Consider the following 144179-nt stretch of genomic DNA (forward strand, 5'->3'; position numbering starts at 1 on the left):
GTGTGCCGGCACACGTGTTTGCACATAGAGCGTGGAAAAACATGGATGCAGCATCTTTAGTAAGTTTCGTAAGGAATGTTTTGAAGTTTTTTTTTGCTGCACTCAATCATCTTTGTCAGTTATTGGAGCCAGAATACCAAAATGAACAGGAAGAAGGCCTCTTTTAAAATATAAAACCATTTGTGGGTTGCAAGGGCAGAAATCACCTCGCTGCAAGTGTACTAGTGTAGACTTGAGGACCAAATGTAATAAAAATAAAATTGAATAAGCAATACTTCACATTTTCATCATCGATTACTATTTCTTGCAAATGTAAATTATTCCAGCAGGCAAGTTCATCACCATCCAGTTTGGTACTTTTTAAATAGCTCAGTGGTAGATCCTCTGTTGGTATTATGCTGAAGTGTCGGTGAGAAGAGACGTTATAGGATTCAGGAAGAAGCGTTGATGTTTTTTCTTTTCCACTGTGTGACCACCATACTTTTAGTGCAATTAACAATAGCTCTCTAAGAGGGGAAAAAAAACAAAAACGTAACATTGTTGTCATTTTCAACAGGTCAGTAGCTCAAATTTACATTCACATATGGCTACAACTATCATTCATTATCGATAAATATGCTGATAATTTTCTCATTTTATCGTTTGCTCAATAGAAATTCAGAAAATCGTGAAAAATGCCCATCAGTTTCCTGAAGGCCGATGTGAAGTCTTCATATTGCTTGTTTTGTCAAACCAACAGTTCAGCCTCCAGAACTATTTATTTTATTATCACTAATCCTCAAAACCGTGAAGCTGGTACAGGGCATGTGTTTGGTAGTTCCGCTTGAAAAATGAACAAGAAAAGGATCTGTACATTTTATGCACACATTATGCAGCATGTATGTCAGCCAAAAAAAACACAAAAACAGTAGACAGTGATGCGGAGAATCACTGCCAGTTCAGATGTGTCTTCTGAGAGAAACAAGACGTTCTCCTTCTGTCCTCATCAAATGTTAAATATTTATCAAATTTATCACCCCTAGGATGAGACCTCATACAATATCTAAATTTCATTGTTAATTTAAGTGTCTGTAGCATCTTTTTGGCAGCATTCAGACTTTCAAAATATTGACTTTGTATGTAGAGCTGCTAAAGTCATGTGTTTTGCCAAAGCTCAAATAGGTAAACAACCCCAACTCAATAATTGATTGATTTGATTGTGGATTATTTAAGCAATCAAAGTTTTAACAGAAGCTGACTCTTTTATGAATGAAAGAGAATTAACCTTTTAATGAATATCTTGTTAACTGATACTCAAAATCTGTCTTTTTGAGTATAAATATTTTCCCTCTGCAGTTACAGGCCACCACTTTCAAAGTTTTGTGCAGTAGTAGAGAAGGAAAAACATTGGAAAAGCATGAAATTATTGTTCCATTGTGACTTGTTTACACGATACAGTAATCAGATGCTAAGTTATTACACTAAGTTATTATTAGTTATGTTCTCATATATCAACACTGCAATTGTTTTTTTGCACATTTTTGACACATAGCCTAAGCATTCAGTGAAATGCCTCTGTTGTGTACTGAATTCAAATTCTGATGCTTTTCCATTGACAGAAGTGCAAGTGAATCTCAACTTTTACATTTAAAGTGTGATTCAAAAAACCACAGACCCGGGCCTCTGAGCTGGCGCTGTAAAAGTAAACTTCACATTATTCATTGTCAGAACACAAATCATGTAATTTCAAAAACTATAATGCCAAAATGATACTTATTACAAAGTTAATGTAATTTTTTTTGGATCCACCTGTATCAAACTAATGCATTTTTATAATTGCTTTGATATTGCTGTATATTGTCCGCTGCATGGCAGAAGGGAGTTACAAACTCAATTTCACTTTACAACCTGTTGTAATGTGACAAATAAATCTACCTTGAATCCCTCTTTCTGCAGCATGACACATTCATCTTAGTCTGGGGTTATGGTGGTTTGTAGCAAAGCGATTCACAAACCATGTCTAGCATCCAAACTTAAAAACCCCCAGATTGGTTAGTCTGTCATCATCCATGATAGATCTCAGGTGTGTCTTAATCAGCTCGAGCATTGAAAAGCTGCGTTCACAAGCGGCAGCACTCACAGGTATGGCAATGACAATTTTGCATAATCTAAAGAGCTCATGGAATACTTCTTTACATGATTGTGGTTGGTGGCGCGGTGGTGCAGTGGTTAGCACTGTCGCCTCACAGCAAGAAGGTCGTGTGTGGTTCCTGTGTGGAGTTTGCATGTTCTCCCCTTATCCGCGTAGGTTCTCTCCGGGTGCTCCGGCCTCTTCCCACCATCCAAAGACATGCAGGCTAGGTTAATTGGTGTCTCTAAAATTGTCCTTAGGTGTGGATGTGAGTGTCAGTGGTCGTTTGTGTATGTGTGGCCCTGCGATGGACTGGCGACCTGTCAAGGGTGTACCCCGCCTTTCGCCCGATGTCAGCTGGGATTGGCTCCAGCCCCCCTCGACCCAGTATGCAGGATAAGCGGATGGCGATGGATGGATGGACGAGATCTACTATGATAGCGGCCTTCTCTATGCCATATTTCACTTTTTTCTCTAGGATTCCTTTCATTTGGTGTACCTCATGCCTGAGGTCTTCTCTGCATTTAAAAATTGAGGCAAATGGAAATGGTCTCCTCTTGGCAAGGATGCAGGATTTAAGGCTTGGCTACCCATCATTACTTCACAATTTGGTTTTGTCTATTTATCTCACTCAGCATGTTATCAAGGACAGGGTAGAATAATCTGCCATCAAAGTGTCCTTGGTATGCTCAGAACACTCACCTAATGGAACTGCATTATGTCCATCTAGCCTGCTGCTCTGTTTTGTCTTTCTTACTGGAATAGGATCTCTCTCAACATTGCATTGTTCAGCAGAATACCAAACTTCTTTCCAGAGTCCTTTCATGTAGGATTCATCCCTGTAATCTTGAAAATTCTGCACAAGGCTGAACCTATATCAAGAGATGGAGACTGAAGATTATCAGAGAGACATCTTTCATCACCAAGAACCTCAGTGCACATCACTAAAAGTCTAATGAAATGCAGGTCAGTTTCAGTGAGCAGGTCCGTGCACCTCTTCTATTTTTCTGCAGCTATTGCCTCAAGGATGCGGATAAAAGCAGGTAGTCTATGTTTCACTTAATCTTTGAAACTCTCAATGTGCTTCGTCATACATTTCTTTCTGTATGTTAAGCCACTTGGTGTGATTTTTAAAGCCAGACATATACATATATTCTCTGCCAGAACGCAAAGAAGCATTCAACTTGTGGGATGCTTGGCCTATGTTAAAAAGAACCAGAAGACAGCTATGAACACTACAATGGACATACAAAGGCATGCTTTTCTACCTCCTTTATACGAGATTGAAAACCCCTCAGACAGAAGCGCCATCGTAGGCTGGCGCAACCAGTTTACCTCTGTACTACAGGCCACATCTCTCAAGGACCTGGATTATTTTTCAGTCAGTCCTACAGCATCGAGGTGGTTTGCAGCTTCAAAGTGCAAGAAGCTTTCTTTAACAGCTCCCCTGTAGTAATAGCTAAGCACTAAAGAGACTTTTGCAATAACGATATTGTCTGATCAGCATCTTGATATGCCACACCTGTGAGGTGGATGGATTATCTCGGCAAAAGAGAAGTGCTCACTAACACAGATTTTGACAGATTTGCGAACAATATTTGAGAGAAACAGGCCTTTTGTGTACCGGAAGAAAGTCTTCAGCTCATGATGAATTGGGGCAAAAACAAAAGTGTTGCGTTTATAATTTTGTTCAGTGTAGAAGAGTACAGGAACACCTGGAGGTACTCTTGGGTCCGTGGGGGGCCTTTGTCTCGCCTGATGTTCTCCTTGGGATCTTTGGGAAACACCTAAAACAAATTTGTGTCAGGTCATCGTGTATTAACACCATGATAAATTGAGGGAAATGTCAGTGAACAGACAGTACATACACTATGAAATATGATTGATAGGTGCAAAATTGGCATCAGTCAAGCTTGAGATGACTACAATATCCTTTCCCTTCTTTTTCAGTTATGTTACACAAGAAGAGCCATTTCCTTGCCTTTCTCTTTATTATGAAATGCACTGTCCTCTGTCCTATTGGGCCTTCCTCTCAGAGGCCAAAATCCCCCACAGAGGAACAACAGTCATGTCAGACTCACTGACCGAGAGCTGACTTTAATAAAGCAATAGGAAATTCATTTTCAAAGGAAGGAAGCGGCATGTGGAGACGAGATGACTGTCAAATACGAGTCTGAAGGCACGGCAATGCACACAGGGCAGGATGCACTAAAGATACCCTGCTCCCATTCACACACACAGAGCACAGATATGTATGCAAACACTGATGTCATGATTTGGATAGTCTCTGTGAAAGTGCGCGTTCTATTGCAGCATCACATAAGAACTTTGCAACATGTGGCCCTCTGAGCAGCTGATTGGGAGCCCAGTCTGTAACGGCATTCCTTCCAGCAGGAGGGTAATGGACAAGGTTGAGGGCTAAACCACCACATTACCACTGCTCCCCTCACAGTTTGGTGTGAGGTGACAAACGACTCCATGTGGATTACAGCATTTCTGGCATTTTACAACCAGGTTAACACTACAGCAGCAACACAAACCTCCGGCACAGTCTTGAGTCGTTTTCTAAACTCTCAAGTTATGTTGCATTTATTGATGGACAAAGAGATTGTGACATGGAGAAAAGGAAGGGAAAATTTGAAGAAGTGGCGGCGACGTTGGGTTTGCTGGTTCCGTGTGTGTGTGTGTGTGTATACACTGGTTCTGTGTGTAATGCAGACTTTGTAAGATTCCTGTGTGGACTGGAGCAAATGAGGGCTGTGGAATGTGAGTGGAGGGTAATCATGGCAGACCTACAGGCGTAACCAGATACCGACTGCCAGACTTCAGAGGAGTGGGAATCCCTCCATGCCGACAAACCACCTCCTGCAGGAGATACTTTGGCTGGGACCTAAAAACTTCCCCCTCCTTTTAACCCAAACCTGGCCCTTGGTGTCCAGCCTCCCGCCCTGTTTTTTTTTTTTTTTGTCTTGTGTAGTGTTTTCTGACCCTAAAATGCACATGATACTGCTTTCAAGCTGAAACGGTTACAACAGTCTGCAACTATTTTTAAAAATTATTTATTGTTAAAATATTTTTTTCAAGCAAAACTACCAAGGATTTTCTGCTTTTCTTGTTCTAACGCGTTTCAGACTGTTGGTTGGACAAAACAAGATATTTAAAGACATCACTTCAACTTTTAGGAAGTTTTTTTGGCCAAATGATAATCGCTTACAAAATAACCAGCAGATTTATTGATAAAGAAAATAATTATTAGAAAAATTAGTTGTTCTTGCTCATAACACTTTAAACTGCAAAAGTTGTCCTAATTAATGGCCTATTAACTGCACATCTAAACACTTTTAAAAAGTATACCCGATTACAGTGGCCTGAAAAGTCAAATAACTTGTTGGAGTTTGAATTTTCTGACATTTTTATAACATACCTCCACCTCCGAAACCATTGCACTGGTGCATTTCAGTATCAAACTAGTGAGTATTTACATTTTAAGACATAATTCTCATTTCAATAAACTTAAAAAGGCTAGATGTGAATACAAACTCAGAAAAACGCACACACATGATACAAAGGAAATGGTAGATCTTTATCAGACTTTCTGGATCAGACCATGACCCGGCTGTCTTCTTCCTGAAAACATCCTGTTGAGAGAGAGAGCGAGAGAGAGAGAGGATGGGGTCGATGATGATATTTACAGTAGCAAAGGGAAACAAACTACCAGAAATAGTACCAGCTCTAATTGTGGAGAACATACTGTCCTTGTCTTGCAACTTTCCACTTTTCTTTGCATCTCCTCTCTATTCATAAAAAAACATGGTATGTTTAATCGACAATCCCCAACTTTAAAACTCTCCCGAAATCCGGAAAAGGTTCTTTATTTTGCGGAGAATTGTACGAGTACATTTTATAAAATGGGTTTTTGTGATTATGGCAACAAAGGAACGACAATGAGCAACAATACAATACAATGACCACTTTATCTTTTCTCTTCCGCCCAAATTTCATGGTTACATTTCTACAGTTAATGTAAGGAAAAGTAATGACATTCAATTTATCACCTTCTGCATTTGCAATTTGAGATCCTTAATTGGCACTTTCATGCCAATTAAGCATCCACAGAACTGAACTGAAAAAAAAATCACTAATAGACTGCAATATCCTCTACTGATAAAGTAAAAAAAAAAAAACTCCACGAAGAATTAATCCCTGAAGGAAAATTTGTGTCTGACACAAGACACTCAACACATACTTAAAATATGTATTCTCATACACACATATGTGCATGCGCACATGCACAGACACTCGTGCTAGACACTCTCTGCTGTCTTGTACAGTAGACCCTGGAGCCTGGAGCAAGATCAAAGTAATATTGCTGATCCAGGCAGGAGAAAGAGATAAATATGGTACAAAGATACAAAGAGAGAACTATAGAGAGACGACTATAACTTCTGCTTTTACACTAATTATCTCCTTGCTCAATACCAGAAAAACACACGTAGCACAGAAACTGCTGCCTATTCATCCTTAACACTCGACTAAGAGCTTGGAAAAGATCCAGTCTCTCTTGTGCTACTGACTACCACCTACTCGGCCTACAGTAACAATACTGGCTTACTTCTATTGTTTCTAGGCATGAAGACAGTTTTGGTTTATTACTTTCTGCCTCCAACCCGATACAATTGCGCTGAATCACATTATTCACAGTTATTCAAAAGCAATGTCTCTTTCCAAATACTGTGTCCTTTTAAACTCGAGACAATCCACATACATTGCTGTGATCCATTTGCATTGGAACTAAATTAGGAATTAGGAAACTCAGTGATTTCTGTAGGTTATCCAGAGTAACAAGTTACACAGTTTGTAGTAGTTACTGTTGAATATTTTAGATGTTTCAGTGTTTGAGCACCACTGTGACATTCCATTGAGTTCTGTTGTATTGGGGATCTGTACGGAACCCCCCTCATGGTACAGCATGCAGGTGAAATGCGCATTGATGGCAAAGTTTAGACATCACAATATGGGAAACAGTTTTACTGCCGGTGTTGCGCTTTAAAGTAATAAATATGTACATCGCGATGCAGAGTTGCAGAGATAGAAAAGACAAATGCATGCTATGTTTAACTCTGAAACACAGTGATTGTTTAGGGCAGAGGGACTGTTGTGAAAGCCATTGCTTTCTCCTTCATTGAGTGAAACCCCCGTAGGCTGTGACGTCGGGCATTTTCAGTGTTGTAACAGGGACACTGGGCTGCTTGTTAAGAATGGGATGTTTATTCCCGCTTCAATAATATCTGCTGCCTTCACTTCGACACGCAGCTCTGCTGGTCACAGGAGCAGCTACGTACATTCTTGTACGTAGCTGCTCCTGTGACCAGCTCCTGCTGCTGCTCCTTGTAAGTATTGATTGGCATTTATCATGACGTGTAACCAATCAGATCAAGCGAGACTACAGACGGAGAGAGGCGACAACATCAAAGCCAAAGTAGCACATTTTAAAATTAATTTACCCCTAACTTTTTTGTCTTACTGACCAGAAACCATGAGTTTTGTGATCCTTTGCACCACTGATATGATGAAATAGATTATTATTATTATTATTATTATTATTATTATTAGTGTAATACCAGCTCCTACAGAGAGTGTTGCATTATGGTTTGTTTGTAGCCATAATGTTGTTAGGCTAGCGGGTTTCTTCAAGTCTGTTTATAGGGCATCTATTAGAGTTAGCCAACACTAAAAGTGTTTTTTATGAAGCCCAGTATAACTTATAGGAGTTTCGGATGGCTCGGGGAACATGCTTTGCATCAATAGAGGAAATAAATTCCTGATGATGGAAAACATCTCCCGACTTTACTGGCGTCACAGAAAGTCACGATGAGGTGCTCAAAAGGACAAAAAGACATCTGCCCGTTTCACGAACCTGACAGGCGAGTGTAAGTGACTGACACAAATGTTCTCTTATGTGATGCTTAAATAGGAGTAGGTAGAAAAAAAAAAGTGTTGGAGAAGGGAGGGTCATCTTATATTTGGGCCGGAACATCAAGTAATTCTTTAATTTGGGTGAACCCACCCTTCAACACATCTACCCATCACCCACATGCATGGTTTGGGTTGTTTTGGAAAGAGTTTCAGAGCAATGAATCTGTTGGAGAGGGCCTTGAAGGAGCAGTCAATAGACGGAAAACAAAAATCATTAGGATGTAATACTGTTATCAATGTCCTGCATGCTAGGGCATCACCTACCAGTCCCTCTCCTCTCCTGTCTTTTCAACTTCACCTTCCTTCGCTTCACCTCCCCTCCTGTCTCTTTTCTCTGAGTGCATGCTTCCTGTTGTCTTTTTCTAAGCACGAGCCAACAACGCTGACGTACTTCCATGTCGTACTGGGTGAGCTGTACTCTTCAAACAAACACACTGAGGCTGATAGAGATACTCTGGCAGCAAGAAGATCAAGATAGCGATGAAAAGAAATAACCACCAGGGAGAGGCTGTTTGTAAAAATGAGATACCAGAGAAAGAAAAGGTCTTTAGACAGTTAGATTTAGTTGTGCTTTATGCAGTGTGCTACAGACAGTAGGTTACTGTGGTAGATATTGAGCTATGTTATCAGCAGAATAAATAGATATTTTCCCCAAGTTTCTTATATTAAATAAAGTGCATAACCCAGTTTTCATTCCTGATGTCTTTTAACATTGTGCCTCTGTATAACTGTACTGTAGCTTTAAATTACAAGTCAAACCAGTGCTTTACTTTGCATTGATAGAGGATCAGGATAAATCGTCTGCTGGTAGATTTAGTAAGGGTGTACTTATACTAAGTCACTTTGGACAAAAGCGTCTCCAACATGTCCTAAATGAATATATCTGTAGCTGCTTTTAAAAGTTCACATAAAAAGTTGACTAAAATTTCTTTTGGTCTGCTTTTAAACAGCATGACAAACACCTCACTTTAGATTACCTTGGTCACACTTGATAGAGCTAGTCATATGTAAGAAAATGGGTGCTCTTTCATCTCAAACCTTTTTTTCCTCTCTATTCTCTCACATGACTCTCTGGTTTGTGCCGTGATGCCTGATATTGAATGGTACTGAATGAACTGTTGGGGGGAGAGAGAGACTTTTAGATGGTGGAGCAGATGCTGGCTTTCATCCAGTATCTGCCGTCATTCATCTGGGCAACAGGGTTTATTGAGAACAATCACAGACGGAGAGAGAAGTGCGCTGACAAGCTTTATGTGCGTGATGATGTGTAGGTCTCTCTCTGAAAAGAGCCGGAGAAAATGTTTTTCATTCCAGCTTTCTGCCACTGTTACTCACTGCAAGCTCTCACATTACAGGAAAGTAGACGTTTTTAATGAAAAACCAAATAAGATAAATACATAGGTCTACTGTTAAAAGCAAAACCTTAACGCAATCCAATAGTGTTTTACAGTAACTGAAGTAATGCAATATGTCTATCCTAGAAGAAGTATGTAGAGAGGAATCAATAAATGGACTTGCTGGATCTTTGGGGATGTTAAACTTCTTATCGTAAAGCTCATTTAGGAATACTTTTTTTTATCGCAGCATTCAATCAAGTAACTCGCTGTATTTGATTTAAATCCCTTGCGTTTAGTAGAAAAACCACAGAGATGAAAACTGAGCTTTAGAGATGTTGGAAGACTGCTTTGAGCTAAGCTAGGCTTAACATGTCTGACAACTGAAACGAAATTGATATTGATCCTCTCGTCTAACTCCTTATAAGACGGCAATCAAGCAGAGCCCTGTCAGAATATGCCTTCAAATAAGTCAATAGCTTAATTTCTCACTTGACTAATAAGTGAAAATGACGAGACCAATTACATTGTATGATATATATGTATCATCATACAATGGAGTTTGTGATGGAGGAACATAATCATGACATAGTTTGTGTCCATATCACATAACCCGTGTTGAGAGATATCATGTCTGAGGGTTTTGTATGTCCTTGTTGAACTGTAAGAACTGATGGCAGTTCTTTGTTGTAAGAAGTATGTGACAGTGGTTGTAGACCTTGTTGCAGGTTGCTCCCTGTTTAGTCTGAGAGGAAAATACAGAAGGAGCTGATATATGTTGGCAGCCATATAGTAGCATAAACTGTGGCAGGACACGCAAAACGGTGTTGCAACTTGAATTTGTTGTTTAACTTCTAATCGTTAAAGATTATATTTTTTTGTTGCTTCTTGTTTATTAACCACACTAACATATCCCAGAAACAAGCGCTGCCATCTTGCGCTGGTGATGTCATTTGGAGCCAGTCTGCGTAACAGTGAACGGGGTTGGAGCCGCCACAAGGGGGGCGATCGAGATGATTTGGCTTCACTTTTGATGAGCTGTCATTTCGTCCATCTTTATGTAGAATCTGTGCTTTGGACAGAGCCATGCCAGTCTTTTCCACTTGCTTCCAGTCCTAATGCTAAGCTAAGCTAACTGTCTCCTGGCTGTAGCTTCATAGTCAACAGACAGTAATGAGAGTGGTATCAATCTTCTCATTTAACTCAGCAAGAAAGCGAATAAGCCAACACATCCTTATACCTAAAAGACAAAATAGGTGGATTGTCAATTGTCCCACAGCAACATATGATTCCCTAAAACTACATATACACTTAACAAAATTTTGTTTTTGCCCCCATTCATCATGAGCTTAACTCAAAGATCTTAGACTTTTTCTGTGTACACAAAAGGCCCATTTCTCTCAAATATTGTTCACAAATCTGTGTTAGTGAGCACTTCTCCTTTGCTGAGATAATCCATCCACCTCACAGGTGTGGCATATCAAGATGCTGATCAGACAGCATGGGTATTGCACAGGTGTGCCTTAGGCTGGCCACAATAAAAGGCCACTGGAAAATGAGATCCAGGGACTTGAGTCCCAGTATCTCTTTTCAAGGAACATGGAACAGCCCATTGTTGTGTGCATTTCCACCGTGGTCTAAAGACATACGAAGATTAGGCAAATTAACTAGCTGACGTATATGGTGTACAAAGCAATACACAGCCATCATTATTTAGTAACCACTATCCATGAGTAAAATTTATAAATGAACATCAGATTTCATTGGAATATAATGGAAAAACTATAGTCTATGCTTGACCATTAAAAACAGTTTTTTGTGTGGGAGTATAATGGAGAGACGTGCGATAAAGATTGTTACAAATTTAATAACACACTGGACAAAAGCCATCAAGTTCTTAAAATAACTCCAGCACAGAAAAAAGAAACACAAAAATAAAATTGCGAACGTTTGGAAGGTTATTAAAACATTTCAAGCCGACAAGAGCTGCAGATCAGACTCACGATTTTAACAAGCTTACCTGCTGTAATCAGCTTTTCCACCTCCTTTGCTACCATAGGGCCACGAGAGGTTGCGGCTTAGCAATAAATATAACTATATGAGTTGAAATAAGATGCTGCATAAATCGACCTATATGGCCATAATATCAAATTATTCCTTTAAGGAAATGCAAGTGGTTGCTGTTTTGTTAAAGTTCAGTGCTTCTATACAGTGTAAGCATTGTTGGTCAAGTTTGATAACTCAGCAAACAGCAACCTGCAAGAGTGTTATCCCATTATGACTGTTTCTGTAGATTTCTTTCTTTCATTCAGAAAGCTGATGAGGAAGTTAACTAATCACAGCTTTGCTAAAAGGGTGCTTTCAGCCAATTAAGAAAATCTTCTAATTCAGTCAGTGACACACTGATGATTCAATACACAGTTCAGCTTGAGAATTCAGTGTAAAACTGTGTTTATTTATGTATATAAACATCCCTAAGGAGGAGGCAACACAAGCCCCAAATGCACAAAAAGGAAATTCCAGCCCTGTTTGCCCATTACTAATCAGATCAGCATACAAGCAGTTAGAAAGCTAAACCAGCTGGAGAATCAGCTAAGGACAGTCATTCAGTGTCTATGTGCGGTGTCTGCTTTAATGAAGGTCTAATAGCTACAAGTCTTCTGTTTTTTTTATTCACATCCATGTCAGTCTGAGAGTCATAGTGGTAACAAGGCCACTAGTCTTTGTACAGGTCATACAATCGTGCACACACAGACTTAAACACATGGCCTTGCTACGTTTGGCCTCCTCTCCTTCACGTTTCAGGGCTGCAGTGGAATTTTCTTTCCCCTCATGTAACCCCCCGCACAAACATCTATACATTGACACACACATCACTTTTCAGGCGGGCTTCCGCTCTTACGTCCAGGGCACCTCTAAGATAGGCGCGACTTTGAAATTAGTCCCCAGGAAAATTGGATCCCGTCCACTGTTTAAATTCCATGGACTTTGAGGCATGCAGTTGCTTAGCAACAGCAGAGCTGTATCCCCTTCTCTGATATCCATTTTGGTTTAGTTTCTGCATATTCCAGCTTTGACTTAGACCTAAGTTAAGGATCTTAAATGACTCTAGTTTGTGTAAATACAGCATTAGAAGACGAGATGTAGCAAATCAACAACTTCAAATGAAACAATTTCTAGTTATGATCAATCATGTTTTTATTTACACTACACATTTATGTACACTAAATAGTTTGATTTGTAGATGGAAAGGCCCCATCATAGAATACTGAGTTTTTAAAATGTACTCGAAACATTTGACTTCCCTGTGTGTTAACATGTCAAGTGTAAACTAATATTTTACAGCACTGATATCTGTTTAATTCATTACACAGACTCATATTTAATCAATATTCTGGTGCTGTGTTCTTTACTGAGCATGTATTTCCTTCAATACTCTAACCATACGCACAAGAGCACAGTAAGTGGACGAAAGTGTGTTTCTGCTCTGATGGAGGTCAGTGCATATTTTGATTTCATGTCTGATGGGACTGTAAAGCTTAAAGAAACTGTGCATGAGTGTGTATGTGTTTATCCACTGCTCTAATCACTGTAATAACCTCTGCTGGACATCACAGCCCCTAAGCATGTTGTGTTTGTGCATGAGAAACTAGTGTACGTAGGTGGGGGCTGAAAACGACTTGACTGCAAGTTTTTTTCTTTTCTCTGTTTGGAGGTTCCTCACGTCCCCCTGTACATCAACAGTTTTTTCTTCCCTTCAGCTCTCCACATGGTCACAATCAAAGAAGCTCTGTCTGGTGTTTTGCCAAATATTTGATAAGGCTTCACATTGCCCAGATAGACTCTGGACCTGTGGACAAATTCCTCTGCTAACAAAAGGGGATTTCATTACATTGGCCGTGTGTATGAGCCACTTTGAGCGAGGAATTGAATCAAGCCAAGAGTGGTCCAGTAAATCCAGTGTGTTCTCGTCAACACTGCTCACTAATCTTACCATGTCTGTCTCTGTTGTTTAAGTTTTCAAAACGTTCGCAATTTTATTTTTGTGTTTCTTTCTCTGTGCTGGAGTTATTTTAAGAACTTGATGGCTTTGTCCTGTGTGTTGTTAAATTTGTAACAATCTTTATCGCACGTCTCTCCATTATACTCCCACACAAAAAACTGTTTTTAATGGTCAAGCATAGACTATAGTTTTTCATTATATTCCAATGAAATCTGATGTTCATTTATAAATTTTACTCATGGATAGTGGTTACTAAATAATGATGGCTGTGTATTGCTTTGTACACCATATACGTCAGCTAGGTAATTTGCCTAATCTTCGCATGTCTTTAGACCACGGTGGAAATGCACACAACAATGGGCTGTTCCATGTTCCTTGAAAAGAGATACTGGGAGTCAAGTCCCCAGATCACGTTTTCCAGTGGCCTTTTATTGTGGCCAGCCTAAGGCACACCTGTGCAATACCCATGCTGTCTGATCAGCATCTTGATATGCCACACCTGTGAGGTGGATGGATTACCTCGGCAAAGGAGAAGTGCTCACTAACACAGATTTGTGAACAATATTTGAGAGAAATGGGCCTTTTGTGTACACAGAAAAAGTCTAAGATCTTTGAGTTAAGCTCATGATGAATGGGGGCAAAAACAAAATTTTGTGTATGTGTAGTTTTAGGGAATCATATGTTCTTGTGGGACAATTGACAATCCACCTATTTTGTCTTTTAGGTATAAGGATGTGTTGGCTTATTTGCTTTTTATTTTGCTGAGTTAAATGAGAAGATTGATACCACTCTCATTACTGTCTGTTGACTATGAAGCTACAGCCAGGAGACAGTTAGCTTAGCTTAGCATTAGGACTGGAAGCAAGTGGAAACGACTAGCATGGCTCTGTCCAAAGCACAAGACTCTACATAAAGATGGACGACATGACAGCTCACCAAAAGTGAAGCCAAATCATCTCGATCGCCCCCCTTGTGGCGGCTCCAACCCCGATCGCTGCTACGCAGACTCTGGCTCCAAATGACGACACCAGCGCAAGATGGCAGCGCTTGTTTCTGGGATATTTAGGCTTAATTTGTTTTACAGTGGGAGGAAGTTGAGTCTTCTACTCCTCCATGCACAATTGTATGTGCATGTACTCTTTCACCCTTCAGTAATACGTGTCAGTAAAGCGACCGCTTGTGCATTTACAGTAACAGCAGTGATTCTGCATCCTACCAGCTGAGCCACACATAAATCAACCACCATTTACTGTGGCATGCTGAACTCTTACTGAACCAGTGTACTGTTAGTGGGGCTGAAAAGCACATCCAGTTCACAACATTGATTTCACTCACCCAGTCAATTAGCCGGCCAGTCATTCATCCAGCCCGCCATCCAGTCATCCAGACGGCTGGTCTGCCTTTTTTGGAGCTTTTCAGATGGGTGTTTGGGTGTGAGTGAGCATTAGGGATGAGATTTGAAGAAGATTACCAAGGACCAGAAAGCTGCCTTGGGGCTTCATGTGCTTTTTCAACAGAACTGCTGCTGTCCCTGCTGCATTAGTGTATGAAAGATGTGGTGTGTGTCACTCTCTCTCCCTCTTTCTGTCTCTGTCTCTCTCACATTCGCTAAGTGGTTCATACATTGAAAAACATGACTACAGGGGCTTACAGTGATATCTAGGTCTTCTCTCGACATTTAACCATTTGTGGTTTGTGTGGCCATGACAACATTACATCTGTACTTCTCTTTGCTTTCCTTTGACCGTCCTGCACTTGCCTTACATGAGGACTCACTCTCTGTGTGTCTGCATTAAACTCTGGGGAAGTAGCTGGGTTTTGCTGGCCCAGAACAGGACATCTGGCCTAATTATTCATGCTGCTAATACCCTCATCAGACCATGGAGAGTACATTAGATTACAGTGGCAAAGCTCTGTGCCTTGGGGAGAAGTTGAGCCTGGGGTGATGAGTGTGCTGTTGTTCAAAGGCCTCTGTTGCTCTTCTTGGTTAATAAAGGTGTGGCATAATGAAGCATTAGTGGCTCTATTGTTGTGATCATAGGTTTGTGTATATGGGTGTGTGGCATTTATTATGAAAATGGTGCTACTATAGCATGTTTTGCTCTTTTAGTTTTTTGGGGTGTTGATTAGGGCTGTAACGCTTTGTGTATTCCTGGCCAACCATAATGGTATGGGGGGGCGTCATGGTCCAGTGTGTAGATTGTTCACATGCGCAAGTTCTGCCTGGAAACCTTTTGGCTATACTTATCTCGCAGTAAAACGTCACGTCTATGTACCCTTAGTGTTGTTGTTAAATAGTGATAGAATTATCACCAGCATCTGCAGCTCGTCTAATTTTTTAGCAGTTTGTCTCACACCATTACTGCTTTGGTTCACTTTCACCATTCCGACAGCATTGTTTTCAGCCTCGGTTTTCAGAGAAAAAGATCTAAAAACCCACTGCGCACTACCTGCTCAGCACCAAATAGCAGACGGACGCAGACTAGCTGGTGAACATAGTGAAGCATTTAGCAGCTAAAGAGACATCGGTTTCCTTCAGGAGTTGGTAGAGACCAAAACAGAGGTAGGAGAGTGACTATTGGAGTTACAGTCTTCAGGTGGCGAAAAACCTAGCTCCAAATTTAATGTTCCTGCCTAACTGCTGGATGTATAAATAAGCAACAATTTGCTAACAAGTTCACTATATCAATTCAAAAGGTGACGACATGCCAATGTTGTGTTCTCAACCTGTTTCTGCGGCTCCCTGCTTAGCAAAAACAATTTGTTATTGCACGATTAAGTGCTCAAGATTGTAGGTGGGGCTGTGAGATATGACTAAAATTTCAATATATCCCAATATAAAACATTTTTTGTAAATTCAATGAAATATCATGAGTTACTGTTCAAACAGTAACTCATGATATTTCTCTGCATCATAAAGGTGGGGTGACTTATGTGATTCTGGAGAAATCCAATACCATGATAAATACCATGTAGAGCAGGGGTATTCAATTAGAATTCAAAGAGGTCCAGTTAGAGAAAATTTCCCCGAAGCAAAGGTCTGGAACATCATAACGACTAACTTACGTTATCATTCAGTACCATAACGTATAGTTGTATCAACATATGTTTTTAGTCAACAACTGACTGTTATATCAAATAATAGTTAGTTTTCACATCAAACTGGAGGGATAATAACTACTCTAATAATAAATTCTAAATTTAAGTACAATAAGTAGTACAATAAAATAAAGTGCTTAATTAAAAAAAAAAAATGAAATAAAAAGTGTAGCTTTAAGTGGTGAAGTGTAGTCTTAACCAATTTTATAATAAACACTCAACACATCATAACAAATGAACAGCTGGAATGCTTCCTCTTCTCGTTCATTCCCTCTTACAGAGCTACCACTCCTACTTTCTCTTGTTCAGTGAGAAACATGAGCTCTAGTTTGTCCTGCCAGCTAGCATTGGAGATCTGAGATATTCTGGTTTTGAACTGCCCGTGGGAGGAATGTACATGTAAAAATCTGTACATCCTTGATTAAAAGCCATGTGAAATCTCTTTTCCCTTTTGTCTCCTCAATTCGTGTGTGTTTCCAAAATGTCTCTGGGGAATCGTGTGGACTCGAGTGTCATGATAGGAACACATGCGATTGGTCTGTGAGTTTCCTGGGCAACAAAACAGTAATGTAACTAATGTTAGCTAGGTTATGGGCTAGCAGCAAACTGTGGCGAATTTACTTTCTACTGCAATGCTAACGGAAGGACGAGACGTCCCAGAGCAGCACAGCAGCTCCAGACTGCAGAACTCACAACTCTCCTGCTGCTATAGCTAACATCACAACAACAGCATGTCTCAGTAAACTAGACAGTAAGCTGAATGTCTGTGGGCAAGCCATTAAATGTTACCTGACACACACATCGTGGCTGGAACAGCTGGAATAATGCTGCGTGGCTCAACAGACTTCTCTTTGGTATGAGCTCATAGTTTTTGCTTATATGGTCTGATTCCTCCTGTTCAGTATTACCCAGTTCTGAGTAAACTTCACTCTCCTCCACGTTTGTTTATTCTGAATGCAAATTTCTTCTCCGAAACATCGGCATGTGTGGAAGAACGGACCGCGGTGAAGTTAGTTTTAAGCAGTTAAGCATTAGTTTTATGTTGATAGTCGGCAGACGTAAAACTACCTTCACCGCGGTACAAACGGTGCAAAGTGCCGTCCCCTTGCAAAAATATTTCGGTAAAGTGTAAAATTTGCGACACAACGAAATAAACAATAGAGCATAATTGTAAACAGATGTTTTTCTATCGTCAAATGATAGATATCATCACATCGCACAGCCCTAGGTGTGGGTATTGGGACAGACCTATACTCCATTTGGCTTCTGTACTTTAAGGTGTACAGAACCATGACAACCAATTTAATTTTGAAGGATAAATAAAGTCTGGTTCTGATTGTGCAAGATGTAACCAAGCCACCTACACAGGAAGTGCTTATATAATTGGGGCAGCTCTTTGAAAATGTGCAGCACATCCCTCAAATTAACAGTTGCCAGCAGAGCGCACTTACCTGCCCTGGTGCCTTCAGATAAGATGACTGTAGGGATTGAATCAACCGACAGTGATGGGTCTCACACAGCACACAAACAGCTGTGGATGGCAGATACCCCTCTACCACAGAACAGACTCATCCTCGCTGTCATTATGAACTTTATCACACACTGATGTATGTAGTCGTGTCTAGCAGTTAACAAAGGCAAGCAGAGATGTGATTTTGGAGATCTATATGTGGGAGCGTCTTTGCTAAGTAGAGCTTTGGTTAGCATGTCTTACTGTCAGTGCTGAGACTGGGTTTGAATAGTTGGAGGAGCAAAGTGCTGTGTTTATGTCAAAAATGACACTGATTGGTACCTTCACTCCTCTCCAGTGTCCTCCCCACTCATTTTTTGGCACAAGAGATGTCAAGAGGACCCCTGAAATTATCAAGAAGGTGCAGATGGGAAATCATGACCTCTTCATTGGGGCACAGTCTTTCAGTTGATCTGTTTTTGTTGGTGAAGGAGACAAGAATTGGCATTTATTTCAGTCTTATTTACACAAAAAGAGTATTGTAAAAAAAATACTGTTTGCCTCTTCCATCGTGTGAAACCCTCACAAAATATGCTAACACTGATGAAAACAAACGTGGAAATCAGTCGGATAGTCAACATGAAATCTAATATGTGTCGACTATGCCAGCTAACCCACTACTGAACCCTCAGTGTGACAGAGTGTGAGAGACAAGGGGGGAGGGGGAGGGGGAGGGGGGGAGGAGGAGGAGGAGGAGGAGTGACAGAAAAAGCCTGGTGAGAAATGGTGTGTGTGTGTGTGTGTGTGTGTGTGTGTGTCCATGTCACCTCCCCTCTCTGCACCACAACTTGTGAGGGCGACAGCCTGTGAGAGAACAGGAAGCAGAGGAGACTGTGGAGGTGTGAGTGTATGTGTTTGAGGGTAAAAGATGAGTGGGCAGTCTAGCAGCAAGCTGAGGCAGACTAGCACTCTGTTCTATTATTAGGATCAATATTTTGTATCTCCAGAAGAAAGCTTTCGGGAAACGGGAAATAAAAACCACATCAATGCAATTGAATTCAAAATAAACAGTAATTATTTAGTGATAATATAACTTATAAAATGTTCCATTATCAAAAGTATTTTGTTTCACTTATTTTTAGAAAGCCCCCTTTCTGAGCATCTCTCCTTTTAAACCGACTGACCAGATTGATTGGGTGGCGGGTCAGTGCATGCTGGATTTGAAAATCTAATAGTGATTCCCTGAAGCACCTGCTCTTGTTCCCTGTGGGACCAAATCGCTTTTCATTGAGGAGCCAAATGAACCTTCCCAGTTAAAGACTGAAACCAAACATGTGCCTTTGAAGGAAGCAAGTGAGCCACAGAACCATTGTTAAGTCTCCTCTCTATTGCTTCTACAAATGAAAAAGCTGTATTCTTTCAGGTAAAATCCTGCTGTTAATGAGTAATTAAATTTAGCTTCAAAGGTTATTTACAACACTAAAATATTACTCATTTTTGTTAGAAGGTGTTGGACAAAAAAAAACCCAATGCGAATTCAAAAAGCATACGCAATCAAAAGGAAATCTTTATCAAAAGGAAACGTAAATATTAGATTATTTTTACCTGTAGCATCCGCTCACTATGCGAAGCATATGTGCACCGCATACGTGAACACATGGCAGGTTCAAGAGAATTTTTTGTAGTTTGGATTTTTTTTGTTGTAAGGTGGCACGATTGCATTATTGATACAGGGACATTAACTGAAGCTGCAAGTCCTGTGGAAGTCTCTCCAAGCCAGCTGGTTCCTTGCCTAATAAAGACGAACAGCGGCAATCAGGGCTGAATTAACTGGACATTTTAAGCCACAACAGTAAATAAGTTTTAACCATACACCACAGAAGAAGGCATCTTCTGTGTTTCTGATGCTTGACTATGCTCTCAGACATCCCACCCCCCATCCTCGGGGCGTCTGGGAGGACGCAGTAGAGCCTGTTCACACTTAACACTGCCAAGATTATTGACTATAAGCTAATGCTGGTGCTTGCTGCTAAAATGTCTATGCCAGCAGTGATGAAGGACTAAATGAGCAGTGACCTGCCAGAAATGAGCAGTATAGCCTGACACATTAGCCTGACTGGATTTTTTAGACTGATATGAAAATTGATATGTAAAATGTAAATGCTCTGTACGCCTTTCTAGTCTTTTCGACCACTCAAAGCGCTTTTACACTACATCTACATTCACCATTCACACACATTCATACACTGAGCCTAAGTGCTTAAACAGAAACTAACATTCACACACATTCATACACTGGCGGAACAGCCACCAGGGGCAATTCGGGGTTCAGTATCTTGCCCAAGGACACTTCCACATGCAGCCTGGGGGAGCCGGGATTGAACCGCTGACCTTTCGACTAATGGGCAACCTGCTCTCTAATCTCAGATAGAATGCAATTTTAATACCGGTTTTATGATCATACCGTCCAACAAATGATGAAAACAAGGAGCGATGACTAATTTCTGTCATTACCTACCGGCAGTATATAACAATAATTATGTGTGATATAATTAATTAACCTGCAAATAAAATTAAGAATGTAAAGTTTTTGCTTAAATCAACACTTTCCCATTTTCAGACAATGAGCCTACTGTAGCTAGCAGTAGTGACTGTTTCTGCTTTAGATCTGATGGTGCTGACTGAAACTCCTGCAAATACAATCCACTGTAGAAACAATGTCTCTTTAGTTAATAGGATTATAACATCAGCCTGCAATCAAATACAGAAACATTTTATAACTAACACTAATGTCTAAAGCAGGCAAGAGAAAATATACTCGTGATACTTTTCAATATCTTCTAAGGCCTCATTTTTGAGGGACCTGAATTCAATGCTTTTTAAGACATACCCTGATAAACAACTTTAAACATGTTTATTTAAAGAATTGTGACCCTGAAATGTACTGAGTGGAACATTTTACTGTTGGAAAATATAGTTGTCACAGCTCTTTGGTGGACAAACTATGTAATAGTGACACAGTATACCTAAATATATCTTTGACATTTCTGTACAACAATTTCTTATCAGCGCACAGTATCTGCATATTTGCATGGGCAGTGTATCAGTCTGGCTTTAATGATCAGCATATTTTCTTAATTCTTTCAGAATTAAGTGGTGCAATATCAGTGGAGTAGAAACTTTAAAACCTACCAAAAAACAATGTGTGGTGCACAGAGAACTGCGATTCTGTATTCAAGACCTGCCCCCAACCAGCAGACAGGATACTGAGCGCAGCTGGCAGCCAAGTGTTGACGTGTGTGTGTGTGTGTGTGTGTGTGTGTGTGTTTGTGTGTGCGTGCGCGCATGGTGGCTGCATCTAAAGTAGCCCCTGTTGTACACTCATGGCACCATGATTCAATTATATAGAGCCAGTGCTTTGCCTGAATATTAATCTGGGGGCCCAAACCTAATTTGTCTGGTGATGGGGGACACAAGCCCATCTGGCTGTATGGTAAGTGTGACTGTGTGTGTGTGTGTGTGTGTGTGTGAGGGGGTTGTCTGTCTATTGTGAGACACAGAGGGACCTGTCACCCTGCTCTGAGGAAGACAGATCAGTTTGTAGGAGGCAGACAATCACTGGACGCATGCACGCGGACACACACACACGCACACACACACACACCCTAGAGATGGGAGGAAAGACAATGAGAATAATTCAGAAAATGAAGGGTGGAGAAAAGTAAGGGTGAAATATAAAACAGTCATGACAAGCTGTTTTAAAATAAGTAGATATGGTAAGAAATATGGTTTCCCTGTGGGCAGAAAAACTGTTAGCATTTTTATTTGGGTATAGAAAAAGTCAAAACATCAACTCTCATGTGAATTTGAAGCTTTATTTTCTGCCATTCTTTCAAAGACCTGAATTATGTTGTGGATGGCACCTCCATATTCAGCATAGTGACAATATAAATCTCATACAGGCTCAGCCATTGGAAGCATACAGCTGTATGCATGTTAGCTGAACATCCACAACCCCCCTGAGGTCAAGTGGGAACCCCCCTCGCCTCATCCTTGTCACATTGCCCACCGTCCTTTAGGACAGAAGCAGCGCCCCGGGGCTCGAATGCAACCTCTCCTTGACCTTCTTGTGTGTGAGTGACCTTCCTCTGACGTATAAGGTTAGCTTTTATACTGGGGCCGAGGTCAAAAGCAATGACTGAGAGGAAAGAGGCTGAATAGAGGGAGAGGGGGGGGAGGAGAAAGGGTTGGAAACGGAGATAGGGGAGAGAGCTGGGACAAAGATCAGAGTGCAGGAGTGTGTGTGTGTGTGTGTGTGTGTGTGTGTGTGTGTGAGTGAGTGAGTGAGTGAGAGATGGATGGGGGTGGGTTGAGGAAGTTAACAGTTCATCTAGCGTGTCTCTCACATTCTGCTTCACAGTTATTTTTTCTGCTTTTCTTGCCTTGCTCGTCAACAGGAAGCCCGCTAGGCAGAAGAAGGGTGATAATGCAAAGGAGACAGACAGAAACACACACACACAGACACACATACGCTTGAAGGCTCACACTGCAAGGAAAGCATCCGTGACATTTTGCATGTGTGGGCCTAATGTTTTGGTTTGGTCTGTGTGTGTTTGTGAGCGTGATAGATGGAGTGTGTCTGTGAAGAAAAGGCGTGAAGAGTTGTCTCGCCAAGGATGTTTCTAGTTGTCTCCTCTTTCTCCGTCATGTCTGTCTCTGTCAATGAGGGAAAAAGTTCATCTAAATCTAACGTTGCACACTGAACCTCTCCCAGATTCAATCTTCTCCTTTCATCCCCCTCCTCTCTCATCTGTTCTCCTCTTAACCTCGTAACTACCTGAAACCTAACCTCCAAAAAGCAGCATCTCTGAGCTCATTACCAACGTCGTAAACAGATCCCGCACCCACCCATTAGTCTGACTTTATTTCTTCCAAATTCTCAGTTGATGGGAAATGCTTGCGCATCATTGTTGCATTCTATGATTACATTTAGGTGTATTTGATACAAGCTCCTACCAAAAGTTTAAAAGCTGTATTTATCTGAAAGGAAAGATGAAGCTTGGTCAGAATCTTTTAAATTGTCATCTTAGTTTCACAAGTTTCTTTAAATCAATTTAAAGAAACTTTTGTGTCAGATTCAAAATGTAAAAGTCAATTTTCAGTTGTAATTCTTAATGATTCATTTAATGGACCAGACCTGTGGTATTGCAAGTTTTAGTCTATTAACTACAAATCGTGCATGCATCCATTTTTTAAAGCTTACCATAAGCTTTTAGATTGATTTTCTACTTTAGAGACCGTCACAGTTTTGTATTGTTTCCAATACACAATGAAAAACTGCAGCATTTGAATTCTGCTATTGATAGAAAAAACATCTGTCTACTAGCTACGGCTGCCACTGTTTTCTCAATTCATTGATTCATTATGTGGTTTATAAAACCTCAGAAAACTGTGAGAAATGTCCATTGCAATTTCCTTGAGGTACAAGGTGACTTCTTCAAATGTCTTGTTTTGTCCGACCAACAGTCCACATCCCAAAAATGTTGAGCTTACTATAATCTAAAACAGGGAAAAGCAGCAAATCCTCACATCAGAGAAGCTGCAATCAGATAACATTTAGCATTTTTGCTTGAACAATTACTTTAATTGATTATGAAAATAATTGCCAATTGAATTTCTGCTGATTGACTGACTAATCAACAACAGGAAGGGTTTCCTGAAAGGTAGGAAATCAGTCAAAACTCAACAGATGCTTCTGAAAATGGTCAGAAGTGACGTAAAGTAAACACATTTTATAGTTAATGGACTAAAACCACCAGTATTTTTACAACAAAAAAAATAGTAGCACTTTATTTACCTGCCTCTGCATCTGGTACCTGCGTGTATGGCTTTTGATTTAAGGTCAGCTCTCAGTCAGCTTACTTTAAAAGGTTTTTTTAAATGCACTCACAAATACACGTCCGCCTCTGTTAGTTTACCTGCAGTTTAAGATATGTATGTTGACATGGATATATCAGCCAAGCCTGTGGCTAAGAGGGCCGAACAGGTTTTTACACCTGTATGTTAATTCTGACACTTTGGTGTTTCCCTTGGCTCTGAGGTGCGTGTTAAGACAAACTAGAGTTTAATTACTGGCCAGGCAGTCACTCCCCACACATGTTATACTGCACTGTAAATACACGCAGGAGGAAAAGGTGGATTAAAGTATCACATGGATGAAAGTAAGCAGCTGTAACTCCCTGGCTTTTCCTTCTCTGACTCATGAGGATCAGGAGTGAAATAATATTTGTGTTGTCTACATCTGCTATACTTTTGTTTCTATTTCTTCACCTTCTATTCATTGATATCCCATCACCCCCCCCCCGCCCCCCCATCTCACCACATGCCTACATCTTGGTTTTAAAATGCACATATGTAAGGTGTGCGCTTTATAAATAATTTAATAACACGAGCCATTATAAGAAGACAAAAGACATGCCAGAGGAGATGTTGGCCACAATGGTTGTGTTCTATAGGCACAATAATCAATCTGTCTGGGAGAGGCACAAATTGTTGATGATGATCAATCAAGTCCTATATTGTTTCACTTTAACTAGCACAGAGTGATACAACTGTATCAATAAAACACAAATCAGTTAAAAAATCATTCAAGTCTATCTGAAGGCCTAAATGGTTTGTCAATAAAACTGGGGGAGGTTTTACGTTTCAAATTGATCAATAAAAAGTCAATAAGTTTCCAGAGCAATTACAAACTAATTGTGCTGTGTGCAACCCCTCTACGTGGTCACTTTGTGGATCGGTTGTCTTATTTTGTGATGTACGGCTTGTGAGTTAACCACCAAAGAAAATCAAAACCACTCCTGAGCGACTTCATGTTTTTGTCCCATTTTGATCCTCTCTCATTAGGTCCCTGGGATTTGTTCACCTTATTGTATTGTAAGTGTTACCTCTTCTACCACAGCTGTTTTAAAACCGGTGCTTGGTGTCATTTTGTGAGGGAAAACAAACTTGAGGGTTGCAGAGTTTTTTTTGCCAGAAAACACACAGAGGCTGTGCAGCGTGAATGACGAAGAGTCGAAGCCATGTGCTCTTCAACGGCACGCCATAAAATAACAATGAGTGTTTGTGAGAATGTGCAAAGAGGTGAGAAGCTGATCACCTTGAGTGAGATGGGAAATATGCTGTTACCAAGACAACACCTACTGCTGCTGGGAAGAGAAACGAGCTTTACCATCACGACTGCTGAACTCTTTTTGAATAGCAATGTCTTACTTTGTTTTTCTACGAGTTTGTATCACACACACCGCCGATTCACAAACACATCTTACACTTGTGCACGTCTTTTTGCGTGTGCTTTCAGCATTCGGGGCTGGAGCCTTCTGAGAAGCGTGGCATAGTTGTGCTGACACCAAATAATGTCACCATTGTTGTGCTCAGTGCCGCCAATCTCGGCGTCAGCCCCAGTGTCTCCAAGAGAGGCTTCGTAACCTCCTGAATGGGACGATGAATGGTCCTTTGTGAGTGGGCCTCGTGTCTGAAGTGCAGCCATGGAGCCTCTGACACACACACACACACACACACACACACACACACACACATTGTTGTAACATCCACTCATCTACTGGACACTTTGGTAGGGTAGAAGCCAGACTGAAACATTACGTCTGTGTATCATACAGATTACATTAAGTGAAGCATTTACTGGCATACACACGCATGCACGCACACACGTCACATTGGGGAGATGGATAATGACTTAAAAGAGGTGAGACATGCTCCAGCCTACACATTGTAATTATCATATATATTGTACTGGCATTTCGCTCATGGCTCAATGTCAAAAAAAGGTACATATTTAATGAAAGGAGGAAGAAGAGTACCAGGCCATCTCATGATATTATTGTCATAATAAGCAGTAATATACATCGTTACCTCAGGAAGTCCTAGAGACGCTGTAATGGAAATTCAACGCTTCACTACAAATCTCATTTTTGTCATCGGTTTAATGGAGGGCCTTTATACCAGGTTGACAATGATTCTTGCTTGTTGAAAATGAACAGCTTACCACCGTGAAAATGAAATTTGGGGTGGGAAGACTCTTTCCTCAGCGCCATCGCCAGGTGCCCTTGTGCTGAACATTTCACGATAAAAAGGGAGACGCATTACAATGAACTGCCTGCTCCAACTTAGTACAGGGAAGAGACAGGAAAAAAGCTGCATTTTGTTTCCCTCCGTCAGACCGAGAAAGGAAGGAATTCATAAACCGAGATGCAGAGTAAAAGGGGGAAGACAAGTAACTCTGTGTGTGTTGCAGATATCTCAACTCTCTAGGCACAATTTGTTTTTTCGACACAATGAAGCATTCACTATCAGAAAACAACATCGCCGGGTAGCTGTCGCCAAGCCTTGCTGCCCCCTGGACTGGCTGCGGTTTTGTGCACCACATGACTAACAGGGTGACCCGCTGACCACCCTGTTGAAAGCCAGTTGAGACACGTGTCTGAGTGGCTGCAGTGACTCTTTCCTCTTAGACAGTAAGTGACAGGTGAGCTTCAGCCCGCTGGTTGTTGCCTGGGTTTACCAAAAGGCATCAAGCCTTTTTAAGGCTTCAACCGTTTAAGTCATATGAGCCCACATTGGGACAGAGGGAGAGGATCAAATTGTCAGCAGGAAGCCTCTGGGAAACACGGACGATGGCATACAAGTGAAGGGGGAAAAAACATGTGTGGTTTTATGTTCCTATTGATAGGTCTTTTATTGTTTTCTGTCTACACTGAATGTCAAAACAGTTCAAACTTTCAGTATGGACAGATCACTTCACATTAACATACTGTTTGGTTCTGCTTTGACCACGAAACAGACAAATGTCACAAAAACCAACAGGGAGCCAAAGTTCTGATGGCACTTCCTGTCTAGCTGCCATTAAATATTTACCAGCAGGCAGTGTTCCTGTTTAGGTCACTGTAACTTGCGTTCTTCGATATCCACAGTGTCCTCCAACAATCTCTTCTGTCACTTTTAAGCTGTAATCTTTGCTAAAACGTCTACACCAATAAGCCACTCTGTCCTGCTGTTATCTCAGTCTACATCTGAACTACACCCAGACAAGACTCGTCCATGGATTTGCGTCATTCTGTCAAGCTGGTGATGTCTTTAGGCAGCTTAAAACAGAAATATTCAAGTTGTAATCCTTAAGATTTTTAGTCCTGGGCGCATTTGGCGACACCAAAGGTTACCGTGGTAACAGCAAGTGCGCTTTGGATACTGCAGCAAACACCCTTTGAGTTCTTTGAAATACAATACGCATAGATAAGATGCTTGCCTTTGGTGTGGGACACCTGGGTTCGATTCCCACTGTGAGACATCCACCATTGTGTCCCTGAGCAAGACACTTAACCCCTAGTTGCACCAGAGGTGTGCGACCTCTGACATGTATAGCAATTGTAAGTCGCTTTGGATAAAATCGTCAGCTAAATGAATAAATGTAAATGTACAACAGATGTTTTGTATAGCTGTTAACAGTGCAGTCGAATAAATTTGTGTTATTTTAATAATAAATAACTTCAACTGCGTTCTGATTACATGAGTAGTTTCCAACACAGCAGCAGGGCACTGTAAAGTTAGTTAACTTGCTGAGGACACAAAGCTGTGCCGCCCGCATCTCTTCATCCAACAGCGCGCTGTGGCTCCTCCTTATTCCATTACACCCTCGCAAAAATTCAAAATGATCCGCTGATGAACAAAATGCAGAAAAGGATCGCGATCAGCCCTAACTGTGGAGCCAAACACACTTTTTGTTTGTCTTTTACTGTGAAGCAGCTGCGGAAAATGCAGAGTGAAGCGCGTGCACATCCAAAAAACTTCTGTAGGCGCTGGATCAAAATACAGACAACAGATCCACACACAAATTTCATTTAACAGTGCAGCCTTCATCAGGCATTGTCAAATAAACATTGTACGTTTAGCACGTGTAAAGCTTTTAATGTGAAGCAGTGGCTTTAGGATGTTCTGTTTTCATTAACTGAATACAGCTCCGCTAGAATGTAAAGAGAGCAAACAGTGAGGCTGGGGAGTCCACCACTACCAGCAAAAACTACTATAACAAATATAATTCCTGAATGTATAAACATTGAATGAATTGAGTGTTTTACTGATGGTGTTTTGAGAGCTCTATCTAACATTCCTGTATGTGTTCAACATCATACCGATCTTTGACTCGTCATGCATGGAAGCATCTGCTTTTGTTATGGTTCTCCTCTAATTTATTCAGGTTTTCATTTAATTTTATTTAATTTGTCACTAGTCTGGAGCCATGTTTGTGAAAGGTTTGTCACATAGCAGTCATTCTTTGCTTTGTTTTAATATTAATGTGTTCACGCTAATACGGTGGTCATGGTCTCACTCAGTCGGCAGCTGCTCTACTGCTGCACTAACTTTGGTTACTAAGAGACCAGAAGACTACACATGTAAAGACGCCTACTGTACTGTGTGTGTGTGTGTGTGTGTGTGTGCGCACTGGTAGGTGCCATGTGGGCATTGTTATGTACAAGTAAAAATGAAACGGGAATGGGAAGAGAAAGAGGGGGTGGGGAGAAAATGAAGGGAAAAAACAAGAGGAGAACTCTTTGAGTGTTTGATCTACTGTAACATAAAGGACTTCAGAGCAGTTAACCTGCCGGTGTGGAAACAGACAAATAATGAAGACGTTATGAATAATTCACACGTTGGCCAATTGTTTTGTGCTTATTAATTCACTTGTACTGTTCTTTTGTTAGCAGACTTCAAAGCTCTGCAAGACCAAGTAAAGCAAAAATGTTGTGAACTGGTACGCTTGCAACAATACTTAATTAGATGAGTTATCTGAGCTCTCAGCTCAGCGTAATTATGCTACCTATTCTCTTTGTATTGACCGTGAGCCACAGTACATTCATTGACAGTCTGTTTGTTGCTGGATATTACTATCACCTTTTACAAAGTCTCAGGCTGATGATGATGATGATGAAAGGGAAAACAGGGTGGAAAGGTTAGGCAGTGCTCTTGATGTGAAAGTCGAGTCGGGATTATCTCAGTGTTCCCTCCTGAACACCCAAATCAAATGTATTTGGGACTCTGACTCTTACTGATAGAGGTGAAAGTAGCAGTGAGCTGTTATATGTTTATCTGCATAGCACTGTGATGGACAGTCCAGGTCATTGCCCTGCATGCTGTGATAGGCTACAGCCTCCTGCAAGCTGGAACTGGAGTGAGCAGATAAAGAAGTACAACTTTTTCTACCATATTTCATGGCTTGATCGATCTTCATTTCAATCAATAATTTTTTGGATGCTTAAGAAAAACTGCATTTTCTCATCTCTTGCAATGTTCAGAGAGCCTTTGTGAAATCTTAATTAACAACATATTCTTTCTTAAGGCTGGGTCACATCAACATTTACAACAGTTAAATTTAGCTGTGAAATCAATTACCCTTTAAAGGAATTTACACCGTCAGTGGATTCTGTCACAGTGGCGAACTACATTTGCATTCATTTTTTATGTCAAGTTCAACTTTGGTGAACTTTCATTTGCGCTGTTGACCCATAGGAAACAATCTTGACAGCTAATCTTTGAGGGAATGAGCATAGCTATTGTAGCTTATTAGCTGTTTTACACATTTATTTACCCCCTCCACTACTGGAGTATTACCTGCTACACAAATGAAACATGTTTATGGACAGTTAGACAGGAGTGGAACAAACATTGTAAACTGTTAGCAGCTGAGTTAACTGGCTTGCTATTGCTGTTGTGACTGACTAGCACTAGCATGTATCTGGCTGGTCAGGCATATTAATGTAGACAACTCTGCCTCTGATTGGTTAGTACTTGATGCCTCTGTTAGTTAGATAGTCAGTCAGATATACTGTATCCCATGACCTGGAAGTATTTATTTATAGATTTTTTGGGAAAAGGTAAAGAGTCCAGAATACCGTGCTTTCCAAAAGACAGTGAATCTACGCAGATAGCTCGCCAGCTACAGTAGTTTACTGACTAGCCTTGTGAGTAGGCACTATGTTGCAAGAAATATTGCACCTCCCAAAAAGTTATTTCCTGCTTTTGGTCCAAGCAAACGTTCACTCTAATCTGTTTTTAGAATTTATCATCTAAGACTGACAGTGATATATGGGATCATAATCAAAGTGAGCACTCACAAATCCAAATAAATACATCCTTACTAATGGCAGATTTTGTAGTACCAGCATCAGTTAGACAGAGAGACTACAGCGATGCCTGGAACTTGTGTGTGTTTGACACTCACCAGTCAAAACCACCCTGACTCACACATCACAAGTATTCACATAATGCCAATACGGATACAGTTTGGACACTAACAGTTATATTTAGTGGTGTAGCGTTGCCACCACCTAACCTAATGTCTAATCTAACTAATGTCAGTGACTATCTTCACAATTACTGTATTACTGTATAAAATGTGGCTCTGGATTTGTCATTTTATTATGTAAAATGATAAATGCAGTAGAAGAGACTTAAACCACCTGAACAGACTTCTCTAAATATTAAGAAAGAGAACCTTGACTGTAATGACTCTCGCAGATTCTCTCAGCTTGCCATGCAAAGTTTAGCAATGTAGTTGTGCCAGAGAAAGAGCCTAACATAAATGAAAGCAAGAAAAAGGAAAAACTCTTAGATGTGGAGATTTTGGAGAAGCCTTTGGCGGTTCGGCAAAAGAAGAAGAGGCAGAGAAAGAAGGGGTCCATCAGATCCTTTTCTGATCCTGAAGGCTGTAGATGTTGTCTATGTCTGTAATGCCGGGTGGATTTTGTGTGATCCAGCTACTGAGGGATCAAATCACTCAGCTTTTTTAGACTAATGGTCTTATGGCTGAACCTGCTTACATGTAATTTGCGGGTTTGGAGAAACTTTTGAGGTTAAACTATGGGAGGTGCTATATCGGGTTCATGATATGAACTATGTTTGGATTTTTTGAAAGTGAAAAAGTGAAAAGGGAACATTCCCATTTTGCATGATCATATGTGTAAATTTTGCTCTTCATCCATGCTTTGGTTCCACATTTTTCCATATTTTTCCTCTCCCCTTGAGCCCGAAGCAATGCGAATTCTTGAATATTTCTCTCATCCATCCTGTCAAGACCTTGGCTTAGTCAGACTCATTCAAGGTTTGGATCTGATTGAGGGGATGAACCCTCAGGGACAAAGCTGAGGTCTTCATTCGTAATGCAATTGAGAGCTTGAATCCTGAAATCGGAAGTCATTAAAAACATCAGCTGCACATTATTGTAATACTTTATGTAAAAATACATGTATGGAAATCTGGGCTTGAATATGAATATTTTTTTAATTTTATAGCTAAATATACAGTTCTACTGAAACTATAAGTTGATATATTGATCAAACGCACAAATTTTATTGATGATGATTTTGATAACAGATTAATCATATTAGAGCTACAACAAGTTGAAAATTATTGTTATTCAGCAAATATTTCTGTAATCGATTTAAGTGATGTTTTAGTGAGTTCCAGGTTCTCAAATGTGAGAATCTGCTGCTTTTTCAGGTTTTACATTACAGTAAATACAGCAATATTTGGGTTTGTGCTGTTGCTCGGACAAAACAAGACATTTAAAAAATATCCTTAGGCTCTAGGATATTGTGATCTGCATTTTCACTGTCTTCTAATGTTTTATAGATCAAAAAAGGAATCGATTCTATGAGAAAACAAAAAAAATTATAATGGCATCCGTAATAATATTAATCATTTTCCAAATAAAACATATACCAATACAAAACATTTGGTGTTTTCAGCATCTTAAGTGAGAGGATTCACCGTTCTTTATTCCCATTTTAGTGTCTGGCTGCTGGTTAGATAAAAGGAAAAAATTAGAGATATTAATTTGGGCTTTGGTAATATGATACATTTCTTTTCATTCTAGACATTTAACGATCTATTGAATAATAAATGAATCAATAGATTAAATGATAACCAAAGAAAGTCATTAATTACAGCTTGGAAATGCATATAAATCTTCATATGAATACTTTTTTTATATATGCTAGTTGACATAAAGTTGCTGTGCATAAAAAAGGTAGTTGGGTACAGGGAGGCACATAGACACTTGGCACAACATAGACATGTAGAGGTCAGCATAGCGGAATCTGAAGAAGCTGGTTGTGTAGATCAAGTGTATTCAGTTCAGCAGGGTCTTGTACAAGAGTCCATGTGATCCATGTGGCCGTGCGCTGAGCTCTTTTATGCGTGTTTACACACACGCTCTCATACACAGTATACTGGGAACACGCCTTGCACAGCACGCCGCCTCACAAATCAAAGCACTGCTGGCACGCAGGGGAGTGGGTCTGTGAAGGCAGACAGATGCATCAGTTTTGGTGAAGACACACTCAGGCTGAAATGTCAGTCCTTGCTGCTTCACTGCTTTCTTTGATAAGCTATCCACAGACCTTCATGTACTTCTTAGTGTTTTCATTCCTTTTTTTAATGCTTTTCTTGAAGGTCTGAATCCAGACCTCTGCACCTCTCCTTGTCTTTCAGTTTCGCTCTCACCACCAAACTTTCTGACTATCAGTTGCAGAGGTTCAGGTTGCCTAGCAACAGGGTTGTGCTTGTCACAGCATGTTGCCACAATGACAATCGCTAGACGGGGTCCTGGCAACAAAGACATCAGGTGTTACGTCCCACTGCTTGTCTGCGGACACTCCAGTCGATCTCCAGTGGCTGCAATGAGTGTGTGTACAGTATGTGTGTGTTCCATTCTGCACCAGTGAGCAGCACAGGCTCTGCTGATGTTACCCATGTCCCTTTCCCTTCTCTTATTATGGTGTGTGTGTGTGTGTGTGTGTGTGTGTGTGTGTGTGTGTTTGTATGTTGATTTCTGCTTGAGTGATCAGTTATTGAGTGCAGCTCACAGCGGAAGCTTTGCTCATGCTGGCCTGTCAGCCACAAAGGAACACACTTCTGGGTGGCTGGTCTGGTCAGGCTCGGAAATGACACACAGACATGCCATACCTCATAAATTACAGCATTTAGCTGAGATGAACCTTGTAAGAGAGATAAAGGCAGGGAGAGAAAATTATCTAATGATTCCCTTCCGTTTGTTTGCGGCACACATTTACTGATTCCTCTCTGTTTCAGTGTCTGAAGTTTCTGTATTCCCCCCCCTCCCTCACCTTCGCTCTTCTCTTCTCTCCCTGCATGAAGATCTGTCTGTTGACGTTGGCAGCGCGTGTGTTGCTGCTGGCAGTAACAAAGTGAGAATAGCCTACTGCAGCAAACTTCCCAGCCAGGCCACTACAAGGGCACACATGCTCCTGAACAACAAAGACGTCATGTTTCCTCACCTAAAAGCGAGCTGTTAAGACCTCTCACTGGCTTACATAAAAGCGTGCAATTCACATTTCTGTAGCAAAAACAATATTGTTGGCATGTGTTATGCATTTAGACTTGTTTAAAGATACATTTCTAGAAAATTGATCTTTCTGCACTGGCATTTTTTTGGAATTCATTATAAAACAAATAAGAGTGTACAGTCACGTTAACCACTCTGTGAGGCTGTGCTGAGGCACAGTGGAGCTTTGAGTGAAATATTAAAGTCAGTCATGCTCACAATGACCATCCTTAACATGTGGATGTTTAGTAGGTATAAAGTTTACCATGATCAACATCTTAGTTTAATGAGCCCTAAACACACCGTTCCGGTACATCTGAGGCTGATTTGTTTTACAGGTATTTAGCAGTTCATAACCAAAATATTGGATAAGTTATTACAACAATTGACCCAATGATGGCACTAAATGAAAAGTCAGGGGATCACCAAAGTCGGTAGGCGTCATCCTATGGAGACCATTAATGTCTGCACAAAATTTCATGGAAATTCATCCAATAGTTGTTGAGGTAATTGAGTCTGGACCGTAGTGGTGGACTGACCCAACAGACCGCCACTGCCCCTTAGGTTTACATAAAATTAGACTACAATTACTTGATTATATACAGATTTTTCTACATTGTACAGTGCATTGTGGAAAATGTGTAGTTCCATCACAATCACTCAAATATTTCATTATACAGTATGGACACAGAGAAAAAAGACACAATGTGACTCAAGGGTGTGTTCTTGTTAAAGGGTCTGTGATAAAATGAACATGCATTATGTGAACAGTAGTGAATCTGAGTGACACGCTAGCCATTTCAGCCCAGTGAATCAAGAAAAATTACACTTGTTCTTGGAAAATTCTGATTTTAAGTTGATTTGTACTGGAAAGAGGTCAAAATTATCCCACTGCAACGGCCAGTTTTTCCATATGTTTTAAAAAAAGACTTTCTGGATTCAATTAGAGGCAAAAATTACCTTTGCACTTAATTCCTATATGATCCAATACCAAGTGAATCCCAGGCTGGTATTGCTGATACCAATACTTTTTACATATTTTATTTCTAGTTTTATGTGACCTCCTCCCGTTTCTGTATTTATGAGGGAAATAAGGAGTAGGCTGTAGCCTTACCAATTCCAAATAATAGCTGCATAATGACAAGACATCAAACTACTGCCATATTCTTTAATTATAATAAAAATAACGCTTAATAACATCATATTATTTTGACTTAATCTCAGAAGTTTAGCGAAGTTTGCGGTGTTGCCAAAGTATTTCACTGTCTTTGCCCACATATCACACGCAGCGTCATTATTACCTTCACAGCTAAAATACAGCCAGACGTGACTGCTTTTACAGTCAGCCATAGTCAGTTTTCAATCGCATGAAATGTAAAAGGCTGCAGCGGCTCAACTAAAAGAAGCTCCGCTCCGTCACAGAGCCGTAGCGCAAGCATGATTTAGACAGGTGGAAGGAGAAGTGGTTCCTATCAACCGAGTATAATTACACCATCCTGGTGACAGTAAGATACTTGTGATAAAACACACTCACTCCAAATGACTGTGTTTAGATATCGATCCTTTTATACGAGTATTGACCCTAGAGCAGGAAACGTTGGTATCAGAAATATCGATACTTTAGTATCGATCCGCACATCGCTATTGTAGAGCTATGTAATCACTCATGTGTTAAACCAAAATGGATTTTTATTCTTCTTCTTGCAGGTACAGTTTCTTCTTCCCTCAGATAACCTAGTCAGTTGTTTTTGATAAACATATCTATGGTAGGTGCTTGATTCTATTGCCATTTAAGCTACTGGTGAATTGCCATGCAGCTCTATTGTTGAATAGAGGTGCAGACTGGTAGGCCTAGGTGTCTGAATTTGATTAGTAATCATTATTAGATTAAACAGATCCACCCAGTATCAGATGTTGCAAACAAGTGACTAGTGATGCGATCTATTCACAACCTCGGAAACCAATAATTTGGTTGATTTACTTACTCAGTAAGTTCTCCACCAAAAGGGCCACTGAAACAGTTCATTTAGGAAGTGGGCAGGTCATGACATAATTTCCTCCACTGCCAGTCCAGGAAGCAGGAATACAGCTTTCCAGCTTCTGCTCTGGTTGGGATCATGTTTTACTTTTTCTTGGAAAACTCAATCTGTGTTTGTTTGTGTGTGTGTGCGAGAAAAGTTCTTGTTTTTTTGCTTTATTGTTCGAGGGTGGAGGCAATACACACCACATACAGTTATATACAGGTATATAGTTAGAAATAACACAGAGTTAATTTGGAAGCAGCCATAAAGAAATAGTAGTACTAAAGGTGCTATTGATAAGTAAATGTAGTCCAGAGATGCACATTAGACCCCAGAATCAGTACATGATAGTCAACTCAAATGTCTGAATCCAAATATAGTTGAGATAGAATCAGTTTTTTGGGCAGTGGAATAAACTACAGCGCTGCCGCTGAAATGGAAAGGTCAAGAGAGCCAGCTAAAACCACTTCGTAGCCCACAGTTATTGATTTCTCCCACAGCAAAGCGTACTGTAGGAAAACATCTGGGGATGCTTCTATGTGTTTTAAGTCCACTTTGTTTTACACAATATCTGGCCTCTGTACCCCTCGGACCAAAAAGAATAGATTCTGCAGTACTCTCCTCTAGCTTGTCTGTGATGCTGATCAAACACAGAAGGACGCACACTGTGCAGACGGGTGGGCACACACAAAAAAAAATAAAGGTCTAAAGAACACAATGTGTGAGCCATCAGACAACTGACGATACAAGAAATCTCTACAAGGAGATACTCGAACACAGGATCTGCAGGCGCTTGCGTTGTTTAAGTGTGTGTGAGTGTGTAAGCAGTTATCTTAATGTGAGTGTCCTCCCTCCTCGTCTTTCGTTCGTCATCAGGGCCATCTGAGATGCAGCCTGCTTTTGTCTGGCTCAAACAATGGGACGGTACTGGTGTGAGTCACCCTGCGCGCACATATCCATTCATCCATCAATGTCAGCAGAGAAAGCAGGCATAGCTCAAGTCATGATATCACTTCATGAAGCATGCATAGTTACATTTACTCCTGTAGTTCACATTAGGATTACAACTAACGTTTACTTCATTACAGATTAATCCGCCAATTATTTTCTTAATTGAAGGGATACTTAGGTTTAAGAAACTCCCAAGATGCATTTTGGCAAGAAACATCCAATCACAGATTGTGAAATACTGTTATGTGCGTTTCTGACAACAAAACAGATAATAAAATCTGCAGCTCAACAACAAAACGTTTTGAATTTGCGCCTCCGACTGTCTTCTTCTCCATAGCAACGACAGGCGAGGATCATGGGTATTGTAGTATTTAGACGCTAAAATTTAAATCATAACCTGACTTCTCAAACAAATTTGAAATAATTTAAACTGGTGGCCAAGTACAGAGTTTCTGTATTAACATTAATGATATTGTTTAAAGGATAATTTAGCAGCTCCTCCCACTTTGCAACTCTACAGTCCAAAGATATTAATTTACTGTCACATGTAACAAAGAAAAACAACAAATTCTGACATTTTAGACGGTGATAGCTGTGAAGATATATTTTAGCTTGGCACTATTGTCAATATCGACTCTTTTTAATTGACTAATTGATTAAAGTTTAATGATGTGGACTAGAGCTGAAACTATTATTTAAACGGTTTTGATTTGAAAAAGCCTGCATAAATCCATCTAGCCTCTTAATTTGCCCCCAACTGTGTCACTTTGCTTTCAGACAAATAACTCTATCTTGTTGTAATGTGATCTGATTCTATATTGGAGCAACAGCTACTGTATCTCACAAGTTTAACTTTCAACAGCAAAGCTAGCCAGGAAGACATCATCCCTCAGGGCTAACATGCCTGTTCAACTGGCTGTTCTGCTGCACAGAGCCGAATTAACCATGATTCTAATTGTCAGCCAGGGCTCTGTCTTCCTTCCAGCGTTTGCATTTATTCCCCAATAGGCTCCCCCATACTGTCCTGAGATTCAGTCATTTCTATATATACATTTATACATTTCCTCACTTCATATCCTCTTACATTTATTTACTTTGCCTTTGTCTGCCCCCCCCCCCCTTTTCTACTTCACCAGCTGAATTACTCTTTTTCTTTCTTTATCCTGCTTATGCTGCATGAGGTGGTCTATTACGGCATAATATCTTCTCTATTGTCCCTGTGTGTATTGTGTTAAAAAGATGAGCTTACACGTGTTGAAAGGAAACCATCGTCATAAAGGCATCTTTGTGAAGGACACAAAAGAGAATAAGAAAACAGAGCTTCTCATGGTGTTGATGGCAAATTCAGAGTGTGTTTCATGCTGCCTAATGGATTTAAATGTTCTGGCACATTATGTTGACGAGTGCTGAAGGACGTCCAATAGGTTGTGGTGACGGGGTCCTCAGTGGGGATGCAACCCCGACACTGAGAGTATGTGGCCGGGCTAACTACAGGCAAATCACCGGCCAAGGACGCGCTGCAACACACAAACACACACAGTTGTTCAAATTCCCAAGTGTGGTTTGTTTAATGTGTGCCAATGTAAAGGCGAAGACATGCAGATGAGGAGTTCCAGTGTGCAGATGTATGAATTGTTAGTATAATGACCTACTGTGGTGCCAAGATTAGTTACGCAGTCTGTCTGGTAACGCCAGAGGAAGCCGTGCGTGTGCCATTGTGTTTCTTTTTTGATGTCTGAATGTCCACGCTGACTTCCATGTGACTGCGCTGTAAAGTGAGCAGACAGAAAAAATCACCACAGTTTGTTCCGTCACATCTGTTTTTTTTTTTTTCCCGTTAGTTTATTTTTCAGTTACTTAGGAAAACAAAACAAACAAGAGCTCACAGATGACTACTGCCAATTTAGAGCTCGCCTGTTTTTTTTGTTTTTTTCTTAATATTTGAGAATATGCAAATGAAGGTGCGTCTCATTCAATCGTCAAGTGAGTCATGTGACCCGAGCAGAGGGGTCTAAGGGCACGCGGGGTGGAGAGGCTCCAGTGCCACAGACGAGGGGGGCAATCCCCACCTGCCCCCATCTGCTGTGAGAGTGAGTCGCTCTTTGCATAATGGAAACCTCACCGATGGGTTTTGATTTTTCTCATCTTAAACTAAAACATGGTAATACCACACTTACACACTTGTCAGCAAGCTAGGTATCACAATTGTTGTAGATGTCAGCCCCACCAGACGAGAAAAAATATATATAAATGAGCTGAATATAATTTAAATAGAAACCTAGAAATAAAATACAGACAAAAGACAAAACAATAAAACAAAAAATTAAGCAGACACACACTTACAGATGATTAGGCTGCCCCACCCCCCAAAAAACTTTTGTGAGCTTTAAATCACACTTCTCATCAAACTAATCTTCTGGGGTGTGTTTCTACCACACAGGATCTTAATTCTTGATGCAAGACAGAGAAAATAATATAAAAACACTAAAAACTGCCCACAGAGATTCAGTGGGAAACTAAGCGTGTGTGTGTGTGTGTGTGTGTGACTACTCCCAAACAATAAGCTAGTTCCTGATAGAAATGCATGGGAAGGCCAACTTCAAGCCACACATCCACAGTTTTCCTGTGCATTAACATGCCTGTTGCACTACCCCCCTCTATTTCAGTGTTTTTAAATACTTGTAAATATACTGTATGGAGATTATATATAGAGCCCATTTACAAATGGTACGTAATTGGCTTGGTACGTCAATATCATAGTTCATACGTTAGCCGGAATAAGGGTCACATGACTAGCTAATGAGGTCATACAATAAGATTTCCTCTTTTCATCATTGTCATCTTCAAATACACAGGTTAATAGTTGTCTTTTTTTTTTTCCTCAAAAACAAAGCAAGATCAAATACAGTCGATATTAAACACTTGCAAGATGTCCACTGCAAAGAATGGCTTGAGAACATTTTAAAGAAGCATTTCACTCCTTTTTCTCTGTGTGCCATGCTTTTTTTTTTTTTAGTTGTTGCTGTTATCACATCACTGTTTTCCTCTTCAAATGTGTTTTTTCTTCAGCGACAGAATGATGTGAATAAGTCCAGCTGTTCAGTCCTCAGCGTGACCTCTGCTACCTCAGGCCCAGCAGGCCCCGAAACAAGAGCGCTCCTATAAAAATGGGTATTTGACAAGGCCACCGGTCCATTAAAACATCCTAAAATCTCTAACTACACTCAACCCACTTCTCTCACTATTGAGATTTTAAATATTAATCCACAAGCACTGATTACAAATCAAATGTTTGTTTTTAAAAAAAATACATTTTAAAGCAAATCGCCTCATAACAGTGCAAAACAAATCAAACCTGTGCAATAAGGCCTAATCACTAATACCTCATACTCATACCTACATACATAGTTTTTACCATAATAACAAGACTTCAAAATGAAACAAAAAACAATAGAAACACTAAATGATTAAAAAAATAATATCAATGGTGTGGTTAACAAAGCATGGACGTGCACGGCTTAACATAGGAGAAGAGACATTCCCCTGTAGGACAAAAACAAAAGAATTATCAGCAGTGTCTATTGTAATGCTTTCCTAATGCCCCCCCCCCCCCCCCCCGCAATATTTCGTCTGCTTCTGTTGGTAACACCGGCCCAAGCTCAGGGAGAAGGGAGCTGGGATGCCAGAGGGGTGTGTGTCGTCTCACATCGGCTCAAGCAGCCATCTGCCACCCTACCCTAGCCAGCCTGATCCTTATCCTCAGCCCAGCAGGCCCGCTGTCTCATCCCCACAAAAAGGCTTCCTGCGGGGGGGGAGTTAGGGAGACAAAGGCAGTGGGGAGCTGGGGAGCTCCACAGCCAGGCCCTTTGACCTGGTCCCTGGCCCGGCGGGGCAGACGGCCCAGACAGACAGCACCGTGTCTACTCCCTGCCTCCTCCTCCTCTCTCTTTTATCAGCCACACAGACCCCAGGGGCTGACTGAGAGACAGAGGAGGGGGGGGGGACGAGACAGAGAGAAGCAGAGGGTGGTGGGCAAATGAACACAATGACGAGACTGACACGGACTACCCTGACCCTCCCGCCCTCCCTCCTCCATTCATCTTTGGGTATAGATCTCTCTATTCCCTAGGGGCAGGCTGCTGCCCTCTCCTCTGTGTGACCCCTCTCTTGTCTGTTCCCTCCTTTATCCCTCAGCAGACACAGCCAGGCAAGCTCCCGGCCTGTGTGGCCAAGCACGCCCCTACTGGCCATATATATATGTGTGTCGTACGCCTTGACAGTGTTTGAACGCCACATGTAGTGTTGCCTTGATGGCTCAGGGCCACCTGTTTGGTAGATAGTGTCTGGTTTGTTTGTGGCAGTGGTTGCCTTTCGTGGAGAAATGATCCAATTGTACAAATAAGTTCAATCCCCATGTAAAGCATGTATTTATTTGACATTACTATTAAATTCCTGTGTTTTGGTAAAACTAGAAGAGCAGGCTGATGCTCAACAGGAAGGTTTACTCGGGGCCTCGGGGGGGCTTGTCTCCTCTCCTCCTGGTGGAGCCGGCACCTAGGCAGTGGTGGTGAGCTTCTGGATGGTACGGTTGTAGTATTGGGTGGTGAGAGCCTCCAGGGGGCTCCAGCGGTGTGCATGCAGCTCGATGACCTCCATGAGGAGAGAGCGGGTCAGCTGAGATTCGGCTGGACAAAGCATCTTGTCCCTGACGGCTGCTAGAAGCTCTATCATCATCTCTGGGAGCTGGTCTTCCAGGAGACGCCCCATGCTCTGCAACTGGAGGGGAGAAAAGGGATAGAGGGAGGCAGGAGGTCAGAGAAAGTGTGTGTCGCTTACTGGGAGCAAAACACTACGTCTGACACCTTTGTTACTCTGGATACAGTCAGACAGCAGGGGTTCACATGCCCTCTGGCCATAGAGCTGTGTGCGTGCGTTTGTGTGAGCCTGCTGGTAAGTAATCAAGACTGCAAAGGATGTGGTTGTGTTTGTGAGCATCTGGGATTAGTTTGCCAACCAGAATGCACCTGTCTTTGCTCTTTCTGTTCTTTTACATCTATCTTATTTTCATATCATCGCTGGCGAGAGCTACCTGTGGCCTCCAGTGTTGGGAGCAAGGTGTTACAATTGCTTTTTGGTGGAACGCAGTAATATAAAGCATTACTAAAAAAAACAACATCGGTAATATTATACCCGTTACTATCTTAATCTCTTTTTAATAATTCACCAACACCGAGAAACATTTCAGCACCAGAAAAACACATCCACGAGTAAAAGAGTAATGTTATTTCATGTTGTGGGAATCCGATGGTCTAGATTGTAGGCAGGGTACAAACTACGGGGGAGCTCAGGTCCTCTTAACACGACGGTAGCTCCCCTGATGGATCATACGGAAATAGATTTCTATAGGCTGTGTGTTTGTGCTTTAACAAATGACTAACATCATCAGAAAGGCTGCTGTCAGTTCATCCTGAATGATCATCCAGTCGGAGTGTCGGGAGATTCAAATAATCAGTAACGTTAAGCTGGTGTACCTCGTGCGTTAATGCACACAGTGTCTTTCTTCTTAGGGAGACGATTCCACCTATTACACCCATCCCCCCCTCCCCCGCTATTAATCAGAAGGTTCATTTTTATGACGAAGACCCACCTGATCTACAGATATAACTCTGCACGTCACTAGAACCCACCTATGCAGCACATCTTACCATCAGAATAATGTGCAGTGAAATTAACTCAAAAGTAACATAGTCAAAAGTAGTGTAAATTATTACAATTCAGAGACAGTTATATTGTAATAAAACTAATTACTCTCAAATAACAGTAACTAGTAATCTATAATGTAGTACATTATGGGTGGTGGGTGGTGATGGAGCAGTGGACACAAGCCCTTGGGTTGAGCAACCCGGGATAAATTCCTCACTATAATACATCCACCAGTGTGTCCCTTCAGATGTTTTACTGTATTTTATTTTTCTTGCCTGGCTTTTACACAAATTTCAACTCTGCTTTTTGCTTCAATCAAAGACCAATCAAAGTATTAACGGGGTGTGTGTGGGTGGGGGGGTCCATACCTCCATTGAACAGCAGAGGACTGCATCTTCCTTAACATCTGTGGACTCTAACAGCTAGAAAGAGACAAGAACAGACACCATGTTAATATAATGCGACAATGCAAAGCAAAGACAAATCTAAATGTAGTTACACGAAGAACTCTAGCATAGTGAGTGAGCAAAACCAAACACAGCGAACACATTTGTAAATAGATGTATATTTGGATATAGGCCACATGGTTGGGGAGATTAATCAAATGCAATGTGTTTGTGTGTTTAAATCAGTTGACAAGAGAAGGAAAAAAGAAAAAGACCTAATCCCGAATGTAAATATTTTCTACATTAACATTTTAAATCTTGGAAGTCAACACACCAGGCGTTCATCCTGGCAAGCTAGCTACCCATCACACACAAGGCTTGCGTTGCAAGTATATAGTGTATATCCACACACACACACACACACACACACACACACACACACACACACAGTAGCCAAAAACAAACTGTGGATCTGGTAAACATGCTAGCTGGCTTTCTCCCCAACACTGGCCTCATGCACAGATGGGCATACAACTGGTGCTTTCAAACAATGCAGGGAGGGATGGCGACAAAGGGAGGTAGAACGACAGCGAGCTTCCAATGCTAAACTATGAGCATCTAATTTCAGATTACAGCAGAAAGAAATTTGGTTATATACTCCTTTTCCAGCTCTAAGGTGTAGTAGTGAGGAACCTACAGCGACTTATCACCTGAATCAGTGTTTCCCCAAGGATGGAGTAGTAGCAGTGGAGTTGAAGCAAAGAAAATTTGACTTTCTTCAATGACAAATGCATTTTCTCATCATTATTTTTACTATATCTGTGAACAAATAGAGCAGATTATGAATAAACAACAAACAAAAAGCTAAGGACTAAACTTGCTTAAGAATTTGTCTGCGGAGAGACTACAACCAATTGATTTAGGAAAAGTTATTTTGTTATAGTTTACATGCACTGTCCACAGTGATTTTACATTCATGGCTATAGATAGGATTTTTTATGTTGCCTTTTGTCTCTCAATTTACAGCTTTTGACATTTATCAGTAGAAATTAAAATGAAAAATAGGCAACATGAGAACCACCTCCTTTACTAAGCATTCATTTGCACAGTAAAATCCAAAAGAAATGTCTCCTCATTAGCTTAAAAGAGACTAGTTTGAATCCCCTACCTTTCCATACTAACCTCTACTCAGCTCATCCTTTCTTTTTCTAACAATTAGTATGAAAACTGAAAAATAGTTAACTATTAGGATGTACTGTCTGTGAACAGGACAGAGCTGTAGGCTAACGCAGTTTAGTCTAAGCTTTTAATGTTGTCAATACTGGACAAAGTAGGTAATGCAGCTACTAGTTAGCCTACTTCCTATAAATGTAGCTAATGTTACATTACAGAGCAGCCAAAAGACGTAGGCTACTGTCAGCTTTCCTGCTCAGCGGCGCAGTCTGAAGGGGATGGGGGACACTTGCTGGCGAAAACCGGCTTCACTTTTCCAGCTGTTGGGGTAACAAGAGACGGACTTTTATTGTTCTCCAGAAGCTGACACGCTGTAACCGACACATACATTTACTGGCAGAATATTGTCGCTTGGACAATCAATCACTCGCTACTCTCCCGATTCCTTAGGCCTCGTTTGGCCCCATCCACAATACTCCGTTTTAGTGTAAAAACGGAGTTTTAAAACAAATACAATCTCTGTCCACGCCAGCGTTTTAGCTGCGTATCAGAGTTCATCTCCATCTATATTAAAATTGAGAACAGACTGAAAACACACATCTAGTGGTCGTTGCAAAGTAAATGGCGACATGCACAGTAACTTACAAGTGTAGGCTATAAGTGTCATTTACACGGTACAAGATGAAATGCGGTCTATGGCATTGTGTCTCTGCTTTGCCAGACTTATAAGATACAATCAGCAAGCCAAACATGAGCATCTGCGTCAACGTTCCTAAAGTCCTCCTTTTTGACCATCCACACTAAAACGCTACCCGGAGTTTTAAAATGAAAAACAGGGTCGCCAGTGTTTTCAAACTTCTCCATTTTAGGTCTAGCAAAAAGGTCTCCGTATTTCAATGAAAACGCAGTAGTGTGGATGGGGCCTTAGGCTACGCTGCTGTTGTTATAACAGCACCTGTCACGTAGAACGTATTTGAAGAACGTGGAGAGAAAGCTAGCCAAGCCTTTAGTGTTACTGTGCTTGCACAGTGTGCGAGTGAAAACATTAAATAGCGCATTGATTAATGATCGTGGGAATTTTTTGTAGCGGCCGTCATAATTCAGGAGTGGCAAAACAAAGCTAAAACAGTGACTGTCGGACTTAAATTCGCCAGAAGGACAGAAACACGACTCCAAGGTCGCGCTCAGACTGCAAACCAATGTGACCCAAATCAGATTTTTTTGGCTTATATGTGACTCAGATCTGCTTTTTTTTATGACTGTGTGAACAGCCCAAGTCACATGGAATCTGATTTTTTGTGCCACTTTCATTTGTTGTCCAAATCAGATACAGGTCCAGACAGTCAGATCGGAATTCTTGCGACTCCAACGTCACTTTACAGCGACCGACGTCACAATTCTGTGCTAGCGGAAGTATCAGCCATCGCTCCACAAGAAGCCATAAGTAAAAATGTGGCTGTCTTTCTCCTCATCCTCATGATCATTTGCTCATGAATTCCCTTTCTTCAGCCTCAAATCAACTTAAAAATAAAACCGTAGACGCTAATCTGTGTGGCCTCCATGTTTACTTCCATACAACAGTGTGCTGTGCTGTTCCCGACGTCGTATTATTCTTTATTGCACATGCGGGACACTTTAAGGTCGTGGCCAGTTCACACTGGATTCTGATATGGGCCACATTTAAAAAATAATGTGAACAGTCAAACAAAAAAATCAGGTCTGGGCAATAAATCAGAATTGAGCATTAAGGCCTGCAGTGTGAACGCAGCCAAAATGAATGACTTTATGCACTATGGCATGCATACAAAACAAATTTTATTTTTGCAGTAGAACTCACACACAGACTAACTAAAGTGTGCTTAAACATGTGCTTTAAAAAGGAGCACTGACAAAAACACTGTCATGAAAATGATGTCTGATCACCATCATCTGATGCTACGACCAACCTTCAAGACGAGCTGGCCTGTTCTTTGCACACTGTAAGCTTAATAGTATTCCACCTATCATTCTGGCCCAGCGGTTGTGCAGACGTCAGCTCCTCAGTTTGCTTAGACGTGTGCGGTGACAGTGTGTCTGTTTGAAGTGAAAGTCTCGTCCTTCCCAGAGTAGGAGAGCTATATGACAAGTGGCATTAGCTCATAATGAGTTCTCTGGGGAGCCCCGAGTTGAAGTTTTGCTCAGTACATTTCAAATGGTCTAATCTTTAATCAGTTCTCCTATCCACTGCAAAAGTGTTTTCTTCTCTGTCTGTCTATCTAGCTTTCCTTTGTCGATCCTATACCATAACATGCAGGAAAACTGTTTCTCAGACTACTTGACACACACAGTCTCTCTGCTGAAGCTGACATCAGTCAGCCAGACCTCTGGTTAGTTACATCGTCATGAAATAAAGCTTGCTGTACTGGGAAACCTTGGTATTCTCCAATTTCCATTTACAGTGTTTTCACTCAAAGGACATTTGATCAGGAACATGAAAAGCTTGAAAACAACTATAAGAGCTGTGATCCTGCTGTAGCACTGAATGGAGGAATGCTACTAACATGACATCACCTTGAATTACTCAATGGTGTGAACTAGAAAAACTTTCTTATTCTTTTAATTTTTCTGCAGAGGCTTCACCAGTCTTTCAGTTTGACTTCATTTTCTCATTGTAGATTTCTATATGGTGAAACCTGTCAGCATACTGCATGTTAGAGGAAAGAAAGGATGTATGAGTGCTGAGGGGAAAACGGGATACTAATGACAGGCAGAGCGCTCAAAGTTAAAATTATGACTACTTAACTTTAAATGGGTATCCAATAGTTGCATAGCAACAGCAGGTCTAGCGTCAGAACCAGCACTTCCCTTAGTTACATTACATAACATTATCCTATTTCTATCGCATCAATGCTGCACTTTACTAAGAGCTTCACAGAAAGGCCTATAAACAAAACAACATGTAAAATATTACACACTTACAAGTGCTTAATCAGAATATTTAAAGAACATATTCTTACTGCATGCCTATGTTGTCGTAATATACTAGATGGACAGCCCATGCTGACTTTCAAATGGGGATACCAAGGCACAATCTAAATAGCGAATGAGCTCATCACAAGACAGTGTGCCACTGCAAACCAACATCTTGTTACATGCAGGCCATTTGCTTCAATAAAATATGGTTTTATCTGTTAGTTCAAGCACCCTGGTACCAGCCTTCTGCTTTTCTGTGGCTGTTCAGCTGTGCAGAACCGTTCCTGTGTTTGTTAGTTCCTTTTAAAAAAGGTATGGAGTTATAAGAACAATCCATTTTTTCCACCTTTCTTGCGCAGCTTAGAACAGGCTGTCCTCTACATACCTTTTATACTTTGGTCTGGGTAGATATTTATTTCTGTGTTGCCAGAGTAGGTGTATTTAATCTGTTTAATGCACATGTTGTTTGGCTCAAACACTGTTCTAAATTTACACACTCACCGCAAAGTTTCTCAACAGCCTAGTGTATGTAACCACAGTAACATGCTGAAACAGAAGCAAGTCCAATAAACAAACAAATCAAATGACTGAAAACGTTGTTCTGTAAAGGCTGGATGTGAAAGAAAAACTGTTTGCAACAACTTAAAAGGTGTTGATATGTCAGTTTACAGTTTTTTGTGCTGCCCAAGACAAAAAATAAAAAAATAAAAGTAACATTTCTGGAAAGCGAGCATGGTGTGTTGTAATGTATTTTAAGGTGTGCTGCAATGTGCACTTAGTGGAGGATTATCTAACTTGATGCATCTATCTGGATTGTGGCATTAAAAAAAACCCTATTGGGTTGTGTGTGAGTCATGAATGAATGAGATAAGCGTTGTTCTGTTTATGTACAGCTGTCATGTACACCCGAACACACTTCCCAGCACACCTCCGTTGTTACCTAATCCTGTTCTGCGGGCTACAACAAGAGAAGACAGCCGCTGCAAAATGCAATGCCCCCCCCCCACACACGTACGTACGTGCAGGCACATATGCTTTCATATGCGCGCGCGCACACACACACACAGGCGAGCGCACGTTATCGCACATCGCTTGTAGCTGCAATCCGACATCTACATGTTACAACAGGATAGACAAAACAGCAGATGGATAAAAATCAGGAACAATAGCTCCGGGAAATAGAGATTGTCGAACAAAGATGTTGGCCCATAAATACAAACACACACACACACACACACAAATTCACACATAACTGTACAAATATTTGACTCTTAAGCATCATCAGGCTAAATGTGAAACCCCCGACGCTGGAATATGAAGGTGTGTTTGTGACTGGTTAGACTGTGCATCCACGCCCTTGGTCATGCTGCCGAGCCTTCTAACAAGTTGAGATAATGCCCTGGGCATATACTGAGACAGGGTGTGGATGGCGCTAGATGTGTGTTGATTGTTGTTGTGTTGTGTTAGTGAGACGCAGGGTGTGTGTGTGTGTGTGTGTGTGTGTGTTGAGTGCCAGACCGGCGGAGGTGTGGACGTGGGAGGTAAAAACTACCTGGCATGTGCCTTAACCCCGCCATTATTTCTTCTATGCCTCTCAAACTACACATTAAAAACTATTTTCACTCCCAGATTCTGTCGTCTCCCTCTCCCTTCTCTTTTCTCTTCTACCTGTCATGCCATCAGTAGACTTCCTCCGCAGTAACTGTCAACCTGACCACAGTCTCCTCTGCTTCCTCTCACCTCTTTTCTTCTCTCTTTCTTCCTCCCCCTCCTTGCTCGCTTCCCCTTTCAATATTCCATCTGTCGTTAACCACTTCTGTATTGCTGTGCGTCTGCTGTGGCTACCCTATATGGTTTCCATGGCAACCGAGGGAGTGTATGTAAGAGAGCATGACCCTCTGATGAGAACTGAGCCTGAGGTCACATATTTTCCTGGAACTGATGGTGTCTTGACCGTTTGCACCATTAACCAAACCCCACTGTGGTGTCTAGAGTCTAGACTAGGTCTGGCCAAAAAACGGGAAACTCAGTCTTGTATTGAACTGAACAAGACATACAGACACAGCTGGACACTTTCCACTTACTGTGAATGGGGTTGATCGACTGTTAATTGACATACACTGATTAAAAAAAGGGTGTAGATCTGGATACAGACCTCTCGTAGGCAGGTGTAGATGGGACACACCAGCACCCTGAACGGCTCCCCGGAGCTGCTCCTCATGGTACCAAACACCTCGCACAAGAAGGTGATGAAACCTAGCCACCTCTCCACATCTGACTGCTGGAGCTCCTCTCGGCGGGAGAAGTCCCTCTGTGGGTAGAAAGACAAGAAGATTACGTTTGGAAAATACACTGAAACACTACAGTCTATCCAGATTTGGTAAATGTGTAATACAAGTTCCAAGTAGGCGGTAGGTAAGAGGGTATTAAAGTGTTTCATACATTCATAAGCAGTGGTGGTAATCAGCATCACCATCTTTGGTATCTCTCTGATGGGAGTTTCTGTAGGTGGCACATGTATTAACCTTGCAGCTTAAAGTACTTAACGCCAAAAAGCAGCGGAAAAACACATTAAACAAATTCATGAATTTCTTTTATCTGCCGGTTGTAGAGGATAATATGTTAATTTGGCTGGAAAGTGAAGGGTAGTGAACTGTGTCAGTGCTGTAAAAGTGTTGGGGTTAATATGGGTTAATGCTTAATGCGCACTTGTAAAGATGTTATACGGCAGGTTAAACTGAAACTTTATTAACTCACTGTTTCTCCTTTTTTCCCTTGCCTTTTACTATGGACTGGAGTGCAGTGGAAACATGAGCGACTTATATTCTTACAGACTCGTACAAATTACATTGAAGGCCTGCTTTTACACAGATTTCCACAGAATCTTCAGCCTTGAATGGATAAAATAAAATAAAACTCACACTGTCAAAAACAAACATACCACACACTCAAAAACAACTACACACTCCTCTTAAACAACTCCAAGGACATCGCCATGGTATTTGACACCTAAATAACAAGCCAGCAAAATGGCAAGATACACAGATGACTGTTAGCAACAGAAAAGGCAAACTTATTAAGGAAAAGAAGATGATGAGGAAGGTGCCAACAGCATTAGCAAAAGAAAAAAGGCCACATGCTCTTCTCAAATGTGCTTTATAAAGAGCAACTTTCATAGGTAACAGCCTGGCTGCGTTTAATCAAAGCAGCAACAACAAACTTTGACGCCTCTCTTTTAATAAGAAGAGCGGTCACAGACTAATTGCCCCCACATTGAGATCCAGGGGTCTGGGAGCAACATCGGTAATGCCAGCCTTCATGAGCCCACTTATGACATTTAAGATGTTTTAAAGCCAAAATGTCAAAGACAAGGAGGGGGTCCGTGCTGGCTGGGAAGTGGGAATTAAAGTGAGGAATAAAAGAAGCATAAGGACCACACAGCTGTGAAAAAAAGGGAAAAATATAAAGCAGAGGAAGGGGTAAAAGGATTAAGGAAGGATTCACTACTTCTGCGTTAGGGATAAAAATATCAACATCCAAAGAAAGAGGTGTTTCATTGGAAAAACAAAAACAGAAGGGAGGAGAAAAAAGAAAAGTGTAGGAGTGTAGTCACAAAGAGCATCTGCAGGAGAAAGAAACAAGAGTAGGAGTGAAGTGAGGGAAAAAGTAGGAGACATGGTCAGGCAGCAGGTGGGTTAACCTTGAATGCCATCTGAAGACAGTATGTATGTCTTATTTACCTATTCTAGACTGTCTGCTGCTCTGGTGAGGTTGTCTGAGTCTCAGGATGGAGCAAGTGGTGAAAAAGAGAGAGTGAGGGAGGAAGTGCAGGGAGACGTAGCGAGGCACTGGCTCGTGTCGTTCTGGGTGAGGGGAGACGATAAGACAGGGGAGCGCAGTAATACAGAGCTCATGAGGGCCGAAAAGGGGAGAGAGGGGCAGTGGAATATACATCTGCCCGCTGACATTTTCAACATCACACACACACACACACACACACACACACACACTCACTCTCAGGCTTCCACCTGAAAGTGTTTTCTCATAAAACTAAGGTTGAATGAATCGACTGAAATTACAGAGAGGATTTAGTTAAAACATGCAGTATAAAAAAATGACTGGTTTGCCAAAAAAACATTTACTGTATTATCAAGCTCTTAAAATGAGTATTCAAAGGGCATTCTGTGAGCATCTTCAAGTAACATATTTCTTGGGATATTTGGGTGGAAGCTACACAGGCAGAGATTACAAAAGTAAAGCGGCAGACTTTAGTGAAAGAATGAAAGGTTGTTTTATCCAAAAGATCTGAACATTTTCAGGGTCAGTATTGCTTAATCGGACACTAATTTGTTTGTTTAATCAGAGGGCCATAATTTCTATAAAATATCATTCAAAAAAAGTGGAAAATGCTGCTTGTAATCTATTTTTGTTTGACTAACTAAACCCAAATATATATAATTTCCAACTATATAAAAACAGTGATAATCAGCAAAACCCCACATTTAAGAAGCTGGGGAAAAAAACATGTTTGACCTTCTTGCTTGATAAATGATATAAGCGATTCAATACCAAAACTGTTTCTGTCGATCGACTTTGCATTTCATGACTAACTTTATTGCAAATCAACTGTTGCTGATAGCTTACTTGCAGACTACTACAAGTCCTGGGAGAGATCTCACACAAATTGGTAATGGAGCCAACACCCCCCCAAAAAATAAGCTTTTGGAAAGCAAGCATGAAGACATATTAAAATGTTTAAGTGCATAAAACTATATACAGAAGACAACCCTTTTGTTCGGATTTATAACTGAAGCCAACAAGATACACTGAGCAGTGGTGCTGCACAGACAGGAGTAGAGACAGTATCATATCACAGTGTTAATTTTTTGACCGTGGTGTAAGCTGCTCTGTCAGCTTATTATCACCACAGCAGCTTATTGCGCAGTCAGTAGCCAGTATCCTGCAGCAACAGAGCAGTCGAGGACAAAGGGCTCAGATCCTTGTTTGAGTAAAAGCACATAAGCAAAATCACATTTAATTTAATTTATTTAAAAGTAAATGTAAAGTATTAAAAGTAAAAGTTATCATCGTACCCCCTACTAATTATGGACCCCATAATTAGTAGGGGGTACAGGTCCTGAAACACGTTTGGGGAAAAAAACAAAAATACACTTGGGCTGACCCCGAATAGTCGAAGATTCGATGCTTCAATAGGCGGAGCCTGATTCGACTACCGATCTCACAGTCGAATCTTTGCAGAGCCGGTATGAAACGAGCATTTTTCTCAATGTCTGATTTAACATTGAACTACCGGTTTTCTGCCAATTAGTTAATATACAGCCTATTATGATTTAAATATCATATATTTAAACAAGGAACCGCGACATGCATGCAATTCTCGGCGAGTCTGCAATCGAGCAGAGCAGAGAGAAAATGGTCAAGAATAAGCCTTAGTTTAGCTGCAGCTTCTCAAGATTAAAGCGGAGCTACCGTGTGTAAAAGTACAGTACTTGAGTAAATGTACCTTTTCTGCAACAAGGAGGGATATTTACAGCACCCCAACCAATGGTGGATTTTTACGGCAGGTACTGAAATTTAAATTCCTTATTTTAAACAAACACGTAACATAAATATTTTTGATAACAATTCTATAAATTAGATTAATAAAGAATTGTGACCAAGATGTGAACTGACTGGGACATTTTACATTTGAAGTGCTCACTAGTGGACAAATATGTAATGCAGATACTTTTTCTAAATGACCTCAAACATATTTTGGAAATTGCTGTGCTCCTGGCCAACAAATACCCAGACACTGACGTATCTGGGATAAGCTAATCTAGTAGTGTGACGCTGTTGCGCTATATTATGAACAACGCATGTCACAGTTTGGAGGGACTCTATATGGATCAAAGCACAGACTTTTATTTTGAAGGATGCACGTTAGCATGTCCACTATCATGTTTCCTAGGTTTAAGTGGTGTTGTATGATAACAATGTCGATACAACGATATATTGTCAGTATGTTCTTATGAAATTGTGTAAGTAAGTATATTGGATTTCATGTTAAGGTTAGACGTGTTTCTATTTTATTTTACTGTCATTTGTGTTACTTAAAAATACATGTAACTTGTATTAACATTGTTACATTTTAGTGTTGTAATTTTATTGCTTTTCAATCAAGTCTGTGTGTGTTGCAATCTGATTATTCTGAATACTATAGAAATAAAGAAAATTTTGAAGAGGGGATGACACCTCTCCTCTGCTGCACCTGCAACTGACCCGGTGCTCTCACCTGCAGCATGTTGAGGAGCAGCGATCTGAACTTGGTTCCCTCCACCATGAACAGCGCCATCTTGTCGCAGAGCTTGGCAGCGGTGGCGGCAAAGCTCCTGTCTGACACTGCCTTGGAGTAGATTGTGCTGACCACCTGAGCCAGGGTTTCCTCGGACCGCGCAGAACACTGAGCCTCCTCCATGAAAGAGGCCAGCTGCTGCTCCACGCCGCTGCTGTTGCTCCTCATGCTGTTGAGAAGGTCCACCAGCCGGTCCATGCTCTGCGATCCGGAGCCCGACGCCTCTACACGCGCCTCTTCCTGAGGCAGGAGATGGGATAAGACATGAATGGTGATAGTATAATATTCAATTTCAGCATAGGTTTGACCTATGAGTTTTTCCCCCCCCCATCGATTAAGGAAAAATGAATGATTAATGATTAATAAAGTTAATTTGTCACACATTATGATTAAGCATGTCAATTAGGCCTAATAAAAAAAGATAAGTTTTATAAAAATGTATATTTGTCATAGTTTGTATGGGTGACTTTTTAATTTAAAATGTTTTTAAATTGATCTAATCAATATGCTAGATCTTATTTTAGTTTATTGATCTGTGTGAATATCACCATATTATTATTGATGGGAAAGAGAGAGAACATAATGTAACATATTGACCAAATTAACATGAATTTAGTAGTTACATATATCTGGAAAGCTTTAAAAAGCCTTATGCCAAGTGTGAACTATGAAAAAAAAAAAAAGCCGCTTAAATAAGTTGCAAAATACTGAATATATCTTATTTGCTGGAGTTCATTACACCCTAATCAAGCAAAAGCGGACTCCTAGACTGGATTCATTGATTCACTGGTGTCACTGAGGATATGTTTATTAATTCCTGCCCTGTTGCCTGCTGGGGAGTCCCGTGCTCTCAAATCAAACCGCCACTGGTGGTAATGAGTTAGCATGAGGAAGCTGTTGGCTGGCTGGCTTAGTTTGGAAAACATCAAAAACTGTTGAGCTAATGCCTCTTTAGTTTCTTCACTTCCTTAGTGAGAACAAGTACCCCCGCCCCATCCCCGCCCCGCCAGTTTGGATGTGTCAATCTGAATGCTAAATAACTAAGTAGGTGAATGACAAGCAAGGCAGTGTAAGAAAAGTGTGTGTCTGTATGTCTGAATAATATTAATGATGTATGAGTGTCTGTGAACATAATGAAAGTAATTATAAGACTAAATGGTAGGGTGTGTCTGTACACGTTCATCCCGATTGCCCTAATACTGACTGACAGGCACTAAGCAGCTTTTTGGTACCTTGTCCTTTAGTCTCCTCCGCAGCCTCTCCTTTGACGACTGCAGCAAGCTGATTTTGGGCTGCTCCGTCCGGCCCTCGCTTGCCTTTCCACTTCTTGGTTGGTTGGGAGATTGCTTATTAACTGTCTGATCTGGGAAAGCATCCATACTGGGTGTTGACTCATAGTGGGGGGATTCATTGGGACTCTTACTGCTCCAGTCCTGAGGTGGTCTGATCTGCACGTCACCCAGTTTTACATTCTCAGTCTCTTTGTCTTTGGTTATTCTTGCGGGTAGTCCTTTGTCACCTGTAGTGTTTGTCTGTGCCTGTCCCTGACCTTTCTGGCTGTGGTGCCAACGCCGGTTCTGGCTGTATCCGTGGTGCGGGGGTCCTCCCTGGCGCTGCCCATGTCCTCCTTGATACTGGCGAGGCGGCCGACCAGCACTACTGTTTCTGTTATCTCCCAGTTCTGTTAAAGTCTGGTGCTGTTGGTTTGGAGACTGTTGTTGGGTTTGATCCCTCTGGTGCTGTGGTGACTGTTGTTGTATCAGCTGAGGTTGGTTCTTCCCTCCTCCTCCTCCTCCTCCTCCTCCTCCTCCTCCCTGAGGCCGCTGCTGTCTCCTGGAATGAGAGAAAGTTTCAGTTAGCTTCATTGTAATGGAGCAGCAGTTGGCTTGTACCTTAAACTTCTCTGCTCCACTCTGACCACCATTTTGGCCAACAGCCTCCTTTCTGCCCCTCTGTCCCCCATCGCGTTGGTTTAGTAAGGTACCATCTCTGTTTTATCTTCACCCCCATCTAATCACTGTGACTAACCTCTAATGTCAGTTCACAACCAGACACAATGCAATCATCTTCTGATACAGTCAAAATCCGATGACTGCTTACATGTGGATGCACAGTGTGTCTATATTTTCCTGTCCTGCATAGCTCCGTCCTGTTGCTGCACTGGCCATGGGCTTGAAAAGCCACTGACATATGGTCCAGGGGATTAGTCACCTTGGCATCAAGGAGGGAACCTATTATCTGCTTTGGCATGTGAACTCACAAAAAACTCAACTAGCAGCAGTTGCTAGCACACTTTTGTTGAGATACACTCAACTATATAAGCACTTTTTATTCCGTGATTTGTGCAGGCAGTGTAAAATGCTTAATATGATCGGCAAATGATGAGCCATGAAATAAGCTACAGCAAATTAGATGAACCATCAAGTGTGGAAATGAATCCAGCCCTCAGGTTTGAAATCAATAGCCAGCTGCCGTACTTGTGTCTGAATTAAAGTAATTATAGTACATAAAAATGCGTTTAATGTTGAACCCTGGAAAGAGATTCCAACAGTCGTGGCTGAACACTTCCACTGGACACAGAGACTTGAAACATGACATTAGTGGATGAATGCAAACCAGTTTCCAGTCTCACGTAATGTGCATCACTTTTAGGTCCACAGAGAATGAGACTAATAGCAAGTAAAACATCTTAAAGCATAGTATTAAGCAATACAGCTATCATATTAGCATTGCATGTACAATAAATTGTCATATTAGGTTTGTCTGTAAAGGGACAGTTTGCATGGAACGGCTACAAACACAATGCTTCTGAGTCCTGAAAAAAGACAGTTTGTTCTGGGGCATTTGCATTTGGGGCTCTTTATAAGATAAAGCAGTACAAAGTGCTCCAAAGTTTGTTCTCCCCTCTTTGAATACTAGGGACAAGGTTTCTTTAATAGAGAGATGGTACAAAAAAAAAGAAAAGGACACATAAAAGCTGTCGGCTGTGTAAGCCTTGTGGAGGCGGGATTGACGAGCAAAGAAAGGCATCTTTCCTAAAAGTTCATCCTTCCTCACAAAAGCCTTTCCTTGGACTTTTTAATTTAGCAAACCTTTTAGACCAAAACATGAAAAACGTATTAACAAGCCAAACATTTTTGAGGCTGCGTTACAAAAGCACCTAAACTATTCTGCCTTGTGAAAGAGAACTGTGCGGCACTATCACACTGAAAAGTAAAGTCTGCAAACCTCCTCTGTGTTCATTCCACCCCAAATAAATTAATATAAGAACAACCTTGGAAATGTCCTTTGAACCTAAATGAAAAGGAATCTGATATATTCCTGTGTGCAGGTTAAATAAGATTTTGTAGAATTTTAGACAGCTCTGACACATCGCAGAGATAGTGGATTTCTTTTTGTTGTTATAGAAATTGAAAAGAATATTTCAAAAGTGGTAGAAAATGGGTTTGGGCTCTGCTCAACAAACAGTTCAGTTGTGTTTGAGGCCAGATGAAAAAAACTAAGAGATAAACCAGTACATAACTCCAGTAGCCTATTATTGTTTATTGTATGTACTGTACATATATATTACACAGTGGGCGATCATAATAAACACATCCAGTCTCAATGAAGTAAAAATGCACCTATGAAATGTTTTGAAGCCTTACTATAGTTTGGTGTATTGTGGAATTGGATTGCGTGATACTGCAAATGTTACTGTCAACACTTACAGATGGGGCAATTAATTATAGGAAAAACTTACATAAACGAGAAGGAGAAACATTACAAGTGCAGATTCTTCCATTCAAATAGGGGTCATTTCTTATGGTATAGTCTGGCTCAATTTGGTCACTGCAAATCAAGAGTAGAGTGGTCTCTTCCAGGATGACAATGCAGTCCTAGTGTCAGGAGGAGGAGATTTTGAACAGCTGTGTCAGATAGTAGTCTGGTTTCAGACATCTGAATCGCCGCTCACATCTCTGATTTCTTCAGCGATTCTAACAGATCTGGTGTTGTATTTACTGACAGCTGTTTACACTACTTTGAGAGACCATTCAGAGCTAAGTAAGTTGGGATCATTGTCGATTAATCAATCGATTTTCTATCAATGTTTCCCAATGCACAAGATGTTATCTTTAAATGTCTTGTTTTGTCCAAAACCCAAATACTTCCAGTTTACTGTCATAGTTGAATAAAGAAACCTTTAAAGGGGTATTATGTAGTTTTCAGCAGTCACTAGGGGTGTGGTTTTAAGATTGCAACCAGGTGTGTGCTCATGCACGTGTGCTCGAACTCATGAAAGAGCATAATCCGAAACACAACTGCTTTCATACAGAGCTCCCGCAATAAACGTGGAAACACTGTCATGGCAGCTGTGGCTTTTTAGACATATGTTCTGTTACTACCAACGTTCCCAGCTCAGAGGAGGATCAAAGCAAACCCCTTCTCTGGATCGGTACCTTTCATACAGCGCAGTGAGCCGCATACTGGCACAATACCTCTGGAAAATAAGGCAGTGTGACAGCGACTATAGACAGACTCACCGGGAGACAGCTTCACACAACATGCTGGAAACTCAGCTAAACTCCCACTGCAACGTTACAGTCATATTTTTATCAGCCAGAGGTTGAACTAATTCTAGCTGGTTGCATGATAACGTTACATTGACTGCATTTAGCTGACGTTACACACCTGCCTGCTTTACTTTATTTGTATATGTTTTACCAGACGCTCAGCAAAGTCAGCACAGCTAAATGTATTGGATGATAACGACAAGGTTAGTGAGCTAGACAGAATATTATAAATGAGATTGTTGCCACACTTTATAACAGTTAGACTGTAGTAAGTAATGTTACTGTATATATTTCTACAACTGCAACAATTAGCTGTTTATCCAATCAGCAAAAAACTAAATCCACAACTATTTAGATTTTTCCAGCAGAAACCCTAAGCACTTGATGGGTCATAGTTCTATAATGTTAGGATTTGAATATCTTTGGGTTTTGGACTTTTGAAGACGTTAGGTTGGGCTCTGGGAAACAGTGATGAGCACTTATTTTCACAAATTTTTGATATTGATGGACTATAAGATTAATTATTGAGAAAATAATCACAAGATTAACCAGTAATGAAAAAAAATGGTAGTTGCTGCCCTATTTGTTTTTTCTTGGAATTGTCCTCTATCTGTATATGAATGTATGTGTATGTGTGTGCTGGCAGGAACAGAGAAAGTCAATGTGTCCAAGTGTATTTATAGTCGTGTGTGTGTGTGTGTGTGTGTGTGTTCATTTGGTTTGTGTCTCGCCTGCCCCCTCTGCTCCACTCTCTCTGGGAGGCTGGCAGACAGTTCATCTTCTAGTCTAGGAGCCAGAGCGTTCAGCTATCAAGCTCCTCTCCTGTGGAACCAGGTTCCAGTTTGGGTTCAGGAGGCAGACACCATCTCCACATTTAAGAGTAGGCTTAAGACTTTCCTCTTTGATAAAGCTTATAGTTAGGGCTGGCTCAGGTTAGTCCTGAACCATCCCTTAGTTATGCTGCTATAGGCCTAGACTGCCGGGGGATTTCCCATGATGCACTGAGCTCCTCTCTCCTCTACTTTCTCTCCCTCTGTATGCAACCTTATCCCATTATTGCATGTTACTAACACAACTTCTCCCCTTTCTGGTAGTCTTGTGCTTTCTTGTCCCTCTCCTCTCTCCTCCTATCACTTCCTGCAGGTGTTTCTGGCTCTGGAGCTGTGGAGTCTGGATCTGTGGCTGCGGGTCACCTGCTGCCCCCGTGTTCCTGCTCGACACCCTCTACTGCAACGACTATTGTTGCTAGTCTTATTGTTATTATTGTTATTATAATCATTAACATTATGATGGTTACCATTAACACTATTATAAATATCTGTACCATTTTTCATTTAGTTTATAGCAACATTACCTTCGCTGTCTGTACCTCTGTGTGTATATTGTGTAGGCTGCCTCCCTCCCCTCTCTCTCTCCTTACATCCCTCTCTCTCTCTTTCACTCTCTTTCTCTCTCTCTCTCTCTCTCTCTTTCACTCTCTTTCTCTCTCTCTCTCTCTCTCTCTCACCCCAACCGGTCGAGGCAGATGGCCGCCCACCCTGAGCCATGGTTCTGCTCGAGGTTTCTGCCTCTTAAAAGGAAGTTTTTCCTTGCCTCTGTCGCCTAGTGCTTGCTCTTGGTGGGAACTGTTGGGCTTCTGTAAATATCATCACAGAGTACGGTCTAGACCTGCTCTTTTATGAAAAGCGCTGTGAGATAACTGTTGTTGTGATTTGGCGCTATATAAATAAAATTGAATTGAATTGAATTGAATCTCTCCTCTACCCAACAGCTTGCCTCCAACTCTATGGAAATGTTCTCAGAATCTTTCTTAGTTATGTGTTTTAATCACTAAACTAAGCTTTTCTATAGTGTACAGTGGTTAGGGAACACCTTCTAGTCAGGCAACTCCATTCAGCATCCTTCAAGGTCTGGTTTTCCTTTTCTGCAGCAAACTTTTAGTAGCTACTTATCAAGGTTTTAATGTTTAACCAATGTTTTACCTAATCATAAATGAAGTATAACAGCTTAGCGGTGACAGAAATGACAGAAATCATTTAATATGACTGCAGAGGGTAAGGTTTCATAATCTTTTGCAAAGCTGCAGACTGCTCAGAGACACATTCACTCATCTGATGATTAATGTGATCTCTACACTAGCTGTTAGTTTAGGCTCAGCTCTAATAAGCCCTTCTCCCGATCTACTGGTGATGCGGAGAGGTGAAAGCGAGACAGTAATATAATGTTAATCATATGTACTGACTGCGAGCTCGGCAGTAGCTTGAGTGTGGCTCAGACTGACCATCCAGGGAGATGTTTGCATTAAAGAGGTGGTATTATGTATATATTATTTATGGTGTATGTGTCGCATTGAACATTACGTCACGGCAGTTGTGTGTGGCGTCGCTATGACGCCAAGCTACGTACTATCTGCAATGGAAAACAGAGCAGGGCCGAGTAGAGTCGAGTCTATCGATTTGCGCTATGGTCGCATTTTTCGGCAAGGCAGCATAGATCGTCAGAACGCTGGCAACGTTTAGTTTTAAAAGACGATGAAACTCCGACTCTGTTTGGGCCTGGTTGGCCGAATAGTTGTTTTAGATCCACTGAGAGTTTATAATCTAAGCAATACAAGTACGTCTCATGTGCGACGGGATGTCACAGGGTTTTGACGTAATTTTTGGTTACTCATCATAGTCCAGGTGGTTACCTCTGTGAGGTAACCACCTGGACTATGATGAGTTTAGGCATAAATACAGTGTAAAACTAGTAGAGAATTCTGTGCTGTGACGGAGCAATTCCAAAAGCTCTTATTCAAATGGTTTGGGGGGCCTTATTATACACGCCAATGGTACTTAACCTTCCCACATTATCAAGTGAAGCATGCTCTTTTTTGGATGAGAAATGTAATAACAAGTTTTTAAGATCTTAGTCTTCTTATAATAATATAGTAATCTTCTAAGTACATTTCAAAACAATGAATGATATATGTCCCTGCAAAGAATTTTTACGACTAAGATTTAACATCGACTCTAATGAATGCCTATTCTGCAATACAGAAATAGAAACAATTGAACATTTAATGTTCTCGTAATATTTCAAAATTATTTTGGGAGGACTTCCAAGATTGGCTATTACGTAGTAATCTGACCATACCAGCCTTGATTTATAGTAATGTTAGATAGGGTCTTATAACGGAGGACAGAAAACTCAAATTTTTATACAACAACCTGATAATTTTAGCGTAATACTTTTTACACAAATGTAAATTCTTAAAAAACACCCCACATTTCACTCTGTTTCTGAAAGAGCTCTGTCTCTACTTAGATTCAATGAAGATAGTTAATTCTAAGAAGGCTATATTACTTTATTCACTTTTGTCAGATTTGTCATTTAATTGGACCCCAACCAGAGGTTAAAATGGATACTTTTTTTTTTTTTTATTCCTTTCCATTAATGTTTTGATCATTTGTTTGTTCCTTACCTATTTTCTGTTTGTGAAGTCTATAAGTGCACTTGTAACTTGCACCTTATTTGTTTTTATTTTATTTTTTTATACTCAGTCCTGGACTATGTTTTTGTCCTAAGGGGCTAGAATTGTTGATTTGTATTATGCAAAATAAAATTCTTTAAAAAAAAAAAAGATGAAAAAAGAAGGTACCATATCCATGCTGCCTGCCAGATTCCTATCTGCACATGCGTAAAAGTGGACCTGTTTGTCAAAGAAGGTCACCGCAAATGTGCCTGTTCATAATTATTCGTGTATTGTTGTCTGTTCAGCTAGCTAGCTATGTTAGTATAAAATGCGTTGACAGCCAGCTTCCCAAAGCATCTCACCCTTACCCTAACCGTCAGGGTGTGTGCCTAAACCTAAGTCAGCGATTGTATGTATGTCGACCGGCTAACCCTACAGCTGTGCACATCGGCTGCTAGGGTTAGCCTCCTTTGTGTTGCTACATTGTGAGATTGCTGTCATTATTAAACATTAAAAATGTACTGTTGAATAAGATTTTTCATATCCAAAGTTTAGTCCTATTACATCATACTGAACAGTTTCATCTCCAGTGATAAAAACATTGTTATCTCGATATGAAAGATTTAGTTGGATCATTTTGAATAGGCAGATTTATGGTAACCTTTGACTGACAGAACCACTTTTGCGCATGTGCAGAACGGATCTTGCTGCCGGTACGGATTTGGCACTGACAGGTGTACTGACAGGCTTCACTGTTCGATCTCTGGCTTACCCCCTTGAGTCTGAAGCGGCTTTGATTTGGATCACACTACCTTGTTGCTTACGACCTGCCCCTCTCTGCTTCTGATTGGCTAGTAGTCCTTACCTGGGAACTGCACATGTGCAACTCCCAACAAAGATTTTGTACAAGTAAGATGCATCACTCTGTAGCTCAAGAGTGGAGCATACAACACATAGGGTGAAAAGAGGAGCTGCAGCAATGTGCAGTATGAGGAAAATATGGTGTTATTTAAAAATTAAACCATGTAAACCTGTTCTGGTACAACCCCTAATTAACTGATGAAATTTCATTTCACAAAATGTTGTTAGTCAAAAACAGGTAGTTTCAGGCCTGATTAATCCTCTAATCAAATGACAAACTGCAAATTTTTCACTTTTTTTTTGGGTTGAGGCGGTGAGCTGGGTAACATCATAGCATGGCTAACCCCTAACCCAAGCCCTGTCCCATCCCTCTATTTTCATCCTACGTACTTCTGATTTTTAGCTATTTGAGTATTTAATGGGGAAATCATTTCAAACAAGAGAAGCACTTTATTCTTGCCCCACAAATGATCATCTGACCTTAGGAGGCTTTGACGAGTACAATGTATAAACCATTATCACTGTGTCAAATGTCGAAAATGTATTTAGGTCCCACTTTGAGCCCAGGATCCGGCTTGTGTTGTCACTAACCTGGCTGAGACTTGCCGCTTTCCCCCAGGGCCAGTAGGCAGAAGTATGGTTAACTGGTCTCGGGTGAACTGATCAACCACTCTACAAGCAGGAAAGGAGGGTGTGCCACAACACAGGCGATTGAAAGGATGGAGAGATACGAGGGATAGATGAAGAGTTAAGTGGCAGAGCAAACGGTGGGGAGTTTTTGTAGATGGTGTGAAGAGGAGGAGACAGGAAATTATAGAGGAGGGGGGTAGAGGACAGGGAAGCAAAGAGGGGAACAAACAAAAAAACTACAGGTTGATAACTAAGTCATTCAAACAACATGCATAGAACTACAAGAAGTGGTAACTAACAAAAAAGGTGAAATGAAGTGGCAGATATGATCACAGGAGGAGGTGGAATACTGATGATAGATCATGGCTGTCGCTGTGGATGTACGGGTGTGTGGATGGAGAGCACGTGGACCCATTGGACCAGTGGTTGACCCAGACTAGCAAATCGATTGGCCCGGGGGAAGAGAAGCCTTCAGGCCAGACGATCAATACCATGACCAGAGCTTCATCAGGGCCACAACACTCTGGTTTAATGGACTGTGGGGAGACAGGGCTTGGCTGCCTGACTGAGCATTTGCATAACTTTTAAACCGTTTAAAAAATAAATAAAAACAGTACAACTCCGCAACATACTGAATGTGTGTGTGTGTGCATACGTGCATGCATATAGTGGAGATTACAGTCAATAACATTCAGTCATTGTGGCCATAAAATATAAGCAGAAAAGCAGGCATACAGAAAAAATGTACACACACATCTGTGATCAGATCAGATGGGAATTGGTACTCCATGTGGTGACATTTAGTGCGAACACGAACCCTTAAGAATTATCCCTCTCAACTCAACGGCTCAAATGATCTAAGTACTTGTTTGTTCAGCTTATCACTTTATAACAACAATGTGTGGAAACTGGATGCTCAACCAGGCACTTAGGCTTAGTGTGTTTGGTGTTAAAATCACCTTTCTTCAAATCTAAGTCCACCATCTCGAAGCAAGACAGACAGAAACAAAAGTCTAGATGTGTAAAAGCCCCTCCATAATGAACAGATCTTCAAGGAGGAACATATTAGTGCCTTCTTTGCCCCCTTTTTTGTTCTGGTGCAGAGAGCAGTAAGCAGCACATTCCAGTAAATCACAACTAATTTCAGCCCTGCTTGACGTGCATACTAAAGTAGAAACACATGCACTACCTCCTCTTTCTTTTCCTTCCTACCACGGCCAACCTACACTTTTCCTTTACTCAGTCTCTGTCTCACTCGGTTTCTTTTTCTTGTGCTTTATTTAATTCAACTCTCAACCCTCATGCTTTTTGCACGTATAGTCAAATGATTAACATTGATCTCCATATTTAATCATCGGTTTCCAACAAGTGTACTTTAAACGTTTACTTATATTTGTTAACACAAAACACAAACATACTAAGTATAACATTATCTGTGAGGTTTTCATTACAATGAGTATTTATTGCCAGAGGCTGATGGTTGTGTTCCGTCAGGGAATTCGAGGCAATATCGACAGAAGACGATTAGCATGTTTGATAGACAAACATATGTAGTTTATGTATTTGATTAGCAATTATGCTAAGCTTCATAAATGACAGTGTGAAGTAACTGCAGCTGTGGAGAACATTTATTTTTTTTACTGCATTAACCCTTTTATAGCAAGTCTTTCTTATGCTCTGTAGCAGGGTCAGGTCAGACAGTTATTTTTCATTTATATTTTTCGCTGGGTCATTGTAAATGTGCATAAAAGCCTTCAAACAAATGTAAATGCTCCGTATTCGTATTGCGCCTTTCTGGTCTTTTTGACCACTCAAAGCGCTTTTACACTACATCTTCATTCACCATTCACTCACTGAGCCTAAGTGCTCAAACAGAAACTAACATTCACACACATTCATACACTGGCGGAACAGCCAGAGGGTTTCAAGGCAAGGCAAGGTTATTTGTATAGCACATTTCAACAACACGGTAATTCAAAGTGCTTTACATAAAACATAAAAGCAACAGGGAAATATAAAAAAGTTTAAAAGCAACATAGGGAAATTGAAAAGATACACATTAAAAAAATAATAAAAGTTACAGTGCAGTGTACAATCAGGGTTAAAAGAGTTAAATGGAAAATAAAAACAGGCTGAGCAAATAATTGAGTTACAATTATTTTGAAAAGAGAACAAACAGAGAAGTACACTTAATCTACTCTCTCAGTAACTTGCCTAAGGACACTTTGACATGCAGCCTGTAGGAGCCAGGGATTGAAACGCCAACCTTACGATTAACGGGCAACCCGCTTTATCTCCTGAGCCACAGCCGCCTTCAAGATATTAATCCTTACCTAGTTTCTAAAGCAAAACTCTGGTTCTCTGCACTAAAGGATGCCTCTGGCTACAAAGAACATAATAAGTAGTGAGGCAATGGGAGGCTCAATTCCTGAAGACTGAATTTGAATCTTTTAGGTGTTTTTCTTATATTGGATGGATACTGAAGTGTCCATATGTCCACATGTCTGTGTTGTTTTTATGTGTATACAAGTATGTTTTCATTTTTAATGTCCTGCCAGATCGGCCAGAGACACATTTTCACTTTTGTGGACAACACAGTTGTATCTTGTTCTACTCTCTTCACTTCTGTCTCTCTTTGTAAATGTTGCACATTGTAAAAAAAATAATAATCCCAGAGTCCTGCAGAGATCCTGTTAAGCAGAGATCTCTCTGATGAATGATTTTGCCAGCAGCTGCATTGTGAGAACAGACGTAGCTGAATTTATCTTTCCAGCTTCTACAATAGTCTGCTAATAGAGTTGTACTGATCCCCTTTAATGTCTGAGGAATCTGTATTTACCTGAACTGTTTGAGCATCCTTGGCAGTGTCTTGTTACGCAATAGTAAAAGTTTCACATTATTCCTTTTTCGATTGATCCAAATGATTCAAAAAATGTTGGGCTGCGGTGTCTGTAGAGGTAAAGTGCTTTCATTTAAAGTTGCTGGTACGTGGACTTCAAATTAGCCTTGTATGCTTTGATGCAAGCCCAACGTAAGATAGAGCAGCCCAAATGTTCATCCTGTGCAACTCACTAACTCTGACCTAAGTGAAACTTCCACATGGAAATTTCCCACCACCCTGTTTGACTGTTGGTGTTCAGTCAGTTCATAACAAATGATAAACTGTTCTTGGTAGCGGACTCAGACTTTTGGGCCACACTCTGCCTGTTGATAACCTCGAAACACAACATGTATACACCAGACATATACACACACACCCCTATGTAAAACTTGCCCACAAATACAATTTGTGATGCACTGCTTGGAAGGGTACAAGAAAGAAAGCAGGATGGTCTCTTGTTAATATTTCCAGTTCACCAAACAAATAGACTGAAACCTTAGCAAACTGCTGTTGGACCAAGACTTTATTTGTGTTCTTCTATTTTTGCCAGGCCTGCACTGGGGCCATTGCACATAAACACAATAGCTTTGGACAGAACCAATTATTCTCTGTACTTAAAAACAAGGATGAAAGTGCTTTTGTCCATTTGGTATAGCTACAATTTCCTCTTTTCAACTACAAATACAACCCAAATATTTTCTCTTTGCCTGTCTCTTAGCAACAGAAGAGCAGTTTTCCAGTGACATCAGGGCAGGGAGCGAGAGATTTTTTTTTTCTCTCTTTCTCTTAAGGACCTGGTTTCAATGAAGTCAGACTTGGGCGAAATTAGATTTCACTAGTGTGTACAATTGGAGCAGATGTGTCAGTACACAATTTTGTGCCAGCGTTAGGAGTTCTAGGACAGGGCGACAGGTTAATTGTTGCAAAGCATGACAAGTAAATCTGTAATCAAAAAAAGAAAGAAAGCTTGAGTGTTGTAGGCAAACACGGGTGACTGAACAACTGGATTTTGTTGAGTGACTCATTAAACATGAAAAAACATTGCATTTCTCTTGAGGTTTTTTTTTTATGTCTGAAGTGAAATGTGGAGCCTGCATTCCTGTCTTGACATTGCTTTGGCTGGGGAAAGATGTTAAGGCTATAGGACTGGCTGTGCACCGACATCTGACATCAACAACAACAAAAAAAACATTCCCTCTCACTGAGGTAGGCGCCCGTGTGTGTGTGTGTGTGTGTGTGTGTGTGTGTAAGCTTGCATGCGTAATTACCGTCGGTCATTCCTCCTGCGTCGAAAGAGCTTTTTGGTGTGCGCGATCTCAGCCTCATTAGGCAGGGGTGGGAAGACCTGTTGGTGACAAATCATAGAGTAAGAGACAGTTGCTGTCAAGACCAGCAATAAATTTCAGTTTGTGGAAAGTCTATATAGAGTTCTTCGCTGTACAAGTGAAAGTTAATAAAGTGCTTGTTATTCTAATACAAATTCTAGCCTTTTTCTTTAGGGCACTGTGTATGTTGAGAATTATCAATACCAGACCTCTTACGAAAATTTACACAACATTTGTGTTTATTCAAAATTGTGTCTCATTTCATTCCAATGTATTACTTGTGCAATTAACAAGCTACATCTCAAGACCTAAAATCAGCCGCTGAATTACTTTATATCTCAATGCTTTATATCTTTATATCTTAATTCAGCCAAAGATACTGAATTTAATTGTATCTGCCATGTGCTTCATGCACTGTATTACTGCTGAACTGGCAGACTTCAGCAATGGGAACTTTATACCCGGTTATGTGTGTATGGGTTATAGTCTACAAGTAGAAATGTCATTAAAGCCCCTCCGTAATAGAGTGGATGAATACAATAATCATGTCTTGCAGATGCCAAACATCATGTTCCGTTCCAGACAGCCGATGACTGCACTATTACCATGGCCACTGAAAATTCTTGATTCTGATTGGCCAGTAGGTGTGGATTCACTTCTAGCAAACGGACAGTATAACCGGGCAACTATTATTATTATAGTGTTTGGAATATAAATCTGGGGGTGTGGCTTTTAATAAATACACTCTCATCCAGTCATATCTCAAATCTTACAGCTCTGTAACAGCTGAGCCAATCACGGTGAAGCATGACAGCAATAGAAGTTGAATGTAAGAATGACGGAGAGATGGAGGCAGAGAGTAGGGTTGCTACTAATGATTATTTTCATTGTCGATGAAGGATTTTAAACTTCTGGCACAGCCTGTGATACGCACTCCTTCCTGTTTGACTAGGCGTTGTCTAACAACACAAGCGACAGGAATTCCTGGGTGCAGGAACTATATTTAATGATATTTAATGATATCAATACTAAAAAAGTACGATCAAAATGAGCCTTTCGGGTAAATAAACAAATTTTTAATTTTATCACATATGAAATATTTGGTATGATATTAATAAGGAATGCACACTTGTCCCTTACTTACATAGTTCACTTCCCGTGAAAAGGAAATAAGACCATCTGTCATCCATTAAACATCAGCCCCGTCAATCAAACTGCACGCTCCCCCTGCATTCAGCAGTTACAGTTTTGGGTTTTCCATTGTTAGAGTTGTAATAAGAGGTTGTGGTGGATTCTTTACAGTGTCAAGAAAAAGTCAGATTTTTCCCCCACTGAGGCTTACAGTTATAAATAGGAGAAAGAAAGCAAATGAGAAATGGAGACTCATAGAAAATGCTTGTAAACTTTTCTGTAGTGCTGTAATGGCTTAAGGCAGTTGTTTACTGACTTTAAAATTCTATTGATCACTTTTAAAGCTCTTCATGGCCTCTCGCCTTGTTATATTTCTTAACTTTTAGTCCCATACACACCAGCACGTACCTTGAGATCCTCGGGCAGAGGTCTGCTGTCTGTTCCAGGGTCTCGACTGAAAACTAAAGGGGACAGAGTGTCTGCTGTCAGGGCCCCGAGGCTCTGGAACAGCCTGCCCGAGGAAATCAGGTCGGCTGAGTCAGTGAACTCTTTTAAGTCCCTTCTTAAAATATACTTTTATAGGAGAGCCTTTCCCGATCTTATTTGACTTATTTTATCCCTTTTATTTGATTCTATTTTACTAACTTTATATTTATCTTAAATGTGTATTTTAGTCTTTTCTTTTCTTTATCTTGTATTGTTTTTGTATTATTGTTTTTTTGGGTATTATTGTCTTTACACTTGTTAAAGCACTTTGTAACTTGTTTTTGAAAAGTGCTCTACAAATAAAGATTATTATTATTATTATTATTACTAATCCACAAAGACAGCGTTCATGTGTACATACAGACCATACACCATACCAGCACAACATAGTCAAAGTTTTGCATGAACACACACCAGAATAAAACTACAATAAATTAATATAAACAAACAAACTGTACATTCAGACTTACAGAAACACTTACTGTAGATATTTAAATGCGTTTGAGAGAGAGCTGATATTTGACACTGCTGCTCTAACTTACTTCTCTCTTAGAGAGGCTGCTGTGGGTTCAGATTGAATCCAGATGTGAGAGGCAGAAAGTTTGTGTGTGTGTGCGTGTGTGGGGGGGGGGGATATTAGTGTGTGGCACACTAATATCTAAAGCAGACAAACACACTGTCTGTTAGTGCAAAGCTTTACTCTGTTTTAAAAGACTTCATGTCTAAACCAAATGTATTAATATCTGTGAAATTCTCCTTTTTTTTCAGACTTCAATTGCTTGCCTCGAGAACGGTCTGACAGGGAGAAAAAGTGGGTGGAGAAAGAAGAAAGAAACGGAGCAACTGTTGCATGTTTAGCTACTGTAGTTTTCCTCTAGGATATCATTAGCTGTAATTCTGCCTTCAAATGGTAACCAGATGACAGAGCAAACACACATAAACAAAAGGTTCAAACGACACACACTACACATTTTTAGCAAAACCCTTCAGCTTGTAGTATTTTTCCATTACTATTTCAGATTGCATTAAAGCATCTAATTTTTTTTTTGCTGTAAATAAAAAATGTCTAAAATGTGCAAATCTACATCCTGAAAAGAAAAGCATATTTTGGACAGCAGTGCATAAAAGAAAAGCCCTAGACCCACACAGTGTATAATGTATCCGATAGAAACGGAGAGGGAGGAAGCAGGAGCTGTAGTGTCATCTCTGGTTGAAAGGGAGAGCTCTGTTTGTGTGTGTGTGAATATTCTGTGTGTAGGTAGCAGCCAGTGCGCGGTAGATCAAAGAGAGGCGTGTGCTGTCCTGGTCCCCAGCCAAAGGACCTCTCAACTCGTGGCAGGCAGCGCGAGCGCTGTGGACGTGACAAGGATGGCGAAGGTGGGTGGCTGTATAAGTGGGAGAGGGACTGAGAGACAGAAACAGAGATGTCCCTGCTTTAACTTATAGTGCAGATTATACGAGTAAAGACTAAAAGGAGGCTGGTAAAGTGTGTTTTAAGTACTTTCTTAAACAAGGTGAGTAAGGTTGCGTCCTAAGTAGTATTAGCACTAAAAAAATTGCATTATTGTAGAATGTGTTGCTACAGGTACAGATGAGAATAGAAAGTGTTATAAGCGGGGGGGAAGGGATAGACCGTCAAGCATCCACCAAACCGTAAAACACTATTAATATAACTATGACAGGCTAGAAATCTTATCCTCCATCTTGACAATCACAAGGTAAACACAAGAATTACCACATTAGTGCTACAAAGTACCATAATCTACCATCAGTGTGTGTTAGCATGTATTTAATTGGCGATCTCCAAGCAGGATTCTGGAAAAGTCTGGAAGGAAGACACACAGATGAGATTAATGAGTAGATGAAAGTTGTAAGAGCAGAAAAGGAAAGGGATGTTTTCTATTTTTCACTGAATGTGATTCACGTAAGGTTTGAAGGACAGGCCAGAATCATCGAAATGCAATATCATTTTGATATGGACATCAGCGACAAAATAAATAAATAAATAAATAACTTGTCAACCAAAAACTTTCATGTCTACAGAAAAAGAATGACGCAAGGTGTGCAGCAGTAGTGTGTCACTGGAACATTTAAGTTATTATGAAGCTCGAGCATAAAACCAACAGCAGGTCTCAAGTTGTCACAGTCTGCCAACACCCCACCCAACAATCAAAAAAAACATATTGTAAATTATACAACCCTGACTGAGGTGTATGTTTGTGTGTGTATTGTATTATGTGCTTGGGTGTGCACGTCTGGCTTGAGAGGACACTGACATACCCAAAGCATTTCAGGGAAAATCACAGGTCACTGGGAGAGGCTACAGGGGATGCTGACGCAAAGAATGTGTCCTTTTTACCACCACGACACCACATAGCTCCCAAGCAACAACAACATACCTTCTTATGTAATATTCATATGCAAGTAATGCATGATTTAGCTTATAAAAGGATTGACCCAACTCCTAAACTGCAAATTTTATTCGACACACCCCTGGTACTAGAAGTATTTATTTATTTATTTATTTTTAAATTGTGAGGGTTTTGCAAGAAGGGTCATTGGCCTGGTTCAGATAGCATTGTTGATCCATTCATAACAATGACGTCGCCTTAGTGTGAAAGGGGTATAAGTAACAAGGAAGGAAAGTAAGGAAATGAGAAAAGCGAACAGGGATAAAAATGTGAAGAATAGAAACGGAGAAAATTAGAACTTTCTCTGCAATAGCATAGAAAGTGAAGTGCATGTCTTCCTGTTCCTTCCATCATTTAACAGTTTTGGTATGATGCTCATTCAGTTACTCAGCCCATTGTTTCTCTCAGCTTATTTATGTGACGGGCCCTCAGCCAAAAGCAATAAATTTTAAAACTGCCCCAGGGGTGGCATTACAGGACAGGTTGCTGAGAGCAGAGGAGAGGGAGAGCAAGTATGACAACAAGAGGCTGTAAATACAAGATAGCAAGCACGTAAAATACCGAGAGGGAAGCAGAAATGCATACGCTGAAATTATTTGGACCTTTTGCCCACTTACCAAGCCCGAATAAACAATGTGACATTCCTGTGGTCTCAGATTTGTATTTCTCTTTTTTGTGGTTATATTAAAATTAGCGTTAGCTATTCTGTTCTTTATATGTTGCTGTGTTGGAGTTGTCTTGTCATTTATTATTAGACACTGCTACATATAACTGTGACATTAACTGTTTTTAAAACACAATTTAAAGCTTCACAGAGTGAAAACATTAAAGCCAATGTGTTTTTAAAAAGGCCACAAGGAAAAGATTTTCAATTATTTAAGCATGTACAGATTATCATTTTTTTTTACAGATTTTTATTGCTGCAATTTTGAGTGCAGGTCCAAACAGATTCTTTAGCAAATATTGCCATTTAGCATTACTTGCATTTTAGTGTGCTGAACTGGAATTTACTTGAAAGTTATTGATTTTGTGCTCAATAGCAACTCCAAAATGTTTACTCAAATCTGACCTGTGCTGAATTTAAAATCATTAAAAGTGACATTTTAAGATTAATTTATCTTTTTGTTCATAATGAATTGATCAAAGAAATCATCCTCATCCAGAGGTTCAAGCGTCAGCAAGTGACGATATTCGATATTGTTGCTGACATGCGGCTGTCGTGATCCTGGAGGGTGTCTAGCGTCTAGCTCTCTCTCATGTTACAAATCAATTTAACATTTAGGAGTTCTCAGTATGTGTAAAATCCCTGTAGTACAGGATTTGCTCCATGTTTCATGATCCCTACTTTGGGCCTTTTTAATGTAACTCTGCAGCTGATGCCTGCCAACAGTTTCAAAAGAAGAGATTTAAGGCTGCCACGGTCAGGTATGGTGGGTGATCTGTGATAAAAGGCAAAGATATGAGGTCCTGACATCCATGTCTCATTTAAAAAGTGATCTGAGGCCTCTAGGAGAGGGAGCCTTTGTGGGATTCAGTGTCAGAGAAAAAGAGGGGGGGGGGGACTGCAGTACTCTACAGAAATATAATCATGCAGCAGGTTTCACATGTTTACAGCTCTTTTACAGCCATCTGTCAGCACATTTAAAAAAAAAAAATCCTATGTGCTTTCTGTGTTACAGTCACAGGTTACAGTACATTGACAGTCCCCTCATCTTCTCTGCAGGGTCAAGCCTGATGCTTTGTGTGCGTGTGTTATTTGCATTATATATGTGAAGGCCCACTATTAAATGGCCCCTGTGTTACATTATTGCCATTAATTGACACTGGGCAGCAGTCAATCCATCATGAACAGATACAAGGGATAGAAATTTTTTTTAATTTAATTAGGGCACAGGCTGGAGGTTACCATGTTACTTGGGACCAGTAATATGCCAAGCATATAAATGAGTTTAATAATTAAAGAGGAAGAAAAAGGAAAAAAAAAGGGGCTTAAAATTAAGTTATCCTCCTTTTTGGCCTTTTTATTCCTATCAACTTCATTTGTAACAGAATGCATTGGTTAATTGTGTTTGTACATTACATATTCTGGCATTCAGATTTGATCAACTTAACAGATTAAGTCGCTCATGAACTATTATTGAATACCTACGTGGAATTAGTCACACATTTCCCAAAGGGTATCCTGCGTTCATGCATGATCTCAGGTCTCCAGTGTTTCTCCCATGATTGAGGCTGGAGCAGAACAGTGTGCAGAGGTAATTAAGACAGTATGTGTGCGGTTAATAGAGTGCAGGAGCCAAACGGCAGTAGGACCAGGGACAATAGCAGGAAGAGACCACAGGGAGGGGGCTGCCGGTCACCATGACCCCCTGGATATTGTTCGGCTGCCCACCAACATTTGAAGGCTGGAGGGGAGGAGTGAAGGACGGCATGTGGGGATGGGGGAGGAGGACGGAGCGTAACGATGGTGGTCAGAAGAGAAGAGGAAAAAGGAAACAGCAAATAGGAAGAACTGAATTCAGACGAGGTAAAAAGATGATAGAAAAGACATGCAGAAGACAAATGAGGTGAGCACACAAGGGAACAGTAAATGTTTGTGAGTAAATACTGAGTGGAATACAGGTCTCAGACAAACTGACAGCTGACAGACGGACCGCTGAAAAAGCCCGCCCTGCCCCCAATGTCCTTTCTCAACCAGAGTCCTGCTCTGCGGCACGTACACTTCCAGACAGAGGGGCCAACCAGTCTGTAATGTCTCAGCTCCAGACTCCTGCTTTGTTCCTCTGATGGAGGGCTTTGTTCACAGACCAGAGACCGGATGTCTACTGAATGACTAGCTGCTTTCTCCCTCTCTACTTGGATCATACCCTACCCTTTCTGTTCCATCTCTGGTGCCCTCCATTCTTGAAGTAATTTAGAATGTTGTCAATGACGGCGCAAATGAAACAAAACTCTCTACATTTCAAATTGCATCACTGAGAAAACTGGTTTACTGTGTTTTAAAAAGGAATAGTTTGACATTTGGGGGGAAAAAACGCTTTCCCACTGAGAGTTGAGATGAGAAGATGGATGCCACTCTCATGTCTGTACAGCAAATATGAAGCTACAGAGCATGCCATTTGGCAATGATGCTCTTGTTTTGCCTTGCTTAATGAATCCTTTCCTTTACAGGAGAGCCGGACAGCATCTCTTTTGCATGGCAGCTAAGAGGGCTGCCTTCCTCCGGGGGCCTTGTACAAGACATAAACGCTGAGTCAAGTGATCGCAAAACTGACAACCACAGCCTATAAGGTTTAAAAAAAAACCTGTAACCATTTATAGTAATAATTTAACAATTTATATAGGGGCAAGAAAAAAAATGTACTACGGGGATTTCGGACCCACTTGCCAGACTGGGAAAGTGAAAAAAAAACTTTAACATTGATCCCTGCAAACTTTATAGGTGTGTAGATAAAAAATGAAAGCTGAGTACGAAGATGGGTGTGGTCCGAGCAAGGGCCTCGGAAGTAGGGGGCTTTGTGGGAAGTGGAGACTCACATGTCTCATGTCCATTATACCACACACACTGATTTGGCATAGCGGCTGGTGTGATCCCATCACAAGATGGTCTCCAGTTACAGTGTGTTATTAGTACTTTTTAGGTAAATGATCTGAATACTTCCTTCATCACTAATCCTGATAGACAATACATGATTACCTCATGGGAAAGAATATCAGGTCCCAGCAGTTATACAGAAACAGAAGCACCCACTCCATTTCATACAAGAAAACTCCCACAGGTGAGAGGATTTTGATCAAATACATCATTTTATCTAAATAGGTCTAAAAAGACGTGTGTGCGTCATCAACTGGTCACATATTTCTCACAAACATGATTTAGATATATTTTCATCAAAATAAATGTCATGCCTTTAACATACTAACAAAAAGCTGTTGATGAAATGTTTGCCGCAATTATTTCGGATCACATTAAGTGTTGAGAACAACACCCACATTTACCCGCACACATGCACAAAGAGTTGTGGCTGTCGCAACACCGAGTATTATGCTGACATGATCATGTTGATGAGGCAAATGGCACGTGAGTGAGACTTACTGTATGTGTCATGAAGGAGGGAATGGTGAAGGAGGATGTAAAAAATCTCCCATCTCTAGAAAAAGTCCAATTAATTCTGCGCTTTTGAGAAGGTGCACAAAAAATGTATCAGTTTTCAAAGCCCCTGCTCAAGATTTCTAGTCTTTCAATGGGGCTGCCAGACAGAATAATGAATCAACTGTCTATAAACAATAAAAACAACAACCAACAATTTATATTGTGATTCTCTTTGAGATGACTTTTAAGTGAAGTGACATCACTTTACTGGGAAAATGTAATTCATCTGTGTAGTATTGTGCATAATTAATCATCACTATGTGTTCTCTCACACAAATTCAAACAACACCAAATCTAGTTCTTGATGGGTTTGGGTTTATCAGACTACAACTGGCTATTACTAAAAGGTGGACACAGTAAAGCCCTTACCTGCCAACTGCGATGATTATGTCTGGGACACATTTCTTATTATTGCAGGGCAACTAGAAATCAGCTAAATTCTAGAATGACCTGTCTGAGGATTTTAATTGATTTTAATTATTTGTTTCTTTTCCTCGATTCCATAATGTTTTACACAATGTATATCTTTGTTTTACTGGTTACTGATTTTGTGTCTTTCATTTCATTCCTAATTTATTTTATTACAGTATCTTTGTTTTAATTGTTCGTTTTGTGTAAATTTTCTTTGTAACATTGGTTTTACAAAATGGTATACAAATAAACATAATTATTAATATTATTCAAAACTTAAAACAGTAATTTGTGCACGCTTGCTGTTTTTGTTTGATGTCATTCAGAATCCATGTGATGAATCCACAGATCAAACACTTGCTCTCTTGCCCCTGAATGCTCCGGTCATTACAACCTGACATGGGTCGTGATTATTGTATGTGCAGGTTGACATTCCAGAGAGGCCAGTAGAGGTGCAGCAGAATGTGAGGGCGAAAAGAGGATGCCCGGTCTCATCGAGTCGCTCACACACCAACACACACACAAACAAGATGTTTTCCACATCCCAGGGCTATTTGTAAAGTCTATTCTGGCTCCTGGAAAGGGGAAGTGAATGTTGGCAGGACGTTTGGAACGTAGACGGGGACGCCGGATGACGTAGCGCTGCCATACAGTGGCTGGAGTTGATGACTGAGAAACAGAGACGTGTTATTGTTTTTGCTTGGTTGCATGGATTATGAATGTGTAAATGCTGGATGATCATTTTTGTGATAAACAAATATGATCTTTGAAACAAACAGTAAACATCTACAATGCACAAGTAAAGCTCAGACCACAAGCCAATGGTGGAATAAGTACTCCTTTCCTTAAGTAAAAGTACCAAATGACAATGTAAAAATAATCCATTATAAGAAAAAGTCTTGCAAACTCGTACTTAAAACGTAAAAGTACAGCTAGTTTTAACAACTTTATTTTCAGTTGGCTCGTTTAGTCTGGTGGTTCCCAAGGTGGGGCCCTTCCAAAGTATTACAAGATAAACCTGTGTGATTTTGAGATGATTACTGGGGTAGAAAAGAAGAAAACATAAGTTCTCATACACAAAGGTTCATTCTTTTCTCTACACTTTTTATCTTCTAATGTTTTTTTGTGAAATATTGGATAATTTGACCTCCAACATCTTATGTAAGTTCATTTTATTTTAACAGTAGATCTGAGAAACCATCTGAGAAGTTGAGAGGGGAAATGTCTCTTTGGTGAAACTCTAACAACTCAGACATCTGAAACACAGTAAGGGACCCCATCACACTGCTTTCCTGTACGGGGTCACCAGTCAAAATGGTTGGGAACCACTGCTTTAATGAATAACGTATTTTATAAACTTATTATATGTTTTGTTATGTGAAATCTTAATCTGTAAAGTAACCAGTAACAAATGCTGTCAGATGTAGAGTAAAAGCATGAAGTACACATACAAATTGTATTACAGTAAGTACAGCACTTGAGTAAATGTACTTTGTCATATTCTACCACTGCCACGAGCTAACAAGTGAGCCAGTCATGTGTTTTATTAGCAACGCATAAAAATCCCCTGCAACATAATACTGTACTGGTTACTTACAGTAAGGAGGATGGACATGTTCGTGTAACAAAACTGAAAGTGCCAGCAGAAAAGAAAGATCCTCACAGCTGTACATACACAGCCAGCACACATCAATTCAAAGCAGCAAGCCACAGTACAAACTTCTCGCTCTCTGAGATATCACACAAATTCCATGGCATATCTTTGACACAAAAATAACTTATGGAGTTGGTCCATACTCTTGATCGCAAACCACTCAACTCAAGTTTACAATGACTGTGGTTTGAGTGTTTTATGTTACAGTGTGGTCTCTAAAACTACTGGCACTGGAAGTGGAAAACGAAACTTAAGTCCCGTCCCAGTTGTCTTGGGGGCTGCGACAGACCAAGGAAGGTATTGTCAGTGGATGGCCTCATTAGAACAGGAAACAACAGGGCATCAGTGACCTGGCATCTCAACTCAGTCTGACAGAGCTTTGGTATAAACTTAAAGAAGCCAGCACATGAGACCCAGCGCGGACAGAATGTGAAAGAGAGACTGTGATGATGGCTGAAGTCGGAGGCAGCTTAGGAATGTGAGGGAGAGAAAGACAGAAAAATGTGGCTCTGTGTCTCTGACCTTACTGTATCCCAATGCCAACACATATCCGATCCCAAGCACACCAGACAGATGCACTTGACCCCGTCTTTCTTTTGGCCCTAACTGAATGAACGGAAACAGCGATCTTGGGTCAGGAACTATACAATGAGGAAGCCATATTGGTAGCACAACTAGGCCCATCTTGGCTGAAACACTATGAGAAGCGAAAAATGCAGCTCGGAAGCCAAGAGGGGAAGGAAAGAGGAAGACACAGCGGCTCAAACACTATAATAGATGGAAGACATTTTGGCTCTGAAAGCAGGGAAGGAAGAGAGGAGGGAGACATTGAGTGATCTTTGCCACCCCAGTAAAACACAAATCACCTTGAAAAACACAATGCTTAATACTTTGAACATGGCAATGGTATACACAGCTGCTAAACTAACCCCCCCCCCCCAAACACACACACACACACACACACACTTTTTTGACGCCAAACACACCACATTCAGAAATACATTATAATAAAATTGGGAATTTGTTGTAATAAAGCTTTACACTCAAACATATATTTACAGAGGGGACATATATTTTCTCACTAGACAAGCTTTCTGCAACTTCAGTCCTTTTCCCAGTCTCTTAAAGTCTGAGTTACCAAAATAAAGTGGATATTATCCTAAGTTACAGTCTTATTAGTAAAAAATTCACCCATTGTTTTACATCTGTCTGCTACTGCTGAGCAAGGGAACAGTGTCCAGGGGGGGAAAAGGGGGAATTTTGTACTGTAAAGACTGTAAATTTGATAAATACACACTTGATTTGGCTAGCTCATACTCCTGTAGCCTCATTTTAGTTTCAGCAGAACTATCCAATACATTTTTTCTCCAAAAGACAACTCCATATCACTTACAGTGGAGTCAAGTTAGGAATGGCCATCTTCAAGGCCAATATGTAGTGAAGAAATTAATACAGCAATTAATAACTCTTTCAGTGTGCACATTAAAATGTGAGCTTAAGTTGAGCCCCAGCTGTTGAAGCTTAAAACTGACTGAGAAACAGGTCGCTGCCTCAGAAATGAACAACCTACATCACTTTTGCGTAGGCTTCATTGGCTCCATCTGTAAATGTTATACGTACTTACAGCCACCAGGGGTCAGTATAACATTTTTATGCACTTCCCTGTCAGTTACAACTCACTTCAGCATCTGGCCAGTAGGTGTCACCACAGATTCATTTGTAATCAATCAGTCTCATAACATAAACTTGATCTACACAGATTGATTTTGCATATATTAATTGTTCTTTCACAGAAAAAGCTGACCCTTCATGAAATTTCTTCCAAGGAAGGAAAGTTATTCCCTGTTTTAGTTTTAGTTTTTGCAATGCTGTTTTATATGCTGGTGATTTTACTATAAATGTCACTTCAGTATCCATGCTCTGATCATTGCACCTGTTTTTTGTCTATTGTGCCAACAGAGGTCACTCTCTAACATGTTTTGATGAGAGGCCATCTGTCTGCAGTTCATAGTCCACTAGGTCGACTAATTGTTTTTGAAATAATTGATTTACCAAAATACACAATGCTGCACGCGTAGTAGAAATATGTATGTTAAGACATCAGCCTGAGAAAATAATTTGTATACATTTAGTTTCACTAAACAAAAAGGGAAAAATCTGACTTACAGAGCGCAGATGGGGTAGGAACCTCTCTATGTCATTCATGTCTATGCCGTCATCTTCCTCAAACTTGTTTTTGTTCATCCTGAAACAGAGGAAGCGAGAAAGACAGAGAGAATCAATTGATTGTAACCATCAGGGATCAATAAGTATAGTGGACAATTCTGAAGACATACCTGGGACAATATGGGATAATCAAAAGAGTATTGAGACAGAGCAGGGTCACATTAGTACAACCACAAAGACCCAAAGCTCAGATCTTACCCCTCTCTGTCGATGTGTGGCAGGTGCTTTGGTGTTCCTCTTAAGTGTTTCCTGTGGAAATGGCTGAAGTCCAGCTTTTCTGGCTGCACGTCCCAACCTGCACCTCTGCAACCAAGAGACAAAAAGACAGAAATGAAAGACATGAAAGGTTAGAGACAGCCAGCATCCACACGTATGCACAAGGAAAGGCAGGAAAGGTGTTCTAGACTACAAGACAGCTTCTACATGTTATACACACAAAAAAACAAGTTTATCTCAGGCGAAAAGTCTAAATTACTTCCAAATTATTTTTCTATAAATACATTCTTATTTATTAAGAGTTTAACAGTCAAAACCTAATCATCAGGACAGTGTGGGTGTGGCACAGCAACATAAGTAAACAGCTCCATGTCATTTTGTTTCAAATATTAGTAAAGCCTGCTTAGTGCATGGCAGTACGTGACTGGTTTGTCTCTAATGTGCAAAAATGTTTTAAATGTTCTAACTTTTGGCAGAAAGTTGTATGTTCATGTAGAACCCTTTCATTTTCATAATCATCATTAATTCTGCAGTGACATTCTTTTTGTGCATTAACCTCCCTTTTATCTGAATACTGAAGAGGCAACTACATTTAATAAAATGTACAATAGACTTGTGTCACCACTAGATGACGGTGGCTGACAAGACACTTACTTCATGCACTATAATAAAAAAAAAAACTGCATAACATTTTTTTCCCAAAATATAAATACTAAGAGAGGCGCAAGAGATTGGACAAACAGAACTCAAGAATTCCACCCTACCTTCCCTCAACACATTTTCCTCACTTGAGGTCAATGATGCCACACAATATCTGTGCTCTACACTAAGCTCGTGCCTGCATAGCCTGTGTCCTCTATCCACCAAGCCTGCTCGCCCAAACCAGTCCCACCTGCAGCTAACTGATACCATCCGTGGGCTCCGTACTGATCTCAGAGCGGCTGAAAGAAAATGGTGAAAAACCAAAGACCCCGCCGACCTTAAGGGCTACCAATTGCTCCTATCCTCCTTCTCAACAAGCATCAGTGCTGCCAAAACGGCGTTCTATAATAACAGAATTAGCAGTGCCACCGACTCAAGGAAATTATTTTTCACTTTTAAAGCGCTACTACATCCTCCTCCACCTCCACCATCCACAAACCTGTCTGCTGATACCTTTGCTGCCTTCTTCACAGGCAAAGTTGCGGCTATAACTAGCCAATTCTCTGAAACATTCAAGCTCAACCCCAGGTCAGTGGTTCTTCACTCTCCTCGTTTACTCCTCTCACAGAGAGCGAAGTATCAGAACTCTTGACCCGTAGCTGTCCAACTACATTCCCACTGGACCCGATTCCTACGAATCTCCTCCAAGCCATATCTCCTACCGTTGAGCTACAGCTGCCTTTGACACAGTCAACCACAGGATCCTGCTATCCGCTCTCTTATGGGCATCTCGAGTAAAGCACTCCTGTGGTTCGAATCCTACCTCTCAGGGCGTTCCTACAATGTTTTGTGGCAAGGACAATTATCCTCCTCCCACTGCCTCTCCACAGGGGTGCCCCAAGGCTCAGTGCTAGGGCCCCTTCTCTTCTAAATTTACGCCACCTCACTGGGGTTCGCACGGCTTTTCTTTCCACTGCTACGCAGACGATACGCAACTCTACCTATTCTTCCCGCCAGGCGATCCCACCGTCTCGGCGCGGATCACGGCCTGTCTCTTGGACATATCTGCATGGATAAAGGCTTGCCACCTTCAACTAAACTTCTCTAAGACTGAACTCTTGGTCATTCCAGCCAAGCAATCTATCCACCATAACATCACACTACAAATTGACTCCTCAACCATCACTCCAACCAGGGTGGTGAGAAACTTGGGTGTCATGATTGATGACCAGCTGTCCTTTTCAGACCATGTTGCTGATGTCTCTCGGTCATGCCACTTTGCTCTATACAACATAAGGAAAATCAGGCCCTACCTCACTCAGCTCGCTTCTGGTATAGGCCATGGTTCTCTCTCGCCTCGACTATTGCAATGCCCTCCTAGCAGGTCTTCCAGCTTGTGCAGTGAAACCCTTACAAGTGGTTCAGAACGCAGCAGCACTTCTTCTTCTTCTATCCCCTACAATGATCTTCTATTGATTGCACTTTTTTGTTTTGATTGCACTTTTGTTAACTCTTACTTCCTTCCCTAGGTATTTACCCCACTGATTTGATATGTACTATGAGCTCTTACTAGTACTTATTGCTGCTCTTAATAGTATGTACTGTTATTTGTAGATCTGTATTTGATGCTCTGTTGATGCTTGTATGTTGTTCCTCAAATGTAAGTCGCTTTGGATAAAAGCATCTGCCAAATGAGTAAATGTAAATGTAATTCAAATACGAATTCAGCAAAAAGCTTCAGGTTCAATGTTCAATATCTTGCTCACTTTGGCATATGGACTGAAAAAGCTGGGCATCAAACCATCAACCCTACAGAGACTGGCCAACATGCCAACTGAGGAAAAACTGAACCTCTACTGAGACTCTAAACCACAGCAAAACATTCAGTTGCAAGACCATTGCTTTCACACACAGCTTTTACTAAAAGGTCAGAAATGACTCAATGCTTTTTTATTCAATATTCAATCGATACTACAATTCATCTCAGTCAGCGTGCAGGAAGTGCTCACATCATCACACGGTGACGGCTCTTTCACTGTCTGCTCAGATGTGCCAACGTGGCCGGATTTTAGTGCAGCTGTTACCATGGTAACAAGTCCTTGCTCCAATATAACTGATTCATGTCTCACTCATAATCACACAGAAGTTCACTCGCGTAAGACAAACAACATTTCAAGCATTGAGGTTTAATGTTTTTAGAGGAAGCAGTGGGGGTAGAGTTGACATGGGCGCCGTATAGGGGGGAAAAGTTATGACAATTCCAAGGGCCCCTGACTGACAGGGGCCCCCCCAAAGAATTATAAACTGATGATATGATATTATACATTATATAAACCATCATCATTGAGTATAAATATATTTCAAATACAATAATAAAATTAATGATCTCTTTGTTTTTACTTGTTTTTGTCAGTAAAAGTTAAAAATCCCCGTTGACCAAAAAGTAAACATCCATATTGACCAACCACCCCCCTGTATCTGCATGAAATGGTTTGGTCCTGCCTTAGTGCACTCATCAGTGACGGTGTTTAGTTGCAGTCAGTAGATGCGCCAGAAATACAGTGTTAACAATGTTGTCTAGTAAACCAAAATCTGGTTTTCAAAAAAGGAAAAAGAGAAAAGAGAGAGAGGAAAGACAAAGGAAAGGATGTCAAACTGTAACCCAGTTTTTCACCAAGAAAGGTGGGCGGCCTTTAGTCTGTGAGTAACCTGTTGGCTTAATGTCCACAGTGAAATAAGCTAGCTAGAGACTAGTGTTAGCCTACATTTCATCAACATTTAATCAGTGCATGGAAACGTTTAGCAAGAGTTTCATATTTAATCACTGTTCACATTAAACAACTTCCAGTCTGTACTGGATGCTGGACAGCAGCTTACCTCAGCCTGCATGTAAGTTACAGACTATATTAAAATAATCCAGTTTGATATGTTCATTTAGATTGAATTATGGCTGTTAATGACATCTATAGATACAGACTTTATTATTCCCATCATGAAGGGCAATTTATTTGAGAAGCAAATAGTGAACTGCATCCTGTATGCAGACTTGCATGTAAATCACCAGCAGTAAATATTGTGCTAGTACTAATATTGAATTACAAAAAGCCAGACAGTTGCAAGCCTTTAATTAGAGTTATGTAAAGCTTTTGATGGGACTAGAGATGTGGTGACAACAGCTGCGCAGAGGGGGTCCAATTTCATTTTTTTGTCATGGGGCCCAAAACTCCTGGCGGCGCCCCTGAGAGTTATTATATATTATATTATATAATATAATATATGTGGCTGTTGGCAGAAACACTGAAACAAAAAATTTTCATCAGCACACAAACTCCACAGTTCAGCCGTGCAGCTTATTGATTAACTTATATGATGTCGTTTACTGCATTTTGTGTGAATATCTATTCTTTTGAATACCTACAATAAATGCCAGCAATTATCTTGAAGACAAAAGCTGGGAAAAACTTTCTCAGGCTGATCAGGAAAAAAACGTATTCAACATTAAGGAAACCTCAAATGAACAAATAGCACTGTAGAAAAGACAAACCAAGGTTCAGAAGAAGTCGAAGACAGCGAGAAGGCCAAATGGAAGAAATAAAGGACTGTTTCAAAGTATGAGATCAACAGATTCATTGTGTATCTAAAATCAGTCATATGATCCTTCAGAAACTGTGGTTGAAATTCAGACCCATGTATAACATGTTAGGTTTGTGAAACAGCAGGGCACCTACCCGTGTGAGTCCATTGTGTTGGCAGCCCATATGTCTGTACCCAGGATGTCAAAGGAGCCGTCTCTGTTCCCGTTCTAGACAGCACACAATTAAAAAGGTGTGAAGGCAAGGCAGCTAGCTTAATTAGATTGTAACATTTACTGTAGGAACTATTCTTAAAAAACAGATTCCTTTTTAACTAATAATAAGAAAGCTTTTAAAAATGTTTTTCTTTTCTTTCTTTGTAATTGAAAATAAGTATTTACGCTAGAAAAAAATGAAAAGAAAACAGGAGTTTTCTACATACTGAGCGATTGTGATAAGATGTACCTTGGGTCTATAGTATCTATCAACCCACAGTTTTCCTTCAGTGTATTTATGTTGCAGAATAAAGAGGTATTCCACCAACTTGGTGCTGCACTTCCAGAAAGTTGGGGGCAAGAGACAAATTTTAAAGAGAATGGTCATAATAGAAGCAGCAGAAATATACTGACTTTTGGTCCCTAAAGTGAGTCAAGCTCCAAAAACACTAGATCTTACATTTCCCCTAGTGCAACTCAATACTGTCTGACAAAGCCCCTTGAAACAGACAGAAGACATTATACAACTGTTTTCACAGGCTGATTAGTGCTCCTTGTAACGAGTAAACTGAGCTACATGTGCATAAATGGTGGAGTGCCCCTTTAACATTTAACTGTGGCAAAGGTTTGATTTTTTGGTGACACGTTTAGGGTCAAAGATGGTGAAAGACCTCCTAGGGAGCAATACAATGAGCATGGCAAGAGTTGCCTGACAAAAGTTCCCAAGTATGGGTCCTCTCAAAGTGTCAAGAAGGCAGACACACACACACACACACACACACACACACACACACACACCTTGGCAGGGCCCATGAACTGGTTGTTTCTGCCTCTGCTGCCGGAGCGTGAGCCAGATCCCGGTCGAGACCCTGAACTGGGCCTGGAACCTGTACTGCCGTTACTGCTGTGTTCCCACTCGTCCTGTGGAGTTGAGAGAGGGGATGAGAGAAGAGGACTGAGTATTTTATGCAAAATTAAAAGTGTTTAATTTTTTGTCACAGTCCATCACAGTGGGGAACAAGAGGAAACAACAAACTAAGTCTCCAACCATGTTTATCCTTTGAGCAGAAGTGGATGGTAAAATTAAAGCCAATAGCAGCTGGAAAGAAGTGTGTGTGCTGTTTTGATGATACAGTTATCTTCAGCCCACATTTTGGAACAGTTAACAGACAACACCTGCCTCTCTGTTGGAGTGTTTGGCATCTTGTTGTTTTTTACTTCATAGATTTCAGAATATCTTGTCAAAGGACTTCAGCTGGAATTAAGCAAACTGGCTAACACTGGCACATTTACGGAAATATGAAATAAGCTGGTTGGTCTGCTCTCTTGTCACTGGAGGCAAGTGTGCCATTTCTCCTGTGTAACAACAACCTGTATGGGATTCATTGCTTTACAAAACAATTCAGAGCAGGACAGCATAGAGATAATAGCTTCCATTTTTGACACCACATGATTCTGGATAGTTCTGATGGTTGCTGGTTGTGTCTGACTACATACAATACTGTGGAAAAAATTTAAAGCGAAAAATGCTGTAAAGTAAGAATGCTAGATAGATTATATGTCAATTCACAAAATGCAAAGTGAGTGAACAGAAGAATCAGAACTTTTAATCAAATCAATATCTGGTGTGCTGACCCTTTGCCATCCAAACATTCAATTCTTCTAGGTACACTTGCATGTAGTTTTTGAAAGAACTCAACAGGTAGGTTGGCCCAAACATCTTGGAAAACAACACACAGTTCTGTAGATTTGGACAGTCTCAGTTGCTTCTCTGCCTTCATGTAATCCCAGATAGACTCATACCTGCTTTAAAATTTTTGCACAGTACTGTCCATAACCACAACCATTATCAAAACCGTTTCATTGAAAGGCTTGGATATTATACTTTCTAGGATATGTACTTTTGCTGCATTGAAAATGTTTGTGATGTACTGATATAAATACTGACATTTCAAGTCTAGTCTCTTTACCTCCATCATACTTTGGTTCACACTGCCCTCTTTGAACCTCTCACCCATGTTGTTTCTCTCTCACCACTCACTTCCTTTATTTATTTAAGATGTCATCAAGTACGCTGTGATGAATTTAACTCCTTTGAAGTTCTCACTCTTAAAGTTGGAGGGCTGCAACCTATCATATTTGTTATAATTTATCTCCCCCCAAAACCGCCTGGAGGATTTTTAATCAGAACTTCCTGAATTTTTATCTACTCTGGTTTTAAATTATGACAGAATTGTTCTTTGTGGCGATTTTAATATTCATGTTGATGACCCCAACAATGTTAATGCAACTAACTTTTTAAATATGGCCACTTCTTTCAACTTCAAACAACATGTCAAAGGGCAAACACATAACCATGGTCATACACTGGACTTGGTTTTTACCCTGGGTGTCAGCATTTCCTCTGTGGAATTGGTGGACATGACCATATCTGACCACAGATGTATTGTTTTTAGCTGCGATTCTCCTGTTTCTCATGCCGCCTCACCAAGCTCCGTGTGTTCTCGCATCTTTAATGAACAAAGTGTTTCAAAGTTTTGCGCATTCTTTCAGAGCCAAATCCAACACCTGTCTGATTCCAACACCAACAATCTGGTCGATCACTTTAATCATATCTGCTTGTTGTCACTAAATATTACTGCTCCTCTAAAGGTTAGGCCTACGTCTAAAGCTAGTAAGCAACCCTGGATAAATGACAGCATTCGCAGCCTAAAAAGGGAATGCAGGAAAGCAGATGGAAAAAATCCAGTCTCCAAGTCCATTACCTCAGTCTGAAGGATTTATTAATTAACTACAATAACATGGTTAAGGATGCGAGAACGCACTATTTTTCTGAACTCATTACTACACATAAACACAATCCCAGGTTTCTGTTTAAGACTGTGGATCAGCTGGTAAACCCAACCCCTCCTTGTGCCTCAGCTGGAAGTAATGATGACTGTGAATTGTTTTTATCTTATTTTACCAATAAGGAGGTCAATCAGAGCCTCTATTACCCCGTGGCCTCTTACTCAGAGATTCCTCACCAGCAACAAGAGAGTTTTAACCAGTTTTATCCCATCGACTTGTCTGAGCTTTTAAAAACAGTATCACAAATGAGAGTGTCCTCCAGCCCACTTGATGTAATACCTACAAAATTTTTACTGAAAGTAATAGATTCTGTTGGCCCCCATTTGATCTCTGTTTTCAACAGCTCCCTATCTACTGGTTGTGTCCCTGATTATTTTAAAACGGCTTGCGTGAATCCACTTTTAAAGAAACCTGGTTTAGATCCCTCCCTCCCACAAAATTTTAGACCAATTTCAAAACTGCCTTTTATTGCAAAGATTCTAGCAATAATTGTGTCCAAACAGCTGCTCACTGTACTGGAAAATAACAAATTATTTGAAAAGTTTCAGTCTGGTTTTAGGAAGTACCACAGCACTGAGACTGCCCTGCTTAAAGTCACCAATGACCTTTTAATGTCTGCTGATGAAGGTATGTGCTCAGTCCTTGTACTCCTGGACCTTAGCGCTGCTTTTGACACCATTGATCACAACATCATGTTAGACAGACTGAGGCACTGGGTGGGGATCTCTGGTACTGCCCTAGAATGGTTTTCATCTTACCTGTCAAATAGGAAGTTTTGTGTGTCTGTAAACAACTATGTCTCCTCATTCTGTCCAGTTAAATATGGTGTGCCTCAGGGGTCGGTCTTAGGACCCAAAGAATTAAAAGGGACTTAAAAAGAGTTCACTAACTCAGCCGACCTGATTCCCTCGGGCAGGCTGTTCCAGGGCCTCGGGGCCCTGACAGCAGACGCTCTGTTCCCTTTAGTTTTCAGTCGAGACTCTGGAACAGACAACAGACCTCTGCCCAAGGATCTCAAGGTACGTGCTGGTGTGTATGGGACTAAAAGGTCAGAAATATAAAAAGGCGAGAGGCCATGAAGAGCTTTAAAAGTGATCAATAAAATTTTAAAGTCAATTCTAAAACATACTCGGAGCCAGTGTAATGACGCTAAAACAGGGGTGATGTGGTCATATTTCTTTGTTCTGGTTAAAAGCCTGGCAGCTGAGTTCTGGACAGTCTGGAGTCGATCAGTAGATTTTTGGGTTAAACAAGTGAAAAGGCTGTTGCAATAATCCAGGCGTGATGAAATAAAGGCGTCTAAGATGGTCTCGGTGTCCTTAAAAGTTAACATTGATCTTATTTTTGCTATATTTCTAAGCTGATAAAATCATGATTGCACAAGCTTTGTGGTGAAGAAGATTCTTTGCAACAGGCTTAATGTGATTTACTAGGGAACCAGCAGATGGCAAAACAAATACTGCCATCTGCTGGGTCCCAATGACCAGGATCTCTGTTTTGTCCAGCTGGAAGAAATTATTTGACATCCATTTTTAAACTTCACAAAGGCAGGTGGTAAGTGAACTCAGCATTCCAGGTTGTGTGGATCTGACGTACCATGTTTATGGATAATATGTCCAAGGGGAAAAAGATACAAGGAAAACAAAATGGGTCCTAAGACCGACCCCTGAGGAACACCATATTTAACTGTACAGAATGAAGACACAGTTGTTTACAGACACACAGAAATTCCTATTTGAAAGACAGGATGAAAACCATTCTAAGGCAGTACCAGAGATCCCCACCCAGTGCCTCAGTCTGTCTAACATGACGTTATGGTCAATGGTGTCAAATGCAGCGCTAAGGTCATTTAAAAAGTCATTGGTGACTTTAAGCAGGGCAGTCTCAGTGCTGTGGTACTTCCTGAAACCAGATTGAAACTTTTCAAATATTTTGTTATTTTCCAGTACAGTGAGCAGTCGTTTGGACACAATTCTTTCTAAAATCTTTGCAATAAAAGGCAGTTTTGAAATTGGTCTAAAATTTTGTGGGAGGGAGGGATCTAAACCAGGTTTCTTTAAAAGTGGGTTCACACAAGCCGTTTTAAAATAATCAGGGACACAGCCAGTAGATAGGGAGCCGTTAAAAACAGAGGTCAAATGGGGCCCAACAGAATCTATTACTTTCAGTAAAAACTTTGTAGGTATTACATCAAATGGGCTGGAGGACCCTCTCATTTGTGATACTGTTTTTAAAAGCTCAGACAAGTCAATGGGATAAAACTGGTTAAGCCTCTCTTGTTGCCTGTGAGGGACCTCTGAGTACGAGGCAGTAGGGGTAGGTAGCTCTGACTGACACCACCTTATTGGTAAAATAAGATAAAAACAATTCACAATCATCATTACTTCCAGCAGGCACAAGGAGGGGCAGGGTTTACCAGCTGATCCACAGTCTTGAATCCACACCAGTGAATCTCAGAGGAGCAATAATACTCTAAATCACTGACTACAGCACAGTCAGAGCAGAGCAACCTGCCCACACACGCACACACTAACTGATAATTCATTTAGGATGATTCAATTACTGCCTCTAGCCTCACAATGTCCCATGTTAGCCATTAATAACGTACTTTGTCTACAGTAACCACAAGCAAGTCGACCAGCTGTGAAACGCTTACAGCTGGTGTTACTGTCTCTTCTAATCATACACAACAGAAGCTGTCAGAGAGGGAAAGACTAACCCAAACATACAGAACTGAGAGCAGAGCAAACCTATACTTTAATCAATGCGATGCTCCAGTGACCAGAGGTTGAATCATGGCTGTAGTTGAGGTAAACGCTGTGTCTTCACTGCTCAAATTCTAAAATGGCGTTTAATACTTTGCACTTGTTTAATGGAGTAAAGCCAGACCTACTCTTGTAGTTTCTGTACACAAGCAACCACCACCTACTTGTGCGACGCTCATTAAAACCAGTTATTTGAAATATCCTGCATCAAATCTGTCAAACAAAAACAAAAGTAGCTATGAGCACTTCAGTGTTACCTGTGTTGTTTAAACTGGTACAGTTTATCTAGGTAGCTTGATCCATAGTCTTCTATATTCCCATACCATTCCAACATTATATTGTTAATCTACAATAGCTGTAATTACACTATGAAAATTTTATATATAGTCATATTTTTAAAATAGAGCTTTTTTACATCTTCAGAAAGTAAAGTAAGGGATGAGGAGAGGAGACAGAAGCAAGGACACATGCAGGAGGCCACAGTGGAGATTGAGATTGAGACACAGGCAGAAAGTAAAGAAGGTGCAAGTGATCTGAGATTTAAAAACAAAATAAATAAAGGAGGAAAAGAGATTTGAAGTGATTTAGAACTTAGCCAAAATCTAAAACTAACTAAAATCAAAACCCAAGATTGGAACTCGCTATAAATGTTTAATTCAAGGACTAATACTGCAAAAATGTTATATTTTTTTAATTATTGTTTTTTTGATGCCGTTGAAGGGATGCTTACATCAATTCTATTTGTAAACACAGCAGTAAAACTCGTTTCAGTTATGAACAGTTGAGAAACACACACAAATATTCACATGATTTTATTAATTCACCATCAGTAACCTTTGTTATTCTGTTATTGTCAAACATTAAGCTATAATAAAAGACAATATAGAAGGTATTTGATTAAAATTATTTTAATTTCTATTCATTACAGCCATCGTGACAGATGTTAAGGTTATCTACACACTTACTGGCTTGAATGAGCCTCTCCCCCGTGAAGACGTCCAGCTGCCATCTTTCTTGTTGTTACAGTCATCTGTCCACTGGAGGAGAGAAATGGGGGGGAGATGGTGATATCATTTGTTTGTACGTAAACAAAAAATGTAAACAAACACAAAAGTAAAGTAAAAGTAACAAACAGTCTGATGAGTGTGTGTTGAGTTTCTCATGCAGAAAACAAGAAAGTTGGGTATCCAGCTGCATTGTTGGTGGGCGTACCTTCACGTTTGTTTACATTTACACATTACAACAGTAGGGGCAGCTGTTTTGATATAAATGACACAAACCAAAGCCTGTACTAAATATAACCATTGCTGCTAACAGATACGGAATTAATGAAAGCATGTCATCCATTTGAAAGAGGGCCTATTATGCTTTCCCTTAAGGATGTCCTCATATGGTCATCTGCTCTTGATCTGCTTCAGGCATAATACGCCCACGAAGTACACTTTTTGTCTAAGTATTTGACCGCTCTGCTAATAGTGCTTTCTCCAGCGCCAGCACAGCATTCACACAAAATGTGGAGCTACGCCTGGCTATGCGAGACTACTCAGCTCAGGACAATGCTTTAACTTTTTAGAGGTTGTTCACTAAGTCTCTAGAAAAGTGATTTTTTAAAAGCTAGTTAGTTTCTTGATGGCTTTACTCATTGCTAGAGTAAACACTAACTGTAGCTGCGATTAGCTCAGTTAGCCGACTCTGCAGTTAGCAGACTGCCCGAATTGAGAGCCCAGACCATGGGCCTGAAAAACTCCACCTCCTGGCAGTCCAAATCTCCTGTGCTAGTAGTGTAAACACCAGCACTCCCTCAAGCTCCCAGTCCAGGGCAGAGTCAGCTGTAATAATGAGCTGTAACAATGAGCCTTAATAGGGCACAGCTAACTGAGCTAACTACCTATAGCAGCTACAGTTAGTAGCTGTTAGCAGTTACTTTGAACTAATTCCAAGATAGCAGCCCACTGAATATGCACAGTAGTGTTTCTCCAAGCCTATGATGACGTTACAGATTTTTAAAATTGCGGCTCAAGGAAAGTTTTACAAATATAAAACCTCCATTGATCATAAATTCATAGAGAGTCATAATTGACCTTGTTTGCCATTTGAAGTGTCCTGTCGACAGTCAACACCTATCCATCTATCGTCAACCGCTTATCCTGTGTACAGGGTCGTGGGGGCTGGAGCCAATCCCAGCTTACATCGGGCGAAAGGCAGGGTACACCCTGGACAGGTCGAGTTTTACAAACATCTCTTTCATAATGGTGGCCTATCCAGGTTTTATTATACATCCATGATTACTGCAGCTCACAAACCCCTCAGCAGGCTTACAGGAAGTTGGCCAATCAGAAGAAAGTGGACATTTAGGAAGGGGGGGCTTAAAAAGACAGGAGCTAAAATGGCTTCAGACAGGATGAACTGAGGGGCTGCATAAAGGGCCAGTAAAAGATAAATAAGGTAAATGATTAAACAATATAGAGCTGGAAATGAGTTGATGAATTGGTCCTCTTTAAGTTAAAGGCTCTGACCTCTGGCACCTTGCCACCGTTGTCCAAGTCCAAGTCTCCATCTGCCTTATCTCCCAGAAGCCCCTGCACCTGGTACTCCAACACATAACTGTCGATGAAGCGCTCCAGCTCCTCTATCTCCTGTGAGCGTGTGCTCCCAGCCTCAGACGATGCAGACGCCACAGAAGAGTTCTCCATGGCAACCAGCACTGTGATGGGTGGAAGGGGAGGAGGGGGAGGGAGGGAGGAAAGTGACCTGCGCAGGGAGGAAGAGAAAGATACAGAGAGAGGGGTGAGCTAGAAATTCAACATGTCTTCCATTTTACAGCATTCATCTCCTGTGATTAGAAGGCTGTGTTTACAATGAGACCTCCAACATCAAGACAACATTGGCAAACAGACATTAGGTGAACCAAAGTCCCAGAGAGACGAAACAGTTTACTTTTCATTTTGCCAAAATAGTCATGGCTGCAACAGCCTGCAAATACATTACAATTAGAGCTGCAACGATTAGGCAACTCATCAATTTGTTGATTGACAAAAAATAATCTATCCATAACTTTTTTGATAGTAGATTAATTGTTTTAATATTTTCCAAGCAAGTAGTGAACTGAATATATTTGGCTCTGGACTGTTTGCTGAAATCAGACTATTTGAATACATCTCCTGTGGGACAATATAACAGGTATTTTCAGACTTTTTATAAACCTGATTAATCAACAGATCAAGAAAATAAATCGGCAGATAATTAGATGCAGCCCCAAGTACTAGCAATTACAATAGGCATTTCTCTCACCTTGGTCCCCCTCAACTTCCCAACACTCAAAGAAGTCAAACATCCATATATTCAGTGCTTGCTTTTAAAGTGTCCAACAGCAAGCCTATCCAGGTGTGGAGCTATAACTGGCCCAGGTTGTGTTTTCAGTCAGATTACATCAAATCTGTCTTCTGAAAAACCTCTGACTCATCTCTGCTGATTTCTCTTTCTAGACTCCCTCTGGTGTCACCATTCATGCCACCTCTCCACATCCATGTCCCTCTTTGTTTTTCCACCTCTTCCCTGCTGTCTCTGTGTCCTGTCAGTGTTGTGTCTGTGTGTGCTTGTGTGTGTGATCACCTGACCCCTGGCCAACAGGGTAGCAGCTTCCTGCCCGCCTGTCTATTGCTAAGCTCCTTTACATCATGGCTTGATCACCAGCCATGCAAAGAGGATTTATGGCCCTGGAGCACGCAGAATGGTATCTGCTGACCCCTGGGGACTCGCTGGGGAGCCCGGTGAATTTGCAGCCAACAAGTCAGCCGCACAAAGTTTAAACCCTTTGTTTTGGTTTGGGCCACAGGGCTATCTAATGCAATAGTAATGAGCAGATCTATATTCCAAAGACTCACTTCAGAATATTTCTTACATCAAGTCTCATCTCACTAACTGCTGTACTGCACTAGTATTTTATTCAACAACAACTACAACACAACAAACTATTCCAACAGAACATAGTACTACTAATCTGTAGTATACAAACTCCTTTATGAGTACCGATAACACTAAAAATCATATTTACTGCTTCTGAGTTAGTATTACCAATGCTCCACAGGAAGATCAGACCTCAGGGTCAGCTACAGGACAGCGCCACTGTTCAGAAGAGAAACCCGAACTCTCTCTTGCTCGAGGACATTTTAGCACTTAAGAATCTCCCTTCTCATCACTACCCTGCAGATTTTCTTTATGTACATTTAGGAACTAATGCTTAAATCTCTGCATAGTAGCATGTAGCACAGTCAACATGCCCTAATCTGACCTACTGTAGTGTTAGTATTATAATCCATACGTGTCAATAGTATAATCCATCCATACACTGATGCGGGGTTTTGATTACCCTGGTGTTTCGCAGCTAGTAGGCTACTGAAGCACACGTGAAGCAAGACCTTCATGAGCTACTTACTGTATATGTATTTGGATATATAAAAGCATAATCATACTGTACATGCATCCACTAGGCTTGGGCCGTATTAAGGTATACGAAAGTATAAGAAATCCCAAAGGTATGATTTCCAATACCATCAAAATCACAGATGCCCCTCCTTCTGGTGGATCAATCATTTTGACTCTTAGATCTAAAGTTTATTTTCTGAAACATAAGTTCCGCCTGCCATCGCTTCCTTGCATCCCTTTCTTGATAATTTAGTAAATTATATTGAGTGTAAGTGAACAGTGCGTGAGTTCCGATTCACAAACGGATACGTTCAGTTCACCAAAAACATGAGCACGTTCAATGACACTGTGACACAGTGCCTGAGTGCACTGTCAAACTTTTGATTTTATTTGTGAAGACTGTGACCAGTATGTATTTCTGCCCATGTAGTTGTTGTATGGGGATTGACTATGCATTTGCATTTATACTTGTGTTCAATGTGGTCAGAATGTGTCCTGACCGATTGCGGAGGTGGTTTGGCTAATCGGATTACAATCAGTTCTCAATACGTCTTGGGTGCATTTACATCTGTACATTCACATGATCAAGCACTATCCGATTGCAATCCAATCACTCAAAATGCATTTTAATGCCACATGTAAATGGACAGATATACAGATACTTATTTCTGATGTTGTTCTACTTAAACATTTAAAATACACTTCAAACTGAACTACTGGTTTTTGTGTGCTATTCCTCCTAGATCATGTGCTGCCCCAAAATTAGACCATTTATGTCGCAACACCAACACCTGTACCAACTCAGCTCAAAAAAGACACATCTCAACCAATCATTCAAGTTGAGCCTGACTGTCACACTGAAATACCGGTTCATTTCACTTCATTCATTTATTTCATCCTGAACAAATCAGAGACGTGGGCAGTGATTCAAGGGTCTAGAGCCAGCCTACAGCTCCTCAGCCATCCCAGCCTCTGTCAGCCTCCTGACAGACCTGTGTACACGTGGCAGAAAAAACAGCTTACAAGCGTCTATTTTCAGTTGACTGTGCACTGTAAAATTTTGCAGTTTATTTAACCATACACTATATACTCTAAGCTGGCAGTATTAAGCACACCTGTACAATTCAATGCACTTCAATGTAATACTCTTATCTTAACAAAGCTTATAGCTTCACTTTTCATCTGATCGCATAATTTCAACTGTTCTGACGTGAATATAGCAGTGCTTCATTAATTACAAAACAATTTAAATTAATGGAGAAGCATTCAATAACAGCAGTCTGGATGTTTACAACACATTGATGCATATTGGTAGTGGTTGCAGCTCAGTCAGTTGTCCTACGCTTGTCCTTGCCATGTAGTATAGAATTACTGCCTGAGGGGAAACTGCTGCCAATAGTTATTGACCCATCCATTAATGCAACTCTCATTTTGTCATCTGTCTTTTTGTCTATTATTTGTTTTATTTTAGCCTCTATGCGATACTTTCATAGTAGTTCATGTGCAGGGCCAACAAATCACCAGACCTGTGCGTTCATTATAGTCACCCCAAATATCATCATCGTCAATACCCAAAGTAAACACTGTTTCTGTGTCTTTATCATAGACCTGACTCAAAGTCCTTTCTATCCTGCTATGTGTTTCATAACACTCCAAACCTGCTGTGCTCTTTTAAACAAGTTGTCTGTTGCTTTCACAGCGGGTTTATCTTTCAGCTGAGCAACAATAACGTCAGTGTTCCTGTGGTGGAGGAGACACAAGCTTGCCTTCCTAACATTATATCAGTTTGGAGTTCCAGGGTGGCACAAATTTGCTCATGTGAGAGTCAACAACCCAAGCTACCGTCATGCCAATAGGGTGCGAGAGAGAGGCAGAGGCTGGGGTTGGGGCTAAGGCAACTATTTCATCTGTCCCAGACAAAGAAAAGGCTACTGTATTATGTGTACATGTGAAAAACAAACTGGGGCTGTTGGCCCCTTTGACTAAACAGAGAAGGTCAGGAGCACAAATAGTATTGCAAGGCATCTCACATTTACACAACACAAATCTCTTTGCCAATAAAACAGAGAAAGCAATGAAGTGGGCTCTCGCATTACAAGATATTGATGCAAATGAAGAGGGAAAGCATTTACAAAAACGGTTTGCATTTTATCTTAATTATCTCTCAGCCTTTCCATCCACGCTCAAAGAAAAAGAGAGAATGAGTTAGGGTTGCTAACAATTACATTTTTGTTCCGCCATCACTTTTCGTAAAACTGTCAATACTGGAAATCTACACTGTTGATTTCTCACCTCAAAACTTCTAAGAAGTAGATTTAGTGATGAAATAAAGTATGAAAATTGTAAAATATAAAACTTTCTGTTGCTGGCCTCTGTCAGGCACGCGCAATGATGACGCAGTGAATAGTGACGATTCTCTCTGACCAATCAGTAGTCTGCTGTGTTTTCACGTCACATTTTAGTATCGCCTCAGCTCGCTTGGAACCTCGACGGAGGTGATACAAAAAAAAGTACCTGGAAGCAGGTACAGGTACAACTTTTCCATAATGGAAAACCAAAGAAAGGCGAGGCGAGTCGAGCTGGTACTATGCAGTGGAAAAGGGGCTTTTGAGTCCCCCATCCTACAGACCCACGACTCCTCCCCTGCTCTTTCCTTTCTCCACCCTTGCGCTCTCCCTCCCTTGGTTGTACCAGCTGTTCCAACAAAGAACTTCCTGTCACGCTGCCCCAGCCACACTTTGCTTCTCTTGTTGTGCTGTAGCTAAAACATGTTGTTTAGGCAACATCATGTTATCTTTTCCATACTCTTAAATAGAGATGTGTGCTTGCATTCAAACATCCTTATGTATGTTCTGATTAGTTCTTCTTGCCTGACAATCAGACTCAATTAACATTTAGTTTAAGTTCATTCTACACTCAGCTGCCAGTTTATTATGTAAACCTAGCTAAAACTAATATAGTCTGATACAACAGCAATAACGGTTATAACCTTCAGTAAATATTATTTCATTTCATATCAAGCACAAACCTGGTACATTGCACATATTTGTTGTCAATTGTTAATCGTTGTTCTATATTTTTACATTGTCAATTTATTTATTTATGTAACATGACTGCACAACACAAACCACAGTAATGCACATGTAAATATCTGGCACACTGTTCTTTTACTGCAAATAGTTGTATTATTTTTCTCTATTCTTTTATTATTCTTATATAACTTGCATTTGTTTATTCAATATTTATATTTTTCTACATTTATTTATGTCAACTGTATGTTCATCTACTTGTAGCACCTTATCACCAAAGCAAATTCCTCTTATGTGTAAAACACTACTTGGCAATAAAGCTCCTTCTGATTCTGATTTTGTTGAAACTGTTAGATGTGCTGATTCAACTGTATGGACACCGTATGTAGTTTGCAGTAAAACAATAACGATAAACCATAACATAAAAAAATTTTCAATAAATGTATAGAATTCTTTTGAATCACAAACAATTACCACTTACATTTTCTATTTCTATTTATTTTGTTGAGAAAAAGGGAGTGATTTTACAATAACATGGATATTTGTTGAAAAATGATTTTTATCATAAGTGATCCACTGTTTAACATTAGGTGGTTGTCATGTTCTGACCATTAAGAATAGTTTAAAACCACAATTAACCATCTGGATTTTTCAACTAAGGAGCAAAAATCTGCCTTTAAACTTGAAAGAAATAATGATTTGACATTTATCATGATAATTATCGATATCGAATGAACCTTTTTGGCCATATCGTCCAGCCCTAATTGCAGTGCTGTTAAACTGTATTGTGCAATACTGAGTGGTTTATATGTGTTTGATGGTATATTTAGTTTACCCTTTTTGATATAAAAATATTTTGAAACACTTAAACGCAATAGGCCAATAATTCAACGGCTCTATTGCCGGTAGCAGCCAAAATATACATAAAATTGAATTCAACAAAGACTTATGTTATAAACTTATGATGGTAGAACTTGTTTGCATGGCTTTTGTATTAGACTGCATTAGTTCTAGTTAGGTGTATGTAATAAACTAGCAACCCGAGTGCATTTGAGCCGCTGAACAATTCAGAGATTTGAGCGGTGAATCAGAGATCTGGAAGTTTTTGTGACTTTAGTTTTCAACCAATCACCAACACTGAACAGTCTCCGAAAGCGTTTGTAAGTCCCAAGGAAATACAGAGTTGGTTGAATGGTGCTCTACAAAGAGAGGCTGAGATACCGGTGACAGCCAGTCACACTACAGGCCAGTAGAGAAGGATCAAGACTGTAAAAAGCAAAGCAGCATGTACTGCAGCAGAACCAAGCTTAAGACTGTGCCCGAAGCCCAGCACCATCCAGGCAGATACTAAACTGGCCAGACAGACACAGCATGGCACAGAACAGCACACAGTTTCTTTGTTTGAGACAAATGCAAATCTACACTATCTATACTTCATGATAGGATCAATTAGCAAACAGCAGAGAGTAGATTGATTACTTCCAAAAAGAAGAAATATTGTGCAAAATCTTCTCTCTACTGAACTGAAGCATGCATGCAAAAGGAAACAATAGCTTAATAATAATGAAATAATACAGTCATCTTTTATTTTGGAGAAACTAAATTAAATGCACAACTCACGGTAGGTTGGAGATTACACACATTCCCAGGCCTGCTGAATAAAAAGTACTGAATACTTATCACTATCAGTCTTAGAGCAAGGTACAGCAATGTCTTGTACTTTTCTCAGACTTAATCATAATTGGCTTTTTTCTCTGTTTAGGAAATTCCTCCCTGTCTCTCTTCTAGTGTTTCTTCCTGGATTTCCATTCACTGAAAGAAGCTCTACTCTAATGGGGTCACACTTATATGTCAAAATGTATAGATAGAAGTTAAGATCAGAAAGTATGATGTGCGTCTGAATAATGAAATGAAATGAAATTAAGTTTCATACCTAATAAAAGAAGTCATTTCTGCATGAAACAGAAGCATAAAGCATAATAACTATGAAAACCATTTCCCCCTGGGGTCCAAACACACAATACAAATACAGTATCTAAACAAATCACACTGGCTGTATCATGGCATGGTAAAAGAACACAACACACATCAAAAAACAGCGATCGGAGCCATCAGTAATTTGCAGGTTACACAACTACCAAACAGTAAGAACCATAATCCACACAACCCAAACAGAGCAGGACATGAGACCGAGTCTCCACAGTTGGGAGTCCAAGTCAGTGTTCTCACCCCATGCAGCGAGAGCTTCTAATAAGCCTAATCTGGTCTACTACTGACTGGCTGTCTTGAACTCACACTTGGATTTAAATATAATTTGGAGTAATCTATTTCCGAGAGCATGATAGCAGCATGGTGTCTTTGAGTCGAATTATCCAACTGACGTATTTTGTGAGTAGACGTAGACGGATATGCATTTTAACAAATAGAAGAAAAAAACAATTGTCCAGCTTTTTTTCTCTGTTTGTGTAATGCCTCCCTGTCTCTCTTCTATTGTTTCTACCAGGATTTGCATTCACTGAAACAAGCACTACCCTAATGGGCTCCTATTTATTGGCAAAATTTATAGATTTAAGTTAAGATCAGAAAGTATGCTGTGTGTCAGAATAATGAAATTAATTTATTGTCATAATTTGAAAACAGCAACATGTCAGTAAAAACTGATGGAACTGTTTATATAATGTACACCATGTAAAAAAAATAACTGTCCTTCTGCACTTCTAGATGCTAACTGCATTTCATTAGCTCTGCACCCATACTCTGCATAATGGCAATACGCATGAAAGTCGGCTGTGGGGAAAACTGACCACAGAAAAAAGAATCTAAGTTTTTGGAGTATGTTGCTCTGCATTTCACTACACATACTGTATGTGCATGTGACAAATAAAACTTCTTGTGCGCCAGTGTGAGATTTCATCAAGAGTTGGGTAAAATGGCCTAAATACTTTAAATTCTTGTCAATACTTCAGAAACACTTCCGACAGGTGGCGCACCAACAAAATGTTGCTGTAACTTGTGTGTGGCTCTACTCACATAGCTTGCACCCCTTCTTGCTTCATTCACTCACAATGCTGTGGAAAAATATCAGGCTTTATATAGCCAATATCAATCAAATAATATAATTCCTTATTGATCCTATTCCTGTATAAAGTCTAAGGACATACAGGGTGTCACTGTTCTGTAGAAATTGATGTGGCAGGATATGAAAAGCCTCTCTTCAACATCTTCTGACGCATGTAGATGTCACTGATACATGCAAAACACAGAAAACCCCCCTCTGCTGGGAGAGCGACAGTAGCCGTAAACTACAAAATGGCAGGTACAATGTTGATCAGTACACTAAAATTGAGGAATGTGTTTTTGTGAAACTAAAATTACAAAACAACTTCAAAAAGGAGTCTGTTGTAGTTCCCGCCTACCGTTCAATGTAGTTAATGTGTTTACTCATACAGAGTGAGCTGAATGGCCTCAATCTAGAGGAACAGACCAGCAGAGGGGGGTCCAAGGGTATGTGCATGTGTGTGTACTCAACAATAGCCACATTGTCCCCCTATGCCCCTTTAGTGACCTTATGGGAGTGGATTGGGCTAGTGCAGTACTGTGGAACTGTTGGGAAAATAGTCCAACAATGCTATTTTTTATGGATCTACACACACACCTCGCAAACAAGTGAGGATGTTTAATTTAGCTCACAGGCTCCACAACTTATATGGAGTGAAAGTAGAAGTTCTGAGGGCTCAGAGGAGAACAAAAGTCAAAAGAGATGACAACAAAGGTTAGTGTGCAACAGAGCTGTGGCCATTATTGGTCGGGGGATGAAAACACGGGATGACGACAGAGACAGGTAACTGTGAGAACAAAAGGTCGGCCATAGAAAGACCACAATTGTGACAATAGTCCTGCAATTGCTTGCTTCCCAAAAACACAGAGGCTAGCTTTGCTAGAGAACTACTCTGCATCTCCGCAGTAAGTTAAAAGTTAAACCATCACCTGATCTCTCCTTTTACAAAGCTACTGTATGTTTTCTTCAGTCATGACCAGTGTGATTTTTCTCTCTCTCTCCTCATTTTTTCTTTTCCCACTCCCTCATCCATACACTTCAGGCCCTGTAATGAGCAGCAGTTCCCACTGAAACGAGGCTAGATTTCTGCTACGCAGGCTGAGTCAGGGTGATCCAGTTTTCTGCAGGCTACTCCCACTCTCTCCGAAACATGCAGCAGTGTTCGCTCCTCCTCCACATTCTTCCAAACGCTGTATGCGTATTAACTGGGTGTGCATCACACTACCCCATTTCTGAGGCATAGAGGTAAGAGTAACAAGCTTCTACTCAAATGAACCCTGACATCATTATTTGTTACCATTTTTTTTAAATCCCTGTCACCGTTTGACCTGTGAGGGCAGAGTTCACAGTCTCAATCACCCATCACATCAATGCAGCACTCCTATGTGCTTTGTCTGCAGATCAGTTGGGTGATGACACTGCACTGACTCTGCTTAGATTGTCAAAATGAAGCTGTATTTCAGACCAAGTTTAAACCTCAGCAATCCTCACTTTTCAATGACAGTGACAAGGCCATCGTAGTTTTTGTATTTCATTGCTCGATAATTAACTTTCAAGAGTAAATTGGACTGCTGCTGCGATATAGTCAGGTAACAAAAATGAAAGGTTAGAGGATAAGGGTGATCATGACCTACTGATCAACCACGAGCCATTTCATATCCTAGGATCACAGATTAGATTTGTTCAATGGGAAAGGGCCCTTAGCAAAATGCTGCTTTAATTGTACGTGCCACCTCTGTCGTGTGTTGATTAATCAGTTCAGTCACCAAGCACACACCAACGATGATTAATTTCTATGTGGATAAGTCCTATATATCGTGCAGCCACGAGAGCAATCTATCAATTAATACATGTTATTACAATGTCAGGATAAAAGGCCATATTTTAACTGAGGATCTAAGAATTGTGAATCTGAATGAGACCCAGAACATCTTAATGTGTACGGCAAATATTCCCTGAAAGTACATTCTCATGCCACTGTCACAACATGCAACATGTATGCGATATTAGCAGGGTCAATAACTGACTGTTTATAAATAGCATGCCAGATTTTGCCAGCTTTATTCTGTGTTAATTACTAACAGTTAGTTGATGTTAAAATCTCACCAGTGTAAACATACTATCTAGATTTCTAGATTACTAAATTGATGGCTATTTAGCAGTGTCACCAGGTGGATACATGTATAGTGGTTTCTTACATACTTATATCCTTACATACACTTCTTCTATACATTCCCAATAATGCCCTGCAAACGTAGGTCCACATTCAAGCACTGGCATAGATTCAGTCACACACGTCATTCTCCAAGTATTTCTAGGCCTATGTAAGATCAAAATAGAGATATGATTGCATTCTATCTACTGACATTTAATTAATAAATAATAGATTTTTAATTAATCTACACGTTTGGCTGTGCCATGTTCACAAAAAGGTAAAAAGGTAAACAAATGACTTCATCAGTCTTGACGGGCACTTAGCCAAGTTAAATAATAACACAATGAATACAGGGTTCAGGATGAGACACTGGCTGAACCTGACTTGCAACTAGGCAGACTGATAAATTAGCATGTGTCTCTACTTGCGGTAGGTGGGCAACTTGGGAAAGGATCATACACTCTTACGATATACTTGTATCAAAGGAACACATCTTCCTCTCGGCACACTTGGATATATTTGATTATCACTTCTTGAATCCATTCGCTGCTGAAACAGCTGCCTGCCTCAGATAAATCATGCTAATTCTGTGATGCTTTTCTGTATCAAAACGTGACAAATCCTGTCTCATTCATAGCAGGAGGGTATCTGTTACGTGACCTTTGGTGGCATGCAAACCATTCCTTTACCTCACTAAAGTCACTCTGATCCAATCTGTCTCTGACCAGCAGGAATCTCAGGAATGTTATGAGCAAACTCGACTTAAGTATAACCTCAAAAACATCAGTCTGGACTCCTAGAGGACAGACAGCTTAGTTTTAAAAGTTTGTAAACTTACAACAGATGAGTACTCATATATAATTGTCTTGATTTTTAAGTGGCAGGTTTATTCCACCACACATTGAACTTGGTTTAGGTTGGTCCTTTCTGGTACCCATCTAATTAAACATCATGCGAACCAATTACTTAAACAAATGCTTGCATCTGCTTCACCATTCATAAGAGATGACAGATCCTATGCTACATATTTGAGTTTAAGGTATATCAGTAATCTCCCCCTCCGTTCTGCCACAGACGATCAGCAGCTGTGATCAACTCTTTGTTGTTCAGGCCAACAGCTGACAGGTTGCTGGACTGCTGCAAGCTCAGCTCCTGTCCAGGGCAGAGACTGACAACTAACATTTTGAACGGCTAACAGTTATTCCTGTTATTTCCGCATGTTTAACGCGACGTTACTGAAACCAAACAGACTGCAGAGTTGACCACGCCAACTGACCGTCATCACCTTAGTAATTAACGTTATAGTTTATTTCTATTTTGCACTCCTATAACCACGCCCATGCTGCCTGGGATGCTAGCGCCGTTAGCCAAGCGGTGTAGCTTGACAGGATGTGTATGGCAACGTTAACCAAATGGCTGCACCACAATGCCCCTTGTCAAAGTAACAAAGACACATCTGGAGGCGCCTCCACACCCTGGTGAGTCTGCCCGTTTATCACCGGTAACAATGGTGACGCAAGCTTTGCGGCTAACCAGCCGGCTAACGCTAGCTAGCTCTTAAGTACAACAGTAAACAACAGGCCACACGTTACAAATTCAACACACCCTCAGTAAACTCCGCTATATCAACAGGTCTGCCGGTTGAGGTCGAAGTATAACCGGGTCACTCACAGCAAATTCAGCGCATCTTAAAACTGTTATCTGGTTACCACGGTTATAACGTTACCACAGCACTCCAACCGGGAGACACCTTCACCGGCTTAAAATGCAATAAATCCTTTACCCGAATTGAGATTCTGACTCCTTGGGGGACCCGGGATCACCTCCTGAGATCAAATCCGCGGTGTCATGGGTGTGTTTCTCAAAAAGAGAAGTGGTAAAGAGGATTAGCTATCTAGTGGGTAACTCCGACGTCCCAGACTGAGAAAAAAGGGAATGCAGGAATGTGACGTTCAGTCCGGTTTGCTGGCAGCGTTGACACGTGCACTCAGGAATGAAGCATTGTGGGAAACGTGGTTCATTATTAAAGTATTGCTGGAGAAGATTGTTGATTAATAGCTGGTCTTACGTGTCCTCACTGTTGTTGCCTCCCTACATGCTTTGATACAGCACCAGGTGATGCACTGAGAATTAAATGAACTCAACATGCTTTGTCCACGTTTGTAATTAAATAAATAAGTGTGTGTGTGTGTGTGTGTGTGTGTGTGTGTGTGTGTGTATGTGTGTGTGTTTACACAAAGAGAGATAAAATCCCAGTGATTTTATTTATTCATTTATCTACTGTAAATTGTGAAATTGTAAAAACAAATCACAGGTTGACTGTAAGTGTGCAATGCTTACACACTTCTAAACTGTTAACCCAAACATCTAACCACTTTTAATAGAAATAAATTACAAGAGTATCACCACAGACAGAATCATTTTTTGATTTGTGTCTGCAAAACAGATATTTTAGCAAACTAAAATATGAAATGTGCATAATGCCAAATATTTGAGGCTCTTTAATAGCTGGACAAATCTACTCTACTCTCTAATATGCAAGGTGACTGAAGGAACCGGTAGCATTCATATCACTAACTGGCAGAAAAGTATGTACCGGTCTATGCCAAATCTGAGTTGTGACTACAGAGTGAATGTGATTTTGGCACTGTACTTCTGCAGTGTACCATAAACACTGTAAAATATTTTTTATTCCATTCATTGTTTTCAACTTGAAATTCTGCCCTAACAAAATCACACATCTAAACCAAAACTATAACCAGCTGTGATTACAAATGAAACCTTGCAGAGTCTGATTAATCAGAATACAAATGACTGCAGATCACAGTTAAAACTTGATGAAGAATCTGTTCAGCGTAATCGTGACCCCTTGTGGATGATAAGAATAGTTCAGTTGGAGGAATAGACCATGAAGATGTGTTTGTGATTCTGTAGATGTGTGGATGTGTACATATTATGAATATGGATACCACAAGGGTTTATCAGGGTCTTTAGTGAATATGGTAGACAGCTGGAAGAATGAGCCCAGACAGCTTGACTGACAGATAGACCTGCACATAAACATGAATCAGTCAGTTAGACACACAGAAAACAGAATGAATGAAGACAGAATGAAACACAAAAGACAAGAGATATGGCAGATATGTCTGAAAGTGAATTGGTGGACAGACAGCTAAGTGGAACCCCCCCCCCCCCCCCCCCCCACTCCAGATGGCTGCAGAATATGTTTGCCACCACAGTCAGAGGCTAATAAAACCATGGTGTGATGGAGACTCCGCAGGTTACTTCACCCCCCCACTCCTTCTTCTTCTTCTTTTTCTCTTCAGTCTTTCTTTCCTCCCCACTCTCGCCCCAGTTCTATGTCTATCCTTAGTCGTCCCATAATTACTTTGTTGTCCTCTTCACATCATCCACAGCACCGCAAGCCAGTCATCCCTCCATTTCCCTCCCATACTGCTGTGCGTTTTCTCTTTGCAGATGCTCCATTTCCTGGCATCTAGCTTTCTTCTTTTGATATGTGTCAGGAAAATGTAAAACCTCTTTCTGAGCTAAGCAAAAATGTCGTACAGCAGTAAAATCATTCCCTTTCTGTGTTATAATGTCTTAATCAATGAGTCTACTGAACTGCAGATTTGAGTCTGGTGTGAAGCCAAGGTGTAAAAGTTGATAAGATTCAAAGTAATACGCGCTGTTGCCAAGGAAACCATAATGTTGAACTGCTATATAGTTTCAGGGATCTAAAAATTACAACACTTACTTGCAGTGCACACAACACTTTAAAACGATGTTCACGAAAACAAATCCATTAACATTATTTTTTACCAAATGTTTTTCCTGGTTCTTAGCATAATAAAGACCTCTCCCACGGAGGAGGCAGGGTGCAATTTTTTTATGGAAATGTTATTGTTTTAATGTGTTTAGTCAGAAATGTATGGGATGTGAGCAAAAAAGGTCAAGTGTAATGATCTCAGTCACATATCTTTGTAGGCATTGTTTGCCAATGCTTTATGAATATATATTAATTTATATATAAACGTAAATCATGTTACAAGTTTACTTTGTCAGTTTTCTTTTTGTTAAAGTGAACCTTGCTGTTAATATCCATTGGCTTGACAGTGGCACGGTACATTCTGTGGAGCAAGAGAGAGAAAAAATAAGCAAAGGTTGAAATTGGCCTCGCTCCTCAGGTCGCCCTGCACAAAGCTGAATCCCCACCAGAGGGATGGTACCAAGGCACCAATTAGCAGTAGAGAGGGCGCATGATGATATTTCCGTGTGCTTGTGGCCTGGGCAGCTCCGTCTGTGTGTTATAAAAGGCAAACCATAAACATGGAATTAGACAGTACAGGCCCCATAGCTCTTAAGGTCACAGACTCACCCCTCCTGTGGTTTGTGAGAGCATTGGTGTGATAAACACTGGCCAGCAAATGCAAGTTATTACTGTATGTGCAGGTTTTATGGCAGGGTGGCTGATTATTTTTGCTAGTCAGTATGTGAAGTTCATTAGGCCAGTGGCCCTGATGCAGTGGTCCGCTGCGGTTGTGCTCTTTTATTGTTAGAGGGAATGGGTGCAGGAGATAGGTGTGGGAGAAAGATCACTGTGAACTAAATAGAGATAATCTAAGTGGGTGGAAGTGACTGAACATCTCTTTGTGTAAACACACACAGGCGCTCTCTCTCTCTCTCTCTCTCTCTCTCTCTCTCACACACACACACACACACACACACACACACACACACACACACACACATTAATGCTCAGACAATAAACACACTGAGATTGGCCAGGGTTCAATTTGTTGAGTAACAAAAACATGATAGCTTTCTAACCAGCAGGTGGGGGCAGTAGACAGATCATAGGACTGTTTTACACTGAGCAGTGCTATCATAATGTGTTATAAGTCATAGATGTACTGTAAGCTACATAGGGGGTGGAAAGAAAATGAAATGAAAGAATATGAAATACTTGATCCAATGCACTCTACTGTAACACAATGTCTCTAATTTTTGTGGATAATATATACATTTTTTTGTTGAGACCGTAAGATATGTATGTATATAATTTTGTTGTAAGTATAATAAAACAATTACACAGATATCTGCCAATTAAAATATTTCCCCACAAGCCTTAATACTGGTGAGGGAATGTTGTTACCTTAATTGGGATTAATCCTCACTCAGTCTCAACAATCAAGCACAAATCCTCACGAGTCTATCTGTGTTAACCCATTTAAGATCCCAGTATCACAGTGACAACAGCCGCTTATTTTGTAACAGCAGGGCATATGAAACAAAACAGAAAAATAAAAAATAGTCGAGACTTGGTTTGTTTCTAACATGTTTGGTTAGCGGACTTTGGTTTAGCATCATTTATACTGAATTGTTGTTAGGGAACCCCAAAGTGTTTTAGAATAGATTACAACCGTAAATGTAGGGCTACAGTCAAGTATTGTTTTCATTATTGATTAATCTGCCAGTTATTTTCTTGATTAATCATTAATCAGTTTCAGGAAAAGAGTGACATGCACATTTACAGATGGTCTTCTTTTGTCTGGCCAAATGTCCAGAAGAAAATGATATTCAGTTTACCGTCATGTTAATCAAGAAAAGCAGCATGTTTGTGATCCAGCAATTCTGTTTGAATAATAAGTTAAATGATTAATTGATACTCAAAATATTTGCATTATTTTTCTCAATTAACAGACTAATATTTGCAGCTCTACATAAATGTAATGGATTTCATTTTCATTCTTGTGCACAAAAGTTTATTTAGTTAAATTATAAATCATTCAAGTTTCAAGATAATTATTTCCTAATTAACAAGAAAAATAGGTCACACTCAACTTGTTTGCTCTTTGTCCTTCAGCTTCCCTCTCCAGGAGCTGAGGGCCCGCTCTGCTGTCACCCCCCCACTCCACCACCACCACCACCACCACCACCCCCCCACTACCACCCCACCGGCCTGTCCTCCGCGACCTGACACTCCCCCTGCTGTTGAACTGCGGTAGAGCGCGGATCGTCTGAGGGGTGAGTTGACAGCTCCGGGCTGAGTGTGCGCCTGTATGCATGTATGGTGAGCACCCGTTGAGTAGGTGGGTCTGCTGGAAGGGAGTGGGAGAGGTGGGAAAGGGGCAGATGGAACACAGAAGGAAGTTCACCAGCCACACGTAGTGTGTCAGAAAGTAGAGAGGGACGGAGAAAAGGAGGGGTTCAGAGAGAGCCGCAGGGACAGCGATAGGTAGAGGAGGCAAAACTGAAAGAATGAGGGGACAGATATGCAGAGAGAAAGGGTGGCGAGGGGGGGGGGGGGGGTGGTATGAGGGAGAGCAAGGCAGGGTAAAGAGTGGAGAGGGGAGTAGGAACTGTGAGAGATGTGTCAGATACCAGAGGGAGAGTGAGAGGGACGTGATGAGCAGCAGGGGTATGAGGGAGGGTGACAGGTAGGGATGGAGGGTGGAGGAGTTGGGTTTTTGGGGGGTGATAATGATATCAGGTGCAGGAGGGTACTGGGATGGGTGGATGGTGGAAAGACAGGAGGGAGGGATGGAAGGTGAGACACACTTCAGTGACCTTCAACAGTAGTTTGATAGCTGGATATGAACACGAAAGTAATTGAAATATTCTCTCACAAAAATACGATGTTTGTACTCCGTGTCTTATGTCAAAATGTAATAATTTATCTGACATATGTTGGAGGGATTGTTGCTTGCTAGGGGAACCGTAGTGTCACTAATTGTTGATTTGGGGTCAAACCTTTTTGATTCGTGGTATCCTACCTGAGAACATACCAAATATCTGTTAAGCTTTTGACAGCAAAACTATCACAGTCCCCTGGTTAAAGCCACAGCTGCCAAATATTGTACTGTGGAGAGGAAGGTATAATTTAGTTTATATCTTGGAGAAGATCACAGCAAAGTGCAATTAAAAACATTTGTGAAAAATACATACAGTATATATATGATATTTAAAGAAAAAACGTATTGAAAAATAATCTCTCTTATCATTAGTGAGTATATAATTACGCTCCAGACATGGTTCAAGGCATATAATCATAAGAATGTAAAAATACACTTGGAATAATAATTTGTGTCTGATATGCTTTTTCCAAAAATTGTTCAGTTAACCGGTTAAAGATTCTTAAAATTACATTGACTCCTTTTGTCTCGTTGAAAAATCAAGACTCTTCGAATATCAATAAATATTTTCATTACAGAGGTTTAACTGCTGCGTATAAGATGTCTCCATTCTCAGTGTATGTGCACAGGTTTCCACATCACATTTGTGCAAGATGCATACTGGACCACGATTGGCTATCACACCAGTCGTGATGTGACAAAATCATACATTGTTGGTAGGCATGTTAAAATAAAATTTTAGTTGAGCTGAGAGAAACAGAGTCATTTGGAAACAGCCTTCTAGTGTCAAACGCTGCACAGACTTCTTTCGGCACAGCCAAGGTCAAACATCCAGATGAAGTAAGAATAAGCAAAACACATTTTTCAGTTTCACATGCTACATGTTCAGTGTCAAGAAGACTTAAAGTAAGTACTTAACCACAAAGATCTTCCAGATTTGTATTCTCATGAAACAGACACTCCTCAATACGATGTAATGTGTTTGTTTAAATCTATTAAACAAGCTTTTTCGTCTGAGCATTTCTGACAGATGTTGATGACATGTTTCCTGTCAGTTTACGTCAGTCTTCTGGGATTTTTTTTATGATACCATCTCCCCTGTGTCAATGCGCTGGCAGTTTAATCTAGTCTAGCCGTTCTCATTTATGGGCAGTGTAGTGGCATTATGCTGTCTGGACATGAGTAAGTGCTGGAATAATTTCAGCCATTTGGAGACAAAAGGACAGTTATATATTTATTTTTACATTTATAGCCCAATGTTACAATACTCCAAGTTAAATGTGTATTTGACCTTATTTTGCTTAAACTGATTTTTTTTGGATTTCCCAATATATTTATGATGCATAAATAGATAACTGATAACTAAAGATTGTCTTTCTGATTTCAAGTCTTCATAAGCTATTTTAATTTTCTCACACAGTCTTCGCTCTAGTTGACGGTGTTGTCTTTTCCTTGTTTACTAATATGAATGAGGCCTGGTATGCTGTCTAAAACTGTCTTAACAGTAATTTGCTTTCCTGTGCATATTTCTTTGCATGAAGTGGCTACATGGTTTCACATTACTCCTTTCATCATGAGTATGTGTGTGTGTGTGTGCATGCGAGGAACTTTTTAAACAGTCTATGGTGAGGACACGTGTGTGTATAAGTGTGTGTGTACGTGCGAGTGTGTGTGTGTGTGTGTATGTGTGTGTTGAGCAGGAGGACTCCAACTAGGGGTGTTAAAACAGAAATCTCAGCCCACTGACTGACCTTATCTGAACTATACAGTGCACACGGTGATAGCAAGAGGTGCCTTCAGGTCAGAGTAGGGTGTTAAAATTAACCAACATAACATCTGTGTGAATGTGTGTGTGTGTGTGCCTGCGTGTGTCTTGTCTGAGAGGGGGAATAACAAAGGAGTATGTCTGGTTATACTGCTTCATGCCCAGCCAAACTACATCCCACACAAGGCTGAGAGACTGTGGGCTCCTCTGGACCTTTATTTAATTAAAACTCCTGACTTTCTTCTCAATGTGTGTGTGTTTTGTGTGTGTGTGTGTGTGTGTGTGTGTGTGTGTGTGTGTGTGTGTGTGAGCGTGTGCATATGTGACGGCTGCAATCAGTTTAATGCATGCGTTTCTCACGGATGTCGATTTGTATTGTAACTATTAATGGATAGCTGAATTAATCTTAAATTTTTTTATAAAAACATAAATGGCCAAAAAGTACAATAACCCTTAACTTGTTACTATTTGTCTTTATTTGATCAGCTCTCATCATTGTGGTCATAATAGCCAAATTAATTAATGAAATGAATTGAACAGAAGAGTGAACTGAATCGGAAATCAGATTACATTCTAATAAATTGTACAAGTACGCATATTCATTGAAACATATATATATATTTAATCAGTGGATCCTTAAATATCACGTTATCTTTTGACAATGCCACAATGCATCTCATTCACTGTCTTTGGAGAAGCAGGTATTTATATAACACTTGATATTTTATTATGGGCTGAATTCTTTTACGAAAGCAAAGAAAAGTTATGGAGCATTAGACATTGTCATCAGATGGTTCCCTTTCACATTGAACTCACTCATGTAAGCTTTTAAAGCTGAGAGTTGCTATGGTATTCACTTGCATATATCTTTAGTTACTGAAGTCTGAGTTATTTTTAATCCATCTCTGCATCACTGTTTGACAATACAAGCACAGACATGCAAGAGTATCTCTTTAAAGGATATTCAATTCAAACATGTGTCAAGCTGTTTTAAACTGAGTTGAACAATGTTTATTGTTAATGTCTCTTTTTCTATTTTCTACAATAAATAAATTGTGAATAAATTGTGTAAAATATATAAATGAACCAATAAGTTGTGAAATAATTGAAGTAATTATCAAAACATTATTACAAAATGTTATTTAATTGTTATAATGTCATAATAACATTTCATAATTCTGTTTAATAATTTCTTGTTGGTAATAAAAAATAACTTGTTGGTTCATTTATATATTTTACACAATTTATTCATATGATTACTTATTTAACAATGTCTTTTTTATTCATTTAATATGGTATCACTGAAACACAACAGAAATATTGCTTTTGAAATTGCTTTGAAATTAAGTTTAATTTCATAATGTCACTTTTCATAACAGTAGCTGCCTCTCTTAAGCTAGCGAACTCAACAACTGTTACCAAATTTAGCTTGTTAGCTTCTGTTAACTAGAGCAACAACTGATAATGTTATCCTGAATCAACAAACAAGAGACTTCTGCTGTAAATAAGCACCAGGCCAGTTTGTGAGCTTAGATAATTAATCAGCATAAAAGAGCCAGTGTTAGCAGTGTGAGGTAGCTCCTGTTGGCTAGAGCGACTACAGTGAAAGACTGTAGGTCTTTTTGATCTTCACAGAGTTGTGTGTCTGAGTCTGTATTTAAGTGTGAAAGAAGCAACAAGCAAATGTTAGCTGCTGCTGTGAACACTGGCCCTTCACCTTGATGCTGAGTAATAAACCAAGCTCACAGCCCAACCAGGCTAGGTAGCCAGCTAGGTAGGTAGCATGTGCAAGCTTGTTAAGCTAAAAAAGAATATGAGGACATTGTTAACTTTGTGTCTGTGTGTTGTGGTTATTTACAGCAGCAGCTAGATAGCTGACTCAGAATTACTTTAACACTGTTGTTGCTTTAGCTAATAGCTAAACTGGCTCAATCTGGGAACAGTTGTTGAGCTTTCTTGTTTAAGAGGTTGCAGACATGTGATTGGCTGAATGGTGGGCTACACCAGTGTCATGAAATGTACCATTATGAAATAAAAAGAGAAATTACATAAATAAATTTGTTATATTGGAAAAATGTTTAAAAACCCCATCAATAACACAACATTTGAAAAAGGGCAAAAAGTCTAATATAAAATAACAATGAGGAGGAGTGTGCAAGAAGCATGTGCATGTACGTGTGTGTGTTTGCGGTTGGCCAATGCCCATCATGGTGAGGCAGGTTGGGAGCTGCACTGTATCTGTGGCTAAAGAAGTAATGATCACATTACATTAAGTTGTTGTGTGTGCTGATATATACACGTGCGCGTGTGTGTGCGTGTGTGTGTGTGTGTGCGCGTGTGTGTGCGTGTGTGTGTGTGTGTGTGTGTGTGTGTGTGTGGGTGTGTGTGGGTGTGTGAGTGTAGCGGTGGCTTCAGTGAACCACCCCCATACAGTACGTAACACATGGTGCTTTGTGTGTCGTGTGTGCACTGTGCAGCAGGGGTGTGGGTTTCTTTTCATCATGAACAAATGGTACAAAAGACACACAATGTGGAGGGAGACAATATGCGCCCAAGTTTCACATTTATGGATTGTAAAGGAAGAGGTAAACACACACTGACACGATGTGCGAGCAAGCTGATTGGTGTTTATTGCCAATAATCGTTGGTTCCAATAATTTGGACAGTCTGTGTGTGTGTGTGTATGTGAGAGAGAGAGATTGTGACTCATGCTGGAACATGCCTGTGCTTCAGATTTCTGAGTTTTGTAGTCAGTCACGTTCTGTTTGTTGGCAGAAGTGACAGTTTCATTATCATCACGAATACACACACATACACAAACATACAAACACAGTCAGCGGGTTTAAATAAGGCCACATATATACTTCTTAATGTTTACAGCATTCAATTTAACTACTTAATTTTAAAGACACAGTCCCTATGGAAACTGAAGTCTGTAGATTATCCAGAGTAAAGTAAGACTTTCTTATTGGAGAGACTCGCTGTTAAATAAAATAAAAATTCAATGGCGTGATCAGATGAGGAACACAAACAAAATTCCATTCACCTTCATGTTGTTGGGGTGGCGGGAGAAATCTCAGACATAGACAGAGTTGGAATGTAACTAAGTACATTTACTCAGGTACTGTAGTGCAATTTTTAGGTACTTGTACTTTATTTGAGTTACCAGCACATTAGACTTCTACCTCACTACATTTCAAAGAGAAACATGGTTTTATCCACTACTTACATTCCAAAGCTTTAGATACTAGTTACTTTGTATTTTCTCCGTGGACAAAGATTAACTCCATTTCAACTTAGACATTAAATATGGTACATTGTTAAAGAATGAACTACCAAACTTTATATAAAATAGTTCAAATTACTTCTCTGTATGAAATACAACAGTAAAATACCATAGTCAGTAATAATGAACCAATAATACAATGCCTAATAATATAACGCTCATACGGGTACATTGTGCAGATGATACTTGGGTAAACCGCCCCTTTAAGATAATAACAACAAAATATATAAATATACTGTAACTGGCTACACTTCTGAAGGCAGGACCATCTCATAAAATTTCAGAAATGCTTTTAGATTGTGAGTGACGCACTGAAATATTTCTTTCACTCTGGGTTTGTGGAGAGTGTTTTTAATTCGCAGTTAACCGTGTGGCTGCAGGCAGAGTGGCCACTGTGGTGGAAAGGCAGCAGTCAAGAGTCCCTTTTTCATGACCTGTTTGGGTGAGGAACTCTGCTGACACACAACCAACATTTATGCGCATACAAATACACTCGTGCACAGACACGCCCATACTGCATATGCACATAGACGTGGACGGCGTGACGCGCACACACACAGGCACACCACTCCTGACAAAACATGTGTGTAAATGTGCACAAAAACAGACAGTAAGTTCAGTGGATGCATAGATGTATATGGACACGCATGCATGCCCGCACCCAAACACACACACACACACACACACACACACACACACACACAGTATTTATTCTAAGAGTGTATCCCTCCCTGATGACCGGTTAGGGTAAGGAGTGTTGCCGGCAAAGCGGACCAATCCAAGTCATTCTAAGGTTGATTTACTGTCTCACCACCGGTCAACTACTGTATAATTACCATAACACACACACACACACACACACACACACACAGATATACATAGGCACAGAACTACACACACATAATTACACACACAGTCACATAGCACAAGCATGCACTTACTGTTCACTCATATGTACACACATGGATAAAACATGTAACACAAGGGTAGAAAAATAAACAAAAAACAACGTATGGACAAGCATGGCCGCTACACTGACACAAGTCCTTGGTATGTATGAGTTGCTTTTTCTGTTCAAATTTTGTATAGAGGGGTTAAGTAGCGTTGAGATGTTTCAAATAACAACAATTTATTACTTTAGATTTTTAGCTTTTTTTATTTTTCAAACCCAGTTAGAAAATGAAGTTTGTCTGTGTCTGTCTTTGCTGCAAAAACAAATCAATAACATGTAATTAAGTTTCATATTCAGAATCTAAACAAATTTTTCAGTTTCAGAAAACTAAACTGTCTAATATTCAAAACACTCAAGTCCAACAATCAAGTGGCTCTCAGTGGAGTTATTCAGACAGTAAAATTCAAGATGAAAAATTTAAACTCCATCACCTCTACAGAAATGAACAACGATTATAAACCAAGCTAATTTGTATTGGGACCACAAATATTAATGGTGTGAAAAGTTGACCATAAACACCATGTGCTGACAAATTTCAGAAAAATAAATACATTTACATGATCTTCACACTCTTTTTACTCTGAATTCTTTTTCTCCACCGACTTATTTATAGTGTCACAGTTTCCATTGCCATGCACTTGGTGGATAGCAGGTTAACAGAATCGACAGAAAAAAACAACTCATCACGGGATGAACACGGACAGAAAAACACTCTCCCACTCACACCTATTGATAAGAACGACCAGTTCACTAAACTCCACACAGGAGGACCAGGAGCCAGATTTAAAATCCAGGATTTTTTTGCTTATAATTTTTTCAGAAATTACCTAAAAAATTATTTTCACCATATGTGCAGCACAATATCTTTCTTATCTTTAAAATCATTGCAAAACAGCCACTGCACTGTAGCGGCTTCCCCTTCTACTCATGAAATTTTGCCCTTGTCCTCAGCTGAGTCTGCCTGCCTGTGTCACTCTCAAACCTGCAATTGTATTCAAGGCCAAATATAGGGGTGGGAATGCTAGGGTGGGCTGTCTGTGTGTCACACAACAAAGCTTTGCACAAGGGTGTAGCCCTCTCCCTTACATCCTCCCACCTAACCGCCTGGCATGGCCAAGTTGTTTGCATGGAAACGCGTATGTGTATGTGTGCGTGAGTGTATGCGCAGTGAGGTCCAAGCTCTCCCCACCCTCCTCCCCTCTGGTGAGGCAGAGAGATTATTCCCTCCCTCCCCTCTTGCTTCTTTATTTGGAGTGTTTCTCAGGGATTTGTGTCCTCTCACTCCTTTCCGTCTACAACTCTGACCTTTGTCGTGTCTGTTTTTATCTTTCCCTCTCTTCCATCCCGTTCTTCCTCTTGATCTCCCTCTTAATTTCAATTTCATTTCCGTTTGATATGCACGCCAACTCACTGGCTTAACAAACCAAATTCATATGTTTTTTTTTGAGTTATTGTAGCCTCCAGAGCAAGTGAAATAAACACCAGCAAGGAAGCGCCAGCTTTTTGAAGGGCATGTGATTTGTACAAAGTTACAAGCCGTTGTAAGACATGAATTGGAAGTTCCCTATTATTACATGGTAGAAAAAATGAGTGGCCTTTAATGTTCAGAGATGGAAAGGGAGATGATTATGGTTTATGTCCCAGGGCATCCCGATTATATGACCACAAAAACCCATGCTGAGTCACATAGGTCAAGATAGGATGTGAATGAAACACACACACAAATATAGAGACAAACACATATACACATGGCTAGAAGGCAGAGTTCTCAATGATAATTTCATTACAGGAACGTGTGATATTTTTAGTTTCTCATGTGATTTACATTACTTAATCAGCCTCCATTTCACCTGTTTGCTGTGAACAATGGGTACATTTCCATGAACACATTAGCTTCTAGCAGGGTAATAGTCTGATTAGGCAATTTGTTGACTCGCTTTTGGGAATCTGAGGCCTTATCGAGTTGGATTCATGACTGAAATTTTACGACTTAATTTTGTAGCCTGAATGTGCTCATGACAAATAAAAACTTGCTTACTCATTAAAAATAAATTACATATATTTTGTAAAATGCAATTTGTGTACTTTGCCTTTTAACAAACAATGCATATTTTGTGTTCTGTTATTATGGGCCTCTTCATACAAATTTAAAACATATTTACTATCTACACTCCATACAGGACTGCATACTAACCCAGTACATGTTTGTTCAGTTACATTTGTTTTTGGATGTGGACAGCTGTTTTACTTTTCTAAAAATGTCAAATTTATTTTGGTTTTCCAAGATTGTATACAGGTATTTCAATATTTTACATTTTTAGCTTACCACTTTGAAAATCCAGTTAGGTAGAAAATTAGTTATGCTGAAAAATCATAATATTTATACTATGTAATTGATATTCCAATCATCCATAGCTGTATTTTGTGTTTAGTGCTAATTAAAAATGTTTGATGCTAACATGCTAAACAGTGCACCTGCTAAATATCAACATTTTAGCTTTACCATTGTCAGCATGTAAGCATGATGATATTAGCATTTAGCTCAAAGCACTGCTCTACAAGTATATCCTTAGCATAGCTGTATACTCTTAGTCTTGTTTATGTGTATCCATCTACAAACCAGCATGTATTACATGCATGACATATAGTATTTTGAATATCCTGAAACATTACATGAAACAAACTTTATGTAATTTAAAATGAGTTTTGTCTAAAATCCAATTGTTACCCGTCACCTGCAATATTTTTCTCAACTTTCTCACAGCTCCTGAGCTGGGTCTAATCACAACATATTTGCATAATCTTCACGTGGACGCAAACATGGCTGCTGCCTTCTTCTCTTAAAGCATTACCAACAGGTATCACTTCTATGCTTAATTCCAGTCCACACTCCCAGCTCCACACAATGAGACATCAGAATAATTTGTCTGACGAGAAGGGAGGCACATGGCGCGCCCCACGCTCAAGTGCCCCTCCGCCCCGTGATGATACTCCTGAAATATGCAGCGTGTGTGACAGCAGCTACACCTGTGACTCACCTGTGCATGTCCGCACCCCTGAGATATCCCTCACCCGTCACTCCCCCAAACCCATTGTACACACACACACACACACACACACACACACACACACACACACACACACACAGGCAACCAACACCACTGAGGGCAAGGGAGGGGGTTCAGTCTAGGTTGAGGTGCAAGACGCCGCCTGCGTGCTTTAATTTTCACCTCTCCCACCATGACCCTCTGCAAGTGGTGACACAAGTGGCCTCCTGCTGCACGTCTCTCCTGTTTTTCTCCTCTCCTGTCTGCCCCTTGTTCATGTCGCCTCAATTTTATCTCATCTCCGCCATTCTTTACTTTTCTCAGCTATAGATTTTAACATGTCTCCGGTGGGGGAAAAAAGCTTTACATACGCAAGTGTGTACATAAAACAAGACACAACAAGTCCTCATTCATAGCAAAGCAATATGACAAATGAGAAGCATTAGAAGAAAACAAAGAAGGGATCTTTGGTCTTTCTCTGCCTCTCCCTACCTCTCCTCCCAACTCATCCACTGGCGAGGTTACTGTTGTGAATATGCAGTTAGGTGGATCATTTTTTGGTCATTTGGATACACAGTGTTTCAGAGCTGATCTATGCATGTACATGTTTTTAATACCTCTCAAATGCATCTGTGCATTTATGTTTACATGCACACGTGTACATGTGCATTTACGCATGTACACCCTTCATTGGGGAGTGTATTTTTGAGCATGTCTCTCACAATAGTCATCCTATGAGAATCTTCAGCACTGTGTGTGTGTGCGTCTCATCAGCTGATGAGGTGTTTACTAGGTTCTGTCTCTAGCCTGGAGGGAGCCCAAGCACACTCTAGTCCTAGCCACCACACACTTGAGTAATTGGCCTTTTCACACTGCATAAGCTTCATTACCTGCACCCCCCATTTGCAATGCAGAATGTAATGTGCCACAGAGTATATGGAGTGAATGCATAAACAGTTTTGGTTCAATTCATTTTGGGGATGGTTTTGGGTGTGAGCTTCACAATGAATGATTTAGGGGGCCCCACTAACTGTAGCAATATTTCTCTCCTGCATTTGTTATTAGGCCTATTGAGTAACTAATGGTTCAGTTTCAAATTGTTATATATGTCTCAGGAGTTGTTTGTTATATTTTACAAAGAGAAAGCCCGTCAGTCTGTTGAGGCAGGCAGTCAGTAAATTATTCAGTCAGTTATACAAGGGGAAACAGTAAGTTTCTCTATCTGAACTGCCATCCGAAGCTAAAAAACTGCAGCAAAAATTATGTTTGATGAAAGTTCATCTACTATTCAATTAAAAATACAGTGGGTAAATGAAGCAGTGCATTGCAAGTAAAAACTGGTAAGGAATAATTTTTATAAAATCAAAACCTGACATGATCTATAAATCAAAGGGCACTGCTTGCATAAGTGAAAGGACACTTTCATTACAATCATTTCCATTAATGAAGTTGAGGTGGCAGTTTTTCTTTGTCTTGTGTGCCCTCTCTGCTCATTCTAACTACTTTGCTTTGTTTGCTCTAAAATAAACTGCTGTCTGGCTGCAGTGGTCAGCACAGAAACTATAAAACAGCGAGAGGTTAGAGCCATATAAATTTTCGGTACTAAAATTTAACGATTTAAAATACTGCTTTTCCACATAAATCTTAGTAGTCACTTTTGTATAACACTCAAGAAATGTTTTTAAAATACTGTCATTTCCTGCATATGTGCACTGACCGAGGGGAACCACTTGGATTAAACTACCTAACTGTATAAAACTGTTAAAATTAGCCTCTCATACACTGATGCATCAGCATTCACAATGTAATGATAATATCACACTGACAGGTGTAGTACAAGTACTTTTATTTTTTATATATTAACTACGTTTAGCTCATTTTACTTCCATGCTTTAACTTAAGTAGGATTTTGAATGTAGGATTTCTACTTGTTGTATTTCACTTGAGTAAATGAGGTAAATATTTTTCCATCACTGTCTCAGTATAGACGTAGGATATTTCAGAAACAGTGCTAAAGTGCTCATATGTACAATGGTTGCTTTTATTTTAAACTTATTAGTGTGGACGTAGCCCTTAGACAGTTAACTCACCTTTTGCACAATTAACTCTCACAACTGACTGTTTTTTTGTGCATCTGAAAGGGAAGCTGTGGTGTTTCCCTACTACACACTCCTGCCCTGTAAGGTGACTTGATAATGAATCTCTGGACATCCCTCCTCCCTGCCAGGCTCACATCGCCTTTACCACCTGCAGCTTCCATACAACAACCAGCTCTTCCCAGAGGCTAGGCTCACGGAGCCAGATGTGACTCTGTCATTTTGCACAAAGAATACACATCTAAAGACAACCAGCTGAACCCAACACCTGAAGAACAACATACTTTTTTTGCCAATTATGGAGCTTGACAGACTAAGAAAATATCTTACAATTTAATCACATCCTGACTGACAAATTTATAGATTTCTATCTAACTACTTAGACTTATTATTAAATAATTGTGGACAGACAGAGGACATATTTCTGCAGAAGATTTGACACTGAATGCAGAACTTTTTCATTTAATGGAATATTTTTATTGGTACTCAAAGGATCTGAGTACTTTTCCCCCCACTGGTTAGACATCATGTTCTTCAGTGTCTTTGTTCAGTAAAAACTCTTCCACTATGAACAACGCATTGACTTAAATTGGTCCATGGCAAGGAATACAAAACGAGAAGAAAAATAGATTTATATGAGCAACACTGTACGAGAGAATCAATGTGCTTACCCTGACAAAATTCAGTGCCATCACACCTCTGTCTATCCTGTTCCTGTTTGGTTTTTACTGAATACTTTTTGCAAAGCCTGTGCTGTACCATTAACACTCTACAACCAGTTCTCCTATAAAACAATGACAGGGACAGTGGTAAGGGCATATGTGACTGCTAATAGGCAGAGGATATGAGGGTGACCAGCTGATGCTATTTTAGTCCGAGCAGGGATAACTGGCTGGACTGTGAGACAGACGGATGCAAAGTAATGGCCAGTGTCTCCTGGGGGTCTAAGGGTGAGGTCAGTGCCACCAGGCCGTGCCTCTGCTTCTCAGGCGGACAGGAAAGGCATCGGAAGGGGAGGGGTGGTCAGCGGGGTGGATGGATGAGGACATGGAAAGAGTAATGGGAAACTGTTGAGTGTGTAAGAGTGCTGGCTGCTGCACACACACTTGAATACACGACGATGCACAGTAACACGTGTGGGCACACATATCAGTTGGCTGCTGTGAAGAGTCTCCCTACAGGACACAAAAGGGGGCAAGTTTATGTGTCACCATGGCGATAACCATGTTCAGGTCATGGCAACCAGATGTCCCACAGCACATCCTTAATCAATTACTCTAAGTAGAACTGTGTAATGTTGAGTGGTGGAAGGCACCAGACAAAACTATTAATGCTGGACTGAAATTTGAATTGTCCTCACTTTATGTGTAAGGAAATATAAAGTACAATGATACATATACATGATACATACACATACAATGATATGCAATGACATTGTGCATATTCTTAACTAAGCTTCAAGTCCCTGGGTGGCATTTGAAAGTTGGAGTATCTTGTTAATATGCAGTCAACTCTGTAGTGTGCTAACTGCAAAACATCATGGCCCTCTGTTGACATTATGCTGCCAACCTATTCTTTTGCTTGTTCCATTTTCAGTGTTGCCTCTTAACTTCTTCTTACTTTTTGGACAGAATATATGATTGGTTAGGTACAAAGAATTAATGCCTGTTTTTGATTACCATAATGTTACGTTTGGTTGTTTTATGGAAAACAAAGATATTAAGTTCTTGTGTTATGATATTTTCACTGTAGATACATTTATAGTCATAAGTGTAGATTTTTTTAAAAAGCTGCCCCAAGTATTATAGCATTTATTAATGATTTATAGTCATTGCTGTTTTTTAATATAATGTTAGGTTTATTTAACATTAACAAAGATGCCTGTTTGTTATTTGAAGCAAACAAAATACTTCTGCTTGCTATGGCTGGCTGTACTAAACTCAAGTCAAAAGTCTCTGTCCTAAGTGGCTGACACAGCCTACAATGAAATTTCCCATAGGTGATCAGTTTGATCACATCGACTGCAGATATCTGATTATAAAGATGATCACTCTGCAAAGTTACAACTTGCTTACAAGTAGCTTACTTTGTGGTCATAGCAGTATCTTGATGTTTTTATGATGAAAAATGTCACAAGATCTGATGCTTAACTCATCAGTGCGACGAAGCAGGTTATTATTATGTTACTGACATTATTTGCATTCCCCAGAAATGGTCAATTAACCAGATAATTTTTTTTACAATCTTCAAGTAAATGCACAGTCAAAAACAAACACACACAACTGTTTTCTTAGCAAAAATGTTTAATACCAGTTCGACTTTAAAATACACAAACAACAAATCAAGAAATAAGGAAAGAATACATACACACACAAACACACAATGCATACTAGGTCTTGCTAATCTAAAAGGGTCATCAGGTACACATCCTTGTCATCTTTGCCATCAGTGTCTGACTCACACAAAGTGGAAAGGCCCACTTTATGATGGCCAGAAATGGCCTACCCACAGTACTGACCCAGATCTGTTTGGAAAAATAAGAAACACTACGCCAGTTTAATGAAAATATCAGTGTGCCGGTGGTTTATCGATGTCCTGATGAAAGATTTGGCAGCTTTACCTGCAATATCTGTCAGACTTTGTGTCTGTTTTCTATATCATTTGAACAACAATAATTGTGCTCATTTCTCACAATGTTAAAGTTAAGAAAAGTAATGAAACACTTCGTGATCTCGTCACCAACAAAAATGAAGTTGGTGAGAAGGCATGTCATGCATCTAAATGTGCTGGTAATGCTATGGAGCTGAACAGTCTGAGAACTACCGCGGTGAAGAGCGGGCTCTGAAGGAACAAACCCTCTCATCATATAGTACCTTCTGTGAATCCAGCTGTGTCTTTGAGTCCTGGAGACTGCCATCACCTCAAACTGAAACATGTTTCTTCCAGAGAAGCTTAGCAGAGGGTCTTACCCTGGCAAGTCACAACAACCAACGTGTGTATCTCAAAATTTGCAATACAGATAAGACATGGCATTTTCCTCCACAATTTACACCATGTGGTTGGGTCTGTCCACAACTATATGTTATTTAATATAACGTCTGAAACTATATTTTCACGAATGACCAAATAGTTGGAGGTTAAAAGTATGCTAAAGTCCAAATACAAAAAATCTAGATCCAGTAACATCTAAAAATGTGTGTGTGTGTGTGCGTGTGTGTCTGTGTGTGTGTGTGTCTGTGTGTGTGTGTGTCTGTGTGTGTGTGTGTGTGTGTGAAGGTGTTTGTATGTGTGTATGAGCCCGCATTTGTGTGTTTGTAGTATTTAATGGGGTAGTGAGAGGCTCAGGAAGGATTTTGGTGGTCCCAGTGTGGCCTTTTGTGCCGTCGGCCAGAGGCTGGTGCCCAAGGAAGTAAGCTGATTAGACCTCGTTTGCACCTCACAATACAGCAGCTATGACCTGAGCAGGCCCAGAGGAACTGTGTGTACCTGTGCAATGTATGGACTAACTGGTATACAGTAAGAAAAATACACATGACTTAAGAGTGATTGAAATGTATATCCAACCATAAAATATTTTTAGGGAACATTTGCTTCTAGACTTTTCAGACCTACAGTATGTTGTGTGCTGTTTTATTTCCTTTAAGTTCCTTTCTGACCAGCTGAGGAAAGCTCTCTTACCTTTAACTCATATGTACCGTACGTATGAAATACTAAAACTCTTACTCTGAGACAGCACATCTAGGCCAGTCTCAAGCCTACACAGAGAGAAAGAGAAAGAAACAAAGCCCGTATCAAGGTAGCGGTAGCCTACCTTACAGTATGAAAGCCAAAGGTTACCATAGTTATTTCCACTTGGATGAATTTTTATGAAAAATGTTTTCAGACTTTATGACCACTTCAAAGGTAGGGAGTACCCCCTTCTTTTTAGTCCCCTTAAGTTTGAAGTAAATCTACATGAACTATACTTTGATGCACATGGTTTCCATAAATTCAACTGACTGATTGAATTGTGGAAAACTGATCTAAATGATCTAATGAATATAATGACATTTTTATTTGTATGGCAATCTAAGCAGCTTAGAACTAGCTCAAGTGGCCAACCTGGTGAACTTAAAGATGTTTTACACATTGAGAAAACTTATACCTATAAAAAACAGACTCTTATTATTATATTAGAATATTTACGGTAACTCATATAAACTGGCTAAGTGGAAGTAGAAGATGGGAGAGTGTAATTCTTTCTTAAAACTACCTATTGTGAGATATTTGTCAGAGAAAACAGCCTTGTGTATAAGTGCATGGTATGTGCTATATGTATGCAGCAACATATGACTAGTATGAATAGCTTGTTTTTTCAGTTTGTCTCAGAAAGAAATTGTACTTAACTCATATAGGTTCAAAAGTGTTACCAGTAAAATGTATTTAAAGAGGTGGTATTATGGTCATTTTCAGGTTAAAAATCTTAATTAGGGGTTGTACCAGAACAGGGTTACATGGTTAAATTTTCTAAAAACACGATATTTTTCTCATACTGCACCTTGCTGCAGCTCCTGTTTTCACCCTATGTGTTGTACGCTCCGCTCTTGAGCTACAGAGTGATGCATCTTACTTGTACAAAATCTTTGTTGGGAGTTGCACATGCGCAGTTCCCAGGTAAGGACTACTAGCCAATCAGAAGCAGAGAAGGGCGGGTCGTAAGAAAGAAGGTAGTGTGATCCAAATCAAAGCCGCTTCAGACTGAGACTGTAACCTAGCAGATGGTATAAGTTACTCACAAGTCCACAACCACACAACATCATTGTTCCACATCTTACCATAAACCACTACAAAAATCACCATATTTCAACTAAATCTTACATAAAAATTGGCCAAACAATTTGAACGTTTGCTCAGTCGCTTTCACATCAGGTGTAACATTAGCATTATAGTTATAACTTTAGCTGTGTTAGCCAACATTTAAAACAACTCCGCACTTGAACAGTCTGTGAAGTTACATTGCTGTGTTTATTTTAAAAGTAATTCACAACCAATTAAGAATACTTACAGGTTGTGATTGTGAATTTCCAGGACCAAACAGAGTTGGAGTTGCATCGTCTTTTAAGACTAAACGTTGAACTGTTGCCATTGTTCTGACGATCTATGCTGCCTTGCCGAAAAATGCTACCATAGCGCAAATCGATAGACTCGACTCTACTCGGCCCTGCTCCGTTTTCCATTGCAGACAGTACCCAGAGATAGTACGTAGCTTGTCGTCATAGCGACGCCACACACAACTGCCGCGACGAAATGTTCAATGCGACACACACACCAGTGATCCACACAGCTTTCTCTTTTTTAAGTTAAAACACTTCAACATTACTCAGAATGTAAAGACAGATAAGCGGTATGAAAACCTTCCAGCTGTGTTTTCCTCTGTTGTTGTTGCTGCAGCGGTCTGTGTGACGGTGGGAGCAGAGGGCTCTGTGAGCGGGCGGCTGGCTGGCCTCACACGCTCCTCCCGCGGGTTGGCACAGGCATCCCCCGCAGCCACTTGCGGAGCTCCTCAACTCCGAAAATATTCCAACACATTTTTGTTCTGTCATCACTTCTCGTAAAACTAACAATATTCGAAATCTACACAGTTGATTTCTCACCTCAAAACTTCTCAGAAATGGATTTAGTGATGAAATTACATACGAAAACTGAAAATATAAAACTTGCTGTTGCTGGCCTCTGTCTGGCGCGTGCAATGATGATGCAGTGAATAGTGAATATTCTCTCTGACCAATCAGCATTTCTACAATGGAAAACCAAACAAAGGCGAGTGGAAAAGGGGCTTAACTAAAATCAAAGGGCCTACGTTCAGACTAGCTTGGTTTGAGGGCGTGCCTGACCCCAGCTAGCCGCTTGGCAAGCTTTATGACACTTTTTCATTGTGACGTCACAGTGAAGGAAGGGAAACGGCTGGACTACAAACGAGCTGTTTTCAAACCGTTCAGAGCAGTGTTTTCTGTGGGAGATGGGAACTCCCTTTGGGGGGGACTTTGGGCTTTTTCACTTTGCAAACCTATTACATGCACAAAAAAGAGATATAACTCAATAAAGGAGAGGGGAAAAGCCAAAAAGCATAATACCACCTCTTTATGTATCAATAGTAAATCATGTAAGTTAGTTTTTACTTTTGTGTTATGAAAAACATTTGGCCTATCCCACATGACACAAGATGCTGATACATATTAAACATAAACAAAATTGAATATGCATCTGCTGGTAACACATGTGCAAAAACCAAAAGAAAAAATATTATTTATAACATTCAATGCACGTCTGTATCCTTTCAAGTAACATGTTTATGCATAAAATTACAATAAATTGTGTCTAAAATAGCAGAATGAAATGAAAAAAAATGCTACAAACGTTTATCCTGATAAAAGGCTTTTTTTCTTCATGTCCGAGGCTTTCTCTAACTAACTTAAATGTTTTGCATGTGAATAACCAACTCAATCATGCATATTATTGATTATATTTCCTGTAATTTTTATGCTGTAGCTGGTTGGGGGAAAGGCAAGTTTAAATAATACTGCTGCAAGGTTTAATCTATACTAATGCATCATATTTTATAAACTGAACTTTCACCATAAGTAAAGTCATATTACAATACTTCCCTCTAAAATGTAGTGGAGTATAAAGCAGCATAAAATTGAAATAGTAATACTGTAACTACAGTACTTGAGTAAATGTACGTACTTAGTTACACCCCCCCTCTACACACACACACACACACACACACACACACACACACACACACACACACACACATCCTCTACTCACTGCCACTGAATTCCCAGACTCCATCTCTCTCGTCACTTCTTCTAATCTTGTCTCCCATGCTTCACACGATCTACTGCCAAACATGACCACTGTCCTTTGAGAGTCTCCACTTGCATTTCAGCTCATTGTTTAAAATCACTTTCCCAACATTCATAGCCTCAGCTGTCCTGGTACATATTGCACTTTTTTGTCTTTATTACAGCAGAGTTGCACATGCCAGCCTCTGTGTTCCCATTTTCTTATTTTCTTTGTCTCCAGTTCATGATTCACCTCTGGCATAACACCCCAAGACATGAAGTGCAGCCCATCAGCTGTATACACTGGCCACAGCTCATTTCCATGATGCCCCTTCCTTCCTTCCTTCTTTCCCTTGTCCTCAGCTTCCTGTTCTGTACACATGCAAAGGTCCAGGACCAACTCCACCACATACACCAGTGCTTTTCTCACACTATCCTTCAGTCATCATCTGTATCCATTACAGGCGATCTCATTTTTCAGGGTGCTATCACACCTATTGACCTGCAGCCCACTCATTTTCTTTTGTTCGTTGCATTTACAATTTTGTTTTTTAACTTCCAGTCACTAAATGGTTGAATGGTTGATTTTTTCATTAAAGGGGCTATATGTAATTTTCAGCTGCCACTAGTGGTGCGACACACATAGCCAGATTCACCAGGAGACAGCTTCATACATCATGCTGGAAACTCCCAATGCAACGTTACAGTAATATATTATCAGCTTGAGGTTGAACTGTAGGTTGTATTCAAGACGTGGACTTTGTCACCGTGATGTCACCCATTAGGACTACCGTTTTGAAGCCTCAAGTTTGGCACCGGACATGACAATATTTGGTGAGATGGTGGTGCTAGCAAGATTGGTTACCTAGGTGCATCTGTAATTCACTTTAACTGTGATTTTAACTGGGATGCTAATTTTGGCTAGCTAAAAACAGGCTTAAAACAAAATGTACTTGTGTGTAACAGCTGACTCCTAATAAACTTTTTTTCAACAGTGCAGGTTAAATTTACACAGTGCAGTGGATATGAGGCGCCTCTATCCTGATTTAACTAATCCATGCTAACATGATAACGTTACACTGACTGCATTTTGGCGTTAGCTCGCTTGCCAGCTTTTCAGTAACTAATTTTATTTGTTTATCTTTCACCGGATGCTCAGCAGTGTCAGCATAGCCAAATGTATTGGATGATAACTGCATGATAAATATAAATGAGATTATAATAAATGAGAATATAATAGTTAGACCATAGTAAGTTACGTTACAGTACTTCACGGTCCTGACTCGAACCGGCGACCTCGGGTAAGAGAGGTGGACGCACACACGAGGAGGCTAAAATGGTGGTTAGCTGGTTAAGTAATGTGGCAAGCCATACAGCTAACGTTAACAACTGCTAGCTGGTGAGCTAACATTATCTAACTTCAGCCAACTAAAGCACAAAATCAAAATGTTAGTTTACTTTGTCAGTTTCAAAATAAAACGGAGGTCTCTCCGTGACTCCAGCCTTTCACATAAGAAGCAGAATTGTGGCTGTTTCAACCAAAAAAAAATTCAAGCGGGTGGTTAATTTTAAAGTGAGGTTACCACTCGTTGACAAATAGGTAGTTCAATAGCAAGGACAACACAATCAACAGATACGATTAAATGATTTATTGATGATCGAAACGGAAAGATGTATGAGGCTTGCAGTTGCTGGATAGACATTTGAAAGCGTTGTGGGGAAGCTACGATAGGGAGCACCGGGCACGACGGACCATAACTCTATGGAGAGGAAGAAGGAGATCAGGAGGCAGGACAGAGAAAGGGGTGATGGGGAGGGACGCAGAATGCAAGAGTGAAGAAGAGGAGATGGGATGTGTGGCTATTTATGGAAATTACGTGATTGATGTGTGGTCCGGCTCCTGAAACTCTGCTAATTGGCTCCACTAAAAGAATGATTCATTGATTAGTGATTTAATTTAAAAACTACATGTAGCCCCTTTACTGCATCAGTATTTTCACAAAATTCCCAGGATTTCTCATCATAAATTAAGCTTGATTTAAAGAACAGAACTGTGGATAATTAATAAATAATAAACATAAAATTAAGTTTTTCTAAATGATGTTATTATTTTACAGCTGTTTGATTATGTATTAATATTTTTTAGTAGAATGACAATTCTCTTTAAAAGTACTATAACTACAGTGGTCTGACCTATCTGACGTTTCTGCTGTGCTTAATAGTCACCTGACTTCCTCCTTTTCTCCCAACATATAAGAGTTCCACTAGTTCCGCATCTAGAAGGTTTTGTCACTTGAACGTAAACAAATGTCATTTTTCTGCATTTGCTGAAACTACTAATATTGTCGTTTTGCCTTGGAATACAGTCTGACCAGGTCACATAGCCTCCTATGTATTTCACAAATTAAATATCACAGGTTCACATTCATGATAAGGTCGTATGGCCTGACACCACTACGTTCACTGCAGATAGCCTACTGAAAAACATGATCTGAGGAAATTGCTCAACGTAACTTCCTTTATCTTGTAGCATTAGCTAGATGTTTCATCATAAAAACTTTTCAAGAGCACTGATGCTTAACTTATCTGTGCGACTCTGAAATTATACACACAGTTGCTGATTTATTAGTTACATCTATTTAAAACTAATACAAGAAATGAACGTATGAAAAAGATCTTGCTAACAGAGAACACAAGACCGAAAATCTGTCACTGTCGTTTCTTCTATCTTGCACCCTAGTGAGAGGAAATACTGTCTCAGGAAATCAAAGAACAATGATTCACCTCCCATCTATCTCATTCACCGTCTGCATGTATTGTCTAGTCCTCTGTGATAACGACATTATCAGAGCTGTCACAGGTCACAGTCAAGATAAGAGCATCATGGACGCCTCTCTTTTTTCAGTTTGTTGTTCAAGATGCTGACAACTGATATGAGTGAAGCTCAACCTCAGCTTCTATAGGGGAAGTACTTTTACCCTGAGACTTCTACAAAGTGTGAAGGTGTTCAAAGATCATTCAGCTTGTGCATTCTTAACAGTACCTCTCTGGGAAAATTAAACACAAAATAAGCTTTGGAAAAATGGATTTACATAAATGAAGTGGGGAAAAAGCATGATATTTCCCTCTGAAGTGAAGTGGAATAAAAGGTATAAAAGTATCTCAAACGGTACAGTATATTATCAGCATTTAAAGTGAAAATTGCACTTGTGTGAAATAGATGAACCAAAAGGTGTCTAGCTGAATCTAAACCCTGGACCCAACCCTTTGTATCATTTTAATTCCAATCACTTACAATAAATTATACGGTTAATAAAATGAACTAACATTTTTAGACTGCTTTCCTTCAGAGAAGGATTAAATCATGTCTGACAAAATGGACACTTAAAAAATTAAAGCATTTCTTGAGCCCAGGTTTGAGAGAAGGCGTGAAAGACTTCGCACATGCTGACTCTCACCAGTCCCCTATGACTCATGGATGAAATTTATGAGCATTTCTTATCTACAGCATGTGTGTGTCAAGTACCCAGCCACCTCTGGGTCCAATCTTACAAAAATGTTGTTAACATGTACAGAAGATGTTTTTTTTCTCCTCAGAATGACCTGGTTAGTGTCCCAACTTGAGTGTAATTTAATAGTATACTGTACATTGTTGAAGCTTAGGGAAATTAATTTTTTCTTACCGTGTTTGAGGTATGATCAATTTCAAGACTTGAACTCTGATGCTGTAGTTGAAGGATCATCTCTGCAAACACTGAGCCACCCTGCTGGGTGTGAGTTTTGTGATCAGCAAGAGTGAAGTACCAGTACCATCTGTTGAGCTGCCAAGCTACCTGACAGCACATGATGTCTGTAATCGTGGGCTGACATCTTCAGGCATCTCAGCCAAACATGTAGACGATTATGCGTTTCTTTGAGACCTACGATGGACGGGATGACCTGTCCTGGGTGTTTTCCTGCCTCTTGCCCTGTGCATGCAGGGAAAGGATCTGACTCCTTGTGACCTTGTGAACAGTGAAAGATGGACATATGATCATACCACTAACATCTTTAGGGGTTTCAGCATAACCTTAACGCACAGTTGATGTTTCACATCAGTCTGCTTTGTAAGAGCCCAAAAATTCAAACACATTCCACTATAAATAAAAATAAGGAACAGTAACAAAATATAGTAATATCTCTCTGATATAATATATTCACTGTATGAATATTGTGGTTTGCAAGATTTCACATGACACAATTTATACATGAAAATACAGTATATTTGTGAAAATGATACATGTAATTACCTTATGCTTGAAGTGTTGATGATGTCATACAAAACTTATAAATATATAATCATTACTATCCTTCATATCCAGTCATCCAATTGGATAATGTGGGGCAGCATACCATACTTCTAGTAATAATGTCCACAGTGTTAAAACTGAATTCTAATGTAAATCCTACTAGGTAAAAAATAACAAAATACTGCATGATTTAAATGCAGAAATGTGGTTTTCAGATGCCATCAGTCATGTTAACCATAAGGTTAAATATGATGTACATTAACGAGCCATAAGCTCATGTCCTCTCTCTCATAAAATTACCATTTAAAACTGATAACAAGCCCAGAAGGTGAGTAAACTGTTGAGTGTTCAAGAAACACAACAACCATCTGCGATGCAGTTTCCTTTCCACCTCCCCCAGTTCACACACGTCTTGCAACTTCCTTCTGTATATGTGAAAATGAGGGCGATCGATTGAGCTGGAGCTCAGCACAGGGAGATGTTGATGGTGCGCGGCTGGGCCCTAAGCGAGTTGTTGATAGGTCGTCAGGTCACACACCCACCCACTCCTCATTTCCCATACTGCACTGCTGACATGGTAGAGCTCAAACCAGAGGTAGGCGTTGCTTTTCAAGGTGAGATTTTGGGGTTAAGACTTATCTTCATTATCTGCAACTTATTCCTTTCAGTTATATATATACATATATATATATGTATTTTTGCTGTTGTTTGACAGCACCACCAAGAAGGTGGGGTATAGAAACAAAGCTTGTATGGCTGTATGTATTTTTTGGGCCTACATTTAATGTTTAACAAACAAATCCCTTCCCCTTTCATATTTTGCTTATAATTCCTTGCAGTTCCTCCAACTTCTTTCTTTCAGTGAATTACTGCAAGATGAACACATGTGCAATGTGCAGAAAAAGTCTGGTCTACAAATGACCTCAAAGCATAAATGGAGTTCATATAGTGTATGACCCACTAAGTGTATCATCACATGAATATATTGCCCTTTGATAAATATAAAAACTTAGTACCTGTGGTGGAAAGTAACTAAGTTCATTAATCCATTACATGTATCTGATAGCTATAGTTTTATAGTAGTATTTTCAGATTTTACTTAAAATATTTAAAACACTTTGTTAAAGTTCAAAATACTGGTTCCCAAACATTTTTAGCTTGTGACCTGACAAAGCTGTGTCTAGATGGGCCCCCTTTTCATGTTTTAGATCTCTATGTGTATTTAGACATTTCCCCTCTAAATGACATGGTTTCATTTAAACAACAGTTTGAGGCCCTAACAAGTGAAACTCTCCCAATAATTTACAAAAAAGGCAAAATAGATTTTTTTCTTCTTTCCAACCACATTAATCATCTCATTTATATCAACATTAATATTGGATTTCAACATTTATGTTGGATTTCAAAGATAGAAAACATAATTTTTTTTTTTATATATAAAACAGCCACAATGCAGTTCTGCCCCTCTGCACTTTGTTAGTAGGACATTTCCAGTGCACAAGAGATTAGCACAAAACCATTAGACATCATGGAAACCTTTAATCAGCCTCAGTGTGTCTGAATGCGCATATGCGAGTGTGTACCTGCGTGTGCAGGTTGAAGGGGAGTGAAGCCTATTTTTAAATGACGAAAATTGCTTTAAGGGCACACAACACAGTTGGCACCCACCACTTTCACCTCAATTGTTCTTGCCACATCCAAAAAAGAGCCAATTTTGTCAATTTTGTTTGGCAGCCTCATGAGGACAGCCGCTAAGTCCTTATAAAGCTGATAGGAAGTGTTCAAGCTGCGTTAGCAGACCGAGTTCAGGGAATCTCAAAGAAACGTACGCAACTCTAAGAGCAAGATCCTCTTTTGGTCAATGAAAGACTGATCACAGTAATACTATGTGACTTCTGGTCTAACTAATCCCTGATAAACAGAGCACAAACACTGAGTTGGTTTTGAGTATGAGCTGTTGTTGTATGAGTCAACTCCTCTGTTCTTGTGGATGACTTTTTCTTTTTCATCACTGAGTCATCTTTTCATACAAATGGCTGATGGATTATTTATACAGTAATTGAATGGAAGTGTTAAAACAAGAGTGGACACTACTTAAATATGAATTTTATAGAGTTCTTGTCTTCAAAACACTGTAAATTTGTACTCTAATTTAAGACAATGGATTCCTGATGTAATTGCAACTCTACCTCTGCAGACACGTGTGCACCTGTTTATTTACAGTTAGATCCAGTGCCAAACCTTCAATCCTTCCAACTCTGTTTGTGACCCCTCTCAATCTTCAGATCACCTCAATAAAAGCTGACACGTTTCAGTAGACACAAGTAGACCCTCAAATTGATGCTTCATCTATATGCGGAATAGTTCTTCCTACGCTGTGGCTGTGTACAGGGATAGGCTGTGTCAAAAGTCCAAAAGTTTGAAATAGTAAGCAAAACACTTGCCAATGGTAAGAGATTGCATAAAAATGAACACACTGAAAGAGGTGGGTAGAGGGTAGCAACTGAGAAAAATAGAGCCAGATGGAGGGAAGGAGAAGGAAATATTAGATGTAGAGAAGGGAGTAAATTAAGAAGAGATGGATGGATAGATGGATGGGTGGATGAGGGGAGGGAAAGAGTGATAGAGAGAAGTACAAAGAGAAAAAGAGAGAGGGATGAGGATGAAGTGTGAGTTTGGCTCAGTGAGAGCAGCTGTATAGAGGACACTGTGGGTGGAAGTGGTAGAGTCGTGGGTGAGCTCAGAGTTTAACTGCCAACCCTCCCTGGTTTCACAAACTGTCCGTCACACACACATCCACACACACACGCACACACGCGCGCACACACACACACACATTCACATACATACATGCTAACTTGCGCATACATACAAACTTGCATGCAGAGTTTTAGCTTGACAACCTGGAAAACTTTCCATCTCGCTTAGTATATGCTAAACATGAGAGGAATCTATCCCTGTAATGAATAGTATGCTTTCTGTGTCACCCTACTCATACTGGATGTTACATTGGTGGAGACAAGTGCGTTGTAACTACAGTTATGGCAATGTTGGATCACGAGTATGAGGGAAATGCTGTTGTGTGCCTGTTTTGTTTGATGTTTTGAAAAGTCTGTAGATGGCTCAGGGTGGGAGGGCATGGGTGGGGTGGGGGTTCTATTGCTCAGCTTTTGCCCATTTGCATCAATGTGCGTAGTCAATTGTAGGTTGCTTCTTCTTGCTGAGACTTCTACTATGATAAATAATGAGAGGAGCAGATCCTGAAATAGAGTACCCCCCCTCCCTTGCCCCTGTGGTCCGCTCATGTGAAGCTCCCGTCCAGCCGTGACTTTTCCAAGCGATCCCCTCCCTGCTGCCTCCTCCGTTATGGTTAGCATGCCGGCTAAATCTGTAGCCGTGCGTCTGTAATTAGGCTTCGCCTTTGCTGGATTGAGTGCTACGCACTGGCAGCTGGCAGGCTGGGGCATTGCAAACGCACACACACACACACACACACACACACACACACACACACACACACACACACACAGTGACATGGCACGCAGGCACACATTTTATCTCATGTAAAATAAGTGGATAGAGGGTATGCCAGGACATCGCTGTCTGGCAGGTTTGGTGTAGGGTTAAATCTGGGGTTAAAGAACAAAAGTATCTAATATGAAGCAGCAAATACTCATCATCATCCATCTCACCTTTCATCATCTACTGTCTCCTCTTTATCATAATAATTCTCCTTAATGCGTCAACTCTCTCCTCTTTTGATCATTTTCCTCTGATTATGTTTCACCTTTTTATTTCTGCTCTTACTTCATTCTCATCTCGTCCCCCCAACCCTTCCACCCTCTTACTATCCCTTAGACCACCTGCCTGCCATAATCTTTCCCTGCCCAAATTCATTCTATCATTTCCACTTCTCCCTCACCTCGTTCCTGTGCTCAACCCATCCCTTCCCAGTGCTGTTGAGTGTAGAGTGGGCAGGTTGACCTGGCAACACTAAAAACCACAGTAGTTATGAGAGCTTTTTACTTTCAGCTATATATATTATCAAAAAAAGAAGAAGAAGAAAGAAACGTGTGATGTTACCTCAGCCCTGTTGCCGCCCAGTGAGGGGGCTCCAGCGAAAGGCAACATGCACATGCAAAAGCACATGCTCATACACAGAAGCACAAACACCTGCAGGTGTGCACACTTTAAAACCATTGCATGTAAGTCAAACCACGTTCCCGTGGTGCACACAGTCGCCTCTTTATCAATTGTTAGTCCTGTTTTACTCAGCACTTAAACCAGTCACACAATAAACACTGGCTTCCATAGTGAATGACCGTAACTATGATATTTGTCACACACAGGGGCCACACAATGTCAGGAAAAATAAAATATAAAACTTAGAACAAAAACATTATACTCACAGGGGACATGTTTGTGCATGACGTACTTTTGCTTTTGATACTTTGAGCAACCTCATTTTTAGAGACACGTCAATTATCTCATCTAACTCTCAGCAAGGAAAGAAAACAAATAAACATATCTCACAACACAGAATGTCAAACTCTTTCTTTTATTTACAGCCTTCCTTCTCCCATACGATTAACTGATGACAAATGAGGCACTGTATTACCCAATAAAAGTCAAGTATCTTCCTTAAACTACCATGAAGAAGTTTGAATAAAACATTTCCTGTCCTTTCAGCAGTGTGTGTTTTTCCTTCTCACTAGCACGGCTTGACACCCGTAACTTGTGCTTTTGTGGCCTATAACTGCCTGCTTGGTTCTGACCAGGGCCTCTGATTCCCTGTTGAGATGAAAGGCATCGAGGCCAGTCATTTGTGTCAGCGTGTGGTTTCATCAGCCCTGCCAGGACGCTCTCGAGCTCCACTGGTCCCTGTAGTCAGAAGCCTCACCAGTGGCATGGCTATTTTAGCTGATCTGAACTGCAAAACCCACAATCCTCTACTGACCAGCACCCTCTCCTCCCTGCTGGCCATAATGATAATGTGGATATTGATAGACCAGGGGGATTATTATCATTCACTGAATATACTTTTTATATTGTCCCGCATGTGACTGGCTCAATCTGGAAAACAGTAAACAAGTAATCATGAAGGAGTACTGTATTTGTCTTTTACTCTCTGCCTCTCTCTCTCTCTCTTTCTTGTTACATTCCCCTAGGACCTGAGGTATGTACATTCAAAATATTTTAGCTGAAGAATGTGTGGCTATATTGAAACACTCAATCATGATCACCAAAAACATACAAAACAAATTGAAATAATATGATGGACAGTTATGAGAAATGCAGAGAATTCATAAGAAATGTCATGTAGAACCAAAGCAAAATCATAATTTTCTTTTACCGCTTGGTATGCTCTCACTTAGGAATATTTAAGTTAATGAAATCCACAGCCCAGATTTGGCTGCTGCGCGGCTCTGAGGTCAACACCATGGACTTTTGTTTGGAGAGCAAAACATCAAATTTTTAATACAGCCACTCTTGGCTGTATTTTTGGGCCACTTGTCAATTAGACAGCTGTGAGTTGGAATCTGACCTCTGAGGAACCTGCACAGCATGCTGCATGTTGTGAAAATATACTACAATTAAGCTTCAACGCTGCAACACATTTCAGTGAGAGTTGCAAACTAAAACTCGATCAAGTCAACGAGATGGATTGTCACAAATTTCGTATAGACATTCACAGTTCCCAGATGATGAATTCCTTTCAAATCTGGTTGTTTTTTTGTTTTGTGTATGTGTTACCAGATAATTTAGATGTTCGATATCTTGTGGTGTCTTGTAGTCCCATGTGGGATAAACTAAACGTTTAGCATGGCACCAGAAGTATCTAACTAACTCGATTATGTTATTTGAGACAATGGGAAGAGAGCAGAGTTGTTGCAGTCAACTTTCCCTCTCATTCTCAAGAGTTGTTGTCGCATCTCCACCAGGGGGGTGTATCTGCTGAGGCCCTCAGATGGATGCTGTTTCTGTTTAAGGGCCCTACTGAGAAAACCACAACAGACTAATGGCAGGTATCAAGACCTGCTGATAACAGACACCTTAACCTTTAAAGCTGTCTTCCTCTCTCTGTGGAGAGGAATGAATCCTACACCACATCCTGTCAACCCCACATCATCAAGGCCTCGACCAGACTGCTGCAAAAACAGCACGCAATAAGCAGAGCAGCAATGTGGGCCAGCAGAAGGATTGAAACCTCGGCTTGTGAAAGCCCACGAATATTTTTTTAATTCATTGAAAGCAAAGTGCATGAGCGAGTAATCATGTTCCTTTCCTGCTGATTAAAAATCCTCACCAGTCGTCTTTTTAGTGAAACAACCACGCTGCCTGTCCCTCGGTGATGGCGTTGTTGCCCACCCAAAGCTCTCCCACCTCCTCTCTCAGTGGGTCAGCTGGGCCCAGGGTGTGTGGGATGTTGCTGTATGTTGAGGGAGAGGGAAACTGTGTGAAAGCTGTGTAGGAGAGGCTAAGAAAAACATTACGGCCTGGCAGCAGTGTTGTAGGGAGTGGAGGACGAGGAGGAGATCAGGGGGAGCAAGGGAAGGGGGATGGGGGGTGGGGTGGAGAGCATGGGTATGGGTAAGGGAAGGTAGGAGTGTATGTTTGTGTGTGTGCATGTGTGTGCAGGGGAGTGGGGGTGGCTGCTGAGGTAATATCTCTGGGAGTGTGGTTAGATCATATTCCTCTCCCTGTCTTCTCATGTTGTGGGTGGGGCTTTGTGGTGGGGCTGGCTGGAAGAAAGGGAGGGGATGGAGAGACAGAGAAAGAAAGAGAGAGAGGAAGAGAGCAGAGAGACGAAAAAAGGTGGGGGAATGTAGGAATGGATATGGTGAAAGACGAGTGGAGGGGGCTGAGAGATGGACAGTGCCGACCGTTCTCACTAAAGCAGCACCAGCGTTACGCCCCTGAAGTGGCAAGACTGGTTCACATGACTTCTCCACCTTTCTCTTCTATCACTTCCTTTCTCTCATGCTCTGTCGCTTGCTTTCTCCCACTTGTTAAGTAATTACATGTTGTTGTTGTTGTTGTTGTTGTTGTTGTTTTGCAGTTTAACACAACTTGTATAATTTAGACAGACAGACAAACGCTGACAATACCAAAATGAAACATGAAGCGAGGCACTTACAAGTTAGAAGAAATCCCTCTAACTACTCAATGTTTCTCAGACTGTGGCAACACTTCATTCAATGTACTGTAGTCTACTATAGTTACTTCAATAGATGCAGGGACTTATTACAGAAGACCAAATACATGTAGTAACTTTTAAGATTTTAATTATCACCAGGTCAAAATATTACTTTGTCCAGTACTTTGGTTTATGACCAAATAATACTGCTGACATTCCCATCAGTTTCAGATAAACTTTGTGTTTAGAGCTAAATAGCAAAATGAAATGATTTCTGACTGAGGCTGAATACAAATTCTTCCATAACTAATCTTTTTTTTATCAAATTATTTAAGCCTGCAGTAAATACTGCTGTATTTTGTTGTGAAATATATCTACATTTGCCACATTTGGTGTACTTGGCAGGATATATGCAGACATTGTGTGGAGGGTTGCCAGTGTAGTGTCAGATTTTATATGAAGGCTTTGGTACAAAAAATGGTAATCCACACCGAAGACAGAGGAGGCCTACCACGTTCCATGAGCTGAAAGACAAAGAAGCCACAAAACCTACAAATTGTAGACCTAGTCTTTGCTCTAAGGGTTGTTTGATATTGCGTTACCCTGTCAGAAATTGAACAAATAGATGTGTTAAAGGGGACATGTGTAGTTTTCAGTGGCCTCTAGAAGTGAGGTTTCAAATTGCAACCACTACCTTTCCAAGCGTGTGCTCATGGGCATGACTGAACTAATGAGCGAGCCCTCTGCGTCGGTGGAATGCTGGAAACTCAGGTAAACTACCACTGCAATGCTACAGTAATATTTTTATCAGCTTGTCATTGAGCTAATCCATTCACTTTAGTAATGAACAGTTAGACCGTAGTAAGTAACGGAACTCTACTGAAAGGGTTGTGAAAGTTATGGCGACTGAGACGGGTGAAGAAGTTAGGTACGTGAGTATCGGTAAAACAACAATAAATCTAAATTGAACGTTAACGCAAACAAGCTCAAAGCTAATCTAGCTGGCTGCCCCTGCCTTGCATCACTATTGGCTAGTAGACAAATCGCTCCACCCAATGTCTATCTGACTCTCGTTTGGCCTGAGGGGCTTCAGCACATGAAACATTTTAGTTATCATTACATTGAGTTTGTGTTGGAGTCTGCTGTGCTGGTTGGCTTTTGGTGTTACCGGACTTCATTTTGTTAACTGCGGTGTTGTCACTGTTGAGTGCAGAATTAGTAGGCAAGAGGCTCGGGAGTGCACATGAGTATGTAAGCCAATGAATTTCGTGGAAAATCAGACCCGATTTCTTCACATAGGAAGCAGCATAGAAGGTGTTACAAGCAGCTGAGAAAATTTTATGTGAGGTTACAACCCATTCACAAATAGGCAATAAAAAAGTGATTAATTTCATTTAAATAGCCTGTAGGGTTGAAACTTGGACTAAAATATCTGTTCCACCTAGTTCTACAGCAGAGACAAAAGAAGCAATTACTTGGACATTTTGGAATAAAGATGATTCCTTTCCTGTTATACAGGTCAAACCAGGACACAGAGAATCTAGCATCATTATATCCAATAATCAGACTGCAGAAGCACCAGTGTTGGCCAGTGTGACAAGGAGGGAGGCCACGCAAGATACTTACTTGAAACAAGCAGAATTTATTAAACTAAAGTAAACACAATTTAACAAGGAGGTGTGGAAATCAGCAATATCAACAATGTAAGCAATGCATGAATGTGTGGAATATGTGCTGTAAAGGTGTCACAGCACAAAAGAAGGTGCCACGGCATGGATGTAAGCTCTAGGAAGGGAGAAACTGAACTTAACAAATGGACGAGCTTTTATGGTTATAAAACTCAGATTGAATGTACACCTTTAACTGAACATCACAGCACAATTGTCCATGATTTTGTGATTCTTTGGAGTTCATATTAGCCAGTTTTTAAATACCAGGTATTATGGGAGCTCTGCCCTCCTTTAGTCTTTGTTCAGAGAAACATCAGCTGGCTATGAATGTGTGTTTATTGTATACAGTCGTGTGCCAAGATATGCAAAGAAGCCTTACCCATGTCCCAGATAGACTAATTCTTTGACAGGACCCAAGTGGTTATTCACCCTGAATGTAGCTAGCAGGTATAATCAGGTCACAGTGGCAGAAGCACAAGACAATACAGCAGCCTTATTTTTTTCAAAAATACACGTATCTACTTTGTTGTTGAGAGTTAAATGAGAAGTTGATGATGTCTGAATATAAAGCTACAACCAGCAGCCAGTTAGCTTAGCATAGAATAATGACTGGAAACACAGGGAAAACGTTAGACTGGCTCTGTGCAAAAGTAACAAACTTTGCCTACCACCACCTTTAAAGGAGACCTATTATACTGCTTTTCCAGTACTATATTGTAGTTCTGTGACTCCTATATGGCAGCTTTTCATGATTCAAAGTTCAGAAAAATATATTTTTTTCATATACTGACTCTTCACGTAGGCCTTCATTTCACCCTCTGTCTGAACAAGCTGTAGATGCTGCTGTCTCTTCAAGGCCCTCCATCTCAAAGCCCACTGTCTTCTGATTGGACAAGACCCAAAGCATGTTACCAGGCTGTTGTTGCAGGGCGGAACAGGCAGACTGCCATGTTGTTAGTGTGGGAGCACATGACCATATATGGAACACCGGCTCCATCTGGCTCTGTATTATGTAGAAAGGAGCCCTTGGTAGAAAAAGCAGTTCAAAACAGAGCGTTAAGAACAGGAGGAAACCTGAGGTTTTTGCTTACAGTGATTTCTTATAAATGCTTTAACCTAATTTTTTTTAAACTTTGGACATGTTTAACATGGACGTACATCATTATAACATTGTAGATAAGTCATAAAAAGTGGAAAACATAATAGGTCTCCTTTAAAGCTTGAGATATAACATATGTTAAAATGTAACAATCCTCTCATAACTCTTGACAAGAAAGCGAATAAGTGTGTTTCCCAAAATGTTGAACTGTTCCTTTAATTGGATGGCGTTTGGCCTCTGCAGCATCTGTAAAGTACATTTCAAAGACTGTGCCCAGTCTTTGTTAATGTCCAGTCACCTCCAAACAGCCAGAGTGGGAAACACTGATAAGCAGTCAAGTTGGCAAACTTTGATCTGGTATGAGATACAAACCCGAATCCAGTGAGTAATACAGAACATCTGTCCAGGCAGTAAAGTGCTCCACAGTCTCCATGGTGACTGTGGCCACTGAAGGGTTGAGCGAACAGCACACCCATTCAGGAAAAGGTTCCAGCACTACCTTTAAAGTTGAATTTTCCTTGAACACATAGAGAATACCCTGAGTTAATGACGAGTTCATCTCCCTTTGTTAAAGTTAATCTGCCTGAAGGTCAGGGAACTGGAAGGTTTGAAATGTGTCGTACTATTGGGTGGAAAATAGCAAGCGGTAAATATTGCCATAGAAAACATAGCAGAGTTTGAGGAGTACCTGTTATGCTCTGGAAACACTCTGAATATAAGAGCATGTTCTCTTGTGCTTTTGTTTGTTCGTGTTGTAAGAATAAGAATCTGTGCAACCTTCTGCAACATTCTCACGCCATCTCTCTTTTGTCCTTGCCTTTCCCTTTCTTTTGAGCAATGTTGGCTTCTTCCCCATTTCTGTTTTGTTAAGTCATGTTAAACTGGTTTTATGATTATCTTAGTGGCCAATTTATGCATCAATGGGAGGATTTCTTGGTGACATGTTTTCAATGGCTCATGAATAGTGGCATGTTAGCCCCTAAACCAACGCATACCTGCGTTTAGCCAATCCCACCTTGTCTCGAACACTCACACCCCGGGGTGTGCGCTCATGTCTGTCTGTGTGTCTACCATCTGCTAATACCAAAAATGGATAACATTTGAACTGCATTTCTAGTGTAGGTTTGGGTATTTAGGCTATACTAGCTACTACCAAATAGTAGCTTACATCAACAACCAAAAACCTCACAGTTCACCACACCACAGTTTGCTGTAGGGATGGAAATGTTGGTCTGTCGGTCTGTTGATTCACCATTTGGCCCAGACTGAAAAATTGCAACAGGTGAAAGAAAAATTGTGGTCCCCAAAGGATGAATCTAACTGACTTTGAAATTTGCAATTTTCATCAAGCACAATCATCAGGTAAAAAAAATTAATTTGTCCAATACTTTGGTTTATGACAAAATACCTGCAAAACTAATGACATTGTCATCAGCCTCAGCTGTAATTTATATTCAGTGCAAATTTGCAAATACTAACACTAAAATAAGAACTATTAAGGGTAATTATTTTTGTACACCCCCACTCATAGAGGAGGTGGAAGAGGACAAAGAGGTGGTAGATGTTTGTATCTCAGGCGCCAGGCCACATATGTTTAAACCTTTGGAAGCAAAGAGATAATGTTGGAGATGTTTTGTAAACTGACACCTCCCACATACACCTACACACCTCTGACCCATGTTACTGCCTCAAGTTCTAGTTAGCTTGATGGACCCATTTTTACTGTTTACAGGAAAAGAGAAGGGCGGACATATATTTGGCATGTAACAGATAAAAGAACAATAGACTTAGAATATGTCATGGAAAAGGCCATTTTCATTCCACGTGACCTTTAAAATAATTACACAAGTTGGGAATGGACGTGCTTTTTGTGGTAGTGGTGTTCAGCACATCTCTGATGATTTGTTGTTTTATGCTTTTTTGAATTGTTAAAATCAGCACTGAAAATGTATCTTTATCTTGATCTCATCTTATTCTTAGGTAATTCACCCTCATTATTTTGTGATAACAAAATGATGTGATAACACAATTTTAGTGTCAATTTCTCAGTTTCTCTGTGTTTTTGATTTAACCTATTCCTCTTTTTTCTTTTTCATATTTAGAACCACATGGATACTTTCCTTTATGGCATCCAACTGATCTCTGCACACCTTTGATGAACCACGCTGAACATAATAACCCTTTGGTGAGATACCTGAAGAGCTGACCATTTTATAAAAATGAAAAAAAGAGAAAAAGAAGACATTTCTGAATTAAGACTGAAACAGAACTTCACCTATCTTCTTCAACTTATGCATTTAAAAAACATCCTTGTTTTTGCTTTAAATTTATATTCACCGTTAGCTTACCATAACACATCTCTGACAAAGCACAGTACAAAATTACAACCACATAATGATTGTCCATATACGTAACTACATCTACTGTTCTTTTTACTGTGTAGGGAAAGAAAAAGAGCCTATTATAACAGAAAATCTCACTACACATCAAAAGGTATTCATAAAACAGATTCCGCCACCCAAAACACGGCCCATAGGCAGGAACAGGTCTATCTGACAGATTTGGTTGATAGGATGATCACACCCACTCCACAGGTGGCGAGATGACAGCAGCCTGTGGGTGTAACTTAGAGTTGTTGCTTTGTGTATTGAAAGCCTTTTTTCTTTATTGTATTGGGGGAGGGTGTACCCTGGATCCCAGCTTCACAAACAACAGGTTAGTAGACACACTGAGAGACAATTAAAATCCTGAGCCTAATCAGTGTTGGAGGTAATATTTGTGCATGCCGTAGAGAAAACTTGTTTATACAAAAACAAAATTTGCACAAGATTATTCATTTTTAATTTGTCAATAAAAATCTGAATTCTCAAAACTGTTCCTTTGCTCTGCTGTACTGCCCTTGATGTGTCTCCTTTTGCTTAAGTTTCTGAGAAGCTCCAGTAATTAACAGGGTGGTAAACCTTGCCAAAGGATTTATGCTAATGAATGTGAACTGCCCCACCGTGTTGTTCTAAAGAGATATGAGAAGATGTTTAGGTCAACCTCAAAGATTCATGATTAGACTTTGTGTGAATTTTATATTGATTCAAACCGTAAGGCCTTGTATTTATATACTAGGTATATCAAAACTGCATTATTTTTATTTTTAAAGAAAATTACAGAATAGTAACTGTTCAGCTGTCATCTAAAGAAAGCCATATGACTCATGGGACTCACCTGGCTTAAAGAAATAGAAATAGTAAAATTTGAAGCTACAGCCAGCAGCCGCTTAGCTTAATATAAAGACAGGGGCACAAGAGGAAACTGATAGCTTTTCTCTGTGTAAAGGTAACAAAATCTGCCTA

The 144179-nt window shown here is 40.3% G+C and overlaps 1 protein-coding gene across 3 annotated transcripts; it reads right to left on the reverse strand.

The window, feature by feature from the left end:
• Positions 1–35565: 35565 nt before the first annotated feature.
• Positions 35566–104001, reverse strand: ctif (CBP80/20-dependent translation initiation factor). Of its 3 annotated transcripts, XR_005446765.1 has the most exons (15): positions 103815–104001; positions 91881–92115; positions 90330–90401; positions 84548–84670; positions 83691–83764; positions 79303–79407; positions 79045–79123; positions 66576–66652; positions 62388–62468; positions 54161–54761; positions 52869–53168; positions 48729–48884; positions 42431–42484; positions 38012–41135; positions 35566–37876 (listed from the first exon to the last, which is right to left on the reverse strand). XR_005446765.1 is itself a non-coding variant. In XM_038733623.1 (14 exons), the coding sequence occupies exons 2-14, from the start codon at positions 92055–92057 to the stop codon at positions 40914–40916; spliced, it is 2121 nt and encodes a 706-aa protein (XP_038589551.1). In that variant the 5' UTR covers positions 92058–92115; positions 103815–104001; the 3' UTR covers positions 35566–40913. The 3 variants fall into 3 exon arrangements, 2 of the variants coding, with proteins under 2 accessions (XP_038589551.1, XP_038589552.1); XM_038733623.1 differs by having other exon boundaries at positions 35566–41135; XM_038733624.1 differs by lacking the exon at positions 62388–62468 and having other exon boundaries at positions 35566–41135; positions 103815–104000.
• Between the last annotated feature and the right edge of the window lie 40178 nt (positions 104002–144179).

The sequence above is a fragment of the Micropterus salmoides genome, unplaced genomic scaffold, assembly GCF_014851395.1.
Source record: "Micropterus salmoides isolate LMB-PRFRI ecotype aquatic unplaced genomic scaffold, ASM1485139v1 Ms_hic_scaffold_20, whole genome shotgun sequence".
NCBI lineage: Eukaryota > Metazoa > Chordata > Actinopteri > Centrarchiformes > Centrarchidae > Micropterus > Micropterus salmoides.

Excerpts from the sequence above, each read along its gene's own strand:
- ctif (XM_038733623.1), bottom strand. The coding sequence starts at position 92,057 with ATGGAGAACTCTTCTGTGGCGTCTGCATCGTCTGAGGCTGGGAGCACA. Across the intron at positions 79,408-83,690 it reads AACACAATGGACTCACACGG|AGGTGCAGGTTGGGACGTGC; the intron begins GTAGGTGCCCTG and ends TCTTGGTTGCAG. Across the intron at positions 79,124-79,302 it reads CCACACATCGACAGAGAGGG|GATGAACAAAAACAAGTTTG; the intron begins GTAAGATCTGAG and ends CCTCTGTTTCAG.